This window comes from Aythya fuligula, chromosome 5 (genome assembly GCF_009819795.1).
Source record: "Aythya fuligula isolate bAytFul2 chromosome 5, bAytFul2.pri, whole genome shotgun sequence".
In the NCBI taxonomy this organism is placed as follows: domain Eukaryota; kingdom Metazoa; phylum Chordata; class Aves; order Anseriformes; family Anatidae; genus Aythya; species Aythya fuligula.
Genome location: NC_045563.1, coordinates 26,146,723 through 26,289,741, shown reverse-complemented (window position 1 = coordinate 26,289,741; position 143,019 = coordinate 26,146,723). Strand labels below are relative to the sequence as shown.

Genomic DNA, 143,019 nt, shown 5'->3' with positions numbered 1-143,019 from the left:
CATAATATTGACAACTTGAAGTAGTTTCAAAAAGATCTTGATCTTTGTTTAAAAGCATTCAATCAGCTTGGATTCTAATTTTTCATGATTTATTCATGGGAACAGTTAATGTAGAAGGAGCCCTACTTCCACAAGTATGTATAGCTATCAATTTGGGGATGAAAATACATGCAAAAGAAAATTCAAAGTCCACTGCTCGTTTGATCTTTGAAGCCACTGCTACCATGGTTAAAAAAATAAATAAAAGAACGAGGCTAATCAATCTTAAAAGGATGTTAGTGTTGGCAAAATAAACGGATATCCATTAAAATATCAATTGGAACTGACCTACTCATTTAAATGAAATCCTTTTTGGGACTGGGTAGATCTGAAGTAGTGACTTGGAAGTGAAAGACTACTTAAGAAACTCTGGAATCTTTTCAAACTCCAAACAGGGAGCATCACAATTGCCTAGAGATGACATCATAACAAATCGGGAAACAAAATCATTAAAGAAAAAAAAAAAAAAAAAAAGGACATAAGTGAGTTACCTGAACTCCTTGACTTCAGTTTGCAGTTCAAAGGAAAAAAGCATAGTAACTTCATACAGACCCTCAGCTAACAGCTTATATTTAAGAAAACCGTCAAGGAAGCATGCAAATTATGGACATTGCAGTTCTGTAAATCTTCTTCAATGTCACTGTACCTTCTCCTACTTTCAACCCAGTTTGTTTTGTATCAGATACAACAATTCTTTCATAAATTGATTTATTTCCAGTTTTTATAATCAGAACAGAGATTCTGCAAGACCCTTGTTCAGAGAATACATGTTTAAGACAAAATAATACAAGCAAGAATCTTATTTACATGTTACCCCCAAAACAGAGTCCTACGAATCCAGAGTCTATTAAACAGTTAAATCTTATGACCACGTACAACATTTGTGACATGTACAATGTGGTTTGTTACAGGTTTTGAGCAGTAGACCTGTTTGTGAACTCTCTCTAGGTAAGCTGTCTGGGACAGAAGGAAGCTAGACTGAAACTGAAGGCTTTGGCTAACTGTCTGGTGTCACCAGACTTGAAAGAAAACTTGAAGGCTTCAGCAGTGCCTAGGGGCTCAAGTCAGGCCAGACCAGTCTCAGCTCACGGCACTCACACACCATGCTGGACAACAAGAGGTGCTGGCATGAGACATTAATACTACATCCAGGGCTTGGGATTTGATTCATAAAATAGGTTAGGTTGGAAGGGACCTTAAAGATCTAAGCAACAATTTGAACGTGGCACTATTCCTTCACTAAATCTTACATCTATTTTGGAACAAAGATAGCACAATGTATTTCAAAGCTGCACTCCACAAGGTCGCTGCTCTGTAAAGTTGTACAAAAAGTACAAAAGTTAGAGCATAGACTCCCAGAAAAGCGCTTCCTCTGGTCACAGCATCTCCTCTCAGGTGATTGCAGCACAACTCTTCCACAGGGAGAAACCTCCCATCTTGCTCTTTTGGTGTGATAGTGAAAGCTAAAGGCCATCACAGAGACACTTCTACTGAGAGGCAGCTTTTTATGCCACAAAAGAGGAAAGATGCAACTATCCTATCAGGGTAATAACCCACCAATGCTCTTCCTTCACTTGCCTCCAATTCCAGTGCAATGTTCACACAGTTGAATTTAAAGAACTGAGACAAAGCTGCTGAAGCTAAGCTTGTACATAGTGAATGCCACCCTGAGACAGCAGCCAGTACAGCAAGAACGAGGAAGTCCTCAGCAAGGAGCATCTTTCACTGAGTGATCATGTGTCTCAACATTGCACAATTTTATGTCATTGTACTGCTCAGAAATCAACAAGCGTGCAGAAATGATGCATCATTTCAGATGGCAGAGGTAATTTTTTTCTCATCTTTGCACCTTCCCATGCAAATTTCAAGACAATTTTTTTAGTAACACCATAAAACTTCCACCACCATGGTTTTTCTCTCTGTTTGCCAAAAGATTTCCCATTTTTCAACAGATCTCTACAATGTAGAAAAAAAAAGCCAGACTTCTCCAAGATTCTAAACCAGAAGCAACTCTCATTTCATGTAGACAGTAAAATTGAACAAAAGTGACTGGAAAATCCTATAAAATTGACCATTCGTTGCCTTTTAGATGCCTCTATATTTATCTCAGTGGTTTATATTTGGCTACAACACTCTTTCAAGGAAGCTGCTGCTGTCTTTAAAGCAAAGCCTGAAGATACAAAGAACCTACAGTTTCCACAGTGCTTTGTTCCATGGTTAATTTGTCCTTACTGTTCAAACCTCACACCCTATTTCTACCTTGAATTCATCTGACTGTGGCTTCCAGCTTATTTTTATGCCCATCTGCTCAAGATGTGAAATGCTTTATTTCTTGGTATTTCCACTTCCATTGGGGACTTTCTACTACACAGGCAAGGCATCTCTGATCCTCTTCTGATAAAACCAAAGAGACTAAGCTCTTAAGTATTCTGAATTAAGATCCTTTAGTCCAAAATTGCACTGTAATACAGCTAAAGAAACATGGTGCATTTCAGAATAATAACAATAATAATAAAGATTATTATTTCTAGGAGTCTGTGCATTGAAAAGCAGCTATAAGAACTTTAGACTGAGTCTGCTGCCTCCATACCAGCGTTATGGTAGCGTTACAGCAGTGTCTGGACAGCAAGGATTAACATGATGTGTGGTTACATGAATATATGAAGGCTGAATAGCAATGGGCAAGCAAGATTTCCTGCCTCTGTAAAGAATACTTTGTGCAGACACTAGAACTGAATGCAGATGAATGTGGAATACTGGGTATTTTCATGCAGGAATGGAATTAAAAGGCTGAATGACAAGTTTTATAGTGTGAAGCTTATGAATAATGACTTACATGTGTTAATGGATTACAAGTACTTGTTGGCTGTGTATAGCTAGTTATACAAGACAAAGAAGCCTAGTTGTAAAGGAAGAATAGGACTTCCCAAGCTTGCTGGAAAAAAGCATAACAAGAAAACGCCAGGATGATGATATCTAGGAAAAGAGAAGATGCGATTTCCTAATAGGGAGGGCAATTAATAACAAAAACTAAGGAAGATGAGTTACTCCTTACTTGAAGCTTCTGAAGTCAGATTACTTGTCCTTCTAAAAATATAATTAAATCCAGTTGCAGGATACCACAGCTAAAAGGTTCACAAAAGCTTTCTCCAGCTTTGGAGAAAGTTTAAGTCTTTTTTGTTACCTGGCACTGTGGCTGAGAGAGTGTAAAAGGGAGGTCTCGCTATATAATTCCTTTGTTCTCAGGTACCCCCTAGACATCCAGACCTGGCCACTGTGAGACAGAATACAAACTAGACAGACCTTCAGCCTGACCCAGTGCAGCCTTCCTTATGCTGTTCATCCCATTCCTTCAGAGGTTACAAGGAAAAGAGGCCAGCTTTGCAAAACCCTGATCATCCTCATAATACTGGCAGCTCTGCTTTAAGACAATGAATACACTGGGTCACACACGCAGGGGTCAGCAATACTTTTTCCAATTACTTTCTGCAGATATATGTATTTTGCATCTTTCTTTCATATAAATGAAGCTGTACCTGTCCATTTTCTACTTCTACCAATTCTTTGAGTTGGTGCAAGAATTCTCTTTCTGGGTGTGCCAGTTGGCACGCTATTCTCAACACGCTACAGTCACACTAACAGCCAGGTCTGCACTTGGGAAGAAATTTTACCTGCGTTAAAATTGTGATGTACACTGAGGGTTCCCTATGTCTCCACAACACAAGTCTGTATGTTACCTGACTGAGGGCTCCAGGAACTGGTGCCAGTTCAGTCTCACCTGCCTGTGAGTCAGTTTACTTCCTTAAACAATGAGATGCTTTGGTATAGTTAAGAGGTTACGTTCTCTCTCTGTGCCAAGCTCTGTCCTTGTACTGAGTAAAAATTAATGGCTTAAGAATCTTGTCTTGCCTTCTGTAAAGCAAGTAGCCCCTTATGTTTTATACTCTAAGAAACTTTACTGCATTTTAAGGTACAAAAGCAGGATGTCTCCAATGCAAACACAAACTGGAATAGAAAGCAGTATTACAGTGAAAGCAGAATTTTGTCCTCCTTTGATATTTCCCTAAAATAGTATTACTTCTATAACCAATACCCCTACTGAAGTACATTTTCTGAACAAATGACTGGTAGCAGCCTTTACTTTTGTTTCACTGAAATTTTTCTGGTTCAGAAACTGATCCTGAAGACAACAAATCAAAGTTCTTATCCACTTTACAGAATTTCTTTTCAGATTCCTGGCACATATGTTGTGGTTTTTTTTGTAGCATGTTCTTTCTTCAGTGCAGAGGGGGATTACAGTGTTAAAAAAGACACACAATCACTCTCACTGCTGCCCCTCCACCTATTTCCCTTCTCATCCTCTGCCCACCGAGCAGCTGTCCACAACATCCGCAAGGTAACAGCATGAGCTTCTGCAATTTGAAGGACAGCACTAACCATCTCAGTGTCATTATTCAGGAATGGTAGCAAGACACACCTCTGCACAGCACAATCACGAAGCTAATCTATCATTCGGTAGCACTACTCCCAGCCTCTTATGAGTTTCTCTCCAACTATTGTTTTGTTGCTTTCTTTGCTCTTTACTGCACCTTATCTTAAAATCATAAAACCATTCTTTTAATTTGCACCTCTCCAGTACCTACTAAACTGGACCTTAAGCCTCACTAGAGCTCATTGGAACTACTGGAAACGTGCAAAGAACAGCTACTTAAATGTGCTCCTCCCAGCTCTTTCTTTTCCACTGAATGTGCACCTTCTTGCCACACATACACAAAATTCTTTTTGCATAAGTGTCATTATGAGCTGGTCTCCACAATCTTTGAAAACTTGGGGGAAACTGCATGATGTGACAGGGGCAAGAAGGGCAGTATATTGTGCCTCTTTCTAAAAAGGCATTGAGGACCACCTGGGGAATAACAGACAAGTGAACCTTACCTCAGTCCCTCATAAGTTTATGGAGCAAGTTCTGGAAGCCATTTCCAAGCATCCAAAGGACATAAAGGTGACTAGGAACAGGCAGCCATATTTAACAAGGGAAAATCATACCTATTAATCTGACTGCCTTCTAGGATGAAATGACAGGCTCTGTGAAGGAGCAGAGGGCAGTGGGCACTGCTTACATGGACCTCAGCAAGCCTCTCATTGCAGTCTCTCACAGCATCCTCGCAGCCAAATTGGGGAGCTATGGACTGGACACAGCCCAGTATGAGAGGTCAGTGAGAAATGGGTTGAACTGTCAGGCTCAAAGAATAACAAACAGTGGTTTGAAGTGTACATGGTGGCAAGTTATGAGAAGCACGCCTCAGAAGACAATACTGGGATCGATGCTGTTCAGCATCTTCATAATGATGTGGAGAACAGAACAGAACATACTCTCAAAGAGAGAAGGAAAATATGCCATAGACAGGGGGAGCTGCTGATATGATAGAGGGCGGGGATACCATACAAAGGGACCTTGACAGACTGAGGAGACAGAATCCTCCTGAATTCCAACCAAGGTAGATGCAGATTCTTGTACCTGGGACAGGTTTAAGGAACCTGCCTTGGAGGAAAAGAGATGAAGCAACGAACCCAGTTCATTCATTTAAGAACGCTGCAAGTATTCAAAACTGAATGAAGCTACTGGAGTATGAAGATGAATTTAGATAAACACCCTGGAGGAACAAGATGAAACATGACATGTGATTCATATAGCTTGTCTGCCAGTCAGGAGAATCAAATTTGGTTGAGAGCCTGACTGACCTACAAATGGATTCCAGTGTAGAAATAGGAAAGACAGGGAAGCTACAAGAATTTAGGTCTCCCAGCACTTCCAGGAAGCTGCCATAGCCAGAAGCATGATTAATCAAGACAAGGCCTGCTGTAGTTACTCTTCAGTAGCACGACAGGTACATTCAACCTTTAAAGGCAAGGAGGACCTCCTAGGAAGCTTACAACCTTAGGGCTTACTCAGATGAACAGTGCCACTGACCTCAATAGGAAAAGCTGATGATAATTTATCTTTCACTGCCCCCAAAGGAAAATCATGCGAAGTCTGGTGTCCTTCCTCCCAAGAGGGAGATGAAGGCTGTCGATTCCCTAACACCTCTTGTAAAGGTTTTAAACTGTCCTGCCACCACAAAAGAAACAGTATTGCTCTGAAGAATACTTAGAATATATCTTGCTGTATCAGAATTGTTCTAAAAAAGGGGAACATAGAAGACCAGATTTTAAAACTGCAACTAAACGCTTGGTAACTGGAATGAGTCCATTAAATAGACTCAAACCAAGAGAGGTTGTGGAAGAGCCTTCATGAGATAAACACTGAATTGCACAAATGCTCTTTCAAAGGACCACTCCTTGCAAGTTGGGTTACAAAGCTCTAAACCAAAAATTTATTTGCTGGCTGTCAGGAGAATGCGACCACCATTGCCTTCACTGTGCTCACAAGTACAAGACAGACAATTGCCTACTTTTCAGGTTTCCTTCCTCTTTATAAATTCTAGATCACAGGCCCTCCAAGTGTTTAGACTTCTTCCATTACCTCTCAAGCATCACTGAGCCAAGTGCTCCAAGTACAAAATAAGACAATCCAAGGGCTGCTTTAAAACAGGAACACTCCTCATTCCACAAAGCCTTCGCTGCTTGTCCCATAATCCAAACTGACCTCTGTACACCTTTGGCAAGGTAAAAAGGCTTTCCCTGTTCTAAATAGTTCTAAAATGTACCACTAAAAACAAAATAATATTTTGAGGGGGATTTGCATGGGCAGATCTGACAGTTTGCTTGGGCTGCGAAATACAAATCCAATTTGGATCTCTCCCCAAGAATAAGTAGGTATTAGGGGATCAGACACAAGCCGTGTGTCTATAATGTAACTGTATTTGTCAATCATGATTTAGACTGAGCTGTTCAATTTTTTGTTTTGTATATGTTATGACCATTTAACATATTAATACATAATTAAATATAAAACACTACCTTATAGCTTTGAAATCAAATCTGTCCCTCAGCTATTTGATTTATAAGGGAGAGGCAAACACTGTAAAACCACTAAAAACACTGCAAAAAAAAACAGTAAAAACAGCGCTAACTGCACCTTCGCATTCAAAATGAATTTTACAAGCTTCAGTTGCCCTGTCTGGAAGCTCCACCCAGAGAGAAAAACAAAAGTAATTGTGTGCATACAAATATGTCCTATTTTTAAAGGACTTGGGAACCCATGAGGCCACGGGCCCTTTGACATGTGCTATACAGGTATATATCCTAAAAATTTAGCCCAAAATAAATTCCAGGCAGAGTAACTCAATAAAAGTACATGTAATGCGATCATGAATAGATGAAAAAGAGGGGAGAAATCACTATCCGTATATTCTGCGAGAGAGAAGGTAACAGAGGACCAAGTGAAAGCATTACAAAGAGAACAGAATCTCTTCTGTGTATGCTGCAGAGTAAAGTACAATCAACAGCAGGTGGAGACACCTCCAACAGATAGAGCAGACAATGCTTTTTTGAAGGGAGTGAGAACATGAGACATATATGGTCTGATCAGTACCAAGAAGGTTTTGAACACAAGTGACACTTCAAATGTTTTTTTGTTGTTGTTGTTGTTCAGTTACATGGTAACTTCGATGGAAAATGTCCTGGGAAATGCAGACAGTCTCTTTTGAAGTTAAACACTGAGAAACAGAAGTTAGATATAACCTCTACCATACTTGAAGGATATTTGAGGGCCCAGGTTCCTTTCCATGACACCAGCTTGCACATTTATGTCCAAGTGGTTCTTCCAAATCCTTATCCAGTAGGAGATTTAGGAAAGAACATGCAATACACAAAGCAAGATGAAAGACATTCAGAAGACGGGAGAAGGAAATGGACCGTGCTGTCAGTGAGCCTGGGGCAATTTCTGAATGGACAAGCACTGTATTTGCTTCACTAGAAGCAACATAGTTTGAGTTCATTCACACATGGCCTAAAAACATTCTGCTACTACAGAATTCAGGTTCCATGTTTTATCTCGTTAGCATTCCCTCCTAATTCCCCAGCCAAGAAATCTTCCTGGCCTTGGAGAAAGCAGGGGGACTTTCACACAGAAAATGCCAAATGCAGTAAATAAGCAACATGTCCATGGATGAATATAGATCAAGATCTGAAAATCCAAAAGATTCTGTATACAACCCAGCACATAGGAGCTGGCATCAGGGAAGGAGATGAATGCATAATAAATACAGCAATAGCAAGAACAGTTTAAAAAGTCACCGCAGTCCCAACACTGATTACCTTTTTTTAAACACAGATTCACAAACATCGTTTAGATATGCGGGGCACGCAGATCTATCTGGATGACGGCACGCATCACGTGCCGATACTGAAGATATCACTACTGCCAAACAAGATGTTTGATGAAGACATACACCAGAGTCAAACACTCCCAAAATCCAGCAAGCTTTTACAGTTGCAATGGTTTCTTTTAGCTGTATCCGGGGCTCTTCTCTGGCGGCATTTTAAAAAAGTTAGTGGAGGCAGCAATAGCGGCTTTCTCAGCTGCTGGTGTTTTCCCTGTCCACTCAGAGTTCTGGGATCTCAGGGATGTTGTTGCTGGTATGTCTGACTCTGCAGCATCCGTGTGCACAGATAAAGTCGCTGAAACATAAAATTGCAGGAAAGGGGGAGCAGAGGAAGAGAATAGGAAAAGGAGATTAAAAAAAAAAACAAGTTAGAACAAGTGATTTCATGGCAAACTCCTCATATATATCATTACTTATATAAGGGTGCTATTGATTGAGTTCCTGCAAGTTCTGCCCCCTCCAAATTCTTTGAAAGACAGGTTCTTGAGAGCATTAGCATCCTTGCCCTGATGATTCCCACATTTAGAATTCCAAGCTACCACTAACCAGTCCCCTTAGTCAGAGTTCCTATTGAAAATCAACAAGTGTCTGAAAACTTGACAATTTTCAGGTTGAAAAGCTCAGTTAAAGAAGAGAACATAGGTCACCACCAATACCAATGGTACCATGAACCTCCACATACATCCAATGTGGTAAATCAGACTATTAGAACAAGAAGCTACCTGGCTAAGCAAGGCTGCAATCCATTCCCATTTTCTCAATACAAATGCTGCTTCAAAATGGGACAGGCTATAATTAGCAGGAAGGATTTGCAAATCCACAGCTCAACCAACCAGTAACCCAAATTTCTAGAATGATTGCAAGAAAACCTAGAAATATGAGAGTTTGCTCCCATTCTCGGTATCCTGAATCACAAGCAGAACAGAGTAATGTAATAATTGTGTTTTTATTACAAGCTGCTTCTGCTGCTCTGCAGTGGATGGAAGATAAAGAGGCCGTAATAAGCCACAACTAGAGGACTGACTGCTTTGAAGTTTAAATAAAAAAATAGCATCAAGGGCTGAGGTTCCACACTCAGTAGACCTGGATCCCAACAATCTTGCTCGTGCACATCCAAAACAGTGAGTCATTTCCACACAACCACAACAACGCAGCTGATAACAGCACACACAGTGTTCTACTTGTAGCCCATTGATTTCCTCCGTCTGAACATTCCAAAAAAAAAAAAAAAAGAAAAACTAAGCAAAAGTCCTTAAGCTAATAATCACCACCGATATTACACCACTAGCAGCCTCCCCACTTGGGCTCTTCATCTTTGATCAAAGGAAAAAAAAACAGGCTTCTTATTATGGGGTGCCATCACAGCATGGGAACAAGCAAATGCATTATCAAGAAATAAAGGGCAAAATTCACTAAATTGCCACTACCCAGACTGTTCTCTAATACGCAGTTTCAGAAGCAGTTGTTACCTTTTAGAATTTTTTTAATTACTTTATAAGTATGAATGCACCTCAAGACAGACAAAATCTATTTATGAGGATTTTTCCTCCAGACTCCCCCCTACAGTAATAAGTGAATAAAATGTGAGTTTCCACACACACTGCTACGTGTGTAAGGTGACTAAAGCACACAACTGCTGAACACCTCAGTGGAAAGCTGGACAATTGTTCACTACGTATTTCATGACCATCTATACTTGTGGTCTGCTCTGAAAAATGGAAGACAGATGTGACAATCTTCATGAGATCCCTTTCAAGCTAGAGAATAACTACAATGAGAAGGAAGTTTTACAAAGCATTTTTTGAGACAAGCTCTGCTATGCCCCAGGGGACATTATTCCAAATATATCTCACTGAAACTGAGTTTACTGAATACAAGGACACTACCCTTGTGTTTTGAAGCCCCTAGCCTTAGATCACTGAAAATCTGAAGGATTTTTATCACCATAGACTTTCCACTTCCCTAGGCATGGTTGCTGGTCAATAAATTGGATGAACTTTTCATCTAATCCAGCACAGCCACTCTTTCTCACCGCCAGATTTTCTTATTCTACTGCCAAACTACACCAGTCAGACTTTTGTTCTTGCTTTGTGGAAGCCTCATGCTTTAGGGCTCTCACACTGCTGAATCACGCAGCACAGAAAGCACGAACTTTAATTTTCAATCTCTCTCAACACTTGCATGTGACAACTTATTTTTGGTAGTAACAGTCATCCCCTGACGTGCAAATGAATTTTGAATTTTCTGGCAATTTTTTTTGTTGCTCTCAGCATCCAGGCCTTTTTCCAAAATGTTATTCTTCAACCACAGCTGTGGTATTTAGGCTAATTAGTCTCAAAGGGTGGACAAATAATGGAAGTTTAATGCTGTAACAATAGAGACCTAGGCACTTCTGCTACAACAATACATGTTTTTTGATGTTTATACAAAGGTCTCTAACAAAGCATCCTTTACCAGAACCCATAACTACTGTCATAAAAGCATGTGAGAAGACATGGAATAAACCTAGCTTGCTTGGCTCCCATATAATCCTATCTCCAGCTCCCTTCTCTCATTCCTGCAATTAGAAGGGAGCTAGCATCTACATCTCATATTCCTTTTATTAGCATCTTCTGATTTCAGCCAAATTCAACTCAAAACTTTCAGTGGATGGCGGTGGCAGGGGAGGCGACGGGAAGATTTGTAGCTGCATGTTTAAGAAAGAAGCTAAATTCATCACAATGACAGGGGAGAGTGTTGGCAGAGATTTGAGCTATTTATTCTTTTAGGAAAATCCTATAAAGAATGACACGAGGAAGCCTCTATCTGCAGTCTTGTTCATCACACTAGTGAGGAGTCCGATAACAGATGTATGCAGTAGCGTGATTTAGTGCCGGGAGCTGGCCCCTGATGTGTATTAATACAGCGGCAAAGCGGAACGAGCCCCTCTTCATCACTCATCTCTATAAAAGAGGTGGAATCCGAGATGGCCCGATGTTCGGCAGAGCAAGCCCATTTGTTCTGCTGACTGATGGAGCCAGCTCAGGCTGTGTCCTTCACCTCCATGGGGCACTCAGGTTGCAAAAAAGGAGATCACTGAAGCAGGACCTGGTCAACAAGTGAGACGGGAGCAGTTGGACTCAGCTAAGAATCTATTTAAAAGTGAAGAAATCCAACACTGCGTATGCATGCAGTGACAGTCATGGGCTTGCGTTCTGATTCACCCATGTTTCATCTTTTGAAAAAGGAGTAAGACACCACAAACAGAGCCTCTGTAGTGAGAAAATGAGGCTGCCATGATTCCTCAGGGACAGGGGAATCCAGGGTAGGACATTTATGTAGCGATGAGTAAATGTATACAAGGCAGAAAAATCTCCATCTGCCTCACCAACGTCTAACAAGTCTAAGAGGCTTCAGTTAATTCTACATTACTGCAGAGTAATCCTGTGTTAGTGTTATTTCTTCAGACATTAGTCATTCTGCAGTCAGATCACCTTCGGTGGAAATAATATCAGTTTTTAGAAGTTTCCAAGTTACATGCCCAGGTTGTGCTCCAGCTGCATTTGAGAGACTGCTGTGGAAAGTTAGCTAGGACTCAGCTGCAGTTACCCTATCACATGAGTGTCTTTCTGCAAGCACTGTAGCAAACCCTGCCCATCTGTTAATGTTGCTGGGGCTGTTTTTATAAACAGGGTGTAAGGCAGAGCTCTTTACCATTTCTACCTTTAAAGATCCTGCAGCACTTCTCTCTTGATGATCAGCACAAGCAGCTTGCCCAGCTTCCAGCAACTACACCCTCCTTCCTTAATTTGCAATACTGTTTTTCTCCCTCATCCTCCCTAAAAGATTGTCAGACATCTGTGCTATATTCCATTGCTGAATTCCACTCCAGATGCAGCTTCAGCTCTGTAAAAAGATGCTCACTATACACTCTGCCTAATCAGTTAAGTAAAATGTACATAATATTTTGAAACATGCATGCATTAAAGTAGAAGCTCTCCCTATAGAGCATGACCAGCAATGCAGTACAGAAGTTACACTTCGAACAAAAACTACACAGACAGGTAAAAACATCTCATAATGAGACACTAGCATTCATACCAAGAAAACCTAATACCTCAGAACTAAAATTCTGTGGCTACCATACACAATTTTACTAACCCTTTCACTTCAGAAGTCTGAGTACCCTAACACGGGATACTCAAAAGCTAGGAAAGAACATCCTAAATAAACCGTCAATAACAAGTAACACTTCTGCTGAGTAACAGATTATTAATGTTCTTTTCTTTTTTAATATGGAACCTTTTAGGCAGTCTGCACTCCAGACCTATGACTTGAGAGAGAGGACAACTTTCTTCCCTATTTCATTATTCTACTGTCTACCACCAGCCCAATGAAGAAACCCAAACCTCATTTCCCTCTATTCATCACCAATTTCTTTGGCCTTCATGGTTTTCACATCACTATTTTTCCCATCAGTTCACCCAATTCTTTGTCACTGGATTACAACCATAGTTTCTTAATCAGCTAGTTGCGAGAACATCAGTCACTTGATAGCAGGCAAAATATTTTAAGAGGTGGGGTAGGCTGAAAGGCCAGAAGTCAGTCTCCTAAAACCTTCTGTGTTCTGTGGATTTACACTTTTAAAGATTCTGATGAGTAATCACTTTCCAGAATTAAATCATAGGAAAACACTACACCCCCAGAGCAAGAAAAAGAAAAAAATTGACTACTTTCACCCACAACAGTAAGACAACTCCAAGGGAGTTAGGTCTTCTCAACTAATGATCATATAAAAATTACCATATTTCTGCTCCTGCCAAAGTGTCCAGAGGCACCCTGAAAAAGGGCACAAAGCCACCAGCTAATGTCAGCTCAACACTGAAGGCACACACTGTGTACACCAATCACCTTCTTATTACCATATACTGCATAATTTAGGAACAGTGGAAATAACACCTTCTGGCAAAACAGATTATTAGCCCCTGCACAGTGGAGCATTAAGTTACCTTACTATAACTACATTATGAAGGATTTGTTTACTTGGCAGCTTTTGATGCTCCACAAAACACACATGATATTCTCTTACATGTTGCCTTTCTCACACTTGTATTTTTAGTTTCAAATCAAGGTAATGCTATTTTTGACTGTTCTGACTCTGGCACTCTGCCCAAGAGGGACACAACTTTAGAAATGCTGGCAGACAGATAAATCCAGGTTACCTGATGTTGGGCTGGATGTGGAGGCTGCAGCTGGCTTTCGTTTCCTCTTGATGTCCCTTGAGCATGGTGGTCCCAGGTGTACATTTGCTTGCCTACAGAGAAATTAAAACAGCCAGTTAAACTCTGTTCCAGCATCACCTTCCCTTGAAACTCTGGCCAGTCATCCTCCAACCCTCCTCCACAACACCCTCTTAATCAATAGTTAATGTGAACCAAGAGCTTCTCAGGGAAGTTTTCCTCAGATTTTTTGTTAACATAACATTATGCTCACACTTCTTTTAAGAGCACACAAACATAAGCTGAGCAAAATAATAATTATTTCCTAGCAATTAAAGGATCTAGTTTTGTATTCACTTTTAAATAACCTTTGCATAAGTAAAGACAAGATCAAGCAGAGATATGAGACACCCTATCATTACTTCTGTACAAGTCTAAAAAACGTCTGCAAGGTTGCATTGAAGAAATTACAAGACATTTATTCCCTTATTCAGAAACTAGCTTAAACTTATTTAAAACTGTAGTCATCTTACGAAGTACGTATAGTCCAAGTGTCCATGAATACTATTTCCACTATGACTGTAAGTTTATATAGTTAGAAATGCAAAACTGTTTCACGAATTTTCAAAATCATGATTTCCTTATAGAAAGTGCAGTGAAAACAGCTGGATCTGGCTTGCAGTATCATCACCTCGCTGCACCTGTAAGATAGCTGAAAGGCATAATCTGTCCCAGTCATATCAGCTGTTGAGTCTGAAGCCTACCAATGACCACTTTATTAACCCTTTGCCAACTAAGAAGAAACCTGCCTTACTAGGACATGCGTGAACAGAGCCATCCTCCAAGTTCTAGACCTAGGAAGAACTGAGGTTTAATTCAGAAAAGACAGTCTTGGCAGCAGTCCAGAGAACCTTCTCAAATACAATCCATAATGAATACAAATGCATAATTTAGCAGTGATGTTGGATTCAAACCCCTGCTTTGTCTGAGATAACAGAATTTCTTTGGCAAGTTGTTTGGTTGCTCTCTGCATCAGATGTGATGTGACAAATGCAGAACTGCCGTGCAAATAAAAACCAGTAAAGACTGTAAGGTGTTTACATCATGTAAAGATTAGAACCATATACATTTTGACAATTAAGTGATGAAATGCTTCTGTCTTTAAAGCTTATTTTGATTTCTTTTCCTGAACATTTAACATTTATCAAGTGCTGAAAACTTTTACAAATAGCAAGAGGGAAAGATTGCAGCTTCATACCTCCATGCCAAAATTTATTTAAAAAAAAAAAAAAAAATTGTAATATATACAATTTCAGAAGCTGAATTCATGCAAATAGGAAGTTTCCTGTTGTAGCTACATAGAACAATGTAGGGAAGCACAAAAAATTCCCTGTGCAAGCCAAAACTATAAATTGTTTGAATACTACTGGGTCTATCTACTTACCTGTAACAAGCATGCAATCACAAAATAAGAAAGAAAACAACAAAATAGCTACTATTCTGTATTCTCAACTACTATTTTGAAGTTCTACATGATTTGTAAACTTAATTTGACATTAAGTAGTTTACTTTTTTTTTTAACCTGTTATATTTTAACCTGTATATATTTTGTTATATTTCACTAAGGGCCAATTTTTCAAATCCTTGATTTCTGGGAGCACATATTAACATAATCAGAACTAAAGGCTTGCAAAAATACCAGCACAACTGGAGACTGCACGTACAAATCCTTTGTTTATACATATAAATGACTAACTTGTAAGTGACCTCATGCATGCTAAAAAAAAATATGCTTTTGTACATGGTTGTGATAGTGGCCAAATAGTATTTTGGCACAGTTTTACAATGTATTCTGAAACATTTAGGCACACATAGCCCAAGGAAAAGATAGTGTCAATCAAGTGGAACATCAGGTTTTTATTTAGCATCACTGTTACAAGATTAGATTACTAACTAGATGACTTTATGATTACATACAACAATCCAAATAATCTTATTATATAATAAAGAAAAGATTCACTTTTAATTTTATGAGCTTACACTACATAAGCTAACTGATCCTTGGCAGATAATCACTACAGACTACAAAGGAAGTATGCACAATCATTTCTAAGTGACTTTATGCAATTTTTCCCGGTTCACAAATGTTACAGCTAAATTTAGAATTAGAGCTCCTGGTTCTCAGATCCGTGCTCAGACCATATCTACCTCTACCTCACAATTGCACAGAACGAAAGAAGAAAAAAAAAGTCTGAGAATCTCAAAATCCCTTCTTGTACTAAAAATAAAGGCAAATTGTACTCCAGCTGGAGAGTAGTAGCAAGGATGCTGAATCTATCAGCCCTGCCTCTAACACACAAAGGCTCAGAGGTCATAAATTGCCTCTGTAACGTGTATTTCGTTCAGGTTTATCCCTTATTGATCACCCACGCTCCAGTTAGTAAATCAGGAACCTATTGATTACTCACTGGCTCTGACTGCCCTGGTGGTAAAAGTGTCAGTTTCAAGTAGTTGGTGCACTTTACGGGCACCGTAAATCTGCATACAGGGAATCTCCAGGTGGTAGGTACCTTGGGAGAGGGAGAAAGAAGAATGCACACAGGAATGATAGACCTCATTAAGACACGGACAGGAAGGGTACCTGAGGCACATTTTATGAAATATGCTTTCTTTGGTAGCTAATACACCTTTCAATTTCTGTTTACTAACCTAAATACAGGTGCTATATTGGTAAGAGAATAGGTTGGCAAATACCAGTGTAACAGCAGACTCTTAGAAACACCACCACCAAGAAGGTAAGGCAGTGGGCATGCATAGCATACCACCTAACATCGGACAGGCTGAACTATGAATTGTGAAAATCTGTTACAGGCTGCAACGATGAATTAGTTGTTCTGTGAAAGGTAAGTTTAAACAACTCTTCTGTACAGTTCAAAATGACTCAGAAGTAAAACAGAACAAGAACAAGAGGAAAGGATGACTGAAAATACACATTGGTACACTGTCACAAGCCTCTGTGAAGAAGTCAGAGGTACAGAGCTTTGTGGGATGACAGATTTGGGCCTAAACTGAGAAAGCCGAATGGTACTTACTCCATCCTTACTGGCTATTTCTTCTGCTAGGATTCTATAATTTCCTTGGTGTTGCACAAACAACAACAAGTAAATAATTGCCTGATAACTTTTGGACAATGGCTGGTGGATCATAAGTAAAAACAAGGTTGCAGTACTCAGTCTCTGTTCGATCCAACAGGTGACCACAGAAAACCTACCTTACAGTCCAGAAAGGACTGAAATTCTACCCTGGGAAGAGAGAAAGTAGAACAGATCTGGAGACACAAAGAAGGCTCCAAAGTACAGCCTGGGTACCTGGGTAGCCACAATATATCCTAATCAACACTGTGACCTCTCAATAACAGGAGATAACAAAAAATTACATATGTACAGAAAAAAATGGTTTTCTCTGAAAAAAGTATAGTTTGTTTCTGACAGTGATGTGCTTTTATTTATTTATTTTTAAAAAAAATCATAAGCTAAATCCATATTTCCTGGGTAATTCCTTATCTTTTGATTGTACCATAGCACCCAAGGTATGTGTGATTCTGCATGCAGGTCACACTGGAGAAAAAGCAGGCTTTGCTATGCACAAAGCTGGGATTCGTTGTTGTCTTTAGTGTGTCAAAAGGATTTTGAGCAATGCTTTCTTTTTCTCTTTGACATACTCATTCTATGATGTTTTATTTTTATTTTCTTTAAAGGAACTGTAATTGCATACACCGGAGTCCTATTTCACTCCTACAGTTCAAGCTGACTGCATGTTGGACTATCAGGGTCATTTGAGCTTGTTACTGCTTAACCCTATCATAGATTTAAAAATGGAAAATTGTAGGTTTTAAGCCTGGCAAACAATATAATCCGTGGAAAACAATGTCTGCACAAGCAGACACAAGCTCACAAAGAACCTGACTGAACAGGATCAGGCCTCTCACACCTTAGTCTGTAAAGTGAAGTCTAGATTGTAAAACGATGTCCACTCAAAATTCAGAGTAAAATACAACTCAGTCTCATAACAGAGGCCTCTGAGAAGATCCTGCACAGCTAACTGTGACAGTCTGGCCTTCTTGGAAAGGGGTGGCGTATCAGACACCTGGGGGTATATGCCTCTTGTTGTAATCTCACCATTATTCAGTTTCTCTGCTGACAATCTTTATTCTACCCCGATCCCTGGAAGATGCAGAGCACGTGGATTGTGTAGTGAAAATAAGGTAGCCATTAATCTACTGTCATACAAACAAGGGGTGCTATTATCCTCATGTTAAAAGTAAATGTTCAACAAGGAAACTGCTACCAAAAGAATTCCACACAGCCCAGCTGTTGCAGTTGCGATGCTGAATTCCCAGCAAACATAGGCCAAATGAAAGGTTCTTCCTCTAAGCCCTGAAGTGTTACCTGAGGCTGTTTATGGTGGCTTCACAAAATTAATAGTAAGAGCAGAGTTCCTCCTCCTCTTTGAAACTATAGACCCAGCTGGGCACCAAAGTCTGATCTGCACACAACATTTGTAAATCAATACAAGTTGCTCATCCAGTCTGCATATAAAGCTGCCATACAAGTAGCTCCTGTTACCACATCACAACGCTGATATTTGTCTGCAGCAGTCTCCTCTGCCCTGCAGAGCCTCATGAGACAACTGCTAGAGCACATTTTCACATTTCAAAATCACTAACAGGTCAGTCCACTTCCTAAATCATATGAATGTCACAGGCCTTCATGCAGCTGCACTCTGTTCCCCAAGTAAGCATTCTAACAAGAGGGAACACATTTTTTTCTAGTTTCCCAAGTAAGTGTTCTGAATAGAGATGATGCGATCCCATACTGTGTTCACTGTTTTCATACTGACTCATGGTACGTGTGCCAGAAACAGCCCTAATATTTGCCAGGCCTGCTGAGTACATGGATTTCACAGTGGCAACATACTTCATAGAGGAAGAAAGAGATAGTAAGTAAACAAGATTCTGAAGCCAAGGGGAATTTATTTTTCACTCCGGAGAATTAGGATTCACCAAAATGGAAGCATTAGGCCTTAGACAACTGCGTATGACACTAGGTTGATAGCTGCTGTTCACTGCATGCCTGTCAGAAGAATTCAGTTATATCCCCAGCTGGAATATTAGCTAGGCTTTAGAAGCAAAGGAAGACATGAAAGTGTTCTGGCTAAGTGGAAAAAATAGAAATAAAAATTTGAGAGAAAGATGCCTAAAGCAGTCAACAGCAAAGACAGTTTTATATACAGACATTCCAGGAAGATGAAGATGTGTGGATAGGTCACATGAAATGAGCAAGATACTGTCCTGGTCAAGTGGGACAGCATGAACTCGGAAACAATCATTCACTCCTTCAGCTATCTCAGGAAAGGCTTGACATTGCAGGCAATTCCTATACCTCCATATGCTTGTGTAAGAGGCAGAAATGGAAAAAAAAAAAAAAAAAAGTGATTTACTTAAACATGCATATTTCTATAGCTGGAACTAGAATTAGAGACCTTCAAGCCTTTCCACTCTAAAAGCACCAACAAATCAGGGTTTGGAGCACCTGGCAGCTTACTAGATGATCACCTACCCTTTTAGATTTCTATCCCATGTTCCAGGAAAGATTCAAGTCTTGCTTCTAAACCCAGTTAAGCCTCTAGGTTTATGGTTAATATTAGTTGAGAGGGCATGCAAATGATGTACTCCTCATTTCTTTGAGGATTTAGCTGAACTGTTCAGAGGTCTATCTAACGTAATTCTTCAAATCTTCATCTTGAACTTCTATTTGCCATCTCACTGGGCACTGAGATCCACTTTTCTTATAAACTCCGGTCAGAGCATTTAATTAAGTTTTTCACCCATAACCCTGTTTTCAAGGCTAGACACACCATAAATGACATTAGGGACAATTTATCATCTTCTACCTTCCTCTCTTGTTCTACCTGTTATTAAAACTTAAATTGAAGGGAACATTGGCTGTAGGCTCTTCTGAAACTCCGATCCTGCCTCAGTGGAATAACATTCCACCAACCCACAACCTGTAACATCTTTCTACTGATAGAGCCATTGGATACCCAGAATCTAATAACATTCTGCTTGAGCCTGTACACAATCCTTTTCAGGAGAGTTAAAGACTTAAAGAAGAAAATTCTGTACAGACCACTCCTTTCACCCAGAGAGGGAAACAGGTAGAGGGTAAAGAGGGGAAGGATCACTTGGGCTGTCCACGCAAGTCTCTGCTTGCCTGCTTTTAACAGCCTGCATCGTCAAGCAGAAACCTTAACAGACAAGACATGATTAGCAAACGCTTTGTGCTCTTAAAGGAGAGTAATTATAGGCATGTGAAAAAAGGAAGAGATCCCCGAGGTACTCTTCCTTGCATGCCTCCCGAGGGGCAGCAGGGCCATTAAAAATTCCATGATGAAGAGGAAAAACAGCCTGGGAACAGCCAGGAGGCAATACAGCAAATTAATACACCAGCTGTCCCTTGGGAGGACTGCAAGAAAGCAGGAAACTCTCCTTGCTTCACAAAATAAAATTATACCACTAATGATAACAGTCACCACACACACAAAACTGCTTCTAATGATGGGTGTGAAATTCCCAGTGCTATGCACACACTTTGAATGAAATCTCTTCTCATCACAGACATAAAGCAAGAAAGGTAATCTTGGTAGTGTACAATTCACACAGCCTTTCACATAAGACTTCCCAAGGAACCTTCCACATAGAACTTCCTCCTTGACACTGAAAAGCCTTTCTTGAACGCCCCCATCTGCGCTCAGTATTCTGAGCAACAGATCTGGTTAAATGAAGCACTGGGTTACCAGTGACATGCTGCACTTCCAGATGAACTGCACCAAAATCCACCACAGAGGAAAAGAAAACATTTCCACTGGAGAGGACAGACTCTACCTGGTAGTTATGCTCCATTGGACACATCTGTGATAGCAGAAGCTAAGCAGAGAGGTAGTTTTCCATCAAGCACTGGGCATCAAGTTGAAGAAATATCATCAAGACAGGTTCTTCTTTAATGTATTTCACAGAATTCTCAGGAAATTAGCACCCCCACCCCATTCTGACAAATCTCTGAGCAGAGTTTCTTGAGGACAAGATGCAAGCTGTTAGGACCTTACTAAATCATAAAATACTAGAATTGACTCCATCCATGAAAAAAGAGGAAGAATTAACTGGGGCTCAATAGCTGAACAGAGCTTACAGAGATCACCTGAAATTCCTGTAGGAAAACAGACTGCCAATGGACTTAGCTCTTGAAGTACCTAAAGAACTACTATTAAGAGAACATACCTGTGGAGGAATCAATTTCCTTCTGTGCCCTTGGCAGCATTTTTACATAAAGCAGGCACCTCGCACTAAAGAATTCAATCCCTGCCACATTATGGGGCCATATAACATTTTTTATTCTTACCATAGTTGCCCTCCACTCCCCCAACCCCACCAGAGATGTGCACATTTGCCACTATAAGAAGGAACTGCTTTCCTAAATGACAGGCACTTAAAAATGCAGTCACTGCTAGGATGAGACAAGCAACTTCTCTGCCAACATTCAGTAACAATTCATTGGGGATATTGTTTGTCAGGACTGCAGTCACCTGCTCCTTAGAGGAAGGAATCAAGCATATGTCCATTGGTTAACTAGACTATATAGGCAGTAAAACCAAGCAAACATGATCACTCCAGCTTCAGAAATCTCTTACAACACTCAATAGTTTTGGAAAAGCCCTTCACTGATCATCATAAAGGCAGAACTTTGCTACAGTCAAATTTGTGGGCAGGAGCTGTCCAGATCTCCTTTCCAGAGGACAAACACCAAACAGCTGGTCTCACCTGTAATTTCTGCATAACACAAAGTGAAACACCTGAGTCAAAAGAAAGGTTATCCTCACTGCAGATGAAGAGATCAATTAATTTTGCTTCACAGGCGCAAAACATCCCCAGAATGGGGCAAAAGCACAGAAAGGAACCAATTTGCTGATGCACAATCTTCTGGATTCTTTTTATTCTCATCCAGCTGACCGTTTAAGAGTTGATTTCCCTCCCTTCCCCCTACCTCCCCTTCCAGCTTTAGCATGCTGGCTACAGCAGCATGAGGTCATGGTGCGACATCACAAAATTCCCTGCAGTAGCCAGTGGGAGGAGAGGCTTTGCTGGGTGGGTGCCAAGCTTCAGTTTATAGACACATACAACCTCAGTACATTTTTCATGCTCTATTTGCTAATTAACAAGGGGGAAAAAAAGCCAGGAAGCTTAAAGTCCAGACAGTTCTTTCAGATTTGATCCTTCGTACGAGCACGTAAGCAGAGCTGTCCCCCAAGCAAGTCTGTCACATTGTATAGTGAAAGAGCTCAACCTTACCTTTAAATAGTCACCTGCAGCACAAGAACAGGAGTCACCTCCAAGACCAAGACCACCTCCAACACTTGGATTTCATTTAGGCTTAGTCAGCAAAAGGTGCCCAAAGAGCATGTTAACCCCAACCACGCAGATTCAGATGTTAACCCCAACATTTGGCCAGACCAGATCTAAATTGCAATAGAGAAAGATACCAAGCCACTGGAGGTCACCTCAGGTGAGTTCTGAATCTGTTCAGAGGGTCTATTTTAGGCACCCAGGAGACCAAAACGCCTCAGCAAAGCACTCACACTAGTCTGTCAGCACTTTCCCTTTCATCTCATTCTGATTTGAATATTGGGGAACAATACTGTGCCCATTTGCACCTACATAACAGACTCGCAGCAACTCGTTGCACAATGAAAAATAGATCACATTTATTTCTAAAAAGACCGTATACTCTGCCTGTCTGTCACACAAAATATTTCAATATGTCCTGAGTGCTTAGAGTACTGAGTCTGCCAGCTAAGCCGCGTTGGTATGTTACATGCTAAGTTTGAACACAGGCCTCGCAAGGAAAAGTGCATTAACTTCCAGGCCAGTGAGTACTGTTCAGACTGCATAGTGCTCCTGAAGGGAAGTACGGGAGGGAAGTCAGACAACCCCAACAGAGCAGAGCAAGGGAGTTACCTGGCGGTGCAGTGTGCTGGTGAGCATCTTCGGTGGGAAGCATCAGCAAGCACATCCAGAGAGTACAGAGGAGATAATGGATTGAACTGGAAAGTCAAGAGATTTTATTTAAGCAAAGTGTTAAAGGAAATAGTCTCCAGATACAGCTGCTCAGATCTACTCCCTGTAGTTGTTCATACAGTATAAGGAAATCTTTTCAAAATCCCAATGGATGAGCCTAGGTGAGAACTGACTCTCAATTCAGATGAAAAGTTAGCACAGGGTGCAACAGGAAAAACTCATAACCATCTTCTCCCAACAGACAGCCCTACAGGCACACTTTTCTTCCACCTCACATAATTACATATGCTGGTTGACTAAGAGCATACTTGAAGAGCTCTACTGCTGCATACCACAAGCAAAAAGTTCTCCTCCCTGTAGTGAAGCCCCCTGTCCACATTCATATTGCAGCATGAAAAGTCACTGCTACAAACAGTGCAATCACAGAACTTCCCAACAGTGCCGATATTCCCGGTGGCCATACGTGTCACTGAAACAGATCTCTAGAAGGCTCAAGGCCCACCAGGCTCAGTTCACAACGAGCTCCCAATTCATTCCACAGCAAGTGAGCTGCTCCTCCCATTCACAAGCTTCCCTTGCAAACTGCTTAAAACGATTTTCTGAAACCACGTGTGGTCAGGCTAATCTTGCATCCTTTGTAAGATATACACTAGACAAACCCTAAAGGCATCAAGCCTGTGCTTCACTGTAGAAAACATAACTCTAATATATTTTTTATGAGACAGGAAAGATATGGAACAAATCTACTCATAAAATGCACATCAAAAGCTTTGTTTGGTTCACGTAGAAGATTTAGAGTGGTCTTCGGTCTGGGGTGCCCACGTTACACTTCCATTCAGGGTCTCCTCTTTGTTTATAATTCACACCACAAGCAAAAAATTCATTCCCATCTGCTTTGCAAGGTGCTTCACCAGTTCCCAGAACACTTGTTCTTGAATTACTAGGGTGACTGGTACATGCATTTCTGGATAGGGATAATCCACAGCTGTAGAAGACCTCTCGTCAGAAATGCTTTATGCTAGTCTAGAACTCAGTACTGGGCCTTTGCCTTCAAACTTTCTGGCAGAGAAGAGGTACTAAGTACAACAAAGCTTCCGTTATTGGTAAGCTCCTCCTTAAATTGGACTATTAGTTTATCATCAGTGAAATAACACCACAGCCGCACAGTAGGGGAGAATCACCAGTAACTCTCTGCAGCTGCTTCAAGTTCAGTTATGAAAAATAAAACTGATTTATACGGGTCATTTGAAAGCTTACAGAGTTATCATTCTTAAAAATATAAAAGTGGTATGTGAAATGCTGCCATTAACAAGAAACGCACAGTTGCACAAAGGCCTAGAAATTACTTTGCACAAAGGCATGGAAATAATTTCTTGCCATGTATGTATTTATAGTCACCTGAAGGGTAAAACAACTTTCAGTCCTAGTGTTCACCAATCAAAAACCAACTTGCAATGGAGCAGAAGGGAGTGTACAGTACAAGGAACACTGTTACAACATGACCGCTCAATTGGAAGTTGTTTTTTTCTTTGCTTGCTGCTATCAGGAACCCGTGCTCTTACACTGTAAGTAAAAAAGCCTCCTACCACTGAAGCTATGCAAGATTTACATACAGAGAATACAAAACAGTATGAGTACCTACACAAGAACTTCAGTCAGTTAAAAGAGTGCCTATTTCTCTTGCTAATCACCTCTTACTTTTTCCTGTTACAGTTGTTTATTCAATTAGTCAGGTGACTTTTTTTTTTTTTTTTTACCCATTCTCTGTTGAAGAGACTATCAGGAAAAACAAAGCATTCAAAAAGAGAAAAATGTTCCAATTATTATAGAATTTTATGAGGCCAAAGTTCCTCCTGCCAAGAGTTACTTTCCCTCCCACTCATTATTGGAGAGGTAGGCATATGCTAACCTGAAACAGGGAGATAAACAAAAGGAGTTTGTGAGCTATTCAGTTCAAACAGACAATATAATGCTAGTGACATGAGTTGCATTCAAAGCCCAGAAGACATGAGTTACTAAAACAAGAAGGGACAAGGCTACCTTACCTCACGTGCAAACGCCACAGTGTGAGGGAAATCAGAAGCCAGCACTTTGTTCTTTCTAGAGAGAATGAAACCAAGAAAATAAAAAAAGTAGAGCACAGTCAGCTTACCTGGTTGCGATCTCTCTTCCCCATGGATGGTAACCAAAAACTGGAAGGAGGCAGTCGAAAGGACAGGTGGGAGCAACGCCAAGGAAGGAAGGAACACAGGGAAAAATGAGGGTTGAGGATAAGGACAGAAGGGCAAGAGAAGGACAAAGATGGAGGAAGAAAGAGAAAGATTAAACATCAATAAGACTCATTAAAAACAAGAAATTTCAAACCCAGGGAAGAGAACTGGATACCAGCAGGTGGTGAATCAGGCTGGACCCACTGCACTACACTCAGGAGGAGCCACCTTTACTGCTTTTACCTAGCTGTAGCCCAACAAGAACAACATTAGAGAGATGCCAAGGAATAGGCACCATGTCTATTTCCATTGGTGGCTACAATTTTAAAACACAAACTGGGGAAGGAGACAGAGAACACCAAAGAAAGAATGCAATTTCACTACTGCCTTGTCAGCATCATTTCTACAGTCAGGGTGTGTAACAATAGCGTGAGTCCACAAAGAAGCTTTTTAAATAACTAACATACAGGGCTCAATCTTCTCACACTGTGCAGGAGATACGCAGTTATTACAATGGCACAGTGTAAGAGAGGGGGAAAGAAAAAGCTGACTGGATCCAAAAGGACATTTGAGCAGTGTCAACATACTAGGGCAGCCTAGTAACTAAAGAGTCAGCAATTGCAAATAAGAAAACAGAGAAGCTGTCAGCAGAGGACTGTCTCCCATTCAGCAGGTGACTGCATTCTTAAGTTACCCCAAAGCTCTTCATTCACAAAAGGGAAGAGGACCCCGTAGTTCTTTCTCCCCTCCCAGAGCTCTACCCAACAGCTGTTAAGGGCCTTACTCTTTCTGGCGCGGATCACTAACAATATGACCTAGCCTCTCGGTGCCCACAGTGCTCATGGAGGTCTCCTGAAACACAAAGACAGGTAAAATGTTGCAGACTCATGCAATGAGCAGACCTAAGTTTGCTACTGCCCATAAGAATAGATCTTGCTCCCCCAGCCCACTCTCAGCTAAATTTACTCACCCTCTCCTTTTAGAATCTCAACCTAGTTGATTTAGTTAATTATAATGGCAGAAGACCATTTGGTTTTTATGTTGTTGCCATTGTTATTTATTTATTTTACTGTTTTAGCTACTACATTTGCTTGCACAGGGGTGCACAAAGGACTGAACCAGCATGAAGTATGCGGCACAAAGATGCAGTGAAGAACAGGGAAAATGGCTGAGGTATGCTTGTTTCCAGTTTGCTGGTGTCAGCTGAGCCAGGCACAGGCTGAGAGGTCAGGACATCACACTACCCCACCCTACTAACAGAAATCTTCCTCACAAAACTGCATCCAGCCTCTTCAACCAAAGGGGAAAGGGACTCACAAAAAACAGGTGAATGAAACAAGGAGGAAGCATAAAGTTTGCCCTTCCTGAAAACAGCAATTTAGCATGAGGACATCTAGCATCTATAAAGAAAAAAGTATATCCAATGAGAAAGGACTTGCTCTGGGAGCATGTTTTTCCCTGTGATTCACTGCCCTGTGTATGGCTTGAGGCTGGTGTACACATACACACACAGCCTGAAGCACCAGCTGTTCATATCTGCATAGCAGCTCCCTCCAGGAAAGAAAAATACTGTGTGGTAAGGGTGTGAAGATGAGGGTAAAAGGTTTTCTCAGTTAAGAATGTTCACGGTTTCACTCCAGGTTACATAAGCAAAACACATTCAAAGTTTAGGGGGAGTAGTAACAGCAGGGGTAAAAGATGGGCTATTTGTTATAGCAGGAAAATTATTAACTGAAAGTGCCGTAATGTTTAAATTTACGGTTTATTACTGTGTAAATTACAAGCCGTACTTTTGGTAATTAGCAGCTCGCTGGCGGGGAGCTCTGAATGAAACTCATTATTTATGATTACAATTTAGAGAGAGATGGGGAAGGGGGAGCAGTGACCTCCGCTGCAAATGACAAAGATCCCTTTAAGGTGATGAAGATGAATTAAACAAGTAAATATTATCCTTCTCATTTGGATCATTAGAGGTGCTGCCAACAGGCCCAGCCACTTGCAGGTGGCCTGAGGAACCCTACCCAAAGCCAGGCTCTTGCCTGCTGAGGATTCATATTTTAAACACTTGTTACAACTAAGCAAGGTGAATGGAAGGAAGAAGGGACAAACAAGGATCTTCAGGTATGACAACAGCTTCTGAAGAAGAAATCCCACTCGCCTAGAATCCAAGCCCCTCTAACACACCTTAGAGTTAACAAACTCTCTAAAGCCAGCCAATTCAGAACATAAGCAGCTGTCTTCAAGATCACATCCCAGTAAAACGTAACATAGCAGACTCTCAGAAACATCTTTTATAGTACACAACTGCACTCCACACTCCAACATCCAGACCAAGCATCCAGACCATCTGCCAAGTATTGTTTATTCCTTTAAGAACAGGATTAGCATTTTTGCCCTATGCTTATAAAAAATGGTTAATGACCATAAAAAAAAAAAGGTCAATGGCTTTGGGTAACATTACTGTATATACCCTTTCACTCTATCTCATCACTAAAATTGGAACAGCTAAGACCACCTGCTTCTGCAGTCATTTATATCAGTTTTCTTCCCAACCTAAAATTTTACCTTCCTTCAGCTTTTGGTTACCTCTCTGCCCTTGTACTCCTAAATTACAGGCATGTAAAAGTCTCATGCTATCATTATTTTCCCCTACTTACTGTCTAAATCTTCTTGATATTTATTTTCTTTGTCATTCATCTTCAGACCTCCTATCATACTGATCTTAGCACTAGTCAACCGTCTCTGCCACTCCAAGCCTGTCTCAAAATCCACTTGGTTGCTCAATCAACTTTCAGCAGTGAAAACATTTAACCGAATCAAAGACTGTATGAAAAAACTGCACAGGGCTCCCTTTCTGCAGGAAAGGATTCAAGTGCAGTCTTAGAATAGCACTTCAGCAATAATCAGCATTGGAAATACAAATGAATTATCTTGCAAAAGGGAATACCTTGCCAACAAGCCTCCTTCGACCTTTTCGGAGACAACGGGCAGCAGCTCCTGGAAGGCGATTCAGGCGAGCATGAAAGCCTGAAAATCAAACACAGGAGAACTGAAAATTCTTCCTGGTAAAACAGCCAGGAAAAATTGTTGATTCAGTGGTCAAAATAGTATTTCTGTCTCTGTTTCTCAATCCACATGAAGTAAATATGCAATTTTATTCACAAATCAAAAACCCCATTTAAAAAAAAAAGACAGCTGATAAGAGGAATAATGAGTATTTTTGTCTTCTACAGTACTAGTGCAGCTATTTTTAGCTAGATTATTACAAACAGATCGCTAATATCAGTTTATGTTGCAGCACCTGTGAATAAAATCTACTCATCATCAACATCAAAAATTCACAATCACACATCATTCCTTGTGGAGCTCACCTCTCTGAGCTGGTCGCGAGGGCAAAAGAAACGTGGAATCTGAGAGCTTTTCCAGTCCTGAGTCAATCCGCTCCACTTCAGATCGGTGGTCAGCTCCCCACTTGGGAAGGAGGTTGGGGACAGTGAATCCTGGGACACATTCTCCTTCATAAAACCAATCACTCTGCTCATCATCTCCTAAAGAAACAGGATGGAATTACCAACGAGAAACGCCAATGTGCCCTGTGACTGTCCCACAAAGTACTACAGGTAGGCATTTTTGGATGTGGAATAACAGCTGAAGTCTCATTAGGAATTCCTTCCTGAAGAACCTTATATTTGTATTCTGTTTCAATCACCTGCAGTAACTATGGAGCCTCACTAAATGCTTTAAACTACACAACTCAGTCTACAAAATTTCCCTATAGAACAAAGCCTTCTTTATAGACCTGCCTAGGGCAGCTTTAGCACTCTGTTGCGGCTGCATCTCATCAACCTTAGTTCAGTGCTGTGTGATGTCTAATGCACAACTCTTCCTCTGAAGTAATTACTGTGACAGAAGTAGAGGCCAATCATTTGGCACACGTTCTAGGCCACCACAGGAAAGATTTCACAACAGGACACCAGGCTCACAGAGTAGGCAAAAGGAACATACTCACTGATGATGCAGATCCCTAGTCTCCTAATACAGCAGCAAACAGGAAAAAAATAAGGCTTTGAAATGGTCGCTCTGAGTGTAAATATTAACCATACAGTGAGTCTCACTCAATCAAAATTCCTTAAAATCTGTCAGAACTACAACCTCCCTGCAAAACTAGAGCAGCAGCAGCAACAGAAGTCATTACCAAAATGACTCCATAAAGCAGGGACACTGTAATTAATAGTTGCAGTCTAATACTGACCTGCATCGGACACCATTCAGGGTAAACCTACCTGGCCGGAAATCCCCTGGGGGCAGTAGCACGTGAGAAGTGTAAGAAAAAGCAGGAAGACAGCAGAGAGACACTTAGCCCTTCAGTATCCCATCTAAGAAACAGTCCTGTGCAATTGCAAGGTACTTTACCTTGCCTGAAAACATTACTAACACACCTGACTTCGGGAAAACTCTCATTTTCCTATCATTAAGACACGAGGATTCCCAGTTATAATCCTCTCTCTCTTTACCAAGTCACATTATCCCTGACTGAACTCCATTATGCCTACCCACACACCTTGCCAGCCAGAAAAAGCAGAAAAAAACTCATCCAAGTATGAATCATCTCACACATAACAGAAGAAGCTGCACCCAAAACCAATCAGCAACAGCAAAGACAGCCAGAACACTTCAACCTAAAGCTCTCACACTGCTTATTTCTGTGATGTCAGTTGATCGAGAATGCTTATGACAAACATATTTTGAAATATAGACATACCCCTACCCACCTTACATTAAACAAAAGGTTAGTAATGTTGTCTAGGTCTTCTAAGCGATCATAACTCATGCAAAAATATCCCTTACACTTTTGGCTCTGCGAGCATAGAGCAATGTCATACCTCAAATCACTACTTCCACATGACAAACATTAACAACCAGGATCGTGTACTAATACCTCTGCAACATTTGCCTTGAGCGATTCCTGTGCATTTTACAAAAACTTTCAATCAAATTACACAGTAGGATCATCCTCCACTCACTGCAATTTCAGCTACCAGTGCATTTCAAAGACAACTCATTTAATTAGCCACAGCAAATATGTATTACACAACATAACCTCAAAAGGAGGGGGAAAAAAGCTCTATTCAACTTAAGTACATTGCTATTTCAAATTATTCAGTTTGGGATTGACTAGAAAACTATCTTTGGTATGATCTATGACAAAAAAAGTATCTTTTGTGTTCTCTCCACTTCACTGAAGCAAAGACCTGTTATTTACTTCTTTATGACCAGAAATTATCAAAAAAGGAGGGAAAAAGATGTTCCTTATTTAACCTGAAAATGCAACAACGTGTGATTTTCTAAGATCTCATCAGCCCTTTTTAACGTAAGCTAAAACATCTTCTGCCTACAAAACTGTCACAGTATAAACTGTTTAAACAAGCAGAGGTGACCACAAACCTCTAACAGGTGTGTATGCATGCACACATGTATACGTGCACATCATCTACAGCAATCTTGTCTTGAGTGATGAGGTAAAAATTCAACTCTTCAGTCACCACACTGCTTCAGCACCTGGTATGCTAGTGCTCACTAATTTCAGCTCCCCAAGAAGAGTTATCAGCAAAAACAGGGGATGGGAGATTTGGCCTTCCTGTTGATTTTGAAGTAAGGGAGGCTGGAAAAATTGTTTCCAGAGCAATGCTGATCTCTGAAATTCATACTCTTAGGGAAAGTACTCCAGCCATCTATGGTCACAACAGATCAGCCCTACAGTCTAACACATCATCGTAAAAAACTGTACGTATGTTTGCTAACACCATACTGCCTCACACAGACACCTGGGCTGGTAACAAGTTAGTGGGAGCAATATTTCCCACTGAGTTACTGGTTCTACTTCCTTTAGCACTCACATATTCCCAGAAGAGATCTCATCCAAATCTTAGCTTTTGAAATGTGACAGAGTGCACACCTGCATGAGCTACATGGCTTTACAGGTCTCTAGGGTCATATCCCACCTGCTCCAAGTGTAATAGTCCCGAGTGCCTATGTGCCTACTGCAACTGTTTTTGCACTTACTTCCACCACATCCCCCAGAAACTGAGCACTAAGCTGTCACTGATAAAATCAGCATACAGTCCACACTCAAAACCCCTAAGAAATCATTTCTGCAGTAGACATTGAAGATATTAGGCTCAATTAAGGCACACAAGAGCAAGGGAAGAACAGGTATTTACAGAAATAAAATCTATCACACATTACTGGTTTTCTTAGCAGTTCCTTAGGTGACTTGTCATACTAACTGATTTTTTGGAGCTTTCTTTTCCTGCCCATAGAGATAAAAATAACAACAGATTCAGGCTGTGGTATGTAAACAACATCTAAAACACCTACAGCGATAGATCATTAACTTTGCTATCTCACTAGGGAAAGCTCTTAAACTTTTCTTCTGTTTCCAGGCCTTGCCAGAATAGTTGTTCCTTATAGATACTAAATGTTATAGATCTGATATACAAGAGTGTACTGTTACCAAAAATCACACCTTTCTAGCCCTCTCAGATCATTTTCTTAACTTCTAGTACCTCTCAGCCACTAGCCTTTCTCCTGTACTTCCCTCTCTGTCTGTCTTCAAACTTAGATCCTTCTTTGTATTTATAAGTTAATAGAAATTCTCCAGTAACACTTGAGGAAAATCACAGGACAGTTGTTACCTTGGCGGCCCTCATCATTGGTAAACAGGCCAGTATCACTGCTGCTGCATACACTGCTGGTTTCACTGCAACAAAAACAAACAAAAAACACTAAAAAAAATGTTGTCATTCCAGCAGAAAAAAAAGCAAAAAGCATTTTCTTACATTTTACTAGCTTCTCTGAGACCAAAATGCTATACATATTTCACAGAAATTAGTTACCATTGCATTTCAGATACATGACTGGCTCTAGCATGGGATATAATAACTTCCTGTTAAATCCTAGCAATGCTGCATCACTTGGAAAAGAGTAGAATCCTGTATCTAGTCTAGTTCTAACATATCAAAAAGTAATTAATACAATGGCATTTGCCTCGGGTACTAGAGTTAATAACCTAACTCTGACATTGTCTGGAATACTCACTAGGAAATGAAGTGCCGTTAACTGTCCTTGGGTCACTTAAAAGCTATTGAAAATATCTAAAGTTTTGTATTTCAGACTTCTTTTTTTTTTTTCTCAAATGTGTTACAGAGCTACATAAAGCCCCCTTCAATCTACAGCAACTTTTATTTTCTTTAGAGGGAAGAGCAATGGGTACATTTGTAACTCCTCAGCTAAATACCTTAGCACAGCAGGACTTGCTACTGCTCAACGCCGCACGCTTTGCATTTGCTGAAGCGGTTACAGGAGACTTAATTCCTGAACCAATGAATTAAACTAGAAATTAATGTGTAGAAAGCTGTTAATTGACTGTAAAACTAGATGAATATTTGCAGCAGAAGTACATGCTCAGGTCAGTCCCAAGCATCTGATGGCTTTAATGCTGATATTAAATCAATCCTCAGACACTTCGAGCAATACTTCCCCTGATTTAGCTGAGGGATATAAGAACAAGCGGAGCTATTTTCTGCCCACCCCTTTATCACTAAGGCCTTATAGGAGATGTGAACACCAGATGTAAGTCAGTATCCCAATCAATCCCCAGTCGGGGAGTGTTAGAAAGCATCCCTTGACCCCTCCAGGGGGATTGGGTCATACTAGACACCAACTCCTTTAGTTCTCAAAGCAGAAGGATGGGTTATCACACAAAGTGTAATCCCAAAGAACTGCAGGAACATAATAAACCTATTCTTCAGTATATTGTTGCTCTTGGAAAATACACTCTGAAGTGTAACCAAATAAACTCATCGTGTGGGGGTTATCTATAAGCTTTGCATCTTCATCATTGCATAAAGGCCATTTAAACTGCAAGGATGAACGGTCTGTATGTTATTCCCACATTTCAGCATGTAGGTTGATATCAAATTCCAAATCAATTCATTACAAAGTTTGGCCATCCACTCGCCCTCCCACATAAACACAATAGCAATTAAGGCCAAGGACCGATAACCATGAGTCATTTGTTTCACTCCTAGCTCTCCTACCAACTCACTGTAAGACCCTGGGCAAATCTCTTAGTGTGTCTGCTTTCCCTTTTGAAAGCCTGGATTAATAGTCCTCACAAGCAGCAGATGCAAGGATTGAGTGACTGCTTCGTAAGGGTTTTAGCATCTTCAGAGGAAGGGTGCCTGAGAAAGGAAAAAGCATTAAGTCAAGATTCCAGATCACATTAACAGTACTTTAAGCATCCTGTTGTACTGAGAGCTGTTTAGTTCCTTACAGATAAACATTGCTGCCAGTGCCTTACTTGAATGAATTTTTGTGGCTCTCACTCACCCTCTTTACCACTCATTTTACACTTCAAGGCTGAACACAAACTAGACTCCTCCACAAGCCTTTCTGCAGGTCCAGTAAGCGCTGATTAATGACCTCCACTTGCAAAGGAGGCTACTTACCTTAACCATGAAATAATGAATCCTATTGATCCAACAACCTACTGCTATAGAGTGTTATTGATCACCCAATCTTTGGTTAAAATGGTCCTCATTTAGCAATTTCACTGTCACAAACACCTGGAGCAAAGCATGCTTATAATTAAATAGTTTGGGGGAGTTAAAGTGAGAGGTGATGGACAGAGATCTCAGGTTTCCCCCATTTATTCTTTCTCCTGAGCTATTGTTTGTGTCAGGAGAGATATTGATTTTCTATAAAAATAAGAAAACAAGAGGCACCGAGGGGCTGCAGAAGGTCAGGCTGGGCTGGAGAAGGAGGGGATGCTGAACACTCTGTCTTTGTCACTTGCCTTCCAAGAGAGGAATTTTTTCTTTACTGAGAGACTGGCCCCCAATTCATCAGCGTAGCCAGGCTCTCGAGTGCCACTGCAGGCTGTCATCAAAACAGCTCCCTTCCAGCAGCGCTGGTTACACTCCCGGGCCAGAATACATCAGCATCAGCCAGCAAAGTCACAGCACTGGTGGGTCAGTGCAATGCAGTTTGAAAAAGTCAAGTTACAGCACGTGATAGTAGATTAGCCAAACCAAACATCTCTCACCAGTGAGCACATCACTCAAAATGATTTGTCAGACAGCTCTTGTACCATGGTTTGTTCTGCCCTCAAGCTAAACCCAGACCATTCTGAGAGTACTCAGCTTAGATCAACAAGAACTTCAGCACTCAATATATAATTTCCCTTTGCTTTATTATGGCTGCAGGGAATCTCGGAGCATTAGAAGAGACAGAAGGTTACTTCTAACAGTCTTAGCAGTTAATTGTCACCCTTGTACAAATATACAGATGACTATTTAAACTAACATCGCTTGCTTCCGCTGTTGTTTCCACAATTATTTACAAATTAGGCTTTGAGTCGTGTCATTACCCAACTTAGAAACATCACTTTCCCTCATCATGTTCCTGCACATCTTTCTTTCTCTCAGTTTACATTCACCTCTTGCCATGTTTGGCAATTTCAAGTATTTCATTCTATGCACAGTTTGAATCACAATGATGCAGCACATCTTCTTCCATAAAAAGATGAGGTGAAGCCCTACAAGCAAACTGCAAGCACTACCTCCCCATTAAGGATACATTTCTGAAGCCTTCTCAATGAATGGGAGTCTATCTATTGAATACAGTAGGCTTTTGATCTGACTTGGGATAAGGAGCTTTGTAGAAAGCAGAGAAAATGCTGGTATGTTAGCATTTAAAGAGATTCTTCTCTACATAACAAAGAAAAGCAAGTGTCATTGGAGTGGAGGAAAAAGAACGTGAAAGAAACCATCAGTTCTGAATGTACAATTTAGTTTGTGTAAAAACACATTAGTTTGGTAACACACCCCATCACTGGGGGTCTCTTTTCCCAGGTGAAAAGCAAAGGACACGAGGCAGGGAGGTGGTGGAGTCACCATCCCTGGAGGTATTTAAGAGATGTGTGGATGTGGTGCTTAGGGACATGGTTTAGCAGTGGACTTGCAGCGTTAGGTGGTTGGACATGATGATCTTGAAGGTTTATCCAACCAAAATGATTCCATGAACAGCAGTGGAACCAATACAGCATCAAAATGCTCCATAAATTGCTCGATCATGATGGGTTGTTTCCAAGTACTGTGAGCTTTATCAGCCACTTTCCCTCCCCTCAGCTGGCGATGACACCCACACGATCCTCTCTCCTAGGCATCCCATTTTCTTCTCCTTTCCTCAGGCTATGCCCTTGTTACACATCTCTGCAAAGTACTCCTCTCATGGTACCAGGAAAAGCAGCTAGAGCAGAGTAAGAGCAGGGTGAGCACAGCCAGTTTTGCTCTGCTAGCAGCAAAGAGCTATATTTGGAGCGGCAGAGACCAAAGCCTGATCCTCCACTGCTGCGAGGGATAGTTAGTCTGCAGCAAAGAGAGTTGCGTGTGTTTCTCTCCAACTTTGACCCTCCCTAGTGAGTCACCGCACAGATCACACATGTGGTGTTGGAGACATCAAATATTCTGAGAAATATTTGATTTCTCAGAAAGAGAATCCCAAGGATTTGGCAGCAGATGGTAAGTGTCATTTGATGCAGACACTTGCACAATAATTAGTTTGAGAGCAAGGGACAACTGAGACAGAACAAAGCGATATCCTCAGCATGGTCCTTAAGTAACAGTCCAGACAAAGCTGTTTGCTTACTCTTCTAAAGTCTGGCACAAATAAAGGCTGGATGAAAGCCTGCTGGTTTAAGTTCAAGTTTGACATGATGGAACAGGCTCTGACTGGTAGAAAAACCTCAAGGAACCCTGTCCATCACTGCCACATCAGGTAAGACTATCTTTCAGTCCATCACCAGTGACATGCAACATTCAGGGGCTACTCGGTGTGTTTCCTTTCCTGGACTACCAGCAACAGCACTGAAAAGACTGAAGTGCTTTTAACAACACATAACAAAAAGGCATCCACTAGTCTCTTGAAAAGGCCCACTCTGTATTCACTTTTTAACCTAAAGAGAGCCACTTTTCAAGAAAAAAAAAAGACCTTTTGACTTTTTTTTTTTTTTTTTTTTTTTTTTTTTGCTACTTCCATCCTCTAACAGTCACATACAAAACAAAAAAGCAATAGTGGTTCCCAGGATCAGGACAGTGAGGATGTATCACAGCCTGTGCTTCTCAGAGTCTCTCAGAAAATACCTTTGAGGAGTTTGCAGCTATTACCCACAAAGCCCTCGATAACCAAGTGCCACTTGTCCACTCTGACAAACTGCAGCAGCTAGACAGCCAGAACACTTAAATGAACCCGAACATATGAACAATTACACTGGAGCAAACAATTATACTTGTCAAATTCACTGCCCTCTCTCTGACAGTGCCTATTACAGTGGATGCCTGAGGAAAGAATGTAAGACCATAACGCCAATTGACTATTTCCTTGGTATGTTCCTATAGCTTCCAGCAGTTTCAGGGCTTCCTGAGCATGATCTTCTATCTGGACTATAACGCTTAACAGCCCCTGATAAATCCATCCTCCACATCCCCCATTTGGATACGTTAAAGTTTCTCCAAAGTGTCCCACAGCAGAATTCCAAAAATTGTGTGTATGAAAAGTAATACACTTTTTTATTGAATGTCTCCTGCTTCTCACACAATGACAGTCTCTACTCCCTTTTTGTATGCTATTCGTTAAGAAATCTCCTCCATTTGACTCTCAGCAATTGTTTCTTTTCTAACCTGAAAAGTCTCTTTGTACAGAAGCAGCTTTACAACTCTAAATATTCTAAAAATTAAACTCAAGGGAAAACTTCTCAAGAGCAACACCCAAACAAACTCAGACCACAGTATTTACACTTCTTATTTTCATCTCTTTACATTTCTTATTTCATCAAAAGTTCTTCAAAACTGGACACAGAGATATGCCAGACTCCACTGCTTGTGCAGACCTGTCCTGTAAGTATACAGAAGTTGGGTGAAACTGAATTAATCTTCTCACTACTTTCTCCCAAAGCTAGCTTTTCAGGACCTGATTCCAGATCCACTTAGAGATGCAGAACTGCAGGCAAGATGTTTTGACTGAGGTCCATACAGTACCTGCACAGAGGGCTAGCGGTCATGATGGGAGATCTGACCTGCTCTCTATTATTACTTATGGTAAATTCTGAAAACAAGACAGTTCAAATCAATTGGACAACCCAAGTGCCAGCAGGGGATTTAGCTGCCAATTCTCAAGCCACGAGCATGCTACTTTGTAGCAGCAGAGCCACAGACTTTTCAGAGGGCTGATTGTATCATATAAGCCAGAAACATAATAACTTTGCCAACTTTTCAAATTGTTTGTCTACAAAGTGTTTGTCAACACTAACAGGAAAGGCTGCTGGAAGAAAATCTACAGTTTAAAAGTAGCTGAGGGATTTCCCCTCTTCAAAAAGAGAACAGCATTGAATAATTTTGATAAGAACTTCTCAAAGCAAAGCACGGGATTTACAAGCAGCTGCAAGTGAGGCAGCCAGCTAGCTCTAACACAGGGAAGAAACCGAGATCTCACCATTCAGACATATTTTCATCTGAGCCCTGCTTCTGCTCATCAGCTTCACACTCCATCCGCTCCTTCCTTCCCCCTTTGCTGAGGAAGGGCCTGTTCTCTCCCGTTTCACAAAGGCCACGACTAGATGACGTCCAAGGCGCGTTTTCCTTCCAGCGTGAAAGACGCTGTTTCTTAGCTGACTTGAACCTGCAGCCCCTCTCGTAGTTCCACTCTGACACCCTGAGCTTTTGCTGCAGACTGGCAGCCACCTCCGATGTCACGCGTTTGACTTTCCGACGGCGCCTGAGAGGTCGACAAGGCGCGTTCTCTGTAAAGGAGTCTGACTCATGCCACGAGTGTTGCTTGCTCCTCAGGGTGGCACTGAGAGCTGGATGTCGTTTGACCACTGCTGTGTCATCAGAGTCACTGAAATTGGCTGTCAGCACCTCCCGGCAATCCTTCACAGCTTCATCCAAGCTTGACTCTGAGGCCTCGCTGTAGCAGCAGGCATGCTCTGCCTGATGCGTGAAGTCTGAGCGTCGCTTGCGACCCCGTCTCTTGCGAAGCTGACGTCGCTGCTGCCGTGGGCTTAGGGCCATCTCTTCCCATAGCTCATCCAGCTTGTTTTGTTCTGAAGTCTGCTCTAAGGCTGAAGCCAAGTCATGCACCAGTTCATCCATTGGCAACGCCTACTAAAAATGACAGCAAACAATTAGCACCAGACATAAATATCACTACTAACATGTTGCTAAACTACAGTATACTATAGCCTTTGTAACATTCACTGAGTTACACACTTACTTTGAGCTGCCTGGCAGAAACAATGCAGCACAACTGCTGTTTCTTGGGCTAATGTTCACTCCTTCCTCCCTTTTGCAAGAGTTAAAACCTGCTTCTAACCATGGTGGTAGGGACGTCACTACTGTGGCAGCTGGGTCAAGTGCTCTGAAAAGGCCTTACGGCTGCATCTTTTGCTTTGAAGGCATGTGCTCTATTACACATCTTAAGGGCAACAGAGCCTGCAACTAGCTCCCTACCTGCTGTGATTGTGCTGGCTACTATAAGCCACAGGGATCAGCCCGCACGGCAAGCAGACGGAAGTCTTCCCAAAAGTAGACAGGCAGTAAAGCTGGGAGCAAAACAAGAAGTAAAACAGGCAGCTGGCAACTCAGCACCAGCACGAGCCACACGGGACCCTGTGCTCCTTGCGACAGCGTGCGCAACACCAAGCCCTGCTTGCCACAGGCGGGCTTCCCACCCCTCCTCCGGGCTGTCAGCGCCCCAAACCCCTACCCCCCCCAGCCACCTCCCCCTCCGTGCCACGCCGAGGCGGGATTCCCCTCCCCAAACCCACGGCTTCACACCCAGCCACCGGGCCCCGTCCCACAGCAGCCCCGGCTACCTCAGGCCGCCCCACAACGCCCCCCAGCCCCCGGGCAGCCCCCGGGCAGCCCCCGGCCCCTGCCGCGCACCGAGGCCCGACCCTGGGAGCCCACCGAGGCCCCCCGGCCCCGCTCACCCGCCCGCGGCCGCTCCGCCCGCCCCTCGCAACGGCGCTTCCGGCCTCCCCGGGCCGCTTCCTCCCCGCCCGCCCCGCCGAGGGGCGGGCCTGGAGCCGGGGGTTGGCCCGGGACGGGGCCGCTGCGCCTCCCGGAACGCCCCTCGGGGCCGCGGGGGGGAGCCCTGAGGGAGCGCCGCGGGATGGCGGCGGCCTCCCAGGGGCGTCCCCTCAGCAGTGGTCCCGTTTCTACCGAGCTCTGCTTCCCTCCCCCCCCCGAGCCGCTTCCAGGCGCTGTGGGGATGGGGTGGGCGCGAGGTGCCTCGACGTGGCACCGCCACCACGCCACCGAGGCTTACTGTCACCCCAAAACACAACTTGTCCCACATGGAGACCTCCCCCCTCGTGTCTTTACATTCACAGAATCACAGAATTTCTAGGTTGGAAGATCATCGAGTCCAACCTCTGACCTAACACTAACAGTCCCCACTAAACCATATCCCTAATTCCACCCCAGTGACCGCTGAACACCTTCAGGCACAGTGTATGAGGCCCTTCCTGAAGCTCAGCACCCAGATCTCTGATCTTCACACATCCCTTGATTCACTGCGTGTACCTTATCAGGCGCCACAGGTCGGGTTATGAAGTTCTTATTTATGGAAATATCAGCCACCGGCTTATCTGACCTCTGGCCTGCTTGCGAATGAAAGTAACGTCTGCCCTATAGAAGGCCCGGTGTTCCTGATCGATTTTCTGAAGATTTGTGCTTTGGTAGTGCCTGTTGTCGGAGTCCCAGCCCGTGTCTCTACAGATCATTAGCTGCTAATAGAAGCTGTATGTTCGCAGCCCTTGTCATGCGCTCACTCTTGCGCTGCTTGATTTTTATTTTTATTTTTTAATTGCAAGATGTAAGTAACCAGTAAACTAGGTACCCAAACTCCTCTGTTTCATTCCAGTGCTGACACACCAATTTTATATATCTGGGTGAAACTGTTATTTCTCACGTTAAACCTCTCTGTGTAATTCCCCTGTCCTTCTTAAGCATATTCTTAAAATCTCTCCCATTTTATAGGTCACCGGCAGCCATCAGGAAAGCCAAGTGTGACCCCACACTCACGTTTTACTTAGCTTTCCCTTTTGTTTCCCATCTTTCTGTTTATTTAATCCACGTGGCAGCATTCATATTCAAGCCAATATTGGTTCATTTTTCAAGTAACATTTTACGAGGCAGTATATTAAAGGCTTTGCTGAAGTCCAGATATATTACGTACATGGCATTCTCTTCATCTGCTAATTTTGTAAATTAAATCAGAGAAAGTAATCAGCTTTGTCTGACATGATTTGTTCTCTATAAATCTACACCGCTGCTTATTGCACGTAGATCTATTATCCTTTGTATTTTTGCATTTTTTTTCTGCTTCTATCCTGTCTGTGGCCAGGAACAGAAGTTATTCTGAAACGGCGATAATTGCCAAGATCGCGACTTCACCCTGCTCCCCCCTAAAAGACTGGTACTGTGCTTGCTCTTCCTCAGTCCTCTGGCACCCTCCCTAGTTTGCTAAGATACTTCAGGAATAACGGTAAGAGAAGCCTTGAGCTTGTGGCTGACTCCTACACCCCTCTAGGACAATCACCATTTAGCTTCACTGAGTTCTCTCCATGCCATTTCTCCAACTCGTCCTTTATTTTGTTCTGAGCTGTCATTTTAACATTTTCATTACCTTTTAGTTGTCTGAGAAATTTCCATGGAAAAAAAAAATATTAAAAGAAGAAAAACAGTCATTCAGTAGATCATTTTTATCCAATTCGTAATGTGTGACTTCAGTTAAGTTACTTTCTCTGCATCAATTCATCTCTAAATGTCTGTGCTTTTGTCGTTTTAACCCTTTCTATGGCATTAACTCACTCTATTTGACTGCAGCATTTTGTTTTCACTGTCAGTTTCCTATTTCCAATACAGGGGTTTTCTTTTTACTCTCAGATCTGAGAGCCAATCCCTCCTAAAATCTAATCCTGTTTTACCGCTGCAATCCTTTTTCATGCTTCAGGATATAAAACAGCTACAAAATGTCTGGGTTAGAGAGAAACTCCCCTGATGGGAAGGTTATTCTGTAAACATCCACTTCAGAGCTTCTTACCCCTTCATTTCGATCACTCCGTGCTGGCTGCGGTTCTGGGCAGGACAACAAATTAGACAAACAGTTGTGTAAAAGCATTCCTGTGTTGGTGTGTCCTGGGCAGATGCACAACAGCAGATGCCCAGGCTAATTTCTCTTATTTTCCATTTGTTTTCCCGAACAGTTTTCTGCTGTTCTTTTGGTCGGCAAGCTGTTTTGCAACTGATATAAATTTTACTTCACCTGTCTATTTTTTTTTTAAACAAATTTCAGCATTTTAAACTAAATTTCAACAGATGTCAGCAGCTTCTTCCTGATTTGGGGGAGGTGGGGGCTGATTTTCTGGAAGAAGGTTAAAGGTAGCAGAAGTGTTTTTGCAATTTGCAAGAGTCACAAGAACTACTAATACGATCCAGAAATAGTTCATTCACAGTACAAGAAAGAAAAAAAAAAAAAAAAAAAAAAAAAAAAGGCACTAGGAGTTGGAGAAATAATAATGGGGCAATTAGGATAATCTAGTTTTGTACAGTTTATGATATTTCTGTATTTCTGTTCTGTCTCACAAAGTTGAGAAGTGAGATGGTAACTATAAATTCTGAATCCTTGCCTGAGTTCAATGTAATCCCTCATCCCTGGCAAATTATTTAATATTTGTGTAGTTTGTGGATTTCCTGCATGGACAACAGGAACTGGTCCATCTTCTCAGCATTCATTTTGCTTGTGAAATGCTCTGGGCATGCAAAATGTTCAGCACCCTTATCCTAGCTGGATTGTTAGCCTTTCCTGGGCTTTGCACATGCAGCTATACTTTTCCTGCCCAAAGGCTGTCGTGACCAGCACCAAACTGTTTCTGGGACTAGAGATGGGAGCGGAGATGGTGGTGGTGAGGGACATTCCTGAGGTGAGCAGGAAAGGAAGGTCCATGGGATGCTTACAGCTGTTGTTGCTGCTTCTTTGCCAAGCTCATGCTCCAGCTGGCACAGGGAGAGGTATGGCCTGGTAGGACAGGAGGAGTAAAGGGGTCGTTGCTCTACCCCCACAAATGATCTGAGTGGTCCCATGGTGCTTCTCAGCAAAACCTTCCAGGGGTTAAAAGGAAAAAGAGAGAGACAGAAAGGGGACAAGAGACAAAGGGAGGAATAAAGTCAAAAAATGTGCCGTGAAGCTTCTTGCAGCAAAATGCGGAGAAAGTCATTTCCAACTTCTTTCATCTCGGAGATGAAGCCACTAAATAAAAGGGCAGCGCAGAACACAAGGGCTTTTAATCTGTCTCATCTCCTTCATAATAACTGCAAATTTTCCCTGGGCTCCTGGGAGTGAGCCTCTTTCCTCTGTCTTTGCCTTATCTCCCCCCTCCATATTTCACAGCCGGCTCGGCTCCCCTCACTCGGCTGCCCCCGGCCTAGTCTCCGAGAGGCCTGTGGGAGCCGCCAGCTCCCAGGGCCGCATTGTTCCCGGCTTGGGAGGAAGCTCAGGGAGGGAATTGAAGGCAAGTCAAAGGGAAACGGCATCATCGCTGCTTCATTAATGGGAACCTTTCAGCAGAAAACATATCAGAGCGAGGTCTTTTCAGAGGCAGTAATTAGCAATTTGGAGCCTTCCCCCCTCAGGAGATGCAGCTGCGATCTAACAAGTGGGAGCAGTGCTCGCCTCCTTTTACGCTTCGTATTTATTGTTTTTCATTTTCTCCATCTTCCTCCCATTGTCCGGCCTCCTCCTCGCTGCCAGATAAGGGCCCTTTATTAATCGCTCCCTTTTAATTCTTCATTAATGATAATAACTTTCTCTGGCGCGCGGAGAGGAGTTAATCTTTCCTGGGTATTGAGAAAGGACAGGGCTGAAAGGGAGGGAGCGAAGAAGTGCATGGTGGACAAGGCTGTACCAACACATACTGCCCTCCCTCCCCACCGTCTGGAAAGAGCTCCTGGAGACTTTGGGTGTCGAGCCGTGAGATGCCCCTTGGAAAGTCCTGGGCTGACAGTGTGGATTTGGTAGGACAAACCCTGGCTCAGGGAGCAGGTATACTTGGGCTAGATGGAGGCAACTCCTCGGTGTCTTTGCCAAAAAGCCAGTGGATTGGTGTAACTGGTGGTGTGTGTCTACTCATCTTGTAAGAACACTCCCTTAGGCACCTTCAAAGCCCGATTTCCAAACTGCCAATATTGCCCAAAATTTAAATAGCACCTGAAAGTGGGAAAAAAAAAATGTATCTGGGAGGCTCTGCACAGGACAAGGCCCTCCTTAGTGCCTCCCTCCAACCAGTCTGTTCTTTCTGAGCACTGAATGGAGATGCAGATCCAACCTCAGTCAGGATTCACGAGGGATTTATGGCTGCAAGCAGCTGGCTGAGCAATGACCATGTGTGGGGCATGTGGTGAGAGCTGTGACAAGGGGCCAGTCCTGCTGATATGACCAAGTCAAATTCCTATCTACTGTGGAGAGGGTGCTGTGAGCAAATAGGTGTGAGACAGCTTAAAGCAAACATGGTTATTTCTGTGATAGGCAAGAGACAAAGCATCACAGATGCAGAGTTCCTCAGGAAAGAAATTTAAATAGTAAGAGAAACCAGTTTTACTTGGATTCTTCTATGGCAAGGACATTTATATATAGTATGCAGGGTGCTAATAGTGCTGTAACTTAGAAGTAAGTTACAAAAAGAGAAACTGAGTGCAAGCAAGGCAGGAACTGAAGAACCACTAACAAGTTACAGGAATACCCCTAGTCTTACAACTAAAAGGCCAATCATGAAGCTCCTCATCTCTTACTTAACTCATTCTATTTGATGATTTTCTTTACTTGGCAATAGATCACTGCCTCCTGTATAATTGTAACAGTCTGGGTTCTTGCTGTGGCTGCCTGTCCCCCAGCCATCGCTGGTGTAATAACAGTGGCCGCTGAGCCACCCAAAGGGGCACTCATCAGTCTCCCAGCTGGCCTCTAGGGCCCAGCTAAATTCTGTGAGTTTTCTTTGATGCTCAGAAAAGAAACACGTTCACTGTGGCTGCAAAGAGCTGGAAGTGGCACTGGTGATGCTGGTGGGCGCTGGAACATCGTGGACGTTAATGTCAGGTGGCAGGAACTGGATGCTAGCTTGCCGTCAGCAAGAGCAAGCAGCATTTCAAAAACTGTGGGCCTCAAACACAGCCAGCAGAGCCGAATGCAGGGATCACCCACAAGGACTGGTGAAGCCTCGAGGAGGGTGGAACGATGACTTTTTCAGTTATAATAATTGCGGGTTTTGCTTCCTGAAGGTCCTCTTGCTCCCCTCCTGTTGTCCTTGCACCTTGTCATTATCTGCCTGTTGAAGTGAGAGCAGCTGGAACACGGGAATGCAGAAAGTCTGTAGATAATGCTGCAGGGCATGCCACAAGTCTGCATAAAGCAGCCAAGCAGAAGAGGCAGAAGGCCTCACTGGCTGTATTGTCATTCCCAATTCAAGGGGAAGATGAAGATGTCCTGCTAGCTGCATGTATGAGCAGGGCTGGGTGTTTCAGCCAGGGGCGCACTTGTTGGAGGAGCCCTGAAAGTTGTCTGGCATCTGTAGGTTGTTTTGGGCCTGGTGCTGCTCTTTACACATGGATCTCTTATGCATATGGGTCTATAAATGCATAGCTTTAGAAAGCAACCAAGACGACAGCGTACCCTGAGTCACAAGTGTTACTAAAACCTTTGCACACAGCAGCAGCTGGATCTCTGTCCCAGGCTGTACCTAACCTCCCTCTGCCCTCCAGTCCAGCCTGCAGTCAGGACTCCCCTCCCTGGTCTCCATGTGGTTGCTCATCCCTTCTACCATCTCTTTCTTCCTGCCCCGTGCATTTTCCTGGTCCTTACCTCTTGTTGCTCGGGACCTGAGCTGATCTGCAAGCCCCCACCCCTCAAGCAGATCCTGCTCACTGCCTTACCTGGCTTTTGTGTGCTGGGTGCTGTGACTTTCCACAGCTGTTCCCAGCACGGAGCCCAGGCACCCCCCTCCTGCTGCCCCATGCAGCGGCCAGGGGAGCCTGCAGTGCTGACATTGCCAAGCCTTTCGGAGGTTTGAGAGTGCTTCATGGTAAGGAAGAAGGCGGCAGCATGGATCTGCGGGGAGGGGGAGGGGAGCAGCCTGACAATCCCCTTCGAATTATAAACATATCCTCTTTAAATACATTTCTAAGGATAACATTTGTATTACTGCGTCCTGTGGCTGCTGATAGGGCCCTGCTTATCGCCTTGGTCTCTCCTCCTTTCTCTGGGCCCTGCTGGGAAAGGTCCCTATCTGGAGCCGAGCTGGCAATCCTCCGCCAAGCAATTGTTTCAGTCCAGGGGAAAAATTAATTTCTGCCTATCGTTAATTGAGAGAATTGTGTGGAGAGCCGGGAGGGGGGCTGGTGGGGGGGGAGTGGGGGATGGAGTGGGGAAGAGAGAGATCGTGTTATTAACAGTGTCCCTTTCATAACCAAATACCCTGATTTCCATCAGTGAGATGAGAGGCTCATTACAGCAAGAAGGTGATTAGAGAACTTGGAGGAGCTATCAGGCTGAGCAGGAGAGTGGCAGGGAATTCGGGAGGGACTTGCAGCAGAAGGGCAGCCGCACCAACCAACCATCCCCTCTCACCCTCACTGCCTTCTCCTCCACCCCTCTTCTCCCTCGCAGGAAAAAGCCATGAAGAAGTTCCAAAGATCAGCAGTTTCAGCTGGAGAGATGCTTTATGTGGGGGCAGAGGCTACAGACTCATAACTGAAAACCCACTGGAGATGACCAGGTCCTAAAGGCCCAGCTGAGAGTTCATTAGAATTCCTTTTATAATCAATGAAGAAGATGCAAAAAATATTGACCTCCTTCCAAGCTACACCAGGAGGTCATGCATGGTCATTCAGGGAGTCTCTACATTGATTCCTCAACAGGTGGCTAAAAACCAGGACTCCCGACCATCTCACTCACCAAAATGACATACAGGTGGAAGAAAACTACCCCAATGCTACTCTGATACAGCTTTTGCACCACTCTTTGCATGCATGTCCCCTACAAGATATTTCCCCGGTTTTAGAGGTATCACTGCTGTGATACAGCCCACCAGCCCCCAAGCCATCTGATGCACCATGTGTACGTCTTCATGAATTTGCTGTCCTTCAGCTCACAATTGCTCCCCTGACAAATAGCTGCAGAATCCCCTTGATTCCTGACATTGCTAGAAATAACTTTCTCCCCCTTCGGGAAGGTAAGCAGCCTTGAAAATTCATCCAGCCCACATAAACATTAGGGGATGGGACTCGGATAAAAAGTTGAACTTCTCCCACCCTGCATGTGAATGAAGCAATGAAAAAAATCCATCAATTTAATTTTCCTTCTTTTTTAATATAAATCTTTGCCATCCCAGAACAAATCTGCAGTAGACAAGATGATAATAAAGATTCTACTTAATTAGAGCAATCTATCTAACCCATTGTTAATATTAGTTAATGCTTTAGTTATTAGGGTTTTTCTGTTATTAGTCCATTGCCAATACTGCACTTAAGACTGTTAAAAATCCTGTTCTGAGATGATAAAGGAATCTTCAGCAAGTTCCAAACTGGAGAGAAAAGGTGCAACAGAGAAGTCAAAGTATCAACTGACCAGAGACAGATTGAAAACATGATCGGGACTGAACTCTCCTCTTCCTTTGATGAAAACCACTCCTCTAGGATAGAGAGAGGGGCAGAATGTCTCACTCCCAAGACTCCAAGAAACTCGATATAGTATGGCACTCATAATAAATTGATGTGAAAATAGAAATACTTTTAGAAGGTAAATGCACTTCTTTTCCTCTAAATCACACAGGAGAACATGAAGGCAGACAGAAGTGTTCGGTTTCACAGTACACAGAGTTCTCAATAAAGTAGCACAAACAACCTCTCCTAACTCCCACCCCATGCAGATCTCCTACCTCTTCTTAGCCTAATCCCATCTACCCATGACCATGCGTTGAGCTCTAGTAATCTCCAGCTCCTCAGGGAGATCCAGACAGAATCCAAAGCAGACCCTCCACACAAGGCAAACCCTCCCATTTTAACACTAAGTTTTATTGCTTTCAAGTAGAGGAAAGACCCAGAAGTACGTGGTCTCTTGCAAAGCTAGCTGGAGGGCAGAGTGGTCACCGTGGTCCATTTGATCCTTAGCAATTTCTCTTTGTTCACTTATCCCCATGAGACAATTACCAGCAAATGGCAAATTGTTAAGACTGTCTGTGCCAACAGTTAATAGTAGGCACAGAGCCAGACTCAGAAAACTTTGAAGTCAGAATGATTTGTGAGAACTTGTATATTTAGCCTTTCCTCTTTAACGCAGTCCATTTCTTGCTGATTTCTTGTGGAAATCACCAGTAAAATGGAAATGGAGGAAAAAAGCCTGTCATAGTTTGTGTTAGTCATGTCATCTAAAGATGCTGGAGCTCCACCTTGAATTTCTAGTATTATCAGTCAATTAATGAATAAAGAAGATCCCAAATTCATAGGTAGCTTTAGTCTAATCCAATTGATAATTAGGCCAACACAGACTTCGTGGCTCCTCAGCTACTCTGACCTCTGGCCAGAGGGGCACTGGAAAAAAATTACATGACTGGCAGTACTCAGCCCTGGGCAGTTGGACACAAGCATCCTCCAGCCAAGCCATAAAGAGCTGCAAGCTGGTGGTAGCCTCTGGCTGTGGATACCTAGTCTGAACTATTGTTCTGCACTTACGTAATTGAGGTTGTCTTCAAGTGGCAAAATCAAGGACTTAAATCTCAAACCAAAACCGATCAGGCACTTGGAAAAACCTCAGCTGCTAGCTGCTTTCTGCCTCAGACAGTAGTCTGGCACCAGCTTTGCAAGGCTGCAGCAGTGAGGTCTGAGAAACAGCCTGCATAGCTGCTTCTCATCCTCTCGCTCTCTGCAGCACATCAGGAAAATGGTAAAGAGAGGAGAGTGCCAGCTCAGCCTCCCACTAAATCCATCCCAGTCAATGGTTCTGAAGTGTCAATTAGAATGACTAGCATAGAATGAGACCAGGAAAGGGGACAACTGGAATACATAAATGGAACAGAAAGAGAAGATGTTTGGAGGAAAAAGATCCAAGTAGTGACAGTGAACCAAAAGCAGTGACTGAGGTAACTCCAGAAGATGGATGGGAAAAAGAAGAGAGGATTACAGCTTCTCAAACAGGAAAAAGTGCTGAAAAGAAGAAAAAGAACAGAGAGAACTTTAATATTAGAGATATAAGATCTATGTGATCATTTCATTAAATGGGTCAATGAGAAAACAGCATAAAAGTTGACAGATGGTATACAAAGAGAAAAAATTAAAAGCAAATTAACTGAGGGAAGGTGGGAAACCAACCAAGAAAGTACCTGCAGCTTCAACGCTACTGAACTGAAATGACCGATGTTCCTATTTATTTTTACTTTCTTGGCCATCACCCTGCATCTAACTTCTCTTTGCCTCTTTTTGTTGAGTCTGTCAGCATGGGATTCAAAAGGGACAGTGATTATTTTGACCATATCTTTCTGCATTATCATGAGTTACTCCAGATCTCATAATGAGACAGCTAAAGAAGAAAGGAGAGCATAATTGAATGCCACCAAAGCATGCCGAACTACCTCAGCAATTAAGAAGAAAGCTCCCTCCCACACACACAACTGGTCCTGCTGAAACCCTTCTTGGTGCTCACAATGCTTGGCTGATGTCGAGGGCCAAACTGCAGTTAGCTGGAGCCCTTGGAGAGAATGGGACAAAGGTGCGAGTGCTGGAAACCAGTTCTTAGGGCAACTCAGATGCTCTAATGATCTGTTGTGTCCCAGGGTAGTGCAATCTGGGACAGGCCCTGCTCTGTCACCGGGTGTATGCACTTCCCAGCATCTTTGCTCCAGAACATCAGTTCAGCACAGAGAAAGAAGTGAGAATCAGCCAAACTCATTGAATGAAAGAGAACATGACACCTGTACAAAGAGGGACAGACAAACAAGCAGAGCTACAAGCAGAGAATGTGGGAGAATTTCAGGAGGAAGGGTTTGAAAAACAGAAATGTGACTACAAAGAGAGGAGAGTGAGGGTGAATTAGACAGAGAGAGATGGAGACAGGGGTCGTGTTTGGAGGAAAGAGCACGGGGGGAGAAAGGAGGGGGCAAAGTCCGAGGCACTCAGTGAGTTCAGAACAATCTCCATTCTCTGCAGCGCTTTCTGTTTAAAAAAATAAAAAAGGAATGATGGAGAAGGGGAGAGAGTCAGACAAGTTTAATGATGTGTGTTCAAAGCTCAGATTGGAAAAATGACAGAGAAAAGCAGCCTGTTTCGGCTCTAATAAATTGTTCTTTGCTGTAAGAGACGCCTGTCGCAGCATTAATACAGGGCCCTAATACACGGGTCAGGGTTAAGTAATTTTCTCCGGCAACTTAAGCGAATAATGAAGCTGGCAGCGGCTAGTGGCGCAGTGGGAGAGATGGCCCGGGCCGCCAGCACTTTGTCTTCATTTATTATGCCAGCTCTCATGATTTGGGTACTGGCTGCAGCAACGGGAAGCCTCCGCCGAGGAGATATCGCTTCATTTCGGCAAGGTAATGAAAGCTGGGATGGGGGGAGGATAAACCAATTTGCTGGCTGACATGGGAAGGAGTGATTTGCAGACCTGGGTGAGGGAGGGGGGTGGCCAAGCGAGAGGAAGCACAAGGCTAAACCAAGGGGGGTGCTCAAGGCCCTTCCCTGAGGTAATGGCACCGACACCATGGTTGTGGGGAAGGCAACGGAAGATCAGGCAGGAGGGGATAGTGGGGCTGGAGCACAGGAGATACCAGCTCCTGAGGGGGCAGGGAGCAGGGAAGAGCCACCAGGAAGGACAGCAAGGGTAGGAGAGAGACAGAGGCTGATGGAAGAAGCAGCGGCTGGAGCAGGTTCAAGGGCTGGTGGAGCAAAGCTGAAGAACATGCAGTGGTGGGATGAGGAAAGACAAGCAGAGAGCAGCCGTGTTGGGGAAGGCAAGCACAAGAAGCAGGGTGAAAGGGAGAACAAATAAGGTTGTTTTGTCATTGATGGTAAGGGAGACTCATGAGCTCCTTGTCTGAGGCACGGACACTCAGGAACTCACTGAAGTTCACCCCCACCAAGCTCATCACTCTTGTCATGAGGGAGAAAGTCTGGATGAAGCACGAGGCTACCCTGCAGCCACAGCACTCCAGGGAGAAGAGGGAACTTGTGTCTCCTGGACCCTCTCCCCACCACACAGGCTTAGGCAATGCTGCTTCAAGCCTACTTCTTCAAAGCAGATTAGCAATGACCGATTTGGTGACTTAACTCCCCAGCCGTGGGTGTCACTCGGACCAGGCCAGGCATAGTGGTCATGTGCTCTGAGTACTCTGCACTGCTATCTTCTCATCCTGCCTGAGGGGATAGCAGCTGGGATGCTATCTTCATCCCTGTTCCAAAATACCTGCACCTCTCAGAGCACATCCCTACCTCCTTCAAGCCCTGTGCTCCCTGCTCCCAAAACAGCAAAGGGAACAGAGGGGACAGAGCCCGGACAGAGCCGAGTCTGGGACTCTTACATTTCTCCCCTCCTCCCCCTCCTCTCGATGTGGGTTAAGGATTTCCAATAAGGACCAAGTGTTGGAGGCTTAACACTGCAGTCTCTGGAGAAGCAGGCCAATTTCACACTAATCTTCCCCATGAAGGGAGAGAGCATCGGAAGCAAGAATTACATCAAAGAGAAGTTAATGCTGAGAAGCAGACGACAAAAAGGAGCTGCTTTCAGTTTCAAATGAATACACACAGCTGGATTAAGAGATCAGGCAGCTCAAAGCCTATATCACAAGCTTTGGTACCCAGGATTTAGCCAGCAGGGAAGAGTTCTGATCTGGGGGCTCTTTGAAAGGAGAGGAGGGTCTTTATGGAGCACTGCAGGTATTCGAGAAGAGCTGGGTAGAAGACACAGAAGGCTGATCTCTTGGTCTGGCCTCTGCTGACCTCTTCTAATAAATATCATGACAGACTCAGATAATGAGATGGGCTTGTACAGCCTACATAGCTCCTGAAGCCTTCTTTCAGTAAGCATGTGGTTATCCTGGTATTTCCCCCTGCCCCATGTGCTAGCAGACACAAAACCAGTCAGGGTCTCACAGCCCTCCCTCCCCTTTTAGTCTGGGGCATTTCAGCTGTGTGGGGAATAGCCCTTCAGGTCCTGAGATGCAGGCAGTCCTTTCCCTCTTGGCAGGAGGCACATTCAGCTTCAAGCACAAGTAGCAAAGGCAGCTGAGCTCCCTGTAATATAAAACGCACCCTCTGGAGGAAAGGAGAGCAGAGGCTGATTGCAGTAATGTGTCTGTTGTCCCATTTTAAGTGGTGCTGAAGTGAGTCCCAGCACGCTCCCCCCACCGGGAGGCTGACAGGTGTAAATCCCGCGATGAATGAAGGCACCGAGCCCTATAAAGCCAGTGTCTCTCCACGCATCTCCGCTCTGATTGACTTGTCCGCTCTCTAAGGCTGACTCTATCAGCTCCTTGCTGCCTCCAATTCCAGGTGTGATTTAGTTTGGAGATGAGAGGTGACAGTTAACATTGGTACTCGTCAGTGTAGATCAGACACAGTCACGCTGTCTTCTCCTGCCTTGCTCACTTGCCTCCTCCCCCATGCTCCCCACCCCTCGGGTTTCTCCCACTCTTAGCTGTTGCTCTCATTCTCCCTGCTTATTCTCATCCAATCCCTCTGTTTACCATCATATCTTTTTGCCTCCAATCACCATTGTCACAGCTCATCTGCAGCAAATCATTCCCTTTTGCTTCTCTTTTCTGACCCGGAATAACAAATTCTTAATGCCTTCTTCAAGAAAGCTTCTCTTGTGTAAAGACTAGGAACAGCTGTTTTGGCTTGTCCTTTCCAGCCCCCTATAAAGCCAAGCAAGTAATATCTCACAAATACTCTATTTGCCAAACTTAACCTATTTCTCCATTCATGAGTTGTTCATTCAGGTTTAATTCTCTTGAGTGTATTTGCTGTTTGGAATTCACCAAACAGCTTTGAGGAATGAGTCTGGGCTTGACGACAGAAGAAAAGAAGGGTTTTGTACTTGGTATGTGAGATTACAACTGCCTTGTTTCGTTTGGAAGGGCTTCTTGTAGTCCATATGCTGTAATATCGTACAACAACCCTAGAACCAACATTTCTGATACAAATGCTCAGATTTTGTATTTGGAACTCCTCCTTGATTTAAGACTCCCAGTTCACCAAACAGCTCCTGCCAATGCCTACTGTCTGTAATCCTTATGGAAAAGGAACACAATGGAGATGAATCACACTTAGTAGAGGTAATAACTGAAAAGTCTGATGTAATCACACAGCTCCTTTTAACCCAAGTAACTTAATATTCTATATCAATATTAGTCTCCCATTTCCCACTCATGTTCTATTTTAGTCCCTAGTACTTTGCATAAGAGGTTCTCTTTAAGTCACACTAAAAAGACAATGACTCCAGCATGATCAAATAGGATATGACTCAGTGGACAATGCACTGGTTAGGTTAATCGTTTTTTCTTCCTACCCTTATAATTTTCAGTAAGTTTTGTAGCTGATTCCCAATGATGTATACTCTTCTCTTTTCCAAATGGTGGTCACCCATCATCAAGAGTTTCACCACAAAAGAGTGGAATCAAATCTACAGAAGACAAGCTGGAAGAGTCTGTATGAACAATGGAGAACAGGCTAAGAATCTGTCTGGACAGTGAAGTTCAAGAAAAAGGTGAACCAGCCAGAAGGACCCAGGGAAGCTGAGCAAGAGTGATCAGAGACCTAAAAAATCTGGCCAGCAAGGCAGATTTATTTAGTCTAGATGGAAAAGAAGACTGGAGGAGTACATGGTGACAATCTTCTGATACATATCAGGGTGCTTCAAAGAGGCAGAGTCCTTGGAGAGTAGAAGTTGTCCCCTTAAACTTCATGAAGGGAGATTTAGAAAGCTGGGAGAACTTCTTGGCTGTCTCTGTAGCAAAGTCCTAAAAGAACGTGGTTAGAGAGGTGGAGGTAGCACCATCGTTTTTCCTCAGGACCAAGGTATGCAAGCATTTGGAAGGAATTACATAGGTATTTTGGGCCTGGATTAGATTAATTTTCCCACTGTAATTTCTCCGAATCTGCAAATATATTGATGACACTGCTCATGTGACAAACTACCCATAACTCATAGTCCCTTCCAGAAATAAACACACTACTGAAAATCTGCAGTGGAGCCACATTAGCATGGAAATTATAACAATATGAGGCATCAGGTAATCTCCTATCTATGATTCCCAGTATGGTTATGACAAAATGGAGAGGAAAAGGAGAAGAGCCACTATACGTGTACCATGACACTGCTGAGAACCTGGAGGAATGTGCCATCTTCTTCGCAGGAAAGACCAAGATGTATAATTTGGAGACTGCAGGTTGCCTGTTCCAGGTATCACTGAGTTTTGTGATTCTTTCTAAGTTTAGGTGTTTTAATGATAAAGTAAGTTATGAGTCCTTGTGCTTTAATGAGGTGTGACAGTAGTTCTGTCCAGGCCTGGTGAGAAAGACACTTATCCTTTAAGAATACACTTATCCTTTAATTCAAACTGGATGAATAATATTTACTCTTAGCTTATTCAGTGATATTTTTCCTCTAACCATAAATTATTCCTCTGGTTAAAGATCTGCACTCTGAGCTATACCAGTGCAAGAATAGTGATGCTATGAGAAGCTACTACCGTCAGTTGATTCCTTTACATTTGGTCTCTTTTGGATTGGTTTTGTTTTATTTATTACATAGGTTTTGTTGACATCTGTGTGTAACCACTCATTCTCCTAACCTGGAGGCTCCATGAATAAGATCTATCCCAGCCCTATGGATCACCAAGAAGTCACATCCATTCCTCCTGACACGTTTGCCCCTTCAGTTTGAAGGGCTGTCCTTCCCTGTACTGTCAAACAAGGCTAGTCAAAAGCTCAAAGTGGCACTGTGTACCCCATTACCATCCTCAAACTACATAAGTTTATGGGGAGACCTTCATTGTGTAACACACCAGACCTGTGGACAGAAAGAGGAAATTCAAACATACAGCCTACCTGGTGCATCTGGAAGACTGCTCAGGCAGCCTCAGCTTTTCCACAGGAGACCCCAGACATGGGAAGTGCAGAGGGAAACAGACAGTGCCAGCACTGCGTGCCTGAGCCTACCAAATTCTGTCAGCTGAGCCCCAGCAGATCTTGCAGGCCTATCATTTCTGTACACCTGAAGACACCCCTGCCAGTGTAGTGTTGTCAGTGCTGGGATGCAGCAGCAGAGGGGACTTGCAGCACTTCAGTGACCAAAAGCCTCTCCAAACAGAGGGTTACCTCCTGACCCCTGCAGCTTTCCAAATGCCATTTCTCTCCATCCTGCCCTTCAGAGGCTAGAAGTTCAGTTCTGGGGAGCAGACTGGCTTTTGCACTTCCTACTTCTCTTGAAAACACAGAGCCCATTTCCCATAACTCGCTGTATGTCCATCCACTCCCCCTCCCTGCCTCAGCACCTCTTTCCCTACCTCCAGCCCGGGTGACGATCCATGAAAGCCCCCAGCAGTATGTCACGGGAGTGATAATTACATCCCCCGCTCGCATCATGCCGCCTGCTGCTGACCTCTCACCCCTCCTCTCTTTTAATCACCCCCTGGCATCAGTCACTCTGACAGGGCAGCGGCACGGCACACGTGACGTGTCAGCCCGGGGACATGACTTATAGGGCCCGGCCGGTGGACAAAGGGAAGGGAGATAGGCAGCATAAATCTCCAGGGTGAATAAAAGAGAGTGATGGGGCACTCTGCTGGGGCCTGCGTTAGCAGATTCTCGGCCTCTTGTTATTCAGCCCAGAGTTATGGTGATGAGGAAGTGGCCGAGAGTGACACGCGCTGGTCCCAATCAACCTTGCGAAACCTGCGGAGACCTGGAGGAGCCTTAATGTCACGCCTGGCTGGAGGGCCCCAACGAGGCGCAGGCGCATGTGGGCCAGGGGAGCAGCCGGGGCAGTCCCCAGCCACCAGAGGCATCTGACCAGCAAGGGCTTCATCTGTCGGGGCAAGGCACTAAGTCACACAGAATGAGGACAGAAGACCCCAGGTTGTACCTCTCCACCTCAACTGAGTGTGGCTGGGGCAGGATCTTCACATCAAAGCACCTGCTGGTGGCCCAGGACACCTCCAGCTTCTCCCCCAGCTCACACACCAGCCCTCTGCCCACTCACAGGGTCACCTGCCATACATCTCCTTTCCATCTCCTCCTTGCACTCACCTGTTGCTTGGAATTATATCACCTCAGTCAGCTGCTGCCACTCTGAAGGCTTAGGACATACAGGTTTCCACCAAGCAGCAGTCCCACACCACTCCTCTGGTGGGACAGAATTGCTCCTCTAGGGACTGCAGAGAACTTTTACCTCTGTACAGGGTGCAGGACAGCATGTTGCCTACCTAAACTTGTTAAGATGGGTGCCTCAATGGACGAAGAGCTCCATGAGGACGTGTCTGGTCTGCCATCACTGTGCCATGACAGTCACTACCCAGGGTCCCTACAGGTCATTGAATTCCCCTTACCTATCTTTTCAGAAGGGACAGTGGCAAGGCAGAGCTGATGTCCCCAGTAGCTCTGTGACTCCCCTAGCACCACACCTTCAGAGAAGAGAAGTCCAGGAGAGCCTACACCAGCACACCGCAGGTGAGGGGTCTCAGCACAGCCATATCAGCACCCCACATGTCCTGTGGGATACCCTCTCCCCCCACTGAGTGTCCCCAGCCGGGTTCCCCTCCCTGCGTACCCTCCCCCAGCCCCTCAGCAGCATGAGAGGAGACTTTTGGCTGGACTGGGACCTGCTCAGCCCCGGAGATGTGACCAAACATAGCCCCACACCTCCCACCCCATCCTTCCTGAAGGCCCCATTCCTGCCTTGTGGCTTCTCTCTGGGCTGAGGGGGAAGCCCTGCAGCCCCCTGCCTCCTCGCCAGCTGGGTCCTAGTCTCCGAGATGGGAACACACAGCTCCCTGCCCTCCTCCCCCCCATCTGCCTTTTAACGATGATGGAAGCTGCTGTCAGCGTGCAGCGACAGTAATAAACACTCTTCTTAATAACACAGGGTGTCCCTCTTATTAAAATGAATAGACTTCTGTGGTGAAGCCGGGCTGCCTGCCTTGCAGCCTGGTGGGGACAGCAGCCCTCAAGCAGAGCAGTTTATCTGCTGTAATTACTACAGCAGCTTCGGCTCCAGGACATCCCTAGTTACAGCACAGTACTGTAGCCCCAGACAGAGGCACACGGACAGCCCAAGGTACCTTCCAACACACAGAAATTCAGGCAGATAATTACCTGCATGCCTGCAAACACCTATAGTAAGTGCCATGATGCAGAGACATAGAGCAGGGTTAAATGCACTCACAGCCAGGCTTGTAGGCATCCTAAGCCCCACTCCTTCCTCTTCTCTCCTGCGTAACAGGCATATTAACACACATCTGTAACCACGCTGTGCTGAATACAGGTAAAAGAGGACAAATACTTGGCCTGTGGGTGAGAACCCCCTCCTCCGACAGCTCACAATACACGTGCTCAATCTTTCCTGTTCCCTGGTCAATGAGAGCATATGGAAGCTGCCTATTTCCCACCCACTGATTCCACAGGATCTCTGTATCCCAAGCACCCTCTTTCACCTTGCGTGCTGTAGCCAAACACCAAGTTGAGCATTCATGGGACAGGCAAGGAAACCATCCAATATGATGCTTGACAGCAGTTCTTTCGGAGGTATGTTTGGACTGGCTATCACAGAAAACTCTGTGCATGCTTTCAGGCCTGGGAAACCAAAGCATTCCTCTCCTCTGCCCATTTTCACAGCATTTACTAAGCTGTCTGTTTCTGCAGATATGCCCAGGAAGAGCTGCACTGGGAAGCACTTTTTACTCCTTTGGAGGATTATCCAAGGGGGAAAAAAATCTATCAGAAAGAAAAATGACAGTAGCACATCCCTACATCCAACAGTTCTCTGGACTGCAGAGAGCCAGCAAGACCAGTTCAGGTCTACTTCATCTCACTCATCAAGGAGTAAGTAATCACAGAGGACCAGACCTCAGCCACTGCATCGTTTTTCTGCAGCCTCAGTGCAATAAGCAGCTTTCTGCATTGCTGTCAGCATCAAACCCTGAAGAACTCCCTCCCTCGCAGGCCTCAAGTGTTGAGGCCCACCTAACCTTGCGGTGCTCCTCACAGAAGGCCCAGCAGCGGGCAGAAAATGCAGTAATTGTCAATTTAGCAGATTTGGCAATTGGGTGGAATCAAAATCTGATTCGTGTACAGCCAGGAGAAGCAGTCTGCAGGACCCTACCACAAAGAACCAGACTGAGGTGTATCTGCCTTACCATCTGAGAGAGAGACTGGCCCTTCCTAGAAAATTTAGATATTGAAATTTGACTGTTTTCGTTTGGTACAGTAAGAGACTAGGGCATTGCAGCAAGTAGGAAGAAAATAATGCAACAAATGATGAATAAACCAGTCTTTCTCAGCCAGCGGTTTCCTGGGTTCACAAGCCAAATGCTTCACAAGAAAGCTGCAGACCTGCTGTTTATGCACATCTCTCAAATCCCTCATGTGTCATGTCCTGAATTATCCATATTTCTGCTCAGAGGAAGGCTAGCAAGCATATATTTTGGGGGGTAGCTGACAAATGCAAAACAAGACAAGGATCTAATATATGCTTCAAGACAAGGACCTAAGAATGCTTCCAAAGACTCAGTAGTACCCCAGAATGAATCAATCTCTCTACCTACTTGCAAACAGACTACACCACATTTGTCAATGTTACTTCCACCTTCCCAGGTTCTGGCATGGATGCTCCAAAGCCCACTTCTCACCAGCAGACCTAGACTTCCAGATTCACACAGCTCCTCACTGCCAAGAGCTGCTGGCCAGGGCTTTCCAAGCTGCAAGCCTCTGCTGGCAGAGAGGCCTGGAGCAGCAGGGAATGGCTGCCCTGCAGGGAACCCCAGTGGCCAGAGAGGTTCTGATGCACTATCTGCATAGCAGTAATGGTGCTGCATGCCACTGCAGATGGAGAAGAAAACTATAGATAAATAATTTTTCTTTCCTTCTGTTGAGAAAGCAGTTGAAACTTCATTCACTGCAGCCCTTGGCTCAGGCAGTGACATCAAAGAAGTGCTGCTCTCTGGAGACACTGGGCAGTAGCTCACTGCCTGTCACCACACAGCATATGGAAAACACAAGAGGAAAGGAGGTTGCAGACCTCCTCTGCCAGGCAGAGAAGGACCTGGGAGTGATGGTGGATAGTCGGCTGAATATGAGCCAGCAGTGTGCTCAGGTGGTCAAGAAGGCCAACGGCATCCTGGCTTGTATCAGAAACAGTGTGGCCAGCAGGGCTAGGGAGGTGATCGTCCCCCTGTACTCAGCTCTGGTGAGGCCACACCTCGAGTACTGTGTTCAGTTTTGGGCCCCTCACTACAAGAAGGACATCGAGGTGCTTGAGCGGGTGCAGAGAAGGGCGACGAAGCTGGTGAGGGGCCTGGAGAACAAGTCCTACGAGGAGCGGCTGAGGGAGCTGGGCTTGTTCAGCCTGGAGAAGAGGAGGCTCAGGGGCGACCTTATTGCTCTCTATAGGTACCTCAAGGGAGGCTGTAGCGAGGTGGGGGCTGGCCTGTTCTCCCACGTGCCTGGTGACAGGACGAGGGGGAATGGGCTTAAGTTGCACCAGGGGAGTTTTAGGTTAGATGTTAGGAAGAACTTCTTCACTGAAATGGTTGTGAGGCATTGGAACAGGCTGCCCAGGGAAGTGGTGGAGTCACCATCCCTGGAAGTCTTCAAAAGACGTTTGGATGTAGAGCTTAGGGATATGGTTTAGTGGGGACTGTTAGTGTTAGGTCAGAGGTTGGACTCAATCATCTTGAGGTCTCTTCCAACCTAGAAAATTCTGTGATTCTGTGCAGTGTCCTGAGTGAAGAGTCTTTCAACCATGGATACTCCAAGTCCTGAACAGGCCTCCTGCTTCATGTAGCCTGCAGAGAAAGTTTTTGCTTGAGGACATGGTTCACCATTGCTACAGGGAAGTGAGTCACATGGGAGAGCAGAGAATCAGTCTTACAAAAACCTCAGCACCAGTGACACCAAATTAACATCAAGGTTTTGCTGCTGGTGCTCCTTGCTCTGGGATGCTGAAGGACTTCATCACACCATGCAAGAGTTACAGAAGCATGCACACAGAAAAAGGCTGTGGCCAACAGCCTGGCCAGAGGATGAGGAGACAGGGAAGGACCATTTTAATGCTCTCTAGAAAGCTCAGACCACAGTTTTGGCAAATCAGTTTCTGAGCAGGTGCCTCGGTGGTCAGACAGAGGGCAATGTGTGCAACCCAGCTGCAGAGCAGGGTGCTGGGAGGAGGTGGGCTCTGGGGAGAGCTGAGCAGCAGAAGGCACATCCCAGATAGAGACTCTCAAGCGCTTGACATCCAGAGAAACTGAGCCATAAGGATTCAGCCCCATGAATTCACCAGGCTCACATGCTCTAAGAGGCTGTGACATGTCAAGAAGCAGATGAAGAAATTATTCCGAGCAAGTGTATTTTTCTCCCATTGCCCCGCAGACAAGCACATACAGATAAAGAGAGACCTCTAGTGATGCTGGAGGGACTTTGCCTGTCCTCCCCCTCTGAGCATCCCTCACAGCTAGAAACAAACAGCTTGGTTGCTCTGACTTGTGCAGTAATCACTTTCCTCCTGAGCCAGAGAAAAACAGGGGCCGATCGTAAGAATATGTGCTCAGCCACACAGCTGGAGAGGTGCCACTCCGAAAAATGGGCTCAGATCTTGGCCACCTCTGCTTCTCCAGTTGCACCTCCCAAACTCCAGTCCCGGGCATACACTTCAGCAGGCATGTGGAGAACAGTAATTGCCAGGGCCAGGAGATATTCAAAATTGCAGCCCAAGTGCACGTGGCTGAAGCTGGCATCTGGTAGGAGAGGGAGCTCAGCTGCTGGCAGCTCAGCACGGCTGGAGGCAGGAGCAAGGAGCAAGTTGTGGCTGAACTGTCACACCAGGAGACACTGCATCTCCCTCACACAGCTCTGACAACTGCAGCATCACACATGCAGCCGCAGTACAGAACAGCGCTTCGGTTCTTGCTGTATTCAACCCCAAATTCCCAGGGTACAGCCTCACAGCGGGTGATGGACTGCATGTATGGGTGTGTTCATGCCAAGCTCCCCATGCCCAGCACAGGGAGAAGGCAAGCAAACACCACCACCATTTACCATTCACCTCCTCAACTCTGCCCAAACAAGGGCAGGACACAGAGCCAAGAAAAGAATTGTTAGGTCTATTCAGACAGCAAACTACTACGTTAAGCTTTCCAGGTATGAAAAGGATTTGAGAGGAAACACCAGAAGAGGCACAAGCTAGAGGTACACCTAGCTATGGCAGAGACACAGCAATTGCTCTACGTGAAGTGAAAAGGCAGACAAATATAACCTGTCCTGTATACCCATGGCAAGAAAAGAAAGGAAGAGCTCCTGCCACCTTCTCTTCAGTTCAGAGCCTTGATTGCTCAGTTAGCAGCTCCTGTACTCGCTGCCTTCCACTCTGCAGTCTCTCCTGTTGCCCAGCCAGTCTGTAAATCAAGAGGGAGCAGCTCTTTTCCTGGACTTCTTTTCTCTTGTGCTAGTCCAAGCCCCGGTGACCTCCTGCTGGGAGGAGGGGGGGCAGTTCACTGGGGCTGTCGTATTTTGCTGGAATGTTTTATTTTCTGTGTTGAATGAAGAGTAATTGTGGAGGGGAGGGAGAGTGCAAGCACAAGAAAGTGTGCGCACTGCCAGCCAGGCTGATGTCCTTGTCCCACAAGGTTATGGAACCATTTTAGCTCAAATAATAATAAAAAAGCCTCATAGAAGCAAGGGATTCATAAAACAAAATATGAGCTGGGCATTTGGCAGCAGCTGCCCACAGAGTGGGAAGCACACACTGAAGTCTGAAGGTAGACAGACTCTGTACCCTCCCAGCAGCTCTGCAATTTCAGGAAACTGGCAGGGTTTATCACAGCACAGGCATGCATGTGCACACATGTAGCCACAGATAGCTGCCACAAGCCTACTTGCTTTCCTTGATTACTTGACTAATGTTATTTCAGATATTCAGTCCCACAGAACTGAGAGGCACTCAGACTAAGGAGCACATCTGACCCACATGTGAGCAACGTGAGAGCAGCTTGCCCAGGGAGCTCTCCCTCTGCCCCGCTTGGTCCCAGCACACTACACAGGCACAGCAGAAATGCGGCTTCAACTATTGCATGAGGCACTTGCACTGAATGTTTCTATCCTATTTAGAGGACAAACATCAAGAAGTACAGAATAACAAATCAACCTACACCAGAGACAGAAAAACCTCCCCTCCTAGAATTCAAAAACTATGGGGGCTTGCAAACTTGGGATGAAATCCCAGGAGATATATAAATTCTTCCAAGTGATAAATAAGGCCCTGAGGATCAAATTCAAGACTTTCTAGAGGAAAAAAAAAAAACACACACACACAATTGTGCATTGTATTTTGGTGAGCTACAATAATAATTATTATTTCTTTGTTGTAACAGGCCAGGCACACATGAAGATTTCCTGACTACAAAGGCTATGCTGCTTGCTGATCTCTAGTCTGTCAAGACAGACATTTGGAGCAAATTCAGAGGGACTGGGGACAAGTTAGGACTAGCTGGTACTTTGGCAAAGTCCATTGTTAATAAGAGATGGGTTAACAAAAAAGCATACTGAATAATATAGAAAATCAACCCGTGTTGTTAAAAGACAACATCTATTTCTTCCTGATGGGTGTTCTTACATTAAAAGGCCTACAGTTAACTATTAAAGCTGAAGGCAGGATCTGAGCAATCAGGTGGGTTTTGAGTTTATGACTCGGCACAAAAACTAGACTAATGACCAGCAACCACCAGCCTACACTGGAAGCAGCTGTGCCCATCAACTCTTCAAGGTCAACGACTCAAGACCAGAGAAAACAAACCATAGGAACAAATAGAAAGAGAGCATGAGGACAAATCAGAAATGCTTTACTGAAAGAAAACCAGCTATGATTAGTCTACAAATAATCTTGAGCAACATTACAAGAGAAAGAAACATTACCAGGACTTGCAAAACAAGGATGTCATCTTGAAGAGGCCACTGATAAAGCTGAATTACAAGGAGGTGAAGGCAACAATGTAATCTGATCAGGAATCACAAGGATTAAATTGCTAATTTCAGCACAGCTGACAAACAGCTTTGGGATGCCAGGATGAGAACCCTCCAAAACGCTGTTTGATGCATTTTTCAGGGACTAGGGGCTTAGTAGAGCAGTGGCAAAAGTCTTGGGCTAAATTTAACAGTATTAGCAAATCCATGCCAGAGAAGCAGTAAACTTGAGAAACAGAGAGCAGCAGACATACACAATGCTGAGGGATGCAAGGCCACACACGTTCACCTGTTTGCTGTCTCCAGACCAACTCCAACTGATGATCCATGTCAGCAAGCAGTGATGACACGCTGTTCCTAAGGGAGAGTGACCCCAAAAGCAGGGGTAACACAAACCCAGACAGTGTCTGGACAAGGGCACAGTCCTGTAGCACAACAATGGGCAGAAGCATGGCCCACTGACAGGCCCAAGCAAGGCAAAGCGGTGAGCCTGGCCCAGCAGCCATCCAGGGAGCATGGCCTGAAGCAGCAAAACATGGGGCTGAAGTGACTGCTGCAGTATTGGTGTGGGGTCCATCTAGGAGAAGAAGCCAGAGACAGCTGAAGACATGTAAACCTATAGCAGGGCTCAAGAAGCAACTATGGCCCCAAGCTGGGCTTAAATGGGCCCATGGGCAGAGAGAGGGTGGGGTGCCCCAGGTGAGACCACTCAGGGCAATTAAGGCCTGTTGGTGCCCTCAGGGCTTGGCCAGTTTTGCTGAATCTACAGTTGTTCTTCACATGGGGTGGGATCATTCACTTAGGGAGCTGATGTGGCATCACATATCCTCACTAGCTGTCTCTTAGTGACAGCTTTCATTAGATGCTCCTGTAACAAGTCTGCTTGAACTCAGACACAGGGGAAGATGTATGCTCAGTCCCTGAGGAAAGGATTTAACAATATTCATGCAATAACACTATAAAACAAACAACTACAAAGATATGTATATTTATATCCCCTCAAACTGAATTAAAAGTAATACTACCCTATTTCAGAGAAACACGGAATGGCTGAGGTTGGACAAAATCCCACTTGCTCCAGAAGCCCCACAGTCCGCCGGCCTATGTCCCCAGTCTGACACCAGTAATGGCACTAAATTCCACCACAATGCTCCCCCAGCAGCTGGTTTCTGGGCACAAAGTCTGCAGGACCCTTCCAGATCCACAGAGCTGTACCCCCCAACTACTGATGCTGGCACCCCCACCCCTGCCAGTGGCTGCACCGCAGGCCAGGGGCGTCCACTCCTGACTCCTGCAGCCGTGACCAACCTTCACTCACACACATACAGCCCGCGCATGGAGCTGGCGTGTGGTCTTTGCAGCATGCAGACACATGGGAGAGAGTGTGAATACACAGAGAGAGCTAGGAAAATGCTTCAGGACCAAAAAAAAAAAAAAAGAAAGTATTGCTATGTTCCCAATGAAGCAGAAGGCCTCTGGCTCGAGCGAGCCAAGTGATAGTACAGCATCCCTCCTGCAGCTCCCTGTGGCCAGGTAGAGACACAGCTCCCCACGGGGCCAGTTAGTCTGCCTTGGGCACAGGGGACAAAACAGGAGGCTCTTCCAAAAAGTGCCTTTTTCATAGAATTATAGAAAAGCTTGGGTTGGAAGGGATCAGAAAGATCATCTAACTCCAGCCCCCCCTGCAGGGGCCCTCCTCTGGACTCTTTCTAAAAGATTCACAGCTTTGTTGTGCTGGCAGCCCCAGACCTGGATGCAGGGCTCCAGGTGGGGCCTCATGAGGGCAGAGCAGAGGGGCACAATCCCCTCCCTCAACCTGCTGGTCACTCCTCTGTTGATGCAGCCCACGACACAGTCAGATTTCTGGACTGCAAATGTGCACTGCTGGCTTGTGTTGAACCTTTCATGTACCATAATCCCCAAGACCTCTCCACTGGGCAGCTCTCAATGAGTTCTTCTCCCAGTCTGTACTCCTGTCTGGGATTGTGTCTTGGCCTTCTTTACCTATAGTCTTCAATTGTGGCCACCCAGAGCAATGCTGCTCAGGGGGAATAGGTCCATTCTCATCGCTGCCTGGACAGTTCATGTGCTAAGAGGGGCAAAAAGTGCTACAGGATGAAATATCAAAGAGAAGCAGCAGGGAGGAATAGTGGGGGACAGTTTGTTGCTGCGAGGGTGCCTTGTGCTGGGAGCTGCATGAAGCCCAGTCCCAATCCCGATAAGCTGGGTGAGACTGAGGAAACACAGTGTGTCTGGGTGAGCTCAGGGTCTGCTGCTCCCCTCCCTGGCACCACACTCTCCCCATCCACCCCACGGGCTCTGAAGGAAGCAGCACAGCAACTGCCATGCCCATAGGCGCGTTGGTCACTTATTCCCCCGCTGCATCTAGCTATTTATTTATTTGATGTAGAAGCCTTCGCGTGATCCCCCCCCCCCACCCCTCACCTCTTTTTGCCATCTGTCCGTTCTCTTGGAAATCTGTTCCATCTGACCTCGAGCTGACCAGTGCATCCCTCGTCCCTCCATCCTGCCACGGGCTCCTCCAGACGTCCCCAGCTCAGCTCAGGGGCTTTTAGCTGACTATGCAAATGTCGCCCAGCCAGCTGGTGTCTGCCTCCCAGAAACACATGTTCCAAAGCCCCCCGGACAGCCGGGGGGGAGGAGGGGACAAGTCCCTGCGCCCCGGCCCGGGGGCTGTGCGGAGAAAGTTACTTAGCCAGGAATTATTCAGCAAGCAGATGGGAGGAGGGAGGGAAGGAAGGAAGGGGAGCAGAGAAAGTAAGAGCACGGCGCCTCTGCGTGAGCGCACGTAGGTGTGGGTGTGTGGGGTCCCAGGTGTGTAAGCGTGTGGGGTGTGAATAAAGGGGTATGAGGGAGGCGTGCAGGGTAGGGGAGGATGTTCCCGGTTGTTTTATGGCCCTTTCTTCCTCATGACAGCTTGTGCTGCATGCAGAAGGGGCTGTAATAGCGCAGCGTGAAGGAGATGCAGCTGGCAGAGCCAAACATCAGGCCCTCAGAAAGAGCCCCCCCAGAGAGGTACTAAAGCACGGCAAGGCCAGAAGGCCTCGTTTTAATTTATTCTTCAAGATCTCTCTCTTCTCCATGCCCTAGCATGTAACCAGCCACCTCAGCTCTCTGGGTCCCCATTCATGCAGAGGGAAAAGGCAGAGATGCTAGAATGGGAGCTGAGGGTTTGGGGAGGGCTTTGGGGCTGAACCAAGTAGGGAAGGGAGCAGGAGATCATTGCCACAGCACCCCACCAGGGCTAGTAAACACTGCAGGACATGTGCCCAGCCAGAAAGCCACCCGCAGGTAGAAGTCCAGCTCATTTGGATATCTTTACAGGACAAAGACTCTGGCACAGGCATTTCCTGGGGTGCTGGCAAGGAACAGGATTAATGTGATGATACTTGCTAGGTCTTTGCCATGTGTAAAATTAGAGGAGCTATTGGAGAGAAAAGGCTAAAGCACCCACAGTGCTTCTTGTGGACCCCCTCGGCCAATTTGGTGGCTATGCTGCTACACCCAAAGGCTAATGTATCCCATTTCTCAGGCAGAAAGGAAAGGTTGGGTCCATACATAATCACACTGGGCTTGGCCTCCCTTTCTCCACAAAGTGCAGAAATTCCTTTTCTTTACCTCTTTCAGGCACACTCCCTCAAGACTTCAGGCTTCTGCGTATTTACTTCTGGGCATTTACTGCTAGCATTTGAACAAGGGGACAGCAAGTCACATTTCACTGCCTCCCCTAGGCTTAAGAAAGATCAGGATATTGGCTCTTCAAATTTAACAAGATTCCTCTTTATAATAACAACTAAAACTAGAAGTAGCCAAGGTACCTCTCTTCCCCAACCTAAATTTCTCCTGTCACAACAGCAGCTCTGTCCCTCTGATGAGGACCCCCTGGGCTCCCTGGGAGAAGGCAGGATGGCAGCTCCAGATGTAGCTGACAGATGATGCTCTTCCTGGCCATGGGCAAGAACTGCGAGATGGTGAGCTGCCAGGAGCAGCTTAAGGCAGAACTGCAGAGTGTGTGTGCGAGGGAAACCGGGAGGTAACAGAAACATCTATGCAGTGCACAGGAGAACTGCTGGACAATGGAGACGTCTCCTTTGGGTCCTGACTACAGGCGACAATGAAACCTGTCTCCAAGTCAAACCTGATGGTAGAAAAAAAGCCCATTGTGTGAAACAAGCCCAGGCAGTGCCATGTGCTCCTCCTCAGTGAGTTTAGCAGGACACCAACCAAAGTAACCAGGGTTGAGTTTGTTCCCCTAAATATGCTCAGAGTGTGGGGTAAGGACAGCCACCATCCACAGATGGAATGGACTGCTCCTGCCCGCATCTGTGGCCAGCTGATCTGGATTAGAGTAGCTCCCAGAATATCACTGGGTTTTACAAAGAGGAAAGTGAATGTGAATGGGTATTGCCAGTCCTTAGGTGTATGCTGATGTGGTTGGGTTTGGTGTAAGAAAAAAAAGAAAAAAAGTTGCTGTGTTTTGTTTTGGTTTGTTTTGGTTTGGTTGTTGTTGTGTTGGTTTATTTTTGTTGTTGTTGTTTTTTTTGGTTTTTTTTTTTGTTTTACTGAAAAAGAAATCTGGATTATGTTTGCTGAACAGCAAGGCTCAACAAAGGCGAAGTGAGGGGAAACCACAGAGCAGGTCAGCAGATTTGAGCATACAGCCAGGACTAAGCATACAAACCAGGCTCTAGCTCTGGCACTTTGAATGTGTGCCGGTTCCCATTGGGGTGCGGGTCCCCTCCAGCCACCATCCCCAGGCTCTTCCTGGCGGTGGTTTGCAGGGGAGCATACTTCTCCCCAAAGGAGAACAGATGAGGCTACATTGTTCCGTGGTGGAAGAGGTCTGGGGACATTTCAGTGTGTGCCATGCCATACAGCTTGAATTTACTCATACAGGCAACACTGGAGAAGCCCATGAAAGGGCACCAAACCCCATTTCAAGAGAAACTCGGAAACTATAAATCAGCACATGCCCTCTAATCCTCAGTGCACAGCCAGACCCATCGAGTAGGAGCCAGCACCTGGGCCTATAAACCCTCATCCTGACCACAAAAACAGAACTTGGGCATCCTCTCCTCCTGGCTCCCAGCATACACGAGGAGCCCAGGGCCGGCAGTGCTGCTGCCACCCGTGCCACCCCAAGGGAATGGGAGCAGGGCTGCATCCATGCCGGGTTCCCGGCCTCCTCGGGGAGGCTGCGAGGCAGAGCGCGGGCAAGGAGGGGGAGCGGGCTGCCTCTCACATCTCCTCTCCCTTTGTACGTACCTCCCGGTACGATTATTAAACGCAAATTACAAACGATGTGACCCAAGCGATCTTTATTTCTTCTTTCACCAAGTGGTGCCTGCGGGGTCCTGATTCTGAATTCCGTTTCAATTACCAATGCCATTTTAACACAAAGCGGCTTCTGTCTGCAATTACCAGCACCGACGGCAGCGCAGAGACAGCTCGGGTGGCAGAACACAAAAGCCTGGCATCTTCCGCCTGTTTAGAAACTTTCATTTGCTGTGATTAAAGGCAGGAGGCGCGGGAGGTGTCTGTACGCAGCAGCGTGCTCTCAGCTGCAGCACTCTGTCGCGGTGAAGTCCCTGAGAAACCAACCCTCAGCGCTCACCTCCACGAGTCGCTGGCTAGGAAGGACTTCAGCTGATGTTCCAGCCGCTGTTATGCAGAGGGATCGGTGGCATTAACCCCATCATGCCTTAACTTAGCGAGCAAACTCTCTGCTTTCACCTGCAAAGCCAAGCAGCCGGGGCTGGGGAGCAGGTCAGTGCGAAGATGAGTGTTTTTCCTTTACGTTAGCAAGCTCAAGCACTTAACGCTTTACAAAACACATTCTCCTCACCTGCACAGGAAATGCAGCCTCCTGTAGGTAGAAGGGTAGGAAATGGCACATATATTCCTGGCACGGATTAGCACAAGCAGAGGTGAAGAGGAACCCTATACCCATTGATACGGGTACCAGAGGCACACATGTTTGTGTGGCTCCCTGCAGCTGCACAAGAGCCCGGCTCTGCCTCGAGCCAGGGCTCCATCTGAGCACCAACCCACAGAGAGATGCAGCCCCAGGCAGCAGTCAGGCACCTCCTCTCTGTTGCCCCAACCACACCATTTTTGCTGCTGCTGCTTCGGCACATCTGGCTCTGCGCAGCTCTCTGGGGGGACATGGTGCCCAGTCAGAGGAGAGGGAGCAGGGGGACCCTCAGGAAGATGCTGTTATGCCCTTCAAAATACTCCCAGAGCATGCATGGAGCGAGTCTCAAGGCTCCTAACCCCAAAACCAGGCTGAGGTAGGCGGTCTGTAGGGTTGGGAAGGTGGCTGGCCCCCAGGTGCTGCACAGCACCCATTTTCCAGCAAGCCCCCAGCAGGGAGTTGAGTGGGTTCCTCTTCTCCAGAGGTTCATTAGGGATTGCTAAATCCCACAGCCTTCCACGAGGGCGGCTGGGACAGTCTTTGTCTCATTGATGGCAAGCAACCAAGGACACCCTGGTTCTCCCCACCCCACGGTGCCGCACCATGGGGCACCAAGCACTGCCTGAGCCCCGTCCCCAGGAGCTGTCGGGGGTGAGGAGGGGACAATTTACAGCCCCGGTGGTGGAGCCGTTTGTCACGCCGAGCCCTGGCACCTTGTTCTACCCGTGTTGTGCGTGTTTTATTGGTGTTGAGCAGAGGGAGGCCGGAGCAGAGGGGAGCCTGGGAGGAAAGGCACTCAAGTGAAAAATGAACCAAGGCAAACAGGATTGAGAAAGAGAGAGAGGGAGAGACATGCAGGAGAAGGGGGCGAAGGGGCCAGATTATAAAACACAAGACAAATGTCCTCACTGGCAGCAGGGTTAGGGAAAAGAGGGAGAGGGGAGAAATGAGGGGGGCAGGGGAGGGAAAAGAAAGAGAATAAAGACGGTGCCTTGTGGCCAGCGCTATCCTAGTGGGATCGGGGAGGCTCGTGTAGTCAGAAAAATAATTCTCAGGCTAACAAAGCAAGAAGAGGGGGGCGGGAGGGGAGGAAAGCTACAGATCCAAATGGAAAGTGCCCCAGGGTGTCCAATCTGCTGGGTTTAAAAAAAAAAAAAAAAATCATTTTGCCTCATCCCCTTCCCTCCCCCACCAGGGAGCCGGCTCCTTCCCCGTCCCCCCGCCGCCGCCACCAAAAGGAGCGGGCCCAGGGAGGGAGCAGGAGGTCTGTTTAGAATTTCACATCCCTTCCATCCTTCTCCCTCAGTGCTAAACTTTCAAGACAAAAATCATAAAACGAGGCGCTTTGTTGGCGAGGCAGATTCAGAGATCTTCCTGTTAGGAACAAGAAAGGGAAGAGAGAGACAGAGAGAAAGACAGAGAGATAGCTAGATGGAGGGCTGGCTTTGTGCTTGCAACAAGCCACTAAAGGTGCATTTTTAATTAAATTTATACAAAATGTGTCAGTTTTATCTCTATGTTTCAAACCTGACTCTTTTCTATCAAAGTAAAGTATTGATCTTCACTGCCCCGAAGCTACCTGACTGAATTAAACAGAATAAATAGAAGAAGGACTGAAAGGGCTTAGAAACAACTGCAGAGAGGCGAATGTTTAATGGCTCCATAGTCATTTGCTGCAATTAAAAAACAAAACCATTTAGAGGGGCTGTTAACACCTTGAAGTCTGAAAATCCTCACTTCAAAAAAGCCCCAAAACAGCTCCCAGGCAAAACATTTTAATTGCCATAAATACTTCCAACCTCCGCCATCGCTGGCGTGTGTGCATGGTGTGCAGACAGACAAACAGAGCCCTGGACCCAACAGGACAGAAACGCGGAGCTGGCAGGGTACAGGTACGCTCTGTAGGGTGCAGACACCCCCAGCCCAGGAAAGGAGTGTGCCCAGTGGGACCCAGACACACATCCACTCTTTGTAAGCAAAAACACCATTAACTGGGCAAGTTAAAGGTGGTTGTTTTAGACCCACACACATATTCCAGGGCCATTTACCTAATGTGACATTTTTCTCAAAGCTGGCCATACCCAACTGCATATAAGGCAGGTCATGGGTGCCTTACAGGGCCCCCTCTGTGCCTGTCTCATGTCACAAGAAGCTGCTGTGGACTTTGTGCCACAACTGGTCCCACTCGGTCAAAAACTGAGCCGGGGCTGGGACACCTGTGACGAGAGCCCCTGGGACAGGCAGGCCCAGCAACTGCATTAAATGCTCTTAATCATCCTGAAAATTACAAAAGAAAAAAAAAAAAAAAAAAAAAAAAGAAGAAAAAAAAAAAAAAGCACATTTATATTTACTTGGTTAATCTCAAAGTATGTGCTACTTACCCAAAAAAAGCCTTACCAAAGCCTTTCTGAATGCCCTGCGCATCCCTCAAAGTGGGGATCTCCCATCCCGTCTCTGGGGTCCTGCTAGGGTTGAGCTCAGCAGCACAGTTCAGTTTGGGGACTGTTTAGAGGGAGACAAGCAGGCTGAAGAGACCTATCAGCTTTGGGCTTCCAGAGTTTGGCATATCCACCCGTTTATTCAGTGGGTTGATTCACCGAGCCACCCGCACACATAACCCCGCAGGCCACAGGGAGCCACATGCTTAGCTCCACTTTGGCTTCGGAGCTCGAAGCGCTGAGAAAGTTGCTTGACTTGGACCAGATCCTTTGGCAGTCTCCCAGGGCACTTTCCTGGCTTCGTGGGCAGTTTTGCTGATCGGGGCGATGATCAAAGCAAGCCTCCAGCCTATCGCTCGGACTGGAAGTCCGTCTTTTTCACTGCTTCAGAATGTCCCACAGCACCAAAAAAGGTGTCCCTCATCATTTCAGTGCCAAAAAGCATCCTGAGAATTTCCCTTACTTGGATCTGGAGCGGGATGACTTTTGCTGGAGGAGCAGGGTCAGATAATAAAAGCTCAGTCCAGCTCTTAGTGCCTTATTAGTTTAGGCAAGTGAACTCTGCATTTTCTCATCTTTCAAACATTTTGTTCAATTCAGTAATTGTCACTCATTGTCTGCCATCAATAACCGGCTATAAAACAGCCACACTCTGTAGGTTTTTTTCCCTAACATTTTCTTGGGTGGAAGAAAAGCGAGAGAAAAGATTTCCTGGGAGTAAGAGGACATTTCGCCTGGAGGCTACAGCGTGGATGTCACCATGCACAGCTCCTGCCTGCCGTTGGTAACAAACCCCATGTTTTCAAGGCATCTGCTTAGCCATACACCTGGGTCTGTGCTGCTGCAGCTCCTCACCAGCACCTGAGCTGCAGGTGAATGCTCATTGCAGTCAGCTGAGATGCTGAAAAGCAACAGAAGTGCAGGGACGGAGAGCAGCGCGCTGCTTGACAGCATTTCAGAGCTGTGCTCCCGCCTGAGCACCGAGTCCTGCCCTGTCCCCTCCGTGGGCCTGCAGCCTCTCAGGGGTGGAGCAGCCCCACAAATCTGAGCCAGGTGACATATTCTGTAGCAGAGGGCACATACGCACTCAGTCAACACCACGGCACATGCATCCCAAGCAAACCGTCTGGGAACCAAGGAACCTGGCGCTGAGGTTGAATGCTCCCGCTGCTCCCCGCCAAGCTCCTGCTGCTGCACTTCAGAGCACTTTGCTTCGTTACGGACCCCTGATTAACACTTTCTAAGCATTTCAGCCCACCCTCCGGTCACTTTACGGGTTGCAATGAATGCAGATTGGAGTTTATGGGTTCATAAAAGCGTGAATTAAGTCACCAATTTTTCCCCCAGCATATTTGCACAGCCCTTCCTCGAACGACCTGGCCCTTCAGACAACACAAATATTTCAGCTCAAGCGAACTGCGCAGCAAGGCGTTTTTAAGGGGTCAGACTCAAACCGGTGCCCAGGAAGTGCTGTGCAGCCCGGTGCTTGCAGCTCTTCCAGCCTCTCCCCCGACATCCCCTATCTTCGGGCTGTGGAAAACGCTGTCACCCAGCAATCTGCCCCTTTTCCTGCTCGCCGCGTATCGCCGCTGTGATCAGCCCTATCTCTGCGAGGAGGAGGGGCTGGCTGACCAAATTTCTTTAATTAAAAGAAAAAGGATCAGGTTTATTCCAGATAAGCAGGCAGGATTAAAACAGACAGAAAGAATAGACAAGGGGCAGCTGTCAGCACTCCAGCCGATCCAGCGCGATTATTAATAACGATAAGCAGGAGAAGAGGGCTAATAAAGGGATAATGAAGCGGTCCTGAAAGTGACAGGAGATGCAGCCCGATAAGGGGCCATGTGGCCCGGAGCTGCCCCAGCCCCAGTGAGGTTTGCTGCAGAGCATCTCACTGGGGCCAGCTTGGGGATCGGACACGCAGAGAAACGGTTCTTGGTATCTATGAGACCTTCCCAGTCTGGATTTCTGCTCTCAGCTCTTGCAGTCCCCCCACTCTCTCTCAGCACATCCCCAATATGCAGGCTGCCTGTGTCCTGGTTCACACTTGCGGTTGTCCAAAAAGGTGGAGGGATGCGGCTGGAGGAAGAGCAGCCAGTGGAGAGTTGGCTCTGGGTGTCCTTTTCTGAAGGAAAGCTCACGTGCAGGGCATGAAGCACAGACAAAGACCGCTGCAGCCTGGAGGCAACACGTGCACCCACCTGTACCAGCTGGATGCAGGTCCTGGCCACGGTGCCGCTCGTCAGAGGGGGAATATGGTGGGCAAAGTTCTTTCCTGGGAGCCATTAAGCAGTGAATGAGAGCCTGCCTAACAGCAAATCCAGTCTCTGTTCTCTCTGTTGGGGAGAGGCTCAAATCGTCTTTTGGGATACTCAGCAGAAGTGGGAAATGAGGGAGAATGAGGAGTCGGCGCTGCACAGCAAGCCACAGGAGGCCAGATGGCTGGAGAAGGGTGGGCTTGCTCAGGGAGCACTCTGGGAGGAATTAAGGCTGTTTGGGACAAATTTAGTCTCTTTTCAATTCAAGCACCCCCTTTTCACCCCCGAGCCTAGAGCATCTTCATCAGAGAGAGGAAGACTGATGAAGACCATGGGCTGAGCCCCCCCTGCTCCGCCAGGGCTGGTGGGGAGCAAGGCCCGAGCGAGGAGCGGGAATTGGGCTCTGGCTCGCGCTGCCTGGCTCCGTGCTCCTGCCACTCCAGGTCACCGCAGCAGATGCTGGGAGCATATGCCATGAATTAATTCCGCTTTCCCTGAGACGCTCCGGCAAGAGGAACGGCAGCGCCTTTCCAGCTTATTACCATAGGAGCCCCCCCACCTCCCGTCACTTTGTCACACTTCATAAAACAACCAGCCAGAGTCCCTTTAAGAGGCTCCAGGCTGGCAGGCAGGCTCTCTAATGGAAAGTTGCTAGGCCTGGCTTTTTTTTCAGCTTTTATTTTCTACACTTTTGTCCAGAGCTGTGTGTGCAGACTGTCCCAACAGCCCCTCACCCCTCCCCAACAAACTGTACTCTAGTAAGGCATCTCCACTAAGACAGTCAATACTATACCTATTATAAACAAACCCAAAGATTCTTAAACATGATAGGACCTAGAATTCTTTTTTTTTTTTTTTTTTTTTTTTTAAATTTATGCATTTCTTTTGCATTGTCTGTGACGAGGCTAACCACTCACCAGGTCTTGGAGAGGCACTCGAGGACACACTGCTACACCACACCTCACCCTCCGTGATGCAGGTCTGCGGAGGCTGACAAACTTCATAGGATGGCCCTGCAGCCTTACTCATCAGCACTTGTGAAACACAGGGAATCTCCCTTGATAAAAGTGGTAAAAAACAGTAAAAAAAAACAAAACAAAACAAAACAAAACAAAAAAACTATTCCTCAGCTAGGTACAGCCCAGATGCTGATGGGAGATCCCTGGAGCAGGACACACAGTTCTGCCCTCACTTCTCACTATGCCTGAGGATCAAAGAGAGCTACACCTAGAAAAAAAAATACACCTGCCATTTCCTCCTCTGCACACTCTTTCCACTGGACTTTTCAGAAATGCAGGCTCCTGAGCAGCTCTGTGGCAGCCTGCACACGCTGGTGCTTCACCAAGAGCTGGCCTGGGCTGGCAGAGGCACCTCCTTGTTTCTTTTCTGCACCAGGACCTGAGAGGGAGAAGGCACAATCTCAGCCTCTTCCCAAGCACTGCAACCAAAACACAACTGCGGAAGGAAGGCAAAAGGGAACAGCTTCCTGGAGAAAGGCGAGGAACCAGACAGCTCACCTCCCTTCTTCCAACTGGGAAAGTAATTGAAAAGACATGGAAACAAGTCTCAGTCTATTAAGTTTATTGAAGGAAATTAAAGAGACAACTTGACCACGGTGCACATAAATACTTGAGCAAGTAGAAAGTATCTGACAGCATGGCTTATCTGGGAAGGTGAAAGCGTAATCAGACTCGGGGAACAGAAGATGAAACAAAAACTGAGTCTAGAAATAAAGCAGATTTTCAATCACAAGGGCAGTCACCTGCTGGAATAATGAACCAGGGAAGACTTTCAACTATACTGCCTGTCTTTCTAAAAGGCAGGTGAAGCTTGGCCACATCTCACTGGACTCTGCCATGGCCTGTATTATAGCAGGTCAGACGAAATGATCAAAGCCGCTCATTTTCCCTTAAAACAGATGAGGCTGTGATTTTTTTCAGGCCCCACTCCCAAACTCTGCCCAGGTATGTTTTGGGCTCCCAAGGACCCAGCCTGGCCCATGCACTCTTGTCTCCCTCCCACCCTGAGGCCCCGAGGCACGGGGAGGCTGACAGGACTCTGCCCCAGGCACACTCCTCTGGGAGATTTTGTGCAGCTTTAGAGCAGCTCCTCCATCACAAAGCCACCACAGCTCAGCAGCAAAGGCCTTGTTAAATCCCATGACGCTTCTCTTGCCCTCTGTTCTCTCCTGCCTCTTCGACAGCACCTGCTCTGCCCTTGCTCCCCTCCAAACGTTACACAAACCGTGTTCCCAATCACCCATCCTCCTTATTCCTCTTGCCCCTACCCTTGCTCCAGGCCCCCCCTGTGCCTCAGATGGCCCCCCATGCCTTCACACCCTCTCACCAGGAAGGTCTCTGGGGGTCCCATATCCCTTCTTGCTACAAAGGGTGCTTTCCTCTTCCTCTTGATTCCTGAAGGGTCTGCATGGCCTCCGAGGGGCTCAGCACTGTTTCACAGCCCTGCTGCACTTCTCCTCCCTCGCTGCTGGGGCAGCAGCCCCACAGGGGTGCTCTGCCCACCCAGGAAGATCAGTGGCAGAAGGTGAGAGGGGCAGGATGGTTGGTGCCACACACAGCTGCTGGAGGAGCAATGGGCTTGGCATGACTCCTGCCTGGAGTGCTTGTGCAGCCTACATTTAGGCTGCTGTCCTAAATGCTGCTTGGCTTTCCACTCTTAGTGCTCTGAGTGGCCAGCAATGCCACCTCGCCACGTCCCTAAAGAAAACTCCACAAATATGCCACATGTCACAGACCCAGTCTCAGGCTAGACAGCCAAAGAGTTGGATTCGTAGTTCACCCACTCTTGTGACTCAGGCCTGGGCATCCTCTCAGCTTTTGTGGTCACTGAAAACTGGTTGATTTGCACTGAATATGGTGGAACTAGGCGAGCAGCTTAGAGGATCAGTGTGGATTAGTGCCTCAGCTCAAGTAGAAGGGAGAGAGCTCACACTCGATGGTCTGTCATTTGTAGCTGAGAGCAGAGACTCTGCTTTCTCTGTTATGCTTGAGATAGGAACTGCACAAATCTACATCCCATTCCTCCCTCTCTTTACCATTCTTTTCCTCTCACACAGGCTTGTTGGGCTTGTCTAATTTACTAAGCTACTTTAGTTTCCTAAACTTAGTATGTGTTTTTATTTTTATTATTTCTTATTGTTGTTCGTTTGTTTTTTTGTTTGTTTGTTTTTTCCAGGAATGTAGGAAGAATCCTAAATTCTCTTTGGCCTTGGTGTGTCAGTGAAAAAGAGACATTGGCCCAGCTGGGAAGTTTCTTTTCATAACAAAACAAATTTCTCTGCTCATGGAAAGATTTCAGGACTATCGTCCACACACTGAACCCAAAGCTTCTCTCTCACCTAATTTTCTACTTAGAGGGGAGATTTCTTGATTTTACCAAACTTAGCATCTCCTTGAGACAGATGATCCTTCTCCTGTTTTGTTGGCCCCAGACTGGGACCCAGTTGCTTCTCTCTTGCTGGTAGATTTTTTTTTTGGCCTATCAACTCTGATCTGAAATTTTTCAGAGTACTCAGCTGTCCTGCTCTCGGTGCAAGAATAAGAATGCAGCACTCCATTAGACTGACCAAACAAGCTAAGAAAAGCAACACAATAAGCCTTCCTCCCAGCACCTGCACTGCCCCCAGAAGTATACAGCAAGATCCTCCAGTGGGACAAGGCTTTGAAGGACATTGGCTTAGAAGTAATATTACTGTTTCCTGCAAATAATGACCACAGTTCTATGGGGACAGGGCATTAACAGCTAAATGGATTTTTTTTAGGTGACAATGAGAGTGGGTTACTTGGTTCCAAGGAAACACACACCGGGGAGTTACCTTGTTTCAGAGCAGCAGGCTTCGTTCTTTCACGTGTGGAATAAATGGTATTATCTTTGCAAACTACCTATTGCCTGGAGCTGTCTCCTTCCAAGCTGTGATCTCATCTGATTGCAAAAGCAAAGTAGGTTGGGCCTGGTCAGCCCTTGGCTGGGATTCCTCAAGGGAAAAAGAGGTGCTAGAAGAAGCAGTGGTGGCAGTTTAATCGGTGATGCTGTTTCCTCCAAGTCAATACAGAGGTGATGTCCCAGGGGAAAGGTTAAACTAGCACGGGATGGCTGGAGGCTGCAGGATGAAATGTAAAGCACATCTCCTGACAATGTGTGGCACCTGTTGTGGGCAGATGATGATCTTGATGTCCTAGGCAAACAAATTGTATCAACCTAAGTTCCTCTGATAGCTATCACAGAAAACCACACTCCATTCATGGTCCCCCAGAGAGGCTGAAATTTTGGTTGAAGAAAGATTGACTGCTGCGGTTATCTGCAAAGGTGCTGCAGTGAGGTGGAAATGACTGCTCATAAGTAAATATTTTGTCGTGTTTGGAATTCTTCATCTCTTTGGAGAACAAAGAGTCTCATTACAAATATCCAAAACTCCTCCTGAGCCTGGTTTTCCTATGGAGCAAGCTCCTATTTTATTATTTCCTATATTATTTCCAGTCTGAAATTAATTCTCAAATACAAACAAATGAATAGAAAATTAATGTGATAAAATATTTACAGTGAACATGTGTAAGAGGAGATGTCTGGTGTGCCAGTGCTCTAGGGCAGACTGATGTGGTCCTCTCTCTCAGACTGTCCCAGCTCCCACTCAGTCACTAGTTCTGAGGATACCTCCGTGAAGAGATGGTCCCAATCCCAGGTGACATCATCCTACCAAAAAGAAAAAGATTAAACATGCTGTAACATTACTGATGACTCCCAAACTAGTGACTGGCTCTGAATGATGCCCCTGCCATGGAAGGCAAAGACTTTGTTGGCTAGGATAGGAACCTTAGTGAGAATGAAAGGTAAATCCATGCTACAATTTAAAGATTTTGACAGAATGATGCATGTTCTCAAATCCAGTAAAGGACACATTTTTGGTATTGTTAATCTTAGATACTCTCAGGCAGAGTACAAGGAGGAGCCATAAAAATCTTCCTCCCTTCTACATGCCTACTGAAGCATCTGCAGTTCTGGGCTGCAGAAATCCTTTGTTTCAAGTCCCAAGCTTCTGCCTGTCCATTTGTTCCAAGGTTCTTCTGTCCTGATTTAAAATTGCCCTCTGCCCCAACCCTAAATGCTGTCTGCCTGGTTCTTCTGTACCACTCTGCAGAAACACCTGGAGAGCATGGTGGCTATCAAGACCATACAACAAAGCACTGTTTCTCTAGGGATCTGTGGCAGTACTAGGCTCTTCACATGCTCCTTACTAGCTCTTTCAGACTGAAGGAGGTCAATCACACACACAGAAACACCTATAAACCTTTAAAATAATCTGCTGGGGAAATCAGACCTCCATCAACTTTAACAAGCTTCTTTTCACAGGCTCCTCCTCACATCTCTCTCCCCCATTGCACCAACAGAGGCCTAATTTCAGAGTACAACCTGAGAAATATAAGAAGCTTTTATCTTACTGGTGTTTACAGAAAAGTCTCACCTCTCGTAGTTCATGTTCTGGAGCCAAAACTTTGGTGAGAAGCTTCAGGTCAACCTCGCCATCCTATGAAAACACACACAGTCAGTCTTACAGACACAGAGAAAGCATCATTTCACCTGAGATGGTGTTGCTAGAGATATAGACACAATATTTTGCCCCATAAGCAATATAAGCCTTATCTAGAACAGGACCTCATACAAGGTGCCTCATATGAGCAACAGATACTATACCCACATTATCTGCAGGCACTAGGAAACCTGAAAAGCACCTTGCAGAAAGGAAAAGATTTGCAGGCAGACCAGAAGGTGTTTGGATCATAAGCTGTGCATTTTATGCAGCTGAGTATCACTGTTGAGGATGAAGGAGAACTGAAGGAGAGGAAGTTGCACTGGTCACCCCACAGCAACAACCACTTACCAGAGTCTGAAAGGCTGCAAACTTCATCAGATCTTTGTCCAGGTCATGGTAGGTCATCACTCGGTTCACCTGCACACTGCAATCAGAAATAGGCAAAACACAAGCCTGGGTAAGTGTGGAATCACATTTGAGGAGAACGGTGGCTTGAACAGGAGTCTGGGGACACCCGTCTCAAGCGCCCATATTCATCACCCAACATGGACACTTGTGCTTCTGTCTGTGGACATTGACCTCATCTCATTCAGCAAATGAACGGTCATTGACAAATCTGTGTGCTGGGTTGTATAGATGCATAAAAAAGGGTGTGAGGATTCCTTTCGAGAAGCCGGCATGCCAGAGAGGAAATCCACAAACTAGCTGCAAGGGCCAAAAGGAAAACAGGAAGGTACAAAACATTCAAACATACATACCCAGAAAATAACAGCCAAAATGACTCTCCTAGCTTCCCAGCATGTAAAGCATCCCCTAAGAGCCTCACCATACAAGCTTTGGAACAGTAGGGACTTTGAAATTTCCACGTCTGAGCTGAGTAACAGCTATCAAATACAATTTCTTAAAATGTAGGCTCCAAAGATGGTCAGGGGGTAGGAAGGCAATATACTGGCATGCCATGCTTCCCTTTGCAGGTTATGCAATCCTGAGACCTGTATTAATTTATCTTCTGTTCATGTTTGCCCCTGAAAATTGCTTGTCTTCTATTGCAGAGTGACTGTGGATACAGGAAGAACAGATGGGATTATACAAAAGCGAGAAAACAAATAAATGAACTCTGGTGAGAGAAAAAGTCATTTTTGATTCACTATTGTAAAGCATCGTTTAATTATATTAACAGCTATTTAATTACAATACCCACTCCATACTTGTAAGAGAGGCATCTGTGGTCAGGAGGAAGATATCCACCTCTCCAGACAAGGCTCGACAGAAATCCTAGGCCATGATCTTGGCCATAGACCCAATAGGAGAAAGAAGAATTTCCTGATACTTTTAAGATAAAAAACGCCAAACTCCCATTTTATTTTTTTTAACTGACTGGTGTCCTAAGAGTTATCACTGACTGTGATAACACCTTCAAACAGGATTGGACTTTGCAAATTAACCAGGCGCTTGAGTGAGAAGGCTATCCTGTGGAGGGCAAAACAGTGTGTAATCAAAATGTGCATGAAAATATGTGTGTACCGGAGGCATTTGTTATACATGCAACCTTAAATCAAGCAACTCCTAACTTTTCACTTACATTTTGCAATATCAAATGTGTTGCTCTAATGTACTTTTTGTATATATAGAGAGAACATGCAGTAATTTCTATCTCTGTGTAGTAGGAACGAAGTTTCCCCTGTTCAGCCTGGAGCCCCACTGTCACAACACACGGCATCGATTGCTGCTGAATGGCCATGCCACCGACATCCACAGCACATGAGATGAAATGGAGTTTAATTTCAACCAGCCATTTCGCACTGCAGATGAGAGCCTCCAGAGCACCTGGCAGTGCTTTTACCTGGGGGGAGCTGCCACTTGCATGGCCAGATCTTCCTCCTGGACTTCCTCCAAGTCGGGGATCACAGGAATGTCTGCAACAAGAGAAAGCAGCAGCTGTAAGTGGGAAGTGTTGTGCTCTCCTCTCACTAGACAAAGGCTCCCTTGCTTCACAGATATGAAACAGCCTGTCTCTTGTTAGAGGAAAACATGAGGCAGTTATTTAGCAATGATTAAAAATATATTGTTTAATATTAAAAAGAAGGTAATAAAGCTTTAATGCTTGGAGTCAAAAGAAATCTGACCAGAGAAGCAAATTCAGGCTGGGTAGAACTCAATAGCCATGGACTGAATTTGAAGACAACCTTAAAGCTGAAAAAAGCTGGCTGCCTACCTGCCATCATCCTAAGACTGGCAACAACTTGCCTCCTATGCATGATTGTTTGCTCAGCTCAGCCACCAGTTTCCTAGAATCTGTTAGGAATGAAACATGGGACAGAAACTGGGAGAAGCCATGTGAACCTGCATGTTGAAGGGGATGCTGGCGGGGTCTCAGATTGTGCAGTGGACTTTGATCTTTCTGATAGTTGAGGAAGGAAGTGCTGGTGGTCCAGCTGATACAAAGCCTAGGGAAGATGCACTGTGTTGTAATGTCAGAAATCTTTTCATTTTTTCCAGTGTGAATCCGGAATAGCTGATAAAGGTCACTAGATATTCCCAGCTTGAGGACTGTGGCTACTCCACCTAAAAAAGGATGCTAGAAACAAAAGAAGGGAGGAGAGCAGAAAAAAAACGGGTGCACAGTGAATCCTGCTAAAAGAGCAAGGCTCGGGGAACACTGGATGCTTTTTGGTCTAAGTTCTGTAAACATTTGGAGACAGAGAGAGCAAAAAAGGAGAGGGGAAGAAAAAGGAAAGTAACTGGAGGAGCAAAGCAAGGACAGAATATGCTAGCACAGAGCTCCTTTCAAGACTGAAGGCTATTAAGTTCTCTGTGGTCCCTGAGCACTCAGACTGTGGAGATGGTCAGCTCTGGGAAGAGGTTTCCCTCACACACGGTGGGGACAAAGCTGACCCCTCAGAGTGCTGGGGCAGGCAGGCTGCTCCTGCCTCTGCCAGCAGCGTGGGGCCGTGTTACTGCCAGGCCACAGCAGGCGGCCAGGCCTGCCTTTGCCCAGTTCTGCAGCCCAGGCTGCCATGAATATTCAGGAGCTGGAGAGATGTCCCCACCTGTGGCGCTCTGGGCAGGGTCTTGCTGAAGAGCCCCTTGTCCGGCCGCCTGTCAGAGCTCCGCAGGCTCTCAGCTGCCCTCTCCTGCCTGCCGTCCCCTCCCGGGCTCACCGGGGTGGGAGGCAGCCGTGGCCCAGCTGCACGGGGCATGGGTCAGCCCGGGCTTCATCGCCGCGGCCGTTCGGTGCCGCCACACAGTGGGATTTCTCACTAATTGGCTGCCGGGTGGAGGGGCTGAGTGGGACGGCGGCTGCGGCGAGAGCCAGGCCGAGGCGAACGGCGGTGACAGCTTGGACGATCTCAGCAGAGCTGTGCCTTCGAGCTCCCCAGCCACCCGAGGAACAGGTGCCTGCAAAGCGGCTTTCTGGCTACGGCGAACTTGCCAAAGACGTTTAAAGGAAAACTGCAGCAACAGGCCTCCAGGATGGTGCGTGCAAGAAATGCCTCGCCACGGTGAGAAACAGCCCAGTCTCTCCAGATCTATTTCATCCCTTTCATCGGGAGACTGCGAAGGCTGCTCAGCAAACAAAAGGAAATGAAGAGCTACTACCCCCAGCCACCGGGCAGCATTTCCTATAGGAGAGGGTCAGATCCTTCTCCTCTTTTGGCAGCACAAGGGTGGAAGGTGTTCACAGCAAACTGAATTTCTTCACACAGTGTTCTTTTTGGGGTCTCTTCTTCCTGTTTTTTGCCTTTGTTGATCTCTTTTTGAACTAGAGAAAACTGTAAAGTTCGTGTTCTCATCTGTGATGCACCCTCCATTTTTGCAGGTTCCTGAAGAGTCCTGGATTTGCCAGTGCTGATTTTACCTCATTGCCGTCAAATTCCACGGAGAGATTCCCAAGCACCTTGCCCAGTATCCTCTACTCTGTATTACCAAAATGCAGGCAATCACATAGAAATTCTTTCCATAAGAAATTCAAGGCTCCAATATTTTATAGGCGCTTTGAAAATACTACAGACAGAAAAAGTAGAAATGCTCTGGGGGCTCCTTCCAGCCCCTCCAACAAAGGCAAGTGCACGATTGTTCTTACTGCAAAGTGCAGGTGATTTTGTCCATTTCTAGGCTGAGGCAATGCCCTTTAGGACTGTCAGACTGACAGGAAACAGAACAAAAACATGGCAAATTATAAGAAAATATCAGCTCCCTAAGCTAACTGCTATCAGTAGCAAATCAGGCCTGAAATATCTGGGTCTTAATTTCACTTGTTGCTCATAACCTCCCCTTCCCTCTGCCAATTCCTGTGGTGCCACATCTCCACAATCCCTCTCCTTTCTGTCTCCTTACAGTTCTCAAAGTATCTCCTTTCTCACTTTATTAGCAAGTAGCCAACTTTCCCCCTCACTCAGTCTCCAGCCCCCTAATCACTCTTGTTACTCTTCTTAGGGTTTACATCTCTTTTTTTTTTTTCCAGTAAGCTTTTTCTCATAACACAGCCAAGTCATGGCACTATGTCAGCTGTACCACATGGGCTACAGTGCTGCAAGAATATAGGCATATTATTTAATATTCCCATTAGGTGTAGTGAGACTACTTATATGTAATAGTAGTACCTACAGAAATTTCACAGGACCATGTTCTCACAGCCTTGCAGTGCAGCACTCATTCAGCTGGAAAAGGTTTCAGGTTTTTCCAACAACAAGGCCCCATTACAAACTCTCATTCTGTGTTCTTTGCCCTGTGACCCACTGTTTTCCCTAATGTTGAGTGTGTGGGTTTCAGCTCATTCCCCAGAACACTGACAAGCCTGTGTTTTTGGTGGGGAATCTTACCACATAATTTACTGCCAGGCTCCCGTGCCTGGATTCAGTCCCCATGTACATAAGCTTTAGAAATAATCTCACAACATACCTACATGGCAAGGAGCTGCCTGTGTGCAAAAGGGAACACTTTCATGGCTATCACGTCTCTGCAAGCAAGTGAACTCATGGCCTGGGCATTACGAAAACAAAATGTTTTGAACATGAAAAGAAGGGATAGTCTCAAAACCTGGAAACAAAAGGTGATTCTCTGCAGACTAGCTTTAGGTTTTTCTTTTTTCTTTTTCTTTCTGCATAATTTGGCTGCATTTGGAAAAGAGAGAAGACTACATATCATTTTTAAACAACTATTTTTTTTATCAAAACTGTAGGCAAATCTCAGAAACCACATGAAAATCTCACAGCCTCAGCTTTTCTTCCCCCACTTTCACATTCTTTCCTGCAGACTTTGAAATCAGAACAAACTGATATGATAATAATAGTAAGAAACGTTAAAATAAAACTTGAACTACTAGTGAAGAATTTAAAATAGGGCAACAAACTGGGTACAAACCACATTACTGACCTTGGTTTTCCAGCTGGCCTACAAGCCCTGTGCTATAGAGGAATGCTTCCTATGCAGCCCCCCTCAGGTGGTCTTCCCCAGGCAGAACTCCTCTGAATCCCCATTTCATATGACAGATAACGGGAAGAACATTCCTACAAATAGCACTCAACTCCCCCTGAGTATCCTAATTTCATTTGAGCTGAAGGGAAGGGAGAACAGGTGGGCACACCTGCCAGGTAGTGCTTTAGAAGCAGAAGAGATGTGTATGCAATAGAAAGTGGAGGGGGTAACAAAAAACAATCACTGTGTACAGTCACCTTAAAGAGAAATGGATGAGGCTTCTCTTTATTGCTCAAAATAACTGGGAACACAATAAAACAAAGCCTTCCCCCATAGATTTCTCAGACCCAAAAAAAGAAACAAGATATTAGCTTCAGCAACAGCTCATGGTAGAGATGTAAAATACTGAGCACTAAATGCTGGATGACCATTGCAGACTCCCCTCTATCTCCTAGGTGATTGTGAACAATAGTGAACCGTCAAAAAATGAAACCAAAATCAGTGCATCCACAAAGACTTAGGAGACACCAGGACCAATTATTGGCTAACAGGGGAGTTGCAATATACTGCACCAAAAAATAAACAAGGAATAGCCATTTTTAAAGCAGGGCTCTGTGTGTTCATGCTAGAGTGCATGCAGTACCAGCACCTTTTTGCCCCTTACCAAATGACTTACTGACAGCCGAGGACAGCAATGGAAGAAGGTGACAAGCAGGAGAGGGAAGAGCCTGCACCACCCTACAGCCCCATTGCTCCTGCAGGTTGTGGAGTTGCACTTCCCCTCCCAGGCAGAGCTGATTTTTGGTTTAGTAGCAACACCTGCAGGCTGGGTCCCTCAAAGTGCTGCAAGCTCATGGTAAGATCTGGTCCTGACCCCACAGAACCGAATTCTTTGTTAAAGTGGGGACAGGCAGAATCTGTTCAAGGGCAGGCAATAAATCAGTGTATGTAAAAAGCATGTCCCAGGTCAGGCCTGCAGTTATTCAGCAGTGTGGCTGCCACTTACTTGCTCACCGAGCTGCTTGAAGAGCCAAAACCCTGCCACACCTCAAAATGCCTCCAAAAGAATGCCTCCATCACACTTCATCTGATCCAACTTCTTCCAGCCAGGTGAGCCTTCCAGAGGCCAGCACAGAGCAGGCATTCCAGCAGCAGGGACTGAGCTGTCCTCTCTGTTCATTGCCACATCCAAAGAACAAAAACGGCAGCGGCTTCTGGAGCTGGCAGTCCCCTGCCGCTAAGCAGGCATGAGAATGAAACTAACTTTAGTTTAAGTTACTCGCTCCTAAAATGTAAAAACGAGATAATTACAATATCTCTGCTGCTGCAAAACTTTGTTTTACTGAACGCTGTTACCTTCTGCATCACGTTTGGGGAATTTTAAACAGGCAAATGGAAGAAGGTCTGATTGAAGATGAAGTTAAGTGAAAGAAATTGGTCTCATTTAGCACATGACAGGATTCATCTGTGTTCTCAAGTCCACTGAGGTAGCATCATGGGCGTTTCATATTCATGAGCTGCTGCGACACTGTGTCCCCTCATTTACAAAGCACCGTGTTCAGCAAATTCTGTCCCTGTGGACACTCCGTGCATTTCATGGTCTTGTCAGAGAGACATCAAACACTTCAGTAACCAAATACCAGAAAATGGCTTTAATTAGCGCATCTCAATGCAATAAATAATTTTTCTCTCTAAGTGGAAAAATGGAGAATTAAAAAAAAAAAAAAAAGGATTTTTTAAAGAAAAAAGTGGAAAGCAACAGGCAAAAAAAATCTTCAAAAAAACATAAGGAACAAGGGACACATACAGCTTCTGCTGAACACACAAACAAGCTTGAAGCCTCTTGGAAGCTTTCTCAAGAGAGCAGCAGGCAAATGGAGAAGATAAAGAATACATCTTTGGACGCTGGGACATTAATTTCATAGGGATACCTTTCCCTGATTGAAACTGCCCTAGCAGCGGGCTGATACTGAACAGCGTACGTGCCTGATCAGCCAGCAGGGAGATGAAAACAGCAGGGTAAAAAAGCAGGCGGTACCACAGCTGCTACGGCGCTGCCTTAAAAGCTGAGACAAGCAGAGGATAACCTGCCTGTCCCATGCCCCAAAACGCCCTTTAGAGAAGAGAACGGTAACAGCACAACCTAGGCAGCTGAAGGGAAAAGTCACACAGTGGGCAGTTGTCAGGGGAGGCACAGGATGTGTGTGGGTCATGCAGTAGATGCAGTGACGACCCTCCAGCCTTACCTTACAGAGGCACCAGACAAAATCATTTTTAAGTCAGCCACAATGCTCTGATGATACTGCCAGCTAGATGGAGGGCTGCCTGGGAGGTCGGGTGGTTCACCGAGACATCCCGCTTGCTTTGATAAAGCACCTTCCTGTCTCAGACTGCTCAGCACAGTGTGACTTGCACCTCACGTGACACTTTGCTGGGGCAGGCGTCAGGCACATTTGCTGCTGCCACAAAGCCTCTGCTCGGTTTCAGTCCCTGGGAAGCATGAAGAGAGATAGAGTGACACTGCTGCAATGCCAGGAGCAAACCAAGGAACGGTTTGCTGCGATGCAAACCAAGGAGCAGTGTCAGGTGAGTCTCTGTGCTGGGCTTCACCAGGCAGTAGCCTGTGCTGTATTGTGCAAGAAGACCAGGCACCAGCAGCTTGAAAAGACGAGGAACCTTATAATGTGCGGGGTTTTCACCAGCAGCAGAAGACAAGTGGACTGGAGGTCAGGCTCAGGACCCAGCATCCAACATATTCCTGAGGTTATCGGCATCTGCAGTGGCAAGACACCTCCTAGCCTCACCAGCAGCCCACTGACAACGTACTGTCCCTGCCCTCCTTTCTGTAACGTCTGTTTTCCTCATTTCAAAGCTGTTCCCAGCTCCTTTGCAGTATTCCCCCACTGAGACGCACTTAGGAGGTGGTGGGGCAGCAAACGAGAAGGCACGAGGTACCAAGGGAGGGTCTGGTGAACTCAGGAGCACAAAATCCTCCCCAGTAACACCGGAGATGAGTGATTTTGTGTTAGAGCTTTAGTGTGGCAGAGAAAGAAGCTTCTCAAATGCTCCTGTGGAAGTATGTTCAGGAGCAGCCGTTTCTGATTTTATTTCATCCTCTTCATGTAACGCTGGAAAAACAAGACAAACTACATTTCTTTTATGCTAAATCCTTCGGTTTTTTTATTTTTTCTTATATATATTTATTAAAAAATGCCTCTTTGATCGGCGGCACCCATGACATTTCCACATCCAGCAACTCCTCAGAAGCCTCCCTCCCTCCACACAAGGCCACCGCTGCTGACAGCCAGCTGGGTTTGATCAGAGCCACTCAGAATCGGATTTTCATAAGACAGATGAGGAATCTTACTGCTGCTCTCTCTCATATCAGATGAGAAACTAAGGGGGAGGGGGAACGGGTCCTGAGGGAACGACACTACAATCAAGGGCTACGCGGTTCTCTCTCTGTCCCTCCACTGCTGCAATTTTCAAAGAAGTTTGCCTTAGGCAGTTTTAAATGATGGTGTCTCAATTCTGTAATCATCTTTCAAGAGCTTTTTCTTAAAGGGTATTTTAGGTAAACCTAGTCCGTCAACTACACTTATGGACTCAGCAATCACAGGACCAATATGGCTCTGTACCTACCATGTCGCAGAATTTAGTGGAGGAAGATGCTTAGCCAGAGGATTTTTTCAGCCCCAAACAAGCTGTGCTTCCTCCCTTGCAATTAAACTGCCCACTGCCCCCTGACAAGTGGTTAGTCACTCCAAACAGCACTTCAGCCACATCCCCTGGGGATATGTTATCTGCTCCACCCCATCCACTCTGCCTGCCAAGACAGAGATTTCCTCGAACACCAGAGGCTCTAGATCCCCATGTTGTCAGCAGTCCCTGGAGGACTTCAGGCTGGACCAGCGGTAGAGGGGAAACCTTCAGGTTGGTCTGAGTTTGCCCTTCACTGCCCTTGTGCAGAGATTCGGGGCAGTGCTGTAGGGGAGCAGCCAAGGGAAGCAGCCGGTGTGCTCACAGCACCACACACGGTCACGGTGCAGAATCCAAGAAACTCAGCCGTTTCTGTCACCCTGCCCCAGGCTCCTCTCAGCCCACTCACACAACGTCCCAAACACCTTGTTTTCCTCTCGGTCTCCATTGCACTGATGCTCAGCACGTTGAGTCCATTCAGCTCTGCCCAAACTGTTCCCAGTGCCGTCTCCTGAGCCTCTGAAGCTCCCGCTCACCATCTCCCTGACAGTTCCTGCAGTTCCTCTCACCCTTCTGCCTAATGCTTGGTCAGTAGAGCTGCTTCCTCTGTCACAAACTCCTTGCAGCCACAGTCCCTGGAATCCACCAGCGCTCAGTGGCTTAAAACAGCAGCTCTCCAGGGAAGCAACCACCAAACTTTGTCAGGAGTGATGCAGGCAGCAATAACCCACGCCCTGCTCTTACTCTCAGTTCTGTTTGGAGCAATTTCATCATTGGTGCGTATCTGCATGCAGTTTGTGAGGTGTTTGGTTTTTTTATGGCTGTGTTTATTCCAGGTGCCAGATATCCTGTGAGGGCCGCCTCCCACCTGACAGGCAGATGTCACTTCCCAGGAAGATGCAGGGACCACGGCATGTGCCCATTTCTTTCTCTATTTTTTTTTTCTTTCTTTCTCTCTCTCTTTTTATTTATTTATTTATTTATTTTCATCCTGTTCAAATGCAAAGGAGCTACTGCCACATGCTAGAAGGGTAAGAAGTCCTTCTAAAGGTTTGACATTGTATAAAGAGGTCTCACCGTTTGCTCTGCTTCCTTCAGGAGGCTTCCCAGCAGGCAGGAAGGGGTTTTGCCTTGAGGGCACAGATCTAGTGACTGCCTCCCTGCAGCTTTCCTCACCTGCAGGTCAGGTTCAGGTTGTCTGCATAGCACAGGCAGGCTTTCATTTCAATCAGCTCTCTCATTCACACACACTATCTGCTTTAAAATAACAAGCTGTTGTTCCCACAGACAGAGAATCGCACGTGTCACAGCCCAGTCCTCCAAGGGAAGCCCTGTACTGGGAGCTGTGCATCCCCCGAGTAAGAGAAAGAAAAGGGGAAGGGACTTCTGAAGGGAACAGTCTGTGCAGGAAGGGGAGCTTGCAGAGAGGTGCCGATCTTAGCTAATAAGCCCACACTGCAGTGCCGAGGGGAAAAGTCCAAGGGTGATGTAGTGAAGAGACAGGCGTTGAGGGAGTGCAACCCAGCAGTGCAGAACAGGTGGACGAGAATGGAACAAAGGGGAAGCTTGTAACCAGCATGATGAAGTAGTTTGCTGACGGAGAGCTAGAAAGAAATGACAATACTTCTCACCCCAGCAGGAAACAGCCCATTGTAGCTGCATGTCAGAATGAGACACACAAACCGAGTAAAGCCAAATGAAATACCCAAGCAAAGCAGAAGCGGTGTCTCTACTATCCTGCTGGAGAAAGGAGCAAAGGGAGGGAAAAGCCCTCTGATGTGAACTCAGTCATCCTGTCCTCCCACTTTATGACAAAGAATAGTTTATACTGGGGAGAAGCAGATCTTGGATGCTACTGAAAAGGAAATAGCGCTCTGCAGATAGCACTTCTTAAATTCTGCTGATAGTCTCCCATCTCACAGTTTCCCTGCTGCTCAGCGCTCAGTCACTGCTGCCCATTTTCCCTGTTGACATGGACAGAAAATTGAGCAATTACCCTTAAACTCCTCTCTCTCAGATTGCCCAGATTGCTACATACATAGCATTAAGCCCTCAATTGCCCCTGGCCAAAACTGACTCAACTGGGCCTGTCCTCTAGGAATTAAACACCTTTTTGTTGCTTATGAAGGTTTATTATTCCTCAAGTTGTGCTGCATTAAATCCTGTTAAAGCAGGAGCCCACGGTGCCGAGGAGCTGGGCCCCACCATGCCAGGGTTTAGCTGGACACACATCAGCCTAGCAAAAATAGGTTATCCATTTTCTGTGCCTATGTACTAACAGGTCCCAGTGTCTGTTCAGGAGGATGGGCACTGAGCTCAGAGCAGGAGCTGTAGGAAACCCAAACACCCACCAACTAGACACACCAGAACTAGTGCTGGAGAGACACTGCCCTTTTTCAAATCAGTCTTTCCAGATTGGAGTTTTACAGGAGCACATGGTGCTGCTTTTAGTCAAACACATTTATTTGCTTCCTATAAACTCAAACCTGGCTCCTTTTTAAAATGGCTCTCTTGTCCTGGGCAAGAAGAATTCCTACATTAATTCCTATCTTCCTATATGAAGAAAAAAAATGGATTAAAGAAAATGGATTCTGAGCAAAGCCTGAACCAAGGTACTTACTTCATTTGTAGGATTTTGACAGTCTGTATTGTACATTATGGATGACTTGCACCTTCTGGGTTTTCCTGTGCACCTGCAAGGAGTGGCCAGAACTGCACATGGTTCCGTGCTTGTCCCTGTCTGGACCACCCACTTACCTTCCAGGTTATTTTAGTTTTTCCCCAGCCTTCCCACAGCCTGTGAAGCAACCGTCCTCTCCCCAAATTCCATGGAGATGAGTACTCAGATGCTATTTGATGCACAGTGTGAATGGTAGTGAGAGAATTCTAGTTTTACTTCCAAAACTACAATGCATAATAAAACCAAGTCTCCACTTGGCTGTGTGACCTTCCCTCTGTTCTCCACACACTGAACTGTAGGCTCTCTCCAGGGCCTCTGCTTTTTTAATGCTTCCTCCAAAAGACTCCAAATTCCGAGCCTCTGGTCATTAGTGCCATACAAATGATCACAACCGAGCACACTTTAGATACGTAGGGCTATCTTTTTAAGTGCATGCAGTTTTGTCTTTGGTTCTTTCAATAAAAAGGTTGGACGGGGGGCAAGCAATGTTAATGGAATGGTAGAGCTAACCTTTCTAATGGGTTAAAGGAAGGCAATCCAAACGTCTTGGTTGTCAGCAGCAATCAGCAGGCAACCACACCTGTTCACATTAAGGCGTACAAGCTAACACATTATGCAGCACAAAATAACCATGACCCATCCTTGAGGACCCACACGCCAGGAAGGTCTGTGTGAAGGGGAGGCCTATATGGCTCAGTTTACAGCACAACTGCACAGTGCTGCTCCCTGCCTTCTACACTGGGCAGTTATTTATATCTCTCGGCTTATTCACAAAATTAGTTTTAATTAGGTTCTGGAGTTTGTTTGTACGTCAGTTTTCTTCAGTGCAATTACTAAGCCCACACGGAGAGCAGCTCTCCCAGAATTAGCCTGTTTGCACTCCCTGTAGATATAGGACCACAAGCATGCAATGCACTGATCATTTAGAGATTTTCCATATGGAAATTAGATCTACAACCCAGTGCACCTGACTGTACTAGAAACTACCTGGGTACAGACCGTAGCAAGATTAGCAGGATTCTTCTTCTAACCCATGCATACAATCTAAAAATGAATTTTGACTAGCAAACAATCCAAAATCAACCATTAGCTATAGGTTAGGTACAGGTAAATAAGTGAAGTGTAGTATGACTTACCGTGTCTTCATAGCACATTCTGTATCAATTCTAGTCTGTGCTTATTACCCAAGGTGTGGGAGCACTAAAAGTCACATGCTGCTACCATGTGGCAAGCATTTTTACACTTAGTTAGCAAAGAAAGTTGTACTCTGAATATAAGCCCAAGTTTCAACAAGAAGGACAGCATATATGCAGTCAAACAGCTATTCAGAACAATCAGCCTCACTGATGTACGCTGAAGTCTATGAAGCCCAAGAAACTTCCCAGGGGGAAATCAAGTCTATTCTGAAGATGCCAGTGCTGTAAAGGTGCCACTTGTGGCAGTCATATGTTGTAATGCTTAATTTGTCTGGAAGACCCAAATAAGCCTTCTACTTAGTCTCATTAACCATACAGATGTCTGATCATTTGTGACTCCTACTAATACCTCAAATACTTGGAGATATTTTACAGATGCAATGTTTTATACACAGTATGAAGTTCTTAGCCCTTGAAAATTTAGGAAGCTCCTAGAAACTTCAAAGAATTTCTACGTCTTACGGGCTTATATCTCTGGAGCTTCATACTGTGGATTTTTCCTGAGCATTTTCTTGGTTTATCCAGTTCTAAAAGAGTAAATGATATAAGCTATAAAGAAAACTAGTATTAAGGCAGGAGTCCAGTAGATTTCATAGCAGCCTGTAGAGGGATGGGGTGGAATAACCTACCAGTACATACGTTTAGCTTATGACCTCAGATATTGCATTTGGCAAGTGGATTCTTTAAATGAAGAATTCTCTCATGACAGAGGCCCCAAGAGAACAGTGCAGGCACTCGTCCTGACTGCCACAAGACTGGGGTGTTACCATAAAACACAAGAGGGACTTTAAGTAGAGCCTGCTCTCACCTAAACTAGGGGACAGCAGTACTTTCTATCCCTGCCCTGAATCTTTTATTGGTCCCTCTTCTTACCCCAGTGCACTATTCTCCATATGAAGGTAATCACAGAGAAAAGTGTTCCCTTGACGCTTTCCTTCTTCCCCAAGGCGTTTTATTATTCTGTTTTAATGAAGAACCAGACTTAGACTACAGACTCACTTCCTCATCCTCCTCTCTATCTCTTTTGCTCTCTCTCCCCCTTTCAGCAGCTGGGGAACTTCAGCAGCTACCACATGTTTCCCCTCCAGGGTGGTTCATTCCCTTGCCATTTCTAACCAGATGCCTCTGCTCACTTTACTGGAGAACCCCCAGACATGCATGAAGGCAATTCTTGCAGTCAAGTAGGTAATACCTTACCTCCTCCATCACTTGATACCTCCAGGCTCTGCTGCCTGAGACGATGGCTGCAGCAAAACACAAGGAAATAATTTCAAATGCAAGGCCAGAAAAGCACCTGTGTTCCCTTTTTCCCCACTAGCCTTGTACCTGATACAAACCCCTAGGTTACTACACATGGCTTAGACAGCAGTGGCTGGGGTGAGTCTGCTGGGAAAGCAGATGCTTCTCCCTCTTTCCATCATATGGGAGTGACGGAGCCATCACCTTCCTCCACACCCAGGGAACTACAGAGTGACACGTACTGACCCACACTGGGACACACAACATGAATTCATGCCAAGTAGTTCCAGATCTTGGTGTACATGAATTTAGAGTTTCATGCCCCTTCTCCGTGAAACCAGATGTAGAAGTTGTAAAGGAAGTCTTAGCAACAACGGGAACTTACTCTTCTACTTCTTCTGCATGCTTTTTTCCTAACCTGTAAGACAAGGAAAGGTTTATGTTTAGAAAAGGCTAGAAAAAAGCTTATAAAAAGCACACCTTTCCCTATATAACTCTTAATGTGCAAAACAGTTCCTGTACCCAGGTCTGATATCACACATCCCACATTTCAAAAATTCTGAGTAACCACTGAGCCAAAGTCCCTGAATGCATCAGGTTAATGCTGAATCATTTAGATCCCAAAGACAGCCAGATATCCCAGATACAGTGAGAGCCACACACACTTGTTTTTTGTTTTTGTTTTTGTTTTGAGTTTCTCAGATCCTTTTTCATCCTCTCTGCCATCAGCTGTGGGTAAAGTTTGCCTTACCTGAGTACAAAGGTCAGCACATCAGCAATGAAGAAGGCATACTTTTTTTTTTATCTACCCCTGAGAGATCAACAGGTTCTTCCTGCCCCTGGTTGTGCTTAAAGATTATCTGGTTGCCTTTGTAGGCTAGGAGCCCCACTTGAACTGGCCAAGTTGAGGTCAGACACGCTGTCGTTGCAGTAAATCAGGGTTGATCCAGCTGAGTTAACAGGAGTTCATAATAATAACGTGGAGGGGGGGAGGCACTGGCAAATGGCAGCTCCCTTGCTCTCCACCCCAGCAAGCCCAGAAGTAATTCAGTTCCGATTAGGGACGCTTGTTCAATATTCAAAATGTAAAACATGGAGGTTGCTGAACCAGCACTTTGAAAAGTTAATTAAATGCCAGGTTTCTTTTTAGCAGATACTCCATCACTCGCTGATTGCTTTGGCCATTTTGCAGAGTGAAGTTTCATCTCTATGCGTTGGGAATAAATATTCTCCCCTCCCTTAAGTCAGGGCACCATGACAAGGGATACAAGGGGCTCTCCCCTACCACATGCACTGTCCCAAGACACGCCAAGACGCAAGAGAAGCTGCTTCATTGCCTGGCACGGCTCCTTTCAAAGCAGTTGCATGATATGGAGCAGACTTTTCATCAGTTCTCTGTTCCAGCAGGCCACCATCCTCTTCTAGTTCTCCTGTGAATAGTCTGCTCTTGTAAGAGCAAGGAGCAGGACACAGAGGATGTCTGGCTATGAGAAGGAGAAAGCCCCTTGTCTCCACTGCTCTCCTTGGAGCTTGCAGTCTGTGAGAAGCTAAAAATGAGACAGAATCAGTGATCTGAGCTCTATAATATCCACTGCTATGGTCAGAACTGCAGCCATATAAGTGACATCTGCACCCAAGCTTTCAGCTATATCTGCAGGCTTCTGTTCATGACAAGGCAGAAGCACAATGGAGTTGGGGAATTCAGGAGTGTTCTTTCAGTAAGAAACATTTGTCCATTTGCCTCCTTTTCCCTGGTTTGTGAACCCCCTAATACTATGGAGAGAGGAAGGGATGGCTCTAGAGAGCCCACTGCCAGCTCATGCTGGTGTATGGAATCTGAAAAGACAGATATGAAAAGATGATGCAAGATTCATCTTATTTTATCTCTCTCCCTCCTTCCTTCACAGAACTGCTTCCCACACCCTGTCTTCAGACCCTTGCCCTCACAGTGGGATCATTTCCTGGAGGTTCAATCTAACCTCTTCTTAGCACGATCCCATACTCTTGATAATTGTCCAGCCCCAAATAAGCCTTTTCTTTCCATCAGTACTCACGCTTCTTACATCCTTCTTCATTGCCTGTCCCCAGGCAAGAGTGCAACACTCCACATGCTTATACTTCCCAGGAGAGGGCCTTGCTATCCCCATAAGCAATTTCTCTTTCTTTTTCCTGAACTCCCTGTCATGGCAGGTATCCAGCTGGCCCAACGGGAAGGCAGTTGTAAGTTACTCCTAGAGGCAGAGACTATTATGTGCATTCTCAGACTTAAAACGTTCCCAGCTTTTCCTAGTTATGTTAGAAAAGGACTCATTGAGGGCAATAAGCTAACATACACAGTGAGAATTCACCTTACTGATCTAGATGACTCCAAATCTGGGCAGCTTTGCTGTGGGTCCCAATGCCCTTGCTTGGGTTTAATATTCTGCCCTCACATTTTCATATTTTGTACAATGCACTCAGACATCTACACAATTCTAGAATAGTGTAGTTTCAACATTCCCAAAACCTTCTGCAGATTTGCCAAATAGCTTTACTTCATTATGAAATAGCTGCACTGTATTGGAGAAAATTGTAATTTGGGGAAAAAAGTCATAAGCAAGGAGAGGACAAGAGTACTGCCTGCTTTAACGCTAGAGTCTGGGTGTTAGGACTCCCATCAAACAGGACAGTTCTTTCCTGGGCAAGCTAAAGCCCACTGTCAGCCCCTCCAGGGGAATGCCACAGCCCCCATGCTTCAGGACACAAAGGTGGCAGTGGGTGATGCCAGTCTCTCATTTTGACAGTACTGTGGTTTACACAGAGCATTTAACTACCAGGGGAAGTAGAGCAAGAGCTAGAAATGACTGCTGTCCTGTTTAGGAGACATCTGCTTTCAGTCACCTGCTCTACAGTGGTTTGTTAATATATGACTTGGAACAGCATCAATTGATGAAACTGGCATTTCAAACCAGCTCACAGGTAGAGGACTATCTGGGATTTATGGCATGAAATTTCTGGAGTGCCAGCAGGAATTGCAGGAAACCCTATGTTGCCTTGATGACCAAGCTATCAGGTAAAGAAGACACCAACCAGCTTACTATTCCCTTTTCTTTTTTTTTATGGAGCCTTAAACCCAAAGTCTTCCTTTTGTTTTGTTTAATGGCATGTTACTTTGTAATTCCTTGTTTCAAGCTGGAAAATAAAATTACAAAATATTCTTGGTTTGTTCCTAACTAGCGTTTCGCTTTTTTTGGCCCAACTGCATTATCTAAATCCACCTAACAAAGTGACCCTGAGAGAAAAGACAAGCTTTGCCCCCATGTCTTAAAGTTAAAAACCTTCAAGGCAGTAAGAGAAGAAAGGTGTTAACAGACCCTCAAAATGTGCTCTGCCTCCAACCCTGTGGACTTCATAAGCTTAGCTGAGGGCTAAGCAATAGATGGAGATACTACTCCTGCAGAACCAGCCCCCTGCCTGTCCCTGTGGTCTCCAGGTGCATTGGAAGCCCTGCAGGCATTCTTTGTGAAGTTACCACACTGCTTTAAGTATGCTGTTGTACTGAGTCCTGAGAACTGGCTCAGCTTATCAATGCCAACTGCACCATGTGGAGACCAACATTTCATCCTGCAGGAATATCAGGCCTGGCTACACAGCATCCTCCCCATCCACAAGGGCACAGCTTTCTAGTGATGAGTGGAAGCAGGCACTGAAGAAACCGGACTGTAAACTCAAGACAGAATTGACAGATTTCCTACTCTTTTCTTGTGCTCTCAGCAGCAAGTGTGCTGCCCTGGTCTGTTTGCTCCAGCAGGAGGCACAGCACAGGGAAGGCAGCAAAAAGCATCCACAGAATGAACAACTGTGTAAGAACTATAGAATACAACACAATACAGTACAATAGCTCTGCTGGAAGGGACCTCCAAAGATCATTGAGTCCAACTGCCCGACCACTTCAGGGCTAACCAAAGTTAAAGCAGATAATTAAGGGCATTCTCCAAGTGCCTCTTGAACACTGACAGGCATGGGGCATCAACTACCTCACAAGGCAGCCTGTTGCAGTGTTTGACCACCCTTGTGGTAACAATTTTTTTCTTACATCCAGCCTGAATCTGCTGTGGCATGGCTTTGTGCTGTATGGATACAACCAGTTAATTAAGGGCAAATAAAATAATGCAATCCCGTGAGCAGTGCTCAGAAACGCACTGCTGTATTATTTTCCCAGTTGACTGGCAGCTAGCAAATGTGATGCCCATCTACAAGAAGGGCCGGAGGGCAGACCCAGGAAACTACAGGTCTGTCAGTTTGACCTCAGTGCCAGGGAAGCTCATGGAGCAGATCCTCCTGAGAGTCATCACGCAGCACTTGCAGGGCAAGCAGGCGATCAGGCCCAGTCAGCATGGCTTTATGAAAGGCAGGTCCTGCTTGACGAACCTGATCTCCTTCTATGACAAAGTGACGCGCTGGGTGGACGAGGGAAAGGCTGTGGATGTGGTCTACCTTGACTTCAGCAAGGCTTTTGACACCGTCTCCCACAGCATTCTCCTCAAGAAACTGAGTGCTCTTGGCTTGGACTGGCGCACGCTTCGTTGGGTTAGAAACTGGCTGGATAGCCGGGCCCAAAGAGTCGTGGTGAATGGAGTCAAGTCCAGTTGGAGGCCGGTCACTAGTGGCGTCCCCCAGGGCTCGGTGCTGGGGCCGGTCCTCTTTAATATCTTCATCGATGATCTGGACGAGGGCATCGAGTGCACCCTCAGTAAGTTCGCAGATGACACCAAGTTAGGTGTGTGTGTCGATCTGCTTGAGGGTAGGAAAGCTCTGCAGGAGGATCTGGATAGGCTGGATCGATGGGCTGAGGTCAACTGCATGAAGTTCAACAAGGCCAAGTGCCGGGTCCTGCACCTGGGGCGCAATAACCCCAAGCAGAGCTACAGGCTGGGAGAGGAATGGTTGGAGAGCTGCCAGACAGAGAAGGACCTGGGAGTGATGGTGGATAGTCGGCTGAATATGAGCCAGCAGTGTGCTCAGGTGGCCAAGAAGGCCAACGGCATCCTGGCTTGTATCAGGAACAGTGTGACCAGCAGGGCTAGGGAGGTGATCGTCCCCCTGTACTCAGCTCTGGTGAGGCCGCACCTCGAGTACTGTGTTCAGTTTTGGGCCCCTCGCTACAAGAAGGACATGGAGGTGCTTGAGCGGGTGCAGAGAAGGGCGACGAAGCTGGTGAGGGGCCTGGAGAACAAGTCCTACGAGGAGCGGCTGAGGGAGCTGGGCTTGTTCAGCCTGGAGAAGAGGAGGCTCAGGGCGACCTTATCGCTCTCTATAGGTACCTCAAAGGAGGCTGTAGTGAGGTGGGGGTTGGCCTGTTCTCCCTCATGCCTGGTGACAGGACGAGGGGGAATGGGCTTAAGTTGAGCCAGGGGAGTTTTAGGTTAGATGTTAGGAAGAACTTCTTTACCGAAAGGGTTGTGAGGCATTGGAACAGGCTGCCCAGGGAAGTGGTGGAGTCACCATCCCTGGAAGTCTTCAAAAGACGTTTAGATGTAGAGCTTAGGGATATGGTTTAGTGGGGACTGCTAGCGTCAGGTCAGAGGTTGGACTCAATGATCTTGAGGTCTCTTCCAACCTAGAAATTCTGTGATTCTGTGTATTATACACCAACTGTCTGCTGCATTATACACCAACAAACATCATTTTTTGTGAGGGTGATACCTCTGTTTCTCTCATTCCTTCCAGTAGATTCTGGATGGCCAAAGAACATGGACTGACCCTGTCACCCTTACACTTCATTTCACTTCCAGACTGTCTGTGCTCCCAAACAGGACCAAAACCTTAGAGTATTCCCTCAGGCTTTGGCCAGCTGCTGATCCCCTCTCTGTTTCATGGTGTTGAATAAAAAAGAAATTGGGCAGAAGACCCCCGACAGATCACAGTTCACCTTGCTAGGCAACTCCTACTACACAGCACCTATTTCTCTCCAAGCTGTGTGCTGGGGCAGAAGATATAAATCCGATTGTGCTCTCGAGCACTGAGTTTGCTCAGTTGTGGCCAGCTGGAATCCTCCCTCTATGTTAATGCCAGGGGGTTGAGCCTCAAAAACGAGGCTTTCCCCCACCACCACCCCAGCGCCCAGCTCAGCCGGGTGGGCGTGCTGAGGGGTGAAAGGCAGGTCTAATGTAGACATGATCTCCCTTAAACTGTTTCTTTCTCATTTAATGGCCTACCACGGAGATCTAAATGGAGATAAAGTAGCCGGGCTCAGAGAACCGCCAGGACGCTATCTTTATGCGGCATGACAATGTGTAGTGCTTAATTACACACCGTTAACCTATTTTAGCAGGGGACATCACTGGGACGAATGGGGGGGAAATGTCCTTGAAACCTCCTAATGCCCACAGCTCGCGGGGGCCGCGGCTGGCGGAGGGGGGCCGGACACCGGCCCCTCACCCTACAGGGCTCCCCCACCTCCTCCCCGGGGCATGGGGGCAGCGGGGCCCCGGTGAGGGGGGGGTACCGGGCCGGGCTGAGCCCCGTGAGGCGGCGGAGGCCTGAGGCGGGCCGCGGCCGCCCTCTGGCGGGCCGTGAGGGGCCCTGTTGCCGTGGGGTGGGCGCTGCACGGGGCCTGGCGTGTCTGAACGGCTTCTAGACTAAAAGGGGAAAAAAAAAAAAAAAAAAAAAAAACAGGGAAAAAAAATGTCCTGGTGTTGGAGATGTGTCTTGTTGGGAGAGAGCGGAGCAGACAGAGGGGCTGTTCTGGGCAGCGTGCTGCCTGTGTGCTTCCACCCAAACCGTACCCACCGGTGTGGCTTGGCGCAATCTGCAGGGAGACACGAAGCCTTTCGCCTCAGGGGCACAGACTGTAACTCAGGTCTAGGCCTGAGGGAGGGGAAAAACATGATTAAAAAAAAAAAAAAGGACATTGTACTCTCTTGCTCAAGTATTTTTTTGGTGCCCATCACCACAGCGAGTGGGTGGTGAGCCACGAGTTGCAGCTTGTTTAATAGCCTAAGGCACAGCTGGTTACACAGCCCAAATGACGCACAGGCACGAACTGATCGGCTCTCCCAGCTCTCCAAGTGTGGGCCTCGGCCACTGCTCGTTTGCTGAGGCATAGGGAGTGAAAAACGCTCATCAGAGCTGTACAGAACTACAGCCTGTGCTGGAAAGCACTACCACAACCTGTCTTCTCCCCTATGCCATTTCACCTTCCTTGGGGCTTTCTTCAGTTGTTCAAGTTTCTACCCCCTCTCCCTGGGCTGTGGCAGCCTGGAGAAGGCAGGTTTGCTACAATAAAATCAGGGAGTTAAATCTTCACATCTTCTAAATCAAGGCAGGCTTTGCCGTCAATTTCATCAGAGCCAGGACTACAGCAAGCCTTTATTTTTGTCATTGCATGGCACCTCACAGCCCTCTGCTTCCAAACATTGGGGCACACGGATGTACATGTATGTCTGCATCTCCTCAGTGGGGTTTTGGGCAGACACACATTTGTGGTACCCACAATGGTCCCACCGATGATTTTCTAGCACCTCACAGGCTCCCTGGGGTGCCTGGCCCGCACTGCCCAGAGCACTGCATGGGCAGAAGAAGGACCTGATAGATGCTGTGGTTAACCAGCTCCAGATGAAGCAAGCTTATGAGGCACTCGTTATTCAAACTGTAACAAAAAATGTTGTTTCTCCTCATGTCCCAATACACAGGCTTGCTTTACAGAAGCAAGTAAGGAGGAAGGCTCTGGCAAGCAGGACTTTAGGAACTGGCACGAGGGAACAAGCGGACAGCCGGAGTTCACAGGGGTCACTGAACCTCAGCCTACTCACTGCAGCAGCCCCGTAACAGATGTTCCCAGGGCTCCCCAACTCGCTCACTGGTAAAGAGCTGACCAGCAGAGCTGCTCAGAGCTCCCACTGAGCAACAGAAAAAACAACAACACTCAATACAAATTCCTGCTGTGTGGGAAAACAGCACTGCAGTTTCTGGAGGTATCCACCACACATCTTCGTTCCCTGAGAACAGGGGCTCCTGTCCAAGAGATCACGTCTTCGGTCTCCAGTAACCACCAGGGCCAACTCTCACACCAAATGGCTCCTGAGGTTACAGGAGCACTGCAGTTTCCATTTAAAGGGAAACATACAGTGCTGATCCCCATGGTTACACAGAAAAACTGACTGCTAAAGGGGACAGAACTAGAAAGGAACGTAAACGAACCCAAGCTTGCTTGCCTTTTTTTTTTTTTTTTTTTTCCAAATCCCACAACAGAAAACAAACTCTTCAGCCTCTAGGACCTGGCCAAAGTCCCTTTATTTGTGATTGGCCTCATTGAAAACATTAAAAAAAAAAAAAGAGCTAGGTATTTGTTACTGAGTGGCACCTTGTGCTATCATCTGAGAGCCACAGTTCTGAAAGAGGGCATTTTAAGAACTTGGGTTAAGGACTTCAGAATAGTAGAGGGGTGATATGGGGTTGGGGAGGTCAGAGAGGGAGATAGGGTCAAAGCAGTAGATCAGATCATCTTAGGTCTCTTTCCACAGGTAAACTGCATTAAGTCAGACTCCACAGTCAATTTAGAGGTGACTTACAAAGGCCAGACAAGATTTTAGCCTTGGCTTTGATATATAGAAAAAGGTTGGTTGCAAATGGTCTTCAAGAGGATTTTGCTTTTTTAAATTCAAAATATTTGGGAGAACAAGGATGGTCTCCCGTGGGTGTGCTGGTAAATTCCTTGGAGATGCAGAGAACTAAGGAAGGAAAATCAGAGAGACTTCACCGTGAGCACACTTTGCCACCTCAGCAGCTTATCTGGACTGTTACCAAAATGTCAGACTCCCAAATTTGTCATGCAAACTCCATTGTCTAGGGTAGCTAGATTTTACAACCTCATTAGCTCTTCAGCTGCTCTGTGTCTTTCAGGAAAAAGCCAAAGAAAACTTCACTAATAAAAACAAACATCAGCAGAAATATAGCTTTAAAAAAAAAAAAAAAGTCCAACTCTTTTTCGAGGTTCCTCTGAGCACTGCAAAGACACAAGTATGGGCATAAGCCTAGCATTTTCTCTTTGCAGGAAACCCTTGCAAGTCGCTCTGTGCAGGATTAAAAGGAAAAAAAAATCCCCCATCACAGCCATGCTACTGAGGGATTCTCAGGTGACTCTTTTGTCTTTTAGGGAGTTTCATTTTTCTGCCAGTTATCTTTCCTGAGTCTAAACAGAAACACCAAGGAGAGCTCACCCCAGCAATGACATGGAGGGACAAGAGGACAAGAGCCTGTTAGCATTCCTGGAACATCCAGCTTATTAAAAAAAAAAAAGAGAGAGAGAGGGAGAGAGAAGGAGAGGAAAAAACCCACCCTGGGCCTGCAGACTGCAGCTTAGCGCCATCTTGATGTCCTTGATGCGTGCCGATGGTGTGGAGGCGGCTGGCACCAGAACAGCCCAAGAGAAGGAATGAGAGGCCAATGGAGATTTATGTGAGGAGAGTGAGATGGACAAGGTAAAATTGTCAGGAGGAGTTGTTAGAAAGTAAAATATATTGTGACAATTCCACTCCTGCCGTTCATCAATAAACTGACAGATCATTTAGTGTCAATTAGGAGTGATAGATGGACAAGTCCCCATGATCCTGGGCCAAAATTAATGGCTGGGAGGGAGAGGGTGATTGAAAATGACGGCTGACATTGAGAGGAAAGTCCTGAAGGTCCCCAAGGGGCCATTACTTGCCTCATTCCCTTGCAGATCAATGCAGGGACAAACCCAAAAACAGACACTTCAAGACAAAACTTAATCAGACTTCCTTTTCTTTCGTCTCCTTCTAAGTTGTGCCCCCTCACTTGGTAGCCTCAAGCCTTTGTACCTCCACTGTTCTCATCTCTGAGGACATCCACAGATGGCTGCAGGATGCAGAGGGAAGCTGCTGTCTTCCCCACAGCCAGAAGCCTGGCTCTGCTCCTAACATGGCAGCGTCACAAGGAAGCCCAGCCTGAGATTTATCTCAACATTGCTGGACTGGGAGTAGAGGGCAGACACAATGACATGAGCTTTCCCCTGCCACACCAGATAAGAGAAACTCATGAGCTCTTTACTACTCCCACTTGCAAGCCAGGGATGGCCAGAGGTTCTATAAACCAGACACTCTTGAGGATCATTTCATATAGATACGACACAGGATAGTTTAAGCCCATCTTTTTGAAACAGGAGGTTTTTAACCTTAGCTACCTCTAGAGACCCTGAATCATAAAAAACCTTAATCTCTTAAATAACTTTCCTCCAGCTCCAGGGTGCAATCTCACCATTGCCCACCCTCCAGAGCCCTAAATTATGTCTACACATTGCTTGGGTTACCAAAGCTGTTCCGCTCTAAAGGTCACCTCAACTGCATCTACTTCCTTCTGACAGGCCCTTGATATCCTGTGAAATGCATTCCTGGACACTGTACCAACACGTGTTCCAAAATGTTCTGGTTATTCCCCTAAACAAGCCTTGATTATTCCAACTCGGTATGACCTACCCCTCAGAAAGGAGGAGAGATTTCAGCTGTGGCTGGAGCACCTGTTGCTAAAATGCCAAGATTCCTATAGAAGAAAGGAGACACAAATGCAGGCACTAGAAGGGATTTCCTCCTGAAAGCAGCACTTGCTTTTTGCTTGGAGGGCCCACCTGAAATGAGCTATGTTTATTCCACAACAACCCCATCTGCAGCCTAGAGAACTGCATGAAATTTAAGGGGCTCACCACAGGGAGGTTTCAAGACCAAAGGGAACAAGGACCCAGGTAAACTGCAAGTGCCCCTAGAAGAAAAGAGAGAAAAAAAAAAAAAAAAAAAAAAAAAAAAAAAAAAAAACATACTAACAGGGACAAAAAAAATGGAAGAAATTCTATAAGGATAAGGAGCTATAAGTAGTCAGATAGATGAGATCAGCACAAGCTGGAATTAAACAGATCTTGGAAGCACCTCTCCTTTGTCAAATCCTCACCAGTGTGCAAAACTGAGTTCCCCTTTCCTTTTCCCATTGGCAGGCACTTTGTGTTTCTTCCTTCTGATGCAGGAGATAACTCGACAATAAAACCTCTGCTTTGCTTGTCACAAGTGTCAACACTGATGTCATTAAGGACATCAGCACAGCCTTCAGAATGGCACTTGGGCTCCATCCAGTGGTTGGAGAGCTGCTTCTCTAGAAAAAATCTGATGTAATTACTGTTATTTATATAATCTCAGCAGGGTACTAGGACCCAAGTGGCTGCCTAGGCTCTTGGCTGGTCCCCTTTCCTGTAACACTGCGGCTCCAATATTGCTGGGGCAGCCAGGGGACTGCCTCGTCTCACAGAGAGCTGTTCTCTCTCTGTACAAACTGAAGTAAGTCCAGCAGATTCAGTTGCAGAGGGCCCTGTCAGTAAGGAAAAAAAAGATGCTTCTGTCACTACTTTGCACCATTTATTTGCTGATAGCAGAGGCCAAGTCTGAGGGTTTGCTCAGACACTTATCTGCAGTGCTCACTACTCCCCATATTTACAAAACTGAACTCCTAGTAATGACAGATGTTTTACAGAGGTACTGGGAGTCCAAAGAAATCTCTACATGCCTGACTTTTGAAAACTTATCAAAAAAAAAAAAAAAAAAAGAAAAAGACATCATTTCAATAGTTCAATAGTTCTTGGGAGTTTAAAATTCTGACACTATGCTATGGAGACTTGTGATAAAATTACCTTATCTTACTTGCATACAATCTGTGCAAATTAATTTTAAAACCAGTTACAGACTGGAAAACTTTGAGGGGTCTCCTCCTCTTCTTATATTGCAACAGTCTGAGACAGCACTGGTCTGATGGAAGGAACAAGTAGGATGGTGAGAATATTTGCAAGTTTACCAAGGTATGACAAGATCTGGGCAAGTAAGGGACTAGGAGGGAGCAGCAAAGTTAGAAAAAAAAAAAAAAAAAAAAAAAAAAAAAAAAAAAAACCACATTGCAAATGAAATTTTACTCTAACACGTCCCAAATGGAAATAAAAAGAACAATTTCAAGTCATCATTTCACACTGATAAGACTTTGAACTAGAAATATAGCAGAAAAGGGTTTAAGTATCCTGCAGGGAAAGCAACAAGTATGCAGTTGCAACTGGCTGAATCTGTCAGAAACAGAACTAAAAGCTTAGACCTCAAATAGAGAAGAGAACACACAGACAGTGACAAGACTGCTTCACAAGTGGCTGCAGCATCCCATCTGGCCCACAGCATATTCACACAACACAGAAAATCTAACTGCAGCCACTCTGCTCACCCTTTCTAAGCAAAAGATCACAGATTTCAATACTGGCAGTTCAAAATTACTTCGAGAAAATTACTGAAAGCAGTACACTTCCCAAGCATAGGCTCAGTTACACTGCCATAGGAGTCCTTACAGCTGCATCAGATGTATCAAAAGAAGCATGGTATTTTAGTGTGATTGCTTCTCTCATAGTGAAATTGGAGCAAGTCAGCTTGATGGGCTTCCAAACTGAGTCAGATTGGTAGAAAGCTGTGGGGAGATAAAGCCTGAGAAAACAGAAACAAGAAAGCTGCAGCAACATTGGTATGACATCAGCCGATGACTCAGACTTTTCACATGAAGGTTTTTACTCTGGGATATGTCACAAAGACAGCCTCACAGGCCAGCAGCTGAGACTTTTCTGAGGAAGAGGAGAGAGGGAAGAGATCACCAGGTTGAGAATCTGCCACTGAAGGAAAGAACTGAGAGGGAAGCAGTTGTACAAAAGTCTCGTCCCTCCTATGCCTAAAGAAAGTCAGAACAAGACTTGCCATCATAAAATGCATTCCATAAAAGCTCTTAATACAAAGGAAGAGAATGCTGTCAGATAAAGCATGAATTCATGTATGCATGAATGAGCAAGGGGCACGTCTTCATCTCACATCCCACTGGGCAGGGTCATACAGGTAGAAAGGGCTGCAGCCCCTAGCTCCTGTTCTGCTTCTTCAGCTGAATCGTGTCCAGCCTCATAGGAGCGTTTACTCCACGCACCTGCTGTATCTATAAACCATGCAATTGGGATGCCAGAGAAGTATCACTGACAGCTACTGCAATCTATCAGATGAGGCTGAAGTTAAACCATGGAAAACATCCTAGAGGAGCACACAGCACGGTGCCATTACATTAGGAACCCACACACTGTCCTTCAGGGCACATTAGGCTCAGTCCTGAATAAGTGTATTAGCTCCTATCCAGTCCCTCACGTAGCCACCAATTACATGATTTATTTTTCCTAAGCAATGCAATTCACCCTTGTTCTCTGCTATCACATTTCCATAAAGCTTCTACTTGGTTCTACAAAGAGCTGATTTATTCTTCAGAGACAAACAAAGAGCGATAATTTTCCCAGAAAAGTACTGTTTTCCAGAATATCGACCACCTTTCTCACCTCCTAAGAAATACTGGCTATGTAACAGGTCTCTGAATGTCCTGTCCCATTCTCAGAGTTCCAGGAAAGAAAATATATAACTTTTCCAGAAATCTGAGTGCCTCCAAAGCACATGTTCAGACATATACACTCTTATTATAGGCTTTAATGTATACAAGCAATCTCACACCACTCCGTGGCAGAGGCCTTCAGTTCAGTGAACAGAAAATATAACACCAGCGTAACTTCACAGCTTGAAAAATAATGAATAGATTGAAATCTCCTCCTAGTCTGAACTGTCTTTTGGTTTTGATATTAGCGTATCTGAATATTTCCTTTCTATTAGTTGTCCTTCATAAGCATCAGGCTTCTCAGCATACATTACACAATTTGTACAGTTTTTTTCTTCCATCTCTTCTCTCTGACCATCTCCATCCATCTCCATTATAGCACAACCCCATACACACGTACACATTGACAAATTTGACCTTTACTGTCAAGGCTAATCACTAAATCCCGAACTGTTCATTGCACACTTGTCAGTGGGACACTGTCATGTGTCACTCTTCTGGAAAGGACGCAGGCAGTCAAATCCTACCCCCACCAGCTCCTGTATTTAACATGCTTGTTATGTTCTTGGGCTCCTTCCAGTTCCTATACCAGGTGAGGAACACACCGCCTCCCACAGACAGAGATGTGTACACACTTCTGAGCCCAGGCAGAAGTGTCAATTTATAAATTTAATAAAATATAAACATTTGCTAGTGGAACCATGCAAGAGCAACACTTCAAATGCTTTCAAGGAGTTACAAGGATAGTGGAGATACAGCCCATCTGCAAGACTCAGATTTTTTTTTCCAATGCCTGCAGCAGCAAAGCGCAACTAGTGATGTTCAGTTAATCCACACCTAAGCTCTTAATAAAAAAAAGAGGTGAGTACTCACTTGGTAGGTGCCAGTACAGGATCATCTGCCCAGCCTCCTTGCCGGCGTGGGGGCTTAGGTGGTGGATCCTTTAGTAAAGAGAAGAGACACATTACAGCCAGCTCCAGTGAAGCCAAAGTCAAGGCATTTCTGACACCAGGTTCACACATACTAAAGTAACAACTTCTCAAACAGAGAGACAGTGTTTAAAATGCTGTTTAATCATAAATAAAAGGAAGAGAGATATTGCAGGACAGTTTTTTGAGTGTCTTTGTAAGCAAAAGATGTACTACTCTAGTCAACATCCTGACAAGTTGCAGGTCTGGGTGCCTTTGACCTGCCCAAAGCACAAAGGAGATTAGGTCCACAGAGGATGTGCTGTTCAAGGCATGTTTCACGGGAACACCTTCATTACCTATACTCACATTTCAGCTGGGAGCACCACATTTTACGTGTTTGCTAGGACACAGGTCAGTCAACACACGCTTTAGACAACTCATTTTAGATGAGGAATTGTTCCCTTAAAGTGTCTGCTTTTCTCCACTGGCTAGAATAGGAAGTTAGATGACAAGTTCAGATACGGACAGACACACCACAGACCTCTGAAATTAGGGGAGATGAACCCCACCACCACCAGCACTTCTGAAATGCTAAAGGGAAAGTTCCTTTGGAGCTTAAAGGCACTCCCTGCTATGTTCTTGCACTGTCTTGTGTGCCACTCCGCCACATGGCAAGAGAAGACAAGCCTTCAGCTTGGGGCTTACAATGGGAATTTTCAAAGACTGGGCGCTCCGTGTGGGATCTGCCCAGCGTCCTCTGCAGTTTGGGGCTCAGCCCCCTGCTTGAAGCACCTCGTGCAGCAGCAGCTTCAGTGTTTTGCGTGGCAGGCAGTGGTGAAAGCAGAGAAGCAAGGTGAACCCAGGGGGTGAACTTAAGTTTATGTAGCTCCCACTCGATGGTGCCCAGGTGGATGGACCTGTGAAAGGCCCATTGGAAGAAGGGATAATTGGGTAAAGTGATGGCTGAAAGTGAGGAAAATATAGTCAATGCAAAGGTGTCTACGCTAGAGCAACGGAAAGGGGACATGTGGCTCCCACAGCTTTTAAGAAAGGGAACGGACTGGGTGACTCCTGAGGATTTCTGACTTGACAGAGGGGAACTTGCATGTGTGGTGGGGTCAGCCCCGAGCCAAAGCCGAATTGTCTCTTGCCACAGATGAGGAAGGGGCTGAGCTAACCCCTGATGGTAGGGGTCTCCCGTGTTTATTTCTTGAAGCAGAAGCATTGTTTGTGAGTGTGGGAAATGAAGAGAGCCTGCCAGGGGCAGCCGCTGCCTGCTGCAGGGAGGGGGCACGACCCCGCATAGCTCCCTGATAGGAGCAAAAATAGTCATTCTCCAAAAATAAACAGAGAGCAGGAATGAGGCAGGAGCCGCAGTCCCAAAATACCAGCTTTCTTCGGCAAAGGGAGCACAGGAGGGCAGAGGGACAGGCAGGGAGCGTGAAACGCAGGAAACAGGCTCCTTATATGGGCTCATCCGCAGGGGACAGAGCTCAGCCGACTGGAATGGCCATGTCACAGAATGTGAAGCCTTCGGGGGCCCAAGTGAATGGAGTTTTCTGATCTTTAAATGATTCCCCCAGATTCTTAAGATGCCAAACCAGAGAAGAGGCTGCAGTGCCAAAAAAGGAGCATTTTGAATTCGGTTGATCTGGACACACCCAGAGCCCAGGAAAAAGGGGAAAAACACACCACATATGGGCGTGCGTGCCCACATAAACATCCCTATTCCCATTACACACGCCCCTACCTCAAAAACACACTCCCTCCCACGCCGATCCTTCCCATGCAAACAACCCTTCTCCCTCCTCCCCGCATGCCATCCCCCGATCGGCAGCAGCCTACGTTCCCTTACAACGCCTCGCAAAGGCACACCGAGGGACACACATGCCACCAAAGAGCTTGGGCAGAAGGCTGAGGGAAAACAGCACCTCCAGAGCATTCCCATGTACTTACAATTTCAAAAACCCCATCCCCAAAACTAATCTTTAACTCCAAGATAAGTCACGCTGGGCACTCCAGATGAAAGGGTGCTGAGAATGACTTCCGAGTGCTTGCACAGGCCATGACTCCGTTGTGCTTAGGGGCTTGATTCCAACGTCTTCCCAATTTTATAATGTTTTCCCATTGATCATACGCATCAGGCAACCGTGAATGTCTGTCAGACCCTGACAAACAGCTCACATATACCTATAGGCCTTTTATTCCTCTTGCAATAAATCAGGCAATTCTTTCTGAACTGCCCACAGGAGCACTAGCAACAGGAAAGGCAATGTTAACTGTCAGCTGAGGATAAATAGTTTTTCTTCGTCGGTTGCCTGTAAAGTGCCATAATAAGGTCACACGCCACATGCACTTTTGTCAAGTAAATAAACTTACCTTCGTATGCCTTCCCATTTCTAAAATGTAATTTAAAATTGAGAATGCAACGTTGTGCATGGCGATAATATGGTCATGGTTAGGGACCTTGCAGCTGCAAGCAAGAGCTTGAGGCAGAAAGTGAGAAGAATGTCAAGCCCTGAGGGAGCAGAGCAGAAATGGTAGATGTAGTTCTTCTGTAATGGAGCAAATTAGCTCCTGAACATGCCTTTCTGATGAAAAAAGACAGTGGGCTTTAAATGATTAGCACCTGTTGGTACTATGTGCTATATCTTGGGCAAGTTTTATTATACAAAGCTATGAACCCACGGCAATTCAGCATTCAAATCTCTGAGACTCCACCAACTCCTGACAAGTGTCCTCTCTCATGTCCTCTCTCAACCACACCACTAACTAACCACTTGTTTGCTGTGGTTTGCTTTCCTGCTTAAGTTTTGCCAGTTATCTCCGGAAGATTCTCCCTACCTTACTTTCTGCAGATTGTTTGCTTGCATGGGCATGTTGCCATGGTCTTGTTTTATTTCTCCTCAGAAATTCAGTTCAGTGCCATTTTCATGAAGGCAGGATTTCCCAAGCCTTCTTCCCAACACTTTCATACTACCACCGTAATCAGGGTTTTATCTCTGCCTTTGAAAAATGACTGGCCTCGCTCGGTGAGCCTGAATTCCATCTCTCTTGCATTAATGCTGAAACGCTACCTCCTTCTTTATCTGTAGTCAGGCCCCTTCTTATCAGACAGGTGTTCGATTCTAATTTGGCTTCCTCATTAAGACAGAAATTTCCAACGTACTTGTCAGATCATGTCTGCTGTTTTGAAGGTGCTAGTTGGGTATCGCTTCCCTCACGGAAGCAACTAACCTGTGTCTCTGTGGGTCCTGAGGATCCAGCAAAGTTTCTGGTAAGACCCACCACAACGCAGGCAGATTATGGACAGGTTGGGTCCCTCAGATTCTTGGGAGGGTCTGGAAATGCGAATTAATTTACCTTCATCAACATGACAACTCCTTTGAAACAGCCAGCACCCTGTGCAGGGAAGCAGGGACTCAAATGACATTGACGGTATGCAACAGAGGACATACGATCTTTCTGTCATGCTGTACATCTCCTTAAAATGTCTGAGATCTGTGTTCTGCCCCTATGAAAACACGGTGAGATTTGTACATGATTTGTGTCTTGTTTTCACCTGTTAATGACCATGGAGCAGAAAGAAAGGCGTATGTCCAGACTAGAGCTTCCTTTTCTCCAGTAGGTTGCCAGTTTCCCCTGACTGAGGAAAAGCAAACGTTCACAAACAAGCCTGATTAATTAGTTTTGACTGTTGCCAGTTAAGGAGCTGTAAGTCAAATAGCTTCTAAGCAGCTACATAACACTCACAATCCACACAGATCTCAGAGCACAAATGATATCAAAAAGGGTTCAATTCCCAGATCCAGGCAAGCCTATTTTTTTTTGCAAAGAGCAGCCCATCTCCGCTAGCCCTCTTTATCACATCCACAGACAGCAGAAATAACACATCTGATTGTGATGAATCCCCTCTAAGGACTTCTGCATGTCTTAAATGCCTAGTAGAAAACACTAGATTTTCATTTCTTCCACGATGTGTCATTCTTCTTAGTCACTGACCTTCCTTTATAAGGGAATCCGCTACTGAGATGGAAACAGTTCTTGGGGGGCTTCAAATATTCTCCATCATCCACCACAACAGGTAAAGGAGAAGCTCTCGACAATTGTCAAGAATTTCTTCCCTAAAATAATAGCTAATTAGTCCATTTACATGTATACCTGCTAAGAAATTGTCATATTGCAGCATTCGACACCTTGACCTGCCTCAAGAGTCATTGCTCTTTCCTGCATGAAACCACCACAGCGTCACACCACAATCTGATTCTGTGACGGGGATCTCCAGGTGGAAATCCCTCAAAACCCACAGTTACAGGGCTATGCCCCTTCTGTCCCCCCTAGATGGAAATATCTTTCGCCCAATTTGCTCCTACCTTGTGCTACCTACTAAGAGAAACGTCCCCATCCATCTACACCACTCCTTTTGCTCTTTTGCTTCCTTCAGGTGGGTCTGGGAGAACTCAAACCATGACATAAATGTGTGGAAAGAAAAGGAAAAGCTTTCCATAAAATTATTTCCTATGCGATTGTCAGGGTCTGTCCCTAATCCACATCAAGGTAGACAAGCAGGAAGGACACGACTAGAAAGGCTGGGAAACACGGCTGACCAGAAATGCTATTTCAGTAGATGTCATCAGAAGGGTAGCAGATAACCTCAGCAAGCTGAAAATAACTGCCCTGCCGGCCAGCCGCTTGGGGTGCACGGGAGAGAGGCAGCGCGAGGCCTTGGGGAGCTCCAGGCCACACAGTGCTGGGGCTCACACTGGGGAAGTTGGCCTAATTAGGGAACAAAAGTTCAGCTGCATTTTTGAGATTCCTCCTGGAGAATCTGGCCAACTTCCAGCTGAGCGGTCCCCGGGAACAGGCTCGGAGTCCGGCATTTCTACAAGCAACCAGAAGACCACTGGAAAAAAATAAAATAAAAAAGGAAAAGAAAAGACGCAATCCCTATATAAAGGAAGCAGGTAAAAAAGCCAATGCTTGCTTGGATGCCGGTTCCCATCAGTGGAGGGTGTTTAGCAACAAAATCCAAACAGGGGACAGAGACTCTTGGACACGGAGGGACAAATTCAGCCCAGCCCAGGACAAACATGCAAAAATGGCATTCAAAACGTGCACCAGCTACAGGAAAATGTGCCTCAGAGAGCCCTCCCAGGTTCCCAGAAAGGCCTGTCACTTCAACAGCTACCTACTGCCAGTCCCCCCGCTCCCAATTGCATGCCTAAGAAGGCAAACCCTGGCAACAAACCATACAGAGAAAGTAGCTATTCCCTGGTGAGAGCTGCTCTACAAGCTGAAGATCACAAGAGAGAACAGGATGCAAGAGAAAACACAGTAAGACTGCAACGTCTTTGGGATGTGAACTTCTTGTCCACCATTCCCTAGATCTTACTGCCATGTGAGCCATGGATCCCAAAAGGGCTACAAGACTGTGTTACAATTATCCAGGTCCTCTTAGGTAACGAACTCTCTGACTAGTGGCTGGACAGTGCCTATTTTTGCATAAATAACGTCCCCCAGTGAACACACAGCTGAGTGTCGGGCTCCTCCATCCCACATCCTAAAGCCATATGCAGGAAATGTGGGGAAGATCACCCGGGGAGCGGCTGCTAGGCAGATTGAGACCAGACCAGACAAAGCAATGAGCGTTCGGAGCTGGGTGCCAACCGCTGTGCGGGGGTAAGAACTGGGTCAGGAAAATACCGCTCTGATTAAAGGCCCTGATCATACAAAGCCCAAGGCCATGTCTACACCACAGGTGCAGACACACCTGCAAGCAGGGGCCCTGTGAGTCAGCTCCAGTCTGGAAAGGCTCTGGCTTGAGTTGCTGCTGGTAACCACGCTTGTACCACCCTGCAGCACTGCCCAGCTGGTGCAGGTTGCTTCTCACCAGGGGACCCGTGCCCTCTGCCCCGTGTTTTACAATGCAAACACACAAACCTCACCAAGTAAGCCCACCACTGGCTTCACACTTCAGGGACTTAAATAGCTGATAACTGTTCTTCCAACTCATTGAAAACATTTGTTCCTGACATGTCTTCTTCACCTAAAACGCCACCGCTGGGATCTACAGCTACAGAAGGACTTCACTGCCCCTCCGGAAAGGTCAGATCCTCAAATTCTCTTTGCAATTGTCACTTTAAAATATGTCATCACTCAAACTTTGAGAGATAAAGAGCCACAGATGTCAGCATCCACCTAGATATGGGTCAGAAATCAGGTGTTCTCCCTGCCATAGCCCATGAAACACCTCAAGGCTACCTACGGCATGCCTGCCAAAACAGAACTATAGAGCAAAGTCCCAGCTGGATTCACTAGGACTAAACCAGATGTCTCCCTGCTCAAATGTTGTTACCTTGAGATTAGAAAGTCCTTGCCTGCGTCCCAAAACTTCTCTCAGTTCCCTTCTGCAAAGCAGAGCAGCTTCAAGAGAAGTGCCCAAGAGCCTGCTCAGACCAGAGCAGCTCACAGCTTTGTCATTAGACATCATATTCTCTAGGGAAGTGGGAAACATGGGTTTTAGACACACTGCAGTCCCCAGTCACTCTTTACCACCTTAACAGATCCATGGTCCCATCCTGACATCGCCTACATACTGCACAGTGTGGGGACCTAAATGGGCTAAAATAGTGGATTTTGCTGTTAGGGTTAGGGATCTAAATCCCTCCGTGGATCTGTGTTCAGAGAATCCCCACTGCTTTCCTGCACCAAGGTCTATTCCTCCTTTCAGGCAGGAGCTAAAGTAAACTGGAGAAGGGACTTCTCAAAGGCCCCGGAGCAAATCTGTGGCAAAGCCAGGAAGAGAACCCAACAAAAATCTTGGCTCCCAGTCATGTTCGTACTCCTCCTGCTTATTCTGCCTCTGCAAATTAACTGAGATATTAGGATACACCCTTTATTATACCATTGATCAGCCTTACAGCCTTTGGCTAAATGTCCCAGGCAGCCTTGGAAGGTGCAGCCAAATGAGTGATTCAGCTGGCAAAAATTCAGATGCAAGATGAGTGGTTTGCCAGGGGATGCAAAATGAGTCTCAGAGCAGGCAGATGGCTGGAGGGCAGGACTTCAGCAGGTACGTTCCCATCAACGGCACAGATGGGGCTGCTGGCTGCTATTCGGGCAGCCACAAACTATCTTCACAGCAGCAAGAGGAAAGGGACCAAATCCAGGAAGAGTTCAGATTGTAACACTCAGCACTGCCCAAAGGGAGTTCAGGAAAGGGTTGCATGAGCCATCGGGGGGACAAAGGGGCCAACCTCGGACAGATGATTCAAGAAGCCAAGTATTTCAGCTTGGCCAGGCAATGACTAAGGGAGGGATATACTGCAACTAAACAAGTTCTGGATCACACTTTTTTATTATAAAGTTCCACTAATAATTGGTTCGGAAGGGGCTTGCGATACAATTAATAGAAGTTAGTAAGCATTTTAAAGTCATAAGTATTAAAAGTTACAAGTTTGAGTGCTCTGTTAACCATTTTGTTACCCTTCACAGGCACTTACAAATGAAAAAATACTTTGAAGTGTGACTGTGCTGCTGAAGAGCATAAGCCTGAATAAAGGGTGCAGGAATTATTCAGACAGGAGGGGTTTCAAAGAGGAGATCACCTCATACCAAGGAAAATCTCCTTCCCAGGAACCATTGCACAACATCCGTGAAGCAACAACAATTGCTCATGCAGAAGTCACATCAGTTTAATTGTTTTGAAGAAATTTAGCAGCCAGGAGGAAGAAGATACCTGCAGCATGTGACCAGGCACCACCCAGACTTCAGGAATCAATGAATTAGGACAAGGTAAAATTAGTTCCAATGAAATGGCTGTAAGGACTGGTGAGGTAAAAAAATTTAAAAAAGGAAAGTTTAGGTCAAAATTTGGAAAAAAATAGGAAAAAAATCTACTGGGTAACCAGTCCCCAAAACTAGACCCATCCACAGGAGGTCTGTTTGTCTGATAAATGGAGAAGTGCTCAAGATATAGTTGTGAACCATCCATCACTGATTAACAGACTCAGTGGATCTTTCTTACAGAGTCATCTCTGGCACTACCAAGAGAATCTGAATAGTCTTAACTCCTTGCAATAAGCATACCCCACTGAGGCCAGAAATAATGGATGGTTGGTACAGGTTTCTTTTCTGGGTTTTAAACTTCACAAATGGATCTAGTACACTACTACTGCAGGGCTGGTGCTTCAGCAGAAGGAATCAGTGTATGGGAAAGGATGCTTTAATTATCTAACATATAAAGAGAGCTACTCTAGCCAGGAAAATTCAGCAACACCAATTCCATCCCTCAGAAGAGTGCAAGACTATTAGCATAGAGAATTTAATAGAAACAGGTATTAGTTTGCAGCTCATTCTGAACAGCACCACCTTGTCTCCTAATGCCAAATGAATGCCGAGATGTATTTTAGCTTTGCTGTGTGATGAGAAAGAAGGAGTGTATTCCTTTCCTCGGTATAGCGGGAGGTAGTAAGAAGCACTATGCTATCCCACTAACCACAGCTATAAGCATTCCAGAGCAGGTACAGTAAAAAGGAAAGACTCACAGGAAATAGACAAGCACACATCCCTGTTACTACCAGCTGGCCTTCTCCTCTGGGGCACCAGCAGGACTCCATAATCCCTTAAGACAAGTTTTTGTGTTATGGGAGCAAGCTAAACATAGTGGACAGGGCACATAGGTAGGCTCAGATAGGTTCTGTACTTCATTAGCTAATTGTTGCCCTGACTTTTAAATGAAAACAGAACATCTTTCCAGTGGCCACGTGTAGGTCTGTGACCTCAGTACAAGATGCAGCAGCTGATAATTATCTTTATAACAGCTGCTGTTAAAAACAAAAACAACGAGACTGTTAATAATAGGAACAGAAGATGCAGGAGAGGTACTGCATCTCAGGCATGATTTCGTCTTATTCTCCAGTGCTAGAGTCCCCTCTTAAAGTAATCTCCAGACACATGAATAGGTTGGTCCTACTAGTCCCCTTCAGAGGAGCCAGCATCTATCTAGAAAGCCTCTAGTCTTACACGGTCAACCTTTTCCTCAGGGTCTTCATCCTAGAAGGATAAGGAGGGAAGAAGAAAGAAAGAAGTTAAAAGGAAAAGCTACAAAACTCTACACAAAACAGTGTGGAAGATCGATGTGAATGGCTGTCCTGCAGCACACACTTTGCAACCTTCATCGCTTGAACAAAGTACAAAGTTGATCCCATTGTTGTAAGATTTTATATCCACAGTCATCTATACATATACAAACTGTAATACTACGAAGCACGCCTGTTTGACTGCAGAGGCAGGAAAGTCTGCCAGCAGTCATATCCTTGAAAGGAATATTAAAGAAGAAAAAAAAAAACTCAACTACAAATGAAAGTGAGGGGAGAACAAACTTAGTTCTAGTAGCATGAGAAAACCCCAATTTTTCAGTCACATAGGATGCTAGAAAGGTTTGAATGGGCAGACACTGCAACCATGCCAGATCCCACAAAGGGTGCCAGACCAGTCATGCTGGGGTTATACACCACAGCAGGCTGCACCCCTATTTTCAGGAGCCACTGTTTCTCAGACCAAAGTCAGATCCTCCCCTGGGAGCAGGAGCTGTAGCCGTTAGCTTAAGTTAGCCTTAGCTGACAATAGCATTGTGTAAGTGCACGAACTTCAGTTAACCCCATTGTATAAGGGAGCAGCTTAGTTATGGGGCAGATGAGTAACTGCAGTAAAGCAGCCTGTTAATCACTGAGAAACTTGTGAGCTGGTTGAGAACATTTCTGAGGAGCAGACCACCAGAACCAGCAGCAGCAACCACTTGTTAGGCACCAAATACAAGGAGGAGGCAATTAAGAATCTGGTAATCTCCACACAATCCTAGAATAATAGCATTCAGAATCATTCAGGGCGAGACTATAACGTATCCCACAACCCTGCACCAGAACTACACACAGCATGGCTGGAATCACTATGCTAACCCAGCTTTCTTCTGGACTGCATCATCTCTCCTCTGGAACAGGGAAGTCATGTAATTTACAAATTCCACGTATCTCTGATTAAAGTGTTTTGGTATTTGAGTTCACTTGGTCTCTGCTGTCATTTGGTCCTACGGTCTTACTGTGACAAGAACAGAGGGAGGCTACATGCAGGTTAGGGCAGCAGGGGTACAGAAGTGTCTGTATCAGTGAGCAGTGAGCACCTAACTGGTAAAATCTGTCAGAACTGTGTATCTATCAACCAGGGACCCCTGATTTTCAGACCTGAGAGCCAAAAGTCTTCTGCAGGGCCCAACATGACCTAAACTTCTCTGGATGTACAGATCCCAGGCAGTACAGGACTTACAGTCACACGGAAGGAAATCCAGCTGGACAACACATGTTGAAAAAGCATTTAAATAAAAACATGTAAATAACCACCTATTTGAGCAATCTTCCATCTGGATTTCACCCTCAGCAACTGCTGTGTAGTTGTTTGTTCACTTGGGTTAGATAACCAGAGTGCTATTTAAATGCAGCTTGGATGTCAGCCTCAGGAACATGGCCAGAAGTCACTACCACGAATATCTGTAAGCTGGGTGGTAGAAATCCAAATAGCTTCTCTGCAAAAGTCACCTGTGGGAACATCCTTCCAACATGCAATGGAATCAGCTCGAGCTTTTGTCTGTCTGCATGAACCTTGCCTATATTTTTGCAGCACAGAAATAGTCATTTTTAGCTATCACACAGAGACCAGAACTGTATAAGCAGGCTTAAAGATATCAGGTAGGACAATAAGCGAAGAACATACTTCCAGGAGTGAGAGCACAGAGACTTTCCACAGGGCTTGGTGAAGCATGTGGAAGAAGCCCATCAGGGATCTTAGATGATTTTGAACAAACCCTGACATTAAGTGAAAGAGACCCTGTCCTACCTGTATGGAGATATTCTCAGCATAGCCTGGAAAACCCTCATCCTTTGGGCTGGTACACTGCCTGTTAAAAGCAGAGGATCTACAAAGTGCTGCCAGAGGGACATCAACAACACCATGTTGAATGCATAAGAGACAGAAACCCAAGGAAGTCTTGAACAAAGTCCCAAAAGAATCTCGTCACTGTAGGATAAAAAGAAAGCTGACTCTGGAAGCAGGATAATGTGAAAATCTTTTTGCATACTGATTTCTTATGGAACAACAAATAGTTCACTCTTGCTGAGAAGAGACACAGAAAAGGAAAAAATTGCTGATATAGTTAAATGAAATGGTTTTCCACTCAGCTTTCCAAATCAATCTCATCATGAGCTCCAAACCTGGCTGAACAACTTCTTTTGGTGGATGTCATCAAGCCAGCATTCAGGCTGTTGGACATAGTAACGCTAGAGCCAGGAAAAAGGTTTGACTTTTATTCTAGACAAGCGTCCAGAAGCCCTGGTAGAATGCGAGAGCAAAGATCTTCAATAGATCTCGTTATGTGATCTGCCCCTCCCATTATACAAATAACATGGCCAGCTTGAGTCTGTCTGATTTTGTCAGAAACACGATAGCATCAAGATGAGTGAAAAGTAACACAGCAAGCCAAGGGATGGGAAAGGCCTCCCGATGGAAAAATGGCTATATTACCCCTCTGAAAATGAATGTTTGAAATGCAGAGTTCTGGCATGCTGCTAGCAGATTTATCTCTAGGAATTCCCATTTACGGCATATTCCCCAGGGTGCCCAAGAAGTGCCTGCTAATTTGCCAAGGAGCTGTAAAGGCCAGGAACACGCACAGCCATTGTTGCAGAAGGATGCTGACTGCACCAATTACAGCAAATAATCATGTTCCTTCTTGCCTCTTGAAATAATACATAGCTGCAATGTTGTTTGTTAGTACTTGTACTTCTGAAAAGGCAGGAATGCTCTGCGTGTCAGTGGCAGGCTATGAGCTTTCTGACACTGAGCTCTCTGAGGAGCCAGAGGTCTGAATTTGAAGGTAACGCAGATGCTTTCCCACAGGAATGGGAATTATCAAATAGAGATTTGGGCAAAGGAACCATAGAGGTACCCCTACAGTTAAGGAATTTATTGTGGGAGAGTAAGCACCATATATATACAACAGACACTCAAAAGAGTTAAAAAATATCATATTTTTATATTTTTATAGGGGTTGGGGGACATATAGCCTGCTACAAGGTACAAGAGATTGCAGCTGTGCCCTAGAAAAAAGGTTTTCACAACACAATTGTGAAAGACAACAGACAGGTGATGAGATGTACCATTGTTTGGGGTCTCTTTTGGAAGAGAGTCCAGGTCAACAAGAAATCAGCAGTAATCCGATAAGATCTACACTCCAAGTCAGAAGATTTGCATATTGACTTGAAAACAAAGATCTTTTTAATTATGTTAAATGAGTTGTTCACACCTCAAAGTGATTTCCTTATAATAAACTCAAATGTTGAAATGCAGATAGACAGACAGGTACTTTCTGCTTCCTTCAAGCAAGCTGCTCTGACTGGAAAACACATCCAGGATGGTTCTCACTGTCAAGGAAAGACCAGAACATTAAGATAAATGAGATGTTCATATCAAAAGCTTGAGCTAAGTGGAAGCTGAGTGGATTGACATGAAAATATAAAAAAAGAAGTCAAGATGAATACTAAAACAGTTTTAAAACCTTGAGGAACCACCAAGAACTGAATCACTATCCTGAATGTGAAACTGCCCGTGAAGGTGTCAATAGGCAAAGGTTTAGGACAAATCTCTTTGTTTTCAAAATCACTAATAGGAATAAAAACTCCTGTTATTAAATTATTTACTGGCCACTATTGCCAGTTCTAGTAAAAAGTATGGGTTTTATTTATTTATTTTGAGTTTCTTTTGGGAAGGTTCCTTGAAAGGGTTTCAGGATAACTGCATGAGATGTCCATTGTAACGACTGCCCGCACCAGTTGGAGGCAAGCCAAGGCCAAGCTTCCAGAAAAGTGAAAGGTGACTGCCAACCTAGGGTGAAGGAAAATGCAAGCTTAGATCTATTAAATGCTCGTTTTGATATCAAATATGACCGTGTATGAAAGGCCTCCAATTCTGAAGCAAAGGAAAAGGCTGAGGTTTATACATAGTAGATTTTGTCTCTTCTCCAGTAGCTCCAAGGTTTCCAGTTAACAACAACACTTCGCAACAAAGAGCTGTCTGAAGGGAGAATATTGACACAAACATTTCTTCCTGGTGGTTAAGATCCAGTAATAACATATTTGAATCGTTTAAGGCGTGGAAGGCCTCACCCTTCTGCTGCTGAAACGCTCACTGCCTTCGGTCAGAAGATTCTAACTATTTCTTAGTCCTCTCCAGGGATGCCCAGGGACTGGAGCTGTTATGATCTCTTCACAGCTATTAGGATGGCTGTGATGTGAGACGCACCAAGTACAACTGCAGTACGGTACAGTCAGTCAGTACCCCTACAACACGCCTTAGTCTCTTTCTAACCAGGGAATCAGTCCATAAATGAGGATGGGCAGTTCCAGCAGAGAACAACCTGACAGTGAGCTGCCTTCATCTGGAGGTTAACCAACGTTAACACCCACATGCAGCACCAGCTATTTTTTTCAAAGCTTTCTTTACCTATGGGCCCCATTGCTATTTTGATTTCTAAATTACAAAAGATCCACTACTGGATGTGGATAAAGAGCCCCATTTGCTTTGCACAGACCTGACATTTCCTATCAGGCCTTTCCAGCGCTGCAAGGACAGATGGAAGAAAGCACAGGTGAAACCATCTGCTGTTAGGGTCCCTGTGTGCCTTGCTTAACAGGAGTTTCACGGGGCTCACTGATGAAGCACAGAGCCTGACCAGGGGAACACCTGAACTTTTGCGAAGGTATATTCAACTTCTTACGATGCAGGAGCTAAAATTTTAGAATAATTTCTGCTAGTCACATGAAACAGCCAGGACGAGGCTGGGCGTCACATCTAGGCAAGTATCAGTTATTCCACTTACTGTGAGCGCTCTTCCTCATTCTCTAGTACCCACAACTGTGCCAAAAGGAGTTGGTTTGCCTGTAGAAAGGGATTTAACCCCAGAAACCAGAGCACTCCATTTTTGCTAACATGGCAGAGAACTGCTAAATCAAAGAGGATGCACTCTGCAGAGTTTAGGTGACCTCTGAGCATGGGCCTTTCACTCCTTCCAGAAGCTCCCTCACAGAGTTCCTCCTGAGCTCCTAATATAACCGGGGAAGAAGAGTGCATAGGTGGGAGGAGATGATTCTCTGTTAGGCCTATTAAAAGAGAAAACAGCATACTCTCTCCAGTGGGGAATAAAAAAAGCTACATGAGGTGTAATTGTAAGAGGAGCTGTAACAGTGTGTTTTCAGCAGAATAGAAGGGACTCCAGGGAAACAACCCCTAGAAACACATTTTGGCACAGATGACCGGGATGCAGCTACTCAAAGTGAGAGTTTTGTCATGCCACAGAGTATCAGAGCAGTAGCCACTCCTAAGACAGATTGTCCCAGGGCTGCCAGCACAGAAGCTTCAAGTACAGTTGGTGCCAGGGTAGTCAGCAGGGCAAAGTGGTTTTACAGTTCAAAGAAACCAACGATGCAATATGTTGGAGAACACTGCTGGTATTGCAAAAAGCTGAGGATTATCTCGTTTAAACAAATGCCACTGCCAACGTGCTGGAAGTCTGATGACCCTTTTATCCATGTGAAGGTGTAAGGGAAAACGTCTGAACGTCATTTCCTGACAGATAGATGCTCCTTTCAGAAGGAGATGCCTGTGGAGAGCAACAGAGAGCAAACTTCCAGGATTTAAGGATTCTGCAGCATTAAGCAAGAAAGTGAAGCAAAAGGGTTCAGATCTTATCTTTCTGGGTATTCTAGGATGTTGCTTCACCCTCCTGTGAAAGAGGGGTTCTTTACAGCCTGCTGTTTTCCAAAGAGGTGCTGAAAGAACAGAACCTGAACACAAGTCTTCCTCCAGAGCCAAGCGGGAACTGAGTTTGCACATGACTGCCCATGAGACAAAGTCTGACGCTGCGAAGCTGGCTCCTAGCATGACCTTTGTGGCTGTGCATGGATGGAAGGAAAAGTAATGTTGCTGTACAAACCTGATGGTGACCACCAGGAGCTGTACTCTGCCTCTAGCAAAAGCGAAGTTCAAAGGAAAGGCATCTGCTCACCTGCACTCTGCCTTGCTACCACGGATGGTGGCAAAAGTGATAACAAAGCAATCACCCTGCTCTTATTTTGATACCCGTGGGAGATATGTAGGGGAGGAGAGGCCCCAGGGCTCCTTGGTACAACTCTCCATGCATCTGAGAAACCACAGCCGCAGGGTAGAGCCTGTGTGGAAGGCGGCAGGGGGAAAGGGGCAGGGCAGCCTCTTGGGTGCTGACTCTTCGGATAAACTCCAACGGGCAGAGCACCCCGTGGGGGAGCCTCTCCGTGGGGACGGGTCCGGGCCGGCAGACACCCCCGGCTCCCCCGGCAGGAGGACACCCACCTCTCCGGCAGACGCAGAGGAGGAATTCTTCCTGCTGCCGCTCTCAGCGGGGGGGAGGTCCTGGCGTGCCCGGCGGCCCATCCTCGGCACCTGCGGCAGAGAGGGGAGGAGCACACGGTTACCGACGGGGCAGCTCCGGCCGAAGGGGCCGCTCCCAGCCCCGGCCCCGCTCACCCCCGGCCGGCGCGGGGCCGCCGCCCGCTGCCGCTCGGCCTCCATCCGCCGCCGCCGCCGCCGGGGTTTCCGGCCCGGCCCGGCCCGCCCCGCCCCGCCGGCCTCCCACCGGCCTCCAACCGGCACCGCAGCCCCGCAGCCGGCTCTGTGAAATCGTCATCTTCCAGCAGATGTTCGGCTCTTCTTTTTCGATTATACGGGTTCGGGTGCCCATCGGTGGAGTGGGCGCTGCTCCCCCAGCCCCGTGTTTCACCGCACGGGAATGCGGCCCCGCGTCTCCCATCCACTCCTCCAAAGAGCTGGGGCTGTGCAGATGCAAGGAGAGGGAAGGGAATGCAGCCCCGGGATGTCTGAGTGAAAGCGTGCCATCACAACTGGCTTCTTGCTCAGCAAATAGCACCTGAAGAGCGTGACTGTACCCACAGCAACGTCTGCTAAAGCAGCAGGCCCTGGGCAGTTGGGACCCCAAACTGGTGGCTGGTGGGGTGCTGCTACCAGAGGAAGGGCAGGAACAGAGAAGGCTGCCGCCTCGAGCTGACAGATCACAAATCAGCAGGACCCAGGAGTTGGCTCATCCCGAATTGTCCCTTCCCAGCCCTCTCCTCGTGATCTCTCCCGGGTCCTCAGCCCAGCCATGACCCCAGCAGCACACCCCAGCCCCTCCCAGAGACACGGGGTGCTGCCCACTGCAGGGACACCAGCCTCAGGCTGACTGAAGGAGGGTGACAGAAGCAGTCAACATGCGGGAAAGAAAACAACTGAGCAGTAGCAGAACTGAGCCTTGCCCCAGAACTTTGACTTGTGACTTCAGAAATCCTCCCTGGGAGAGAAGAGCAGATATGTAGAAAGAATGAAGCCTAAAATCCGTCCTGCCCTGCTTCTCTCCGTGTTCCCACACAGACACATCCACTCCTCAGAATGGGCTTTGTCACCCACACTGATATGTTTTTGCCTGCTTGGGGGAGACAACAGAGGAGAAAGAGTTTTCATCCCTCATTCTGTGCTGTGGTTAAAATGAGTCTTGCTTGCTTTAAATGTTGGTGTCACTCATTCTGAGCAGCATAATTCTCCCCTGTGTTTGATCCTGGCCCTAGACCAGCCCCTACTCAACCAAGAAGGAGAAAGAATGAACAGGACAAACCTCTGTTCCTTCCGTGGCTGTCTAAAACCACCTTCTGCACTTGTTTTTTGTTCAGCTTAGGTCTGCGGTGGCTGGGTTTCTCTTTTCCAGTGTATTCTCAACTCTCACTCTGCCTTACTTGTTCGGTTTTGTCCCCGCTATAAATCAAAGTGCAGCCACCCCCTCTGCTCTGAACAGCAAGAACTACGTAAGCATTCCTTTCACATACAAGTTCTCACACCTAAGCATGGACTCCATCCATCTGGTTTCAACCCAAATCCAATCACACAGAATAGGACTAACAGAGTCCCCTGCTAGCACCGTTTGCTGTTGATTACTTCTTGCCTAGACCTATGAATAGAGCTTGTGTCTAGTCCTCCTTCTGCCTAAGAGAAAGCCTGGAGAGCCTGGGAAAGCAATCACGCCTGAGCATTGCCACATGCTTCTGGTCTTAGACCACTTTTAAAGCAAGTGCACACACATGCAGTTACAGCTAGAGCCATGGTGGAAAGCCCACATGGTAGCACTACAGTGGGAGCGAACAATGACAACCTTATTCAGAGCAGGTAAAGGTTTTGTCAAGCAGCTCGCAGTCAGCTGCAGAATTTATGGGATGCAGGGCACCTCTAGGAGCAAGCAGTGACACAGAGTGCTTCGCCTTTCTTCCTCACCCTTCGCACAAGGTGGCCGGCCAGACTCCTGGTTTTGGCACAGGACAGTTCACCCTAAATGTTAAGCTCCCACTGGGAAGCAAAGAGCCAAGCAAATGGTAGCTTGCTCCACCCTAGCAGCTCCAAGCACCTCACTTTGATTTTTTTTTTTTTTTGCATTTTTTTCTCTAAGCACTTGAAAATACATACTTCATCTCTCAGGGTTTTTGGTGGAGGGGAAAAACTATGAATATTCTGTTACTCACACAGGTTCTGGGCCAGTATATCCTACCGTTGTGAAGCTTCAAAAATGAGATTCCTCCCTCTGAAAGGAGAGAAAAGGCCCATGCTTTCACCTGTCCTGATCTCCACGAGAACAGCCGGTGTTCGAGTTACATCAGCCCCAGCTCAGACTGACAAACCCCCGGCAGGGTTGCCAAGTGTGAAATATTTCCTCCGATACTCACGTGCTTGGTAGCCCTGTCAGGCTCTCCCTCAGCCCAGCTGGATCCCAGCATGTCCAAGATGTGCAAACTGTTGGCGATTGCTCTTTGCAGCCACCAGCAGTGGTTCCAGCGTGTGTCAGACCACGGAGCTTCTTTTCCACCTCCTCACAACCTACAAAGACCAATACACCGAGCGGGAAGTGAGCGGCCTGATACTGGAACCGGCACTGCCCCCACATCCTTCTTCTGTGCTACTGTTCCCAAGCAGTAAGACCCCACTGTCAATCCGCAACGGCAAAGTCAGCTCACAGCCATTAGCAGCGTAATCTCGCATTTTCTGCTATTGAATGTCATCCCATTTTTTCCATCTCAGCCATCAGAATTACCACCCCCTCCTATAGGATATAACAGTCCTCCCCTGTATTGACAAAGCCTCCCGACTTTGGACAAACAGCCAATTTCATTAGCACATTCATTTCAGCATGCCAAGATCATTAATGAAAACTGGGCCCAGGACCAGCCATTGGGGAGCTCCTTTCATAATCTCTTATAATTCCTGCACTTATCTCCATCTTAACTAATAACTCACCATGTGGCACTGGAGCAAATGGATTGCTGCAGTGCAAAGCAATCAGTTCTACCGCATTTAGCAAAGTAACGCGTTGGATAGAGGAGTTCCCAGAGTGGAGAAGCATCCAGAATTCATCTCAGAACCATCTCATGAGGGCTAGAAACTTCCATCCCCATCCCCATCCCGCGGACTGTTAATGGCAGTGCTCATTTGCAGTCTTGGTTTGCCTGCAGTCACTTTGGAGCCACCAGACCTTGTTCCACCTTTGTCTGCTCGGTCGTCTGAGGAACTGTCTTCCCAAATTGACCTTCCCCAAAGCCCAGACAAGCCATGTCCAGCTCGCCCTTCAGTCTCCTCTCTGAAGGGTCACACAGCCTGCATTCCTCAGGGAAAGCTGCTCAAATCCAGCGCTCCCAGCCACCCCGTGGATTTCCACCGCACCTCTTCCACACTCAGTGTCTCCACCCAGAGCTGTGCTCCCCCCACAGCAGGACCCCAGGCATGTCCTGGTGTTTCCAGCCCCGCACCCTCACAGCTCACCACCCAGCTTCTTTGGGAAGGCAGCCAGTGGGCACGAAGCCCCTGACCCACCCCAAATCCCCAGACCCCTCATCCCCAGGAGGTCCCCAAGCGAAGGCCCGGCCAAGGGACACATCCCACCTCCCGGAGAGGCCCCGTGGACCCGGGACAGGGGACAGATGATGTCTCTGGGCAGCCTCAGGGTGGGCAGGGGGCCAACATTTTGTCTCCTGGCCTCCTTCGGAGGGCGGCGGGGCAGGTGCTGGGGGCTGCCACCCCCGGGCAAGACGCCGCACCGGGGAGCTCGGGGGGGCGCTTTCGGCCGCTTTTCCCTCGGTTAACGGGAGCGGCGCCACCGGGGACCACCGCGAAGGGCTCGGCCCGGCCGCTCCCCGCCCGGCTCCAGCGGGGGGCGCCCGAGCTCCGCCGCCGCGGCTTCTGCGGCGGCCACGTCGGAGGGCGCCCGGTGCCGCCCCGCCGCCGGGGGACCCGGCACCGGGGCTCGGGGGGGTGGGGGTGCCCGGTGCCGCCGGCCGTGCGGGGGGTCCCGACGGGCGGTGGTCGGGGTGGGGGGTGGCGGAGGGCGGCCGGGCGGGGAGCGCCGTAGCCGCGGTGCTGCGGGCGAAGGCCGGGCTTGGAGCTCCCCCCCCGGTGCCCCGTCCCGGGGACGTCATGGGAGGGAGGTATAAAACGGCGGCGGCGAGGCCGGCGGAGGGGCAGTGCGCGGCGGAGGGCAGGCCGGGGGACAGCGGGGGCAGCCCGGCTGCTGCTGGTGCCGCCGGTGCCGGTGCCGCCGGGGCGATGCCGGTGGCGGCGGGGGCATGAATGGTGCAGCGAGAGGGGCGGGCGCCGCTCTCCCCCCGCGGCGGCGGCGGCGGCGGCGGGGCGGCTCGGGCCGCTGCTGCTGCTGCTGCTGCTGCTGCTGCTGCTGACACGTGCGGCGGCGCGGCGCGGCGGGGCGCTCCCGGCTCCGCGGGGCGCGGGGCGGCGCATGGGGAAGGAGCCCGGCGCGGCGAGGCACGGCGCCCGCCGCCGCTTCTCCTCGCGGAGCGCTGCCAGCTCTTCCTGGAAGTCGTGAGCGGCGCTCGGCGCGGTGAGTTCATGCACCTCCTCGCCAAGCCTCAGCCCGCGGGATCTGGGGAGGCTGCCGCCGGAGCACCGCCCGGTCCCCCGCGCCCGCTCGCCGCCGCCGCCGCCGCCGCCGCCCGGGGGGCTCTCCCGGGGGCCGCCGCCGCCCCCTCGCCCATGAAGATGTACGTGCAAAGGGCTCTGGTGCTGCTCTCGCTGCTGAGCTTCGCCACCGTGAGCCTCGCGCTGTCCTCCTGCACCACCTTGGACCTCGACCACATCAAGAAGAAGCGGGTGGAAGCCATTCGGGGGCAGATCCTGAGCAAGCTGCGGCTCACCAGCCCCCCGGAGACCGTGGGGCCGGCTCATGTGCCCTACCAGATCCTGGCCCTCTACAACAGCACCCGGGAGCTGCTGGAGGAGATGGAGGAGGAGAAGGAGGAGAGCTGCTCGCAGGACAACACCGAGTCCGAATACTATGCCAAAGAGATCCATAAATTTGACATGATCCAGGGCCTCCCCGAGCACAGTAAGTGCCGGGCTCCCGTGCGCTCCGGCCCGGCGCGGGGTGCCGCACCCGGGGGCAGCCTGCCCCGCCGCACCGGGAGCCGAGGAGCGGCGCCCGCCGGGGATCCGGGGCATCGGGGCCGGGGCCGGGGTCCCGGAGGGGCTGGGGCGCGTTCCTGCCCGGCTGCGCGCTGGGGTGCGGGGGTGAAAGGGGCCGGGGGCGCGGGGCTCAGCACCCCGCAGGTGGAGGAGGCGGGGTGCTGAGAGCCGGCGGGGCACCCAAAGGGGTCCCCGGCCCGGGAGCTGCAAGGGAAGGCCGGGAGGGGAGGGAGGGCGAGGTGGGAAGGTGGCAGGAGAGGAGGAAGAGGGGGCTTAGGGGGAGTGTGGTGCATGGGGTGAGGGAAAAAAGCCCGGTCCCTGGTGCCGGGCGGGTGGCTGGGCTCGTCCCTGCCGCAGATCCAGGCAACCTGTTCGGTCAGCCGGCACCCGCCTGGCTCCAGAGAGAGTGGCGAGGCAGTCGCTGGGAAGGCTCCTGCATGGAGGACGCCGTGGAGGATGTTACGCTGACAGCGGCGAGGGATCAGAGAGGGAGCAGGAGATAGCAGGGATGCTGAGCAGGTGCAAAGCAGACAGTGATGCACAGGGGACCCCCTAGGGAATGCAGGCACTGAGGAAACGTGACAGATGTTGAGCAGGTGCAGAGCAGATGATGAGCAGGCCCAGATGCAGACACTAAGCAGATTCAGGTGCAGAAGCTGAGCAGATGCAGATGCAAAGACAGAGAGTGAGCAGACATGAACCCTGAGTAGACTGCAGATGCTGAGCAGATGTAGGCACAAGCAGTGCTTTCGGTCTGTGCTTTGGATTCCTTCGGGTTGGAAGATGTTGGTGGGCATGCAGTCATACCCCATCCAGGGTGTCCTCTCGTGATGTAGTGCGGTGCTGGGGACTCTACTTGAACGCCTGCAGTTCTGGGGAGGAGCTGTGACTCGGTGCAGGCAGCCTCAGAATGCAGTTACTCTGCCAGGTTTATGTTAATCTTGACATATGATGAGCTGGAATAAGAGCTACAATGTGGTAATGCAACAAATTTCACTTAATCTCTAGCAGACGGCACTCCATATGGTTATATGATTAGCTCTTAGTCCAGGAGGCACCAAGACTCGAGGAACAGAAAGTGCACAGAGTACTAGCAGCTTACCCAGATTTCAACATTTTTGACCTACTAAAGTGCAATTCTAAAAATATGTGGGGAAACGAAGCGTCTGTGCAAAATACAGCTGCACTATGAACTGGTGTGTTTTGGGAAAGCCTAACAGTGGGAAATGAAGTCGGAGGAGTGGATTTGGATAAAGTAGAGGGGTAAGGTGAAGGAAGATGTGCACAAGAAGGAGTGGGGAGGCAGTGGGGAGGGTCTGTGAGTGCAAGGAGAGAGGAAAGCTTGGGGCAGTAGAAGTGGGTGCTGCAGGTGGGCATGGACATTGCCATAAGGAAAGTCCCACAGGTTCAGCCACTGTCCACCACGTGCAGAGTAACACCTCCATGCCTATGGAAGTGAACAGACCTGCCCCACATCCCTCTAGGACACCACGGCAAGACCAAGTTGTGCTGAGATTGAATTCCTGGGAGTGGGCAACAGAAAGAGAAAGGGGGAACTTTGGAGTTGGGTCCCAGCAGGAGAGAAGAGCTGCAGACGGGCCGCGGTGTCAAGAGGCACGCTCCTCTTCAAACCTGGGGAGTTTCATCTCATACACCATGGCTGAATTTGGCCCCGTGTCTTCAAAAGTGGCTGATGTTCAACTTTCCCATGACTCTGTCACTGTGCCAGGTGGTGATCTCAGAGCATGTTCGGAGCCAAAGCCCGTCTCCTCCGGGGGGGAAGGGGAGCACGGCTCCATTGAGGGAACTGTGAAGATGATACAGACAAGGCTGAAATGCGTGTGCGCGCGCACACGCTGTTCTAGCTCCAGAGTATTAGTCGAGCAGTTTGTTGGCTCAGAGAAGTCATCCTTCTCCAAGACTTAAGGCCCAACAGTGAGCAAAGTTGAGGAGCAAAAATAGCAGCAGGGAGAGCCTGATCCTTCTAGGAAGGAAGGATTTTCAGGAGCAGGTCCCTGTCCCCACCCTGAGCTGTCTGATGATTCAGGGAATGGTCTTCCTGCTGCTGTGCCTCTCAGGGATGTTGTCTAAATTATAAGGAATATTTTTTGAGAATAGCTCCCTCATGATCAGCCACTCACTTCAACTATCTTCTAAAACCCATGGGGGTTCAGACCCCCTTGAGCACTGATTGTTGATTAGATTCAAGCTCAGAAAGCATCTGCAACAGTCCTACAAAGAGCTCTGCTTTGCTTCCCAAGGAAAACCATGCCATTTTCTAAGACAGCATGAGAGACAAGGCAATTAAAACAACTGGTCTTTTGGCCAAGCACCCCTTCCTTCCAAACCTGCCACCTGCAGTTCCAGAAGGATTGTTTTTTTTCTCTTGAGTTCTGCAGCTTTGACATTAAGCACCTTGAAGTACCAGTGCTATGACACTGAGTGAAGCAGCACCTGCCTGCAGCCAGCCTGCCCTTCCTTGACGTCAGACTGGAACCACACAGTGATCAACTGCCTCGAGGCAGGCCAGAAACAGTAGCTGTGTGGGATTGGTGGCACATGGAGAACCTGCACCTTGCTGAGAGCAGTTGTAGGAAGAGGGGATTTCCCAAAGAACACGCTCCCTGCATCCCACCTGGCACTCCAGGAGGCTGCTGGTCTCATTTGTTCCATCAGCAGCTCTGAGGCTGGCTGAGCTCCACAGTAATAGCAGGGCCTGATCGTGAGGATGCATCCTGTCATATCAGAAACAGAGTGGCATGGGTACACAGGTGTCACAGATTCCCTGCCTCTAGGCTTTGTTACAGCCACTGGCTGTTGTGGACTTGCAGGAATACTGCCTCTAGGTTTTGATCCTTGCTGGTATCTGGACAAGTCCAGATTCCAGCATAGTTAATGCACCACGAGCTGGGACTGGACCCAATTCCCTGAAAACGTCACCTAGCTGCACTTGCCTGTGACCTCTTAAAATAAAGACTTTGCCCCAAAGCAGACATCTTTCTGGGAGTGAGACGTGTTCTGGACATCCAGCTGCGGGAAGCGGGCTCCAACCTTGCAGTGCTGAGAACGAAACAATGCAGCTCTATCACCCCATTGCAGAGGGCTGGTTCCCAGAGTATGAAGGCAATAGGAAGCTTCTCCTTAGGAAAGGGAAAATAGCCATTACCGTTTCCACTAGGAAGGTCTCCAAAGACACCTCTGCCTTACTGGGGAAGGAAGTAGGTAGGTGGCAGCATGGAGATAGCAGGGAAGTGCAGGAGATGGCTATTTGTTACCAGCACAGCTGCCTCACCTCTTAGGCAGAACATGGTAAGGAGTTGATGAACAATAAATCACTTTGTCTCTCAGCTGTGCTGTGCTGTGGGACCAGATTTGCAGTCTCTTAGTAGATTATCAGATAAAGTGCCAATGTTGTAAAAAGCTAGTGGGCTAGCCTGACCACTGATCTGGTCTAGAAAGGCATTTTGATGGCTACTGGGACACCCCTCCTGGACAGGCAGTCGGCCCTGCAGTGGAAGGGCAGGCTGTCAGCAGCACTATTAATAGGGCTAGGATTACAAAACAGCTTAAGGGGGTATTAAAACGCAGTATCCACCTATGTCTGTGACACAGAACAGTTATGAGTGTTAGGCTTCAGCTACGAAGATGCCTTGGGGCATTTAATGAGATCAGAGCTAGCTGATCTGTGCTTTTCCATGGCACAAAACCTAGAAGTGGTCACAGTGGTGGAGTCCCCACAGTGGGTGTCCTCTCGTGGCTCGGTGCACTCTGTGCCACAGGGCTGTTGGGCTGAGCATACCAGCTTGCAACTGCAATTGGGGTCCGGTCTCCTGAGGCTACCAAATATTCATGTCTTTAATAGCAGGCAGAGATGTTCCTGTACAGAAATGCTGCTCCATTCAACAGCAGAAATGGCAAAAAACCCTCCGATCAAATCTCAATGGGAGCATCTGGTCATTAGCTTATTGAGTAAAATTTTTGCAGCCTAAGAACACATCTTTGTAAGCTGTCAGGCTCCTGCTTGCCAAATCTGGGTGTAGCACAAGAGGAAGACGTTCATCTTCATGGAGATGACTCCAGAAGTGCATCAGCATTGCTCAAAGCAGAATTTGGCACGGGAAGTGAACTTCTGCTCTCAGGCACTGTTCCACACTAGTCCCTCTTCAGAACCTGTTCCCCTTGGGAGACAGTGGTGCTATGAAGAGGGGCCAGCTCCAGGAATATAATTTCAAGGTTACCAGGACTTCCAGCCTATTTGTCACAGAGTGGAACTGTGGCTGGGAACAGGTGACAGTTTTTCTTTTTTTCTTCTTTAATATAAAATGAGAAAGGAAAGAGAAAAAAAAAAAAAAAAACAAAACACACAAATATCAGCTGACATGAGAGCCTCGTGTTGCCTTGGACAACAGCCAGAGGTCATATGAAAAGCTTTGTAGAACTGCAAACAGATCTGCATGTGGGTGTAGAGCAGGAGTTGCTGTGCCTTATCTGCAGGAAACCTTAAAGCCTTAATGATGCTGAGCCTTGAAGGCTAACGGGTCAATAGGAGAGGAGCAACAGGAATCACAGCTTTTTCCATGGGACCAAGATGGTCCCAATGAAGAGAAGCTTTTTTTTTTTTTTTGAGAACCTTTTTGGACCTTGTGTTTTTTACCCACTGTCTTTTTGGGCATCTGCGAAGTGGATTTTTCTGCTCAGCAGGCACACATCCAGGCAGAGACTTGCTGTGCTATTTCCTGCCCATGTGTCTGATCTCCGCAGGCCTCTCCGCACTATTATTCTGTCCTTGAAGAACTCTCTGTCTGGTACTATCCATGAATTCCTCCTCCAGGTCATGGGTGAGAACTGACCTTAAAACCCAGTTCTTTTGGTACACAGAACAGTCACGGCTCCCAAGAACTCTTCCACACCTCATGCTTTGTGGACACTTGTCTGGCTTTCATTTTAGGAGACGATGTCAAGGTTTGTAACAGGATCACCTTCAATGTACCTTCATCTCTCCAGCATGAGCACAGGATCAGAGTGACACCACCACCACGACTGGGAATGGATCCTACTAGCTGCAAATGAGGTTGCCCCGTTGCCTTGGCTGGGGTTGTCATTTTGAATGCAGATTTAGGAGTACTAGCAATGTGCAATAAGCAGAGTTAGAAGAGAGGATTAAAAATACTGTTGTTGATCTACAGTGATTCTCTGGTTTGCAACATTGAAATAACGGTGGCAGTAGTGGGAAGATCTTGCAAAATACTCCAAACGTAGAGCAAATCTGAGTGAATTCATCCTGTCTTATCTTTAGCCAGGTAACCATACTTTAAAGGTGGTGAGATGTTTGAGTGGCAGGCCTCAGCTGGCAAGCTCTTTCTCAGTCTGTTTATTTGAGATCCCTCACCTCTGACCTGAGGTTCTCAGTCTTTCCCTCTGTCTTTCTCCTAGATGAGTTGGGCATTTGCCCCAAAGGTGTCACCTCCAACGTGTTCCGCTTCAACGTGTCCTCGGCAGAGAAGAACAGCACCAACCTGTTCCGAGCCGAGTTCCGGGTGCTGCGTGTGCCCAACCCGAGCTCCAAACGCAGTGAGCAGCGCATTGAGCTCTTCCAGGTGGGTATCCTCCTCACCTTCCCCCGTGCCTGAGGCTCCTTAATCACTGCCTCAATTGATGTGTGCAAGGCGGTGCTGTCCTTTTTCACACTCACATGGCCCAGCTGCTCTGAGCACCCCGCTGTGGTGCCCGCTGCAGCTCTGTGCTGCACTGAGAAGGGGGTTGGAGGAGGCACTCCTCCCCAGTGGAGGATCCCTGACCCTTCTGTCACATCTGCATGCGTAGGTCCCTTGGCAGTTTTGTTCCTCTGACTATCGCAGCACAATGCAGTTGGTGCTAATCCAACGGGTGGAGCTCTCTGACTTGTCACAGGCTTACTGGAAAAGAAATGCTCGCTTTCAATGTTCCTTTCACCAGCAGTTGGGTGCACAGTTCCTGGCACCCTTAATGTAGATGCTTATCTGGTGTTTGGTTTGAACTCTTGGGCTCCCCTGGCACCAAAAGGTCTGGTTCGGGTTTGGAAGCGGTCTCAGGCCAGGCCAAACCACCCAGCTAATGGCACAATTTAGCATCCAGGCAGCACGTTCCCACAGGCTGGTGTCTGTCCACTTTCTAGGAGGAATGCAGCTAAAATTGCCCTTTGCCTGTTAGCTCTTCAGGTCTTCCTGGAATTGAGCTTTAAAAGTCAGAGCAGTTCTCCACCAGATGAGAGAGCTGACAAGGAGGCAAGCCCCAAGCTTCTCCATGGGCTCTGTGTCCTGTGCAATGAACCCAGGGTGCTGCAGCAAGGTGCACTTTGCACAGACTGTGATTGTCTGTCTGGAAATGGCAGGGAATATCAGAGCTGGGGGAGGAAGTTCTCCAAATCTTATCAGCCCTGATGTTTTTTGGTAGAAGCTGAAGAGTAGAGGACACATGAAAACACCACTTTGTAGGACTCAACAAGCTTGCAAGGCAAGGAACCCACAGCAAGGTGTTCTGTTACCCACGTCTGGGTCTACTTTGAAATCCAGATCCACATCCCACACATGAATACAGAAATAAAACCACCTGTTCCATCTGTAGCTGCATGCTTCTGCTGCTGGGTATGTATCCCGAAACAAGGATGGGCTGGGAGAGGTGAGCTGCGTAGGACGCAGAAATAGATGCCATGTAGCTCTGGAGTTCAGGTTGGTTTTGAAGTGTTCCTCTCACTTGTGCCAGGGTATTCTGCTGTCTCATGTGTTGGGCCACACCTGAATTTGTTTGTAGCAAGCTGTGGAAGAAAAAAAAGCCACAAGGCTGTTCCTTCCTCATGCATGGCACTGGCTGATTCTCTCTACCACTCCTTCCAACGCAGATCCTTCGGCCGGATGAGCACATAGCAAAGCAGCGCTACCTCAGCGGCAGGAACGTGCAGACACGGGGCTCCCCTGAGTGGCTGTCCTTCGATGTCACCGAGACTGTGCGCGAGTGGCTCCTGCACAGAGGTAGGGGTCTTACCACAACTGGGTGTCAAGACGTCCATAGAAATGTGGATCAGTGCTGGCAGGAGCATGTATTTGCTCCTAGTTTTGCAGGAGCACTGCTCAAATAGAGGGCAGCTTCTCTGAGCTTGGGAACAAACCTTCCCCCGGAGAGCCACCTCGGTGTGTGACATTTGCAGCCTCCCAGCTCTGGCCTGGAGTCCCCGCTGGGTAGCTCTGTGGGCTGAGTCGGAATAAGGTTTCGTCCTGTGGAGGAGGAAATTGTTTTTGCTGAGAGATGCTGGAACTTCTTTTGTTTCTTTGATTCGAAGCCCAGGGGGACCTCTCCGCTGGTCTAATCTATCATCTGCAACTCATAGAAAATGAGGATTGCTCTGCTTTAACTTTCCTGTGAGCTAGAGCACATCTAGTAGGAAAAAACAGCATGGATCCCAATTTCTTTAGCTGTTTACAGCTTGGCAGGTATAAAGGTGAGGAAATACCAGAGGCTGACACACCTAGACAGAACATACCTCTGCCACCACTGGGCAGCCCTACAGATAGCTACGGGGCAGCTCCCAGCAAGAACACTGACCCCATTCACAGCTGGAGCGTAGGCACCGTGACTCACAGCTGGATTGGCCTCACAGATAGAAGCTAGGTGCCACTGAAAACTGGAATGCAGGCACTGGCAAGCAGCCGCTGCCTGGAAGGATAAGCTGTGAGCTTGTAGGCTCCTCCTTTTTGAAGCGCTCCCAGTTGTGTCCTGATGGCTGGAGTTCAGCGCTGGAACTGCGGCGAGCTCTCTCTGGCTGACAGACACCACGGAGTATGCTGTGCTTAGGAAAAAAGGTGCTAGGCACCTTGTCAATGCCCCAGGGAGCCAGATGTTTCAATTCATGACACAACATAGAAAAAAAAAAAAAAGAGCTTTCATAAGAGTCTTATGTTCCCTGGGTCAGGCCCACACAGCATGACTGGTCCAGGAAGTTATTATGAAAATAGACTTGCCTCTGGAAAGTCTGTGTGAATGAGACCGCTAGCGGCTCAACCAAACAGGAGGCTGCAGCTGCTGAGAAAAACGCTTCCAGTGAAATTACTTGTCCATATCCAACTCGCTTAGTTTCAGATCTCTCCTTCAGACACTAACCAGAAGCCAGATAGCAGACAGGTACTGAGGACGGCAAAACTAATCCAACACAGACACCACAAAGCCAGCTCTTCAAAATACTAATTTTCCAGTGGAACTCTTCAAAGCTCACAAATGTTTTTGGGTGCTGAATAGACTAAAAAACCTAACCAGAAGCACCAGGTCATCAGGAGCATGGCTTTTGGCACAAGTGAGGCCACAAAATTCTGCTTCCCGCTCTCCTTCCCAAGTCAGCTCCTGTGCCCCAGCTCTGGCAGCACCCCTCGCTTTGAGACTGACCCCACAGCCGAGGAGTTCAGCACAGTCCTCATCCCAGCCGAGGAAAGCAGTTTCTTACAGAGTCCTCTCTTTCTTTGCAGAGTCCAACCTTGGCCTGGAAATTAGCATACATTGCCCTTGCCATACTTTTCAGCCCAATGGGGACATCTTGGAGAACTTGCATGAGGTGTTGGAGATCAAATTCAAAGGTGATAAAATGCTGGATTAGGGGAGGCCGTTGGAGAAGGGAAGGCTTGGGGTGTCTAACAAAAAAAATGTGGTCTTCCTTTGTATAATTGAGGATTTTACCTTGCATAACATTTGTTGTACAGAATACACTTCTGGGTTTGCATGCTGATCATACAGGTATACCCATTTTGTAGATAGATTTGAAATGGGGGAAAGCAAGCGCCGGCTGGGTGGGTTTGCATGCGTGTCTGCAGAAAGGAGCAATTTTGTATTTCAGTGTCTCTCTGGGAAGCTCAGCTTGATGCCTTCTCAGATTTCCACAGAGGCTCTGCTTTCCAGTTAGGGTGACTGGAACACAAGGAAGTCAGGCATCCTGTGTGAGGTGGCCCAGAGAGTCAGTGGCTTGGCTGGCCTAAGAAGTAGGAACCTCCTGGCTTGCAGCCCTGGGCTGCAGCCACTGGCCCCCACAGGCTCCATTTCTGAGGCTGTTCTGCAGAGTGCCAATGATCTGACATCTTCTTTAAACCATTCATCTTCCTGCCTGTCCTGGGACTGAAGCCAGGAGCGAGTGGGATGGATTAATGGCCCCACCAGCAGTTTACAAATGGTAAAACAGGTGGCCCGCAAGACTCTATTTCAGGCCTGCAGCAGTCAGATTCACTGGGAGTACAGGGGTCCCTGGGAGGGAAGAAGTCCAAGCATAAGTGGAAATGGTGCCTGAGTCCCTTTTGCCTTAGTCCAAGGGCAGGCATGAAAGTGTTGAATGAAAAATCTTGTGTCCTCCACTTTCACACTGACATCTTCTCTGTGGATCCCGTTTCTCTCCGAAGGCATTGACAATGAGGATGACTATGGCCGTGGGGACTTAGGGCGCCTGAAGAAGCAGAAGGACTTGCATAATCCCCACCTCATCTTGATGATGTTACCCCCACACCGCCTGGAGAGCCCAACACTGGGGGGCCAGAGGAAGAAACGGGCCCTGGATACCAACTACTGCTTTCGGTAAGTGAGAATCCTGTTGTTGTCACTGGGTCCCACGCCTGAGGTTGGTTAAGTGTGGCAACACTTCTCACCTCCGGGAAAGGCAGTGCTGTCCGAGGGGCTGTGGGTCACTGCGGTGCTGCAGGGGCCATGTGAGGAGTGCTGCTCAGCCGACTGCTCCTCGTGGTGTCCAAGAAGGACACTGGCCAGCTCAGCAGAGTCGCTGTGAGCTTCTGGCTGAGTTTCAGCAGCCCCTTGCCAGCCCTGGGTGTGGGACAGCAGGAAGGTGCTGCCCCCAAGGGCTAGCAGCAGGGTTGCCTGTCAGTGTGTGGGCAGAGCCAGGCGGCTGACTTGCCTGCCTCTGCCACTTCTCAACTCCCAGAGCAGGCCAGCACCGTGTCCCACTGATCGTAGCCCTTCTCTTCGGGAAGCTGCATCATGCAAGCACATTTAAGGCCCTTCTCTAGATTCACTGTGTGCCGATGCTGTGTTTCAGGAACCTGGAGGAGAACTGCTGCGTGCGTCCTCTTTACATCGACTTCCGACAGGACCTGGGCTGGAAGTGGGTCCACGAGCCTAAAGGCTACTTTGCTAACTTCTGTTCGGGCCCTTGTCCGTACCTGCGCAGCGCAGACACCACTCACAGCACGGTACATCCAGCGTCTTTTCCTTGGGGCTCTGTCTCCCCCTTCCTTCCTCAGTCTTATCACATCTGGTCTCTTCAAAGCAGCAGAAGCAGTTCAGATTAATACTTGTAAAAAACTCCAAGGAAACTGCAGGAAAAAGTCTAGGAGGTTCAGGGGGGAGATGTTCTTCATAGGGAATCAATACAGAGTCCATGCTTCCAGCCAAACACTGAGGAGTATGCTGTATCTTGGGTGAGATGGGTAACAGGACTCACAGTTTTAGGGTACCTATTTGGTAAGGGCCAGAGTGTTAACCAAATCCCTCAAATCTAATGTCAACCCTGGTCATTATGTTCTGCCTAAATTTTTCCTGCGTTTTTCAATGGATAGAGGATTTTTGTACACTCGGTATCAGGTTGTCATGCAAAGCTGCTGAGCCATGGCACACACATGCTGTCTACTCCTACAGGGGCAGCTGTAGTCCAGAAGTAAGGGGGAGTCCACGTCCAGAAGTGAACAAGGCTATGCAGCAAGCTTCCCCTTTCTGCACTGCCATCCTTTCCAGCTGTATAAATCCCACCTGGCCTATGGGAGGGAGGAACCCACTAGGCAGTGAAATTCACAAATATGACTGACTGAAAGCAAATATTTTCATGCAACTTCCACATAACCTCTGTTTAACATATGTACACTGGGCAGTCTTTGGGAAAAGTGCCACCTGAGCCCCACTACTGTCTAGAGCATAAGAAAAAAGGCAAAAGAAATGCATGCTAATGGAGGAAGTACAGAGGAGCAGACAAACTAATCAACTGACAGTCCATTGCTAAAGCTAGAAAAGCCAGAGGAGAACCCTGTGCTTCTGTCCACAGAAGAGAAAAGGCAGCAAGTCAGAGAATGCAGCAACTCACTTGAAAATTAGCTTCAGGTTTCACTAAAAAAGTCACTGGAAAAATGCTGACTTGGCAGAAGAATAATTGACTGGGTAAAGATGATATTGCAGGAAAGATGCTAACATTTTCTTGACAGCTTAAGAGTCTGCAAGGCTCGCTAAGGCTAAAGGACTGGTATGAGTGGGAGTAGTTGATCTAAGGGAATGAAGGAGTGGACAGGTGCTGGGCAAGGCAAGTAAACGAACAGCTTAGGAAGGGTAATATGCATGCCGGGTGGTACATATACCATCTAGTTGTCCTGGGAAATTCTCTAATAGATACTGGGATGAACGAGCATGAGAGAAAGGGGAATTTAGTACAGTCCCTAATGTTCTCATCTTGATCAAGAAAGGAAATGCTCAAGCAGTAAGTTCAGCTGAGTGATCTGAGCAATCTTCAGAACAATACCACTGCTGACAGGAAAAAAACTAGGAAAAACATGGCAAAAAGCAGATTTCTCACCAGTTTGTTTAACTTACTCTGCTGAGGACAGCAGCCCCAGAGGATGTGGTAACCATGTGGTACAGCCAGGGCCTTCACTCAGTATTCCAGAGAGTTTCTACCAAAATAACTGGAATTATGTGGATCTGGATGATAGAACAGAATGCCTCCTTAAAACCCCTGATCCCCCAGGACCGTAGTTAACAGACAAGGTGCTGGACCTTGTCATATAACCCAGAGAAATGCTAATGAGACTGCAGTAGCACAGGTGAGATCATGTTTTGGCCCCATGATTCAGCAAGTTGCGTATCACTGAGAAGTGGCCACCTCTGGGAAGAAACATGGCAATTCTTTTGTGGAGGCTGCGTGGCCAGAGTGTACAGTCATCTGTGGGACAGGGCCAGCTGGGAGAAGGAATCCAGGGCGGTCCCACAGGACACTGTCCTGGCTCCAGCATTATAGTGTAATGACTTGGAGGAGGGAGTGGAGAGCGAGAGCATGAGACGGTTCAAAGCTGGGAGGGAACTGTGGATACTCAAGATGATGGGCATCCATCCAGTGCTATCTAGAGATGTTAGCTGAAATAAGCAGCACTGGTTTTCTTTCTTCTGGTTTCTGTAATGGAACCAAAGACAATGCAGCCCTGGGCTGGTTATACCCAGCCTTGTTGTAAGCAAAAATTGTGACGTTATACCCCACACCTAATCAGAAATTAAAGGAGTGAATTACTCCTTGCACTTCTTCAACCCTTAGGCATTTGCCAGGGGCTACACTAAAGTTAAAGAGAAAAATGTCTTTGGGTCAGGCCCAGGTAGGTGATACCTTTTAGGAGTAGGCCATGGTCAGGACATGATGAGTATGACTCACATCAGGGAAAAGCCCTCTGATGAGCATAGTCCAAATACCTAGAGACCAAATACCTTCCTGTCCTCAACCAGCTTAAATGGATTCCTGGCTCTGTCACCACATTTATGTGCTTCCACAGGTGCTGGGCTTATACAACACGCTGAACCCTGAGGCGTCTGCCTCGCCCTGCTGTGTCCCCCAGGACCTGGAGCCACTCACCATCTTGTACTACGTCGGGAGGACCCCCAAAGTGGAGCAGCTCTCCAACATGGTGGTGAAATCCTGCAAGTGCAGCTGAAAGGCACCCTGGCCCGCCCAAAGCCAAGAGAGAAACTGTCAGCACCCACTCTCCTGCTCCCAGGCTAACACAAAAGGAACCGGGGGTCAGAGACTCCGCATGCAGAGGGCCGAGCACCAAACCCTGGGGCTTAGGGTCTGGCAGCCCTCGAGAATCTCTTCTGGAACATTTCTCGGTCTTGTTGGCAATGTCGCCTTCCCTCTGGGAGCTACTTTGGTGTCACGAAGGCCACACTCTCCAAAATGGCTGGACAGTTGGTGCAGAAGAGAAGGACAGAGTGGAGGAACTGCTGTGTATTTGAATGCTGGGGTAGTTGAACTGGGAAGGCAAGGAATGAGAAAGAGCATTTGAAAGGGGGAGTGGAAATGGGGCAGCATTTCCTTTTCTAGCTGTAGCTATCTTGGGACCTCAGCCCTCCCCACTGGCCTGAAGAATTATTTTCTCCTGCAGGACAAAATCTTGGAATTTTCTTCAGAGAAAGAAAATGCACCAAGAAGGGAAGCTGCTCAAAGAGGAGATGCTCAGAGATGCACACAGACTTTTGTTCCTCAGAGTTGTGATCCAGGAGTCGTGCAATTGTCACTGTGCTTCTGCCAAACCTGTAAGATCAGATGGCAGATCCTGGCTATTGGTTTCTGAATGCAAACTGCAGGGCTCCCAGTCAGCCTGCTGAGGGTGGGCAAATACAAGCAAAGAGGGTGCTGAGTCCGTTTTTAGAAGGACTGATGCCTCCATTCAGCTCTTTTCCCTTCCTGGAAGTTTCTGAATGATGGTTTCTGGGTCAGGGCAAGAGCAGTATCTGTGGGTACCTGAATTTTGGGCCCATTAGCTGATACATCCTGAGGACCTTTTGTCTGTTGTGGTTTGTGAGGTGCTTTGGGGAGTTCTGCACAATGATCTCAACGTGGCCCAGGCCTCACCTGCCAAGACTTAAAAAATATTAATCTCAAAAACATTGTAAAAAATAAATATTTGGGGGGGAAAATGGTCTTTTTTTTTTTTTTTTTTTTTTTTTTTTCCCACAAGGAAGTTGCTTGTTGAAGGGCTAGATGCTTTGTTGTTTTTAAAGTGCTACTGCTGTAGCATACTCGATCACTTTGAAATCTTTCCCCTTTCCAGGATGTCTCTTCAAGGGAATGGGTACGATTTAGGTTAGCCAGAGAGCCCCAGAATGGAAATCCCTTCATACCTTCAAAGAATGCCTGGTGTGCATCTGCTCTGCCCTTCCCTCATCCTTCAGATGTACACATCACCTCTGCCATCTGATTTTGATAGACTCATATAAAGCTCCCCTCAAATGTAAAACTTCTTACAGTCCTGTTTAAGTAATCAGGGAATTGCAGTTGTCACAGCTGACAAATGCCCTATGTTCAGTGGAATATATATGGGCTGCCAGTACAGACTTGCACACAAAGGTAAATAATCCCCCTCAGATTTACCATAAACATTGGAGATATTCATAAAAAGTTCTCAGATGTGGCCTAGGCAAGTAATGAATATACTCTTTCTAAAAAGTATGTTATTTTCAGCCACAGATATTCCCAAAAGTACAAATCTCAAGTACTTGCATGTCACGTGAGATTCAGAGGCTGCCTCTCTGACTCCCTCAACCACAACTACTTAAAGCCATGTACTAAAGACCACAGAGGTTCCTTCCTGTCCCCTCCCAGTTCCTGGTCCCCAGCAGCTGAGTGTCAAGTGACACCTAGCTGCTTAATAGCTTGTGGCCAGGGCTCTCCGTGGGCAGCTCAGGCTGCAGGTCTTCCAGCCAACCCTCTGCATTTGTGGCTGCTTCCATACACCTCACTGAGATGCTGCCATAGTGTGTAATCTCAAACATCGTAAAAAAACCCTAAACAAGTCCTTCATCACCAGCTGGCTAGAGATTAGGAAGGGTGGGTCAGTGGAGGGAGCCTGCCAACCTTGGTGACATTTTGGCTGGGGCACACGTGCTTTGATAGAGGCACTCCCCAGCACTCAGCTGTATCCCTTTCATCTCTCAGGGGCTCCTTGACCTGTCTTTGGTGTTATGATGAAATGTACAGCTCTGATCAGTCCTGCAGCACTAATTTATTGCTGTACAGCTCCATACCCATGCTTCCCCCTTGCCTGCCAAAGGAGGGAGCAGATAAATGCATTGCAACTGCACTACCATGCTGATACGCCAGAAATTTAGTGGCTGTGCTGGGGGGGGGGGGGGGGAAGAGAAATCCAGATGCCAATTGGCGCAGGAATTCTCACTAATCTCCTTTTAGCAGCATTCCCTGGGGAGGTTTTGGTTTACAAGCTGCAGTCTGTTCTTTGGTCATTGTTCCTCGGGAGCCCTGGGTTGGCTCTGCTGCCCATCCAATTGAAGGGCTTTCTCGATAGTAAGGGTAAAAAAAAAAAAAAGAAAAAAAAAAAAAAACACAGGGAGGGGGAGCTGCAAAGAGCCGAGCAAGAACATGAGCTTCACAATCATACGTGGCACTTGGAGCACGCCAGAACCACCCACAGATTAACCCTGGCAAGCCCCTTGAGGTGGGTCTGTCTCACTAGCCCTTGTTCACTGCTGCTCCTCAGGGTAGGGAGGGGTGGCAGAGGGATGGGACCATGTCTAACAGCTGCTGGGAAAGGAGACAAAATGGAAAGGGGGGATCAGGGGAGAAGTGTCTTGGGGTGTCCAGTCAGTAAAGATACAGGTAACCTCCTGGGTACAGCAATCCACAATGTCAAATGCTCCTTTCAGTTGCTCTTGTCTCCAGACT

At 46.5% G+C, this 143,019-nt stretch overlaps 3 protein-coding genes across 9 annotated transcripts; 1 reads left to right on the top strand and 2 right to left on the bottom strand.

The window, feature by feature from the left end:
• Positions 1 to 691: 691 nt before the first annotated feature.
• GPATCH2L (G-patch domain containing 2 like) lies at positions 692 to 38,998 on the bottom strand. Of its 3 annotated transcripts, none has more exons than XM_032188513.1 (10): positions 38,955 to 38,998; positions 37,457 to 38,127; positions 31,600 to 31,664; positions 28,276 to 28,452; positions 27,852 to 27,931; positions 25,689 to 25,756; positions 24,847 to 24,886; positions 22,635 to 22,720; positions 13,568 to 13,659; positions 692 to 8,661 (listed from the first exon to the last, which is right to left on the bottom strand). In XM_032188513.1, exons 2-10 carry the CDS (start codon positions 38,113 to 38,115, stop codon positions 8,489 to 8,491), a joined length of 1,440 nt encoding a protein of 479 aa, XP_032044404.1. In that variant the 5' UTR covers positions 38,116 to 38,127; positions 38,955 to 38,998; the 3' UTR covers positions 692 to 8,488. The 3 variants fall into 3 exon arrangements, with proteins under 3 accessions (XP_032044404.1, XP_032044402.1, XP_032044403.1); XM_032188511.1 differs by lacking the exon at positions 24,847 to 24,886 and adding an exon at positions 24,740 to 24,794; XM_032188512.1 differs by lacking the exon at positions 24,847 to 24,886 and adding an exon at positions 24,740 to 24,794 and having other exon boundaries at positions 37,457 to 38,124; positions 38,955 to 38,997.
• A 35,429-nt stretch (positions 38,999 to 74,427) lies between these two features.
• On the bottom strand, positions 74,428 to 124,899 carry IFT43 (intraflagellar transport 43). 5 transcript variants are annotated; one of them, XM_032188435.1, is made up of 11 exons: positions 124,829 to 124,899; positions 122,418 to 122,507; positions 116,007 to 116,036; positions 106,945 to 107,012; positions 93,029 to 93,061; positions 92,602 to 92,648; positions 80,255 to 80,327; positions 78,760 to 78,835; positions 78,343 to 78,405; positions 77,422 to 77,573; positions 74,428 to 77,058 (listed from the first exon to the last, which is right to left on the bottom strand). In XM_032188435.1, the coding sequence occupies exons 1-10, from the start codon at positions 124,877 to 124,879 to the stop codon at positions 77,463 to 77,465; spliced, it is 642 nt and encodes a 213-aa protein (XP_032044326.1). In that variant the 5' UTR covers positions 124,880 to 124,899; the 3' UTR covers positions 74,428 to 77,058; positions 77,422 to 77,462. The 5 variants fall into 5 exon arrangements, with proteins under 5 accessions (XP_032044326.1, XP_032044325.1, XP_032044327.1 ...); XM_032188434.1 differs by having other exon boundaries at positions 74,428 to 77,573; XM_032188436.1 differs by lacking the exon at positions 124,829 to 124,899 and adding an exon at positions 122,592 to 122,636 and having other exon boundaries at positions 74,428 to 77,573.
• A 2,037-nt stretch (positions 124,900 to 126,936) lies between these two features.
• Positions 126,937 to 141,249, top strand: TGFB3 (transforming growth factor beta 3). Its single transcript, XM_032189151.1, has 7 exons — positions 126,937 to 127,494; positions 133,005 to 133,168; positions 134,449 to 134,578; positions 136,064 to 136,171; positions 136,982 to 137,153; positions 137,629 to 137,782; positions 140,114 to 141,249. The coding sequence occupies exons 1-7, from the start codon at positions 126,999 to 127,001 to the stop codon at positions 140,270 to 140,272; spliced, it is 1,383 nt and encodes a 460-aa protein (XP_032045042.1). The 5' UTR covers positions 126,937 to 126,998; the 3' UTR covers positions 140,273 to 141,249.
• Positions 141,250 to 143,019: the final 1,770 nt, after the last annotated feature.

Bases quoted from the DNA above. Each gene is read 5' to 3' on its own strand.
- GPATCH2L (XM_032188511.1), bottom strand. From the start codon at position 38,115: ATGGATGAACTGGTGCATGACTTGGCTTCAGCCTTAGAGCAGACTTCA. The intron at 31,665-37,456 runs GTGAGATCTCGG...TTTTTGTTGCAG, and splicing joins GATGAAAATATGTCTGAATG to TGAAACCAGCAGTGTATGCA. The intron at 8,662-13,567 runs GTAACCTGGATT...TTTATGTTTCAG, and splicing joins CACATCCAGCCCAACATCAG to CGACTTTATCTGTGCACACG.
- TGFB3 (XM_032189151.1), top strand. From the start codon at position 126,999: ATGCACCTCCTCGCCAAGCCTCAGCCCGCGGGATCTGGGGAGGCTGCC. The intron at 134,579-136,063 runs GTAGGGGTCTTA...CTTTCTTTGCAG, and splicing joins CGAGTGGCTCCTGCACAGAG to AGTCCAACCTTGGCCTGGAA. The intron at 137,783-140,113 runs GTACATCCAGCG...GTGCTTCCACAG, and splicing joins CAGACACCACTCACAGCACG to GTGCTGGGCTTATACAACAC.
- IFT43 (XM_032188434.1), bottom strand. From the start codon at position 124,879: ATGCTGGGATCCAGCTGGGCTGAGGGAGAGCCTGACAGGGCTACCAAG. The intron at 116,037-122,417 runs GTGGGTGTCCTC...TTATCCTTCTAG, and splicing joins CCTCTGCGTCTGCCGGAGAG to GATGAAGACCCTGAGGAAAA. The intron at 93,062-106,944 runs GTGAGTACTCAC...CTTGTCTTACAG, and splicing joins CCTGTACTGGCACCTACCAA to GTTAGGAAAAAAGCATGCAG.